The sequence below is a fragment of the Glycine soja genome, chromosome 5 (assembly GCF_004193775.1).
Source record: "Glycine soja cultivar W05 chromosome 5, ASM419377v2, whole genome shotgun sequence".
Taxonomy (NCBI): Eukaryota; Viridiplantae; Streptophyta; class Magnoliopsida; order Fabales; family Fabaceae; genus Glycine; species Glycine soja.
This window is the reverse complement of record NC_041006.1, coordinates 35,943,558-36,086,982: the sequence shown is the minus strand read 5'-3', so window position 1 is coordinate 36,086,982 and position 143,425 is coordinate 35,943,558. Positions and strand designations below refer to the sequence as shown.

The 143,425-nt window shown below is 33.1% G+C and overlaps 12 protein-coding genes and 5 non-coding genes across 21 annotated transcripts; 10 read left to right on the top strand and 7 right to left on the bottom strand.

The window, feature by feature from the left end:
• The first annotated feature begins 5,491 nt into the window (after positions 1–5,491).
• Positions 5,492–7,327, top strand: LOC114412829 (F-box protein At1g67340-like). The gene is made up of 3 exons (XM_028376898.1): positions 5,492–5,937; positions 6,032–6,194; positions 6,312–7,327. Exons 1-3 carry the CDS (start codon positions 5,642–5,644, stop codon positions 7,035–7,037), a joined length of 1,185 nt encoding a protein of 394 aa, XP_028232699.1. The 5' UTR covers positions 5,492–5,641; the 3' UTR covers positions 7,038–7,327.
• A 5,737-nt stretch (positions 7,328–13,064) lies between these two features.
• LOC114411353 lies at positions 13,065–15,315 on the bottom strand. The gene is made up of 3 exons (XM_028375058.1): positions 15,181–15,315; positions 14,097–14,950; positions 13,065–13,983 (listed from the first exon to the last, which is right to left on the bottom strand). Exons 1-3 carry the CDS (start codon positions 15,313–15,315, stop codon positions 13,065–13,067), a joined length of 1,908 nt encoding a protein of 635 aa, XP_028230859.1.
• Positions 15,316–18,603: 3,288 nt separating this feature from the next.
• LOC114412828 lies at positions 18,604–21,573 on the top strand. Its single transcript, XM_028376897.1, has 3 exons — positions 18,604–18,757; positions 18,980–19,276; positions 21,305–21,573. Exon 2 carries the CDS (start codon positions 19,000–19,002, stop codon positions 19,273–19,275), a length of 276 nt encoding a protein of 91 aa, XP_028232698.1. The 5' UTR covers positions 18,604–18,757; positions 18,980–18,999; the 3' UTR covers position 19,276; positions 21,305–21,573.
• A 1,751-nt stretch (positions 21,574–23,324) lies between these two features.
• Positions 23,325–25,375, bottom strand: LOC114412827 (REF/SRPP-like protein At1g67360). Its single transcript, XM_028376896.1, has 3 exons — positions 25,223–25,375; positions 24,895–25,131; positions 23,325–24,298 (listed from the first exon to the last, which is right to left on the bottom strand). The coding sequence occupies exons 1-3, from the start codon at positions 25,238–25,240 to the stop codon at positions 23,861–23,863; spliced, it is 693 nt and encodes a 230-aa protein (XP_028232697.1). The 5' UTR covers positions 25,241–25,375; the 3' UTR covers positions 23,325–23,860.
• Positions 25,376–38,481: 13,106 nt separating this feature from the next.
• On the bottom strand, positions 38,482–41,103 carry LOC114412826 (cytochrome P450 78A5-like). The gene is made up of 2 exons (XM_028376895.1): positions 40,080–41,103; positions 38,482–39,406 (listed from the first exon to the last, which is right to left on the bottom strand). The coding sequence occupies exons 1-2, from the start codon at positions 41,010–41,012 to the stop codon at positions 38,813–38,815; spliced, it is 1,527 nt and encodes a 508-aa protein (XP_028232696.1). The 5' UTR covers positions 41,013–41,103; the 3' UTR covers positions 38,482–38,812.
• Positions 41,104–62,726: 21,623 nt separating this feature from the next.
• LOC114412825 (flavonoid 3',5'-methyltransferase-like) lies at positions 62,727–65,885 on the bottom strand. Of its 3 annotated transcripts, none has more exons than XM_028376892.1 (5): positions 65,750–65,884; positions 64,418–64,506; positions 64,128–64,275; positions 63,716–63,844; positions 62,727–63,229 (listed from the first exon to the last, which is right to left on the bottom strand). In XM_028376892.1, exons 1-5 carry the CDS (start codon positions 65,801–65,803, stop codon positions 62,939–62,941), a joined length of 711 nt encoding a protein of 236 aa, XP_028232693.1. In that variant the 5' UTR covers positions 65,804–65,884; the 3' UTR covers positions 62,727–62,938. The 3 variants fall into 3 exon arrangements, with proteins under 3 accessions (XP_028232693.1, XP_028232695.1, XP_028232694.1); XM_028376894.1 differs by lacking the exon at positions 65,750–65,884 and adding an exon at positions 64,899–65,059; XM_028376893.1 differs by lacking the exon at positions 63,716–63,844 and having other exon boundaries at positions 65,750–65,885.
• An 11,889-nt stretch (positions 65,886–77,774) lies between these two features.
• On the bottom strand, positions 77,775–81,522 carry LOC114412824 (probable arabinosyltransferase ARAD1). 2 transcript variants are annotated; one of them, XM_028376890.1, is made up of 5 exons: positions 80,870–81,522; positions 79,616–79,912; positions 79,284–79,379; positions 79,111–79,165; positions 78,614–78,726 (listed from the first exon to the last, which is right to left on the bottom strand). In XM_028376890.1, exons 1-5 carry the CDS (start codon positions 81,335–81,337, stop codon positions 78,719–78,721), a joined length of 924 nt encoding a protein of 307 aa, XP_028232691.1. In that variant the 5' UTR covers positions 81,338–81,522; the 3' UTR covers positions 78,614–78,718. The 2 variants fall into 2 exon arrangements, with proteins under 2 accessions (XP_028232690.1, XP_028232691.1); XM_028376889.1 differs by lacking the exon at positions 79,111–79,165 and having other exon boundaries at positions 77,775–78,726.
• An 8,209-nt stretch (positions 81,523–89,731) lies between these two features.
• Positions 89,732–92,685, top strand: LOC114412823 (60S ribosomal protein L17-2). The gene is made up of 7 exons (XM_028376888.1): positions 89,732–89,855; positions 89,947–89,983; positions 90,101–90,141; positions 91,782–92,012; positions 92,095–92,197; positions 92,276–92,343; positions 92,433–92,685. Exons 1-7 carry the CDS (start codon positions 89,853–89,855, stop codon positions 92,493–92,495), a joined length of 546 nt encoding a protein of 181 aa, XP_028232689.1. The 5' UTR covers positions 89,732–89,852; the 3' UTR covers positions 92,496–92,685.
• Positions 90,666–90,795, top strand: LOC114413896. Its single transcript, XR_003667038.1, has one exon. It is a non-coding gene; the product is annotated as a small nucleolar RNA snoR74 (small nucleolar RNA).
• On the top strand, positions 90,856–90,985 carry LOC114413892. The gene has a single exon (XR_003667034.1). It is a non-coding gene; the product is annotated as a small nucleolar RNA snoR74 (small nucleolar RNA).
• On the top strand, positions 91,042–91,171 carry LOC114413895. Its single transcript, XR_003667037.1, has one exon. It is a non-coding gene; the product is annotated as a small nucleolar RNA snoR74 (small nucleolar RNA).
• LOC114413894 lies at positions 91,226–91,355 on the top strand. Its single transcript, XR_003667036.1, has one exon. It is a non-coding gene; the product is annotated as a small nucleolar RNA snoR74 (small nucleolar RNA).
• Positions 91,412–91,541, top strand: LOC114413897. Its single transcript, XR_003667039.1, has one exon. It is a non-coding gene; the product is annotated as a small nucleolar RNA snoR74 (small nucleolar RNA).
• Positions 92,686–97,437: 4,752 nt separating the features above from the next.
• LOC114412822 (probable signal peptidase complex subunit 1) lies at positions 97,438–98,528 on the top strand. 2 transcript variants are annotated; one of them, XM_028376886.1, is made up of 2 exons: positions 97,438–97,569; positions 98,062–98,528. In XM_028376886.1, exon 2 carries the CDS (start codon positions 98,068–98,070, stop codon positions 98,347–98,349), a length of 282 nt encoding a protein of 93 aa, XP_028232687.1. In that variant the 5' UTR covers positions 97,438–97,569; positions 98,062–98,067; the 3' UTR covers positions 98,350–98,528. The 2 variants fall into 2 exon arrangements, with proteins under 2 accessions (XP_028232687.1, XP_028232688.1); XM_028376887.1 differs by having other exon boundaries at positions 97,466–97,569; positions 98,067–98,528.
• A 6,645-nt stretch (positions 98,529–105,173) lies between these two features.
• Positions 105,174–115,490, top strand: LOC114412820 (endoplasmic reticulum metallopeptidase 1). Its single transcript, XM_028376884.1, has 21 exons — positions 105,174–105,580; positions 106,082–106,167; positions 106,330–106,431; positions 108,876–108,982; positions 109,104–109,204; positions 109,295–109,382; positions 109,512–109,600; positions 109,717–109,856; positions 109,939–110,104; positions 110,226–110,349; positions 110,548–110,644; positions 110,936–111,065; positions 111,602–111,661; positions 111,795–111,913; positions 112,146–112,270; positions 112,580–112,804; positions 113,009–113,169; positions 113,559–113,722; positions 114,195–114,277; positions 114,698–114,783; positions 114,855–115,490. Exons 1-21 carry the CDS (start codon positions 105,371–105,373, stop codon positions 114,996–114,998), a joined length of 2,607 nt encoding a protein of 868 aa, XP_028232685.1. The 5' UTR covers positions 105,174–105,370; the 3' UTR covers positions 114,999–115,490.
• Positions 115,491–116,446: 956 nt separating this feature from the next.
• LOC114412821 (mannosyl-oligosaccharide glucosidase GCS1-like) lies at positions 116,447–126,181 on the bottom strand. The gene is made up of 22 exons (XM_028376885.1): positions 125,708–126,181; positions 125,524–125,597; positions 124,762–125,013; positions 124,259–124,433; positions 123,792–123,878; positions 123,583–123,651; positions 123,318–123,414; positions 122,813–122,895; positions 122,238–122,345; positions 120,605–120,726; positions 120,336–120,443; positions 120,172–120,245; positions 119,654–119,779; positions 119,488–119,555; positions 118,792–118,941; positions 118,650–118,700; positions 117,888–117,944; positions 117,621–117,770; positions 117,409–117,500; positions 117,192–117,301; positions 117,031–117,094; positions 116,447–116,946 (listed from the first exon to the last, which is right to left on the bottom strand). Exons 1-22 carry the CDS (start codon positions 126,002–126,004, stop codon positions 116,802–116,804), a joined length of 2,559 nt encoding a protein of 852 aa, XP_028232686.1. The 5' UTR covers positions 126,005–126,181; the 3' UTR covers positions 116,447–116,801.
• Positions 126,182–128,508: 2,327 nt separating this feature from the next.
• Positions 128,509–138,618, bottom strand: LOC114412819 (mannosyl-oligosaccharide glucosidase GCS1-like). Its single transcript, XM_028376882.1, has 22 exons — positions 138,203–138,618; positions 138,027–138,100; positions 136,414–136,665; positions 135,838–136,012; positions 135,377–135,463; positions 135,175–135,243; positions 134,636–134,732; positions 133,917–133,999; positions 133,637–133,744; positions 133,349–133,470; positions 133,051–133,158; positions 132,890–132,963; positions 132,134–132,259; positions 131,979–132,046; positions 131,360–131,509; positions 131,176–131,226; positions 130,392–130,448; positions 130,123–130,272; positions 129,812–129,903; positions 129,596–129,705; positions 129,459–129,522; positions 128,509–129,372 (listed from the first exon to the last, which is right to left on the bottom strand). Exons 1-22 carry the CDS (start codon positions 138,446–138,448, stop codon positions 129,228–129,230), a joined length of 2,508 nt encoding a protein of 835 aa, XP_028232683.1. The 5' UTR covers positions 138,449–138,618; the 3' UTR covers positions 128,509–129,227.
• Positions 138,619–143,425: the final 4,807 nt, after the last annotated feature.

The window sequence follows — 143,425 nt, the reverse complement described above, 5'->3', positions numbered from 1 at the left end:
CAGAGATGTTAACAGAAGAAAGCATGTGGACAATTGACATATATGTACACGTCACATAAGAGAAAGAAAAAAATGGGAAAGAGAGGTAACCTTTCTTAGTGGCAGGAAAAAACACAAGAGAATAAGGAGGATGAAAAATAATAAAAAGACAAAATGCGGATAAGATGCATATCTTATTTATCACAAAGAGTAGCAGCCAGCGGGTCACGGCTCTCCTCTCCACCTTTGCTTTCAAATGCATATTTGTTTTTCTAGTACTCTATTATTTTAATGTCAGATTTTTATTTATTTAACGTCAGATATAATATCTACACTGCACTGCATTTTTATTTTCTCCGTTATTAAGCACTAAAATCCTCATGAAACTTTAGAATCCATTTGAACTTAGAATGATAAAAGGTGATCATTTTTTATAATGACTTTAATAAATTGCGTACTTACTTTTAAAACGTGTATAAATATGGATATCACTGGTGCATAAACAAGAGTACCATACTAATTTATGAAATATAATTAGATTTAAGGTTTCAAATATAATATTAGAGACTCAATTATCTTATTATGATCGATACACTATTCTCAATCGTCTTAATTAGTTAGACAGTTTACGATTACTTAAAACTTAACCTCAAAAAGACGTGAGTGAATATATATTTGTTATGCTCAATCTGGCTGCCTACCTTACTAAATCTTCAATTTCTAACTCTAACGTAGGTATTAATATTATCTAATAAAAAATTTAAACAAGTATTATTATAAGTGCTTAAACATGTATGTGTGGATGTGTCGCGTAGTGGAGATGGCTAATCCAAATTGGAAAGATCTCATGTCATGGGAGCAATATTGCAAATAGTAGGGTATGGCGTGGATAGATCGTAGTAGGCTCATAGGCTGTGAGATAAAATATTTATAGATAGAGTAGTAGGACTTGCTATAATCCCATTTGCCCATCTAGCTGATGAGATGTTATGGACTCAAACATTGTCCTCATCTCCCAATACATCATTTCTAACTTTTAAGAAAGCAAAAAAATTATATTATTCATAATTTATTTTATAATGAATATTTTTTACTTAATCAATGTGTTAAAGATATGAGTTTATAAAACCATTCTACCATTATTTCCATACTCGACTACAAGTTACAACTGCTGAGACAACATGACACATTAGCTACTGGCGACAACACTGTTTGTTTACGGTTGTTACGTTAAGGTCCAACGGAGGTTCCCCGTAAGCCACGCTTCCATGCAAGAATCATTAAACATATAAGGTTAAACATCTATTTTTTAGGGGAAATAAATAAACTGGGCAAAAATACGGTATTTAGAAAATATAAATTAAATTCCATCTACATAGAGAATATAACTAAATTACTATCGAGTTGTTTTTTTACTACGTACGCTAAAAAAATCATTATTTAAATAGAAATAAAAATGGTTTTTTTTTTATATCAAACCGTAATTTTTTAGTTTTAACCAAGATTATGGGAATGATACGTTACACTGACATTTGACGACGAAAATTGTTATTAAAATGAATACAATCGTCAACGAAATTATGGTTTGCAAAATTATTTGTTGGAATTTATATGGATTTGTTGCATAGTGTATTTGGATTAAATTTTTTTACATAATCAATTCCAATTTCATGTTAAAAGTCAAAATAATAAATAATTACTTTTACTTCTTCAATTTTCCACTATAATTTTGGATGCCATATAAACAATTTTGATGGTTTCCCAAACACACTAGTAAAGCGATACATAGAAATACTTTATCAAAGAATAATGGGGCAAAAATGTAAACATGTAGAACCCACTATTCGAGATCTGTCAAAATTGAAATCTACAAAATGACCAAGTGTAGGATCGGCTCATAAAAAGGGTAAAAGGAAATCCAAATTGAATTCCTTGCTAGAGTTGAGTTGAGATTGAAATCTGTAAAAATAATAATAATAATAATAATTAGTATGGGATCATGTTTTAGGAGAAACTTGATCGTAAGCAGAATCCAAATATATTAAAGCAAGTTGCTAAAGTACGTTTTAAGTATAAAAATATTTATGAATTTTCTTCATATTAAAAGTTGTTGGTTTCAATCCTAAAGGTCACTACTTTATGGTTTACATTTATATTTTATTTTTGCTTATTGAGAAGAAGCATCTCATTTATTTTGTCTTGATTCCTCTTCTTACACTGACAGGGGATGGAAAGAGGGTTGTCGCCATTTCCATTCTTTGCATGTTAGCACTTTTATTCCACCATTCGTTATTACTTTTTGATTGTGTGGATCTCGCAATTAGAGAGTCCACCAAAAGGAGACCGTGGGGGAGATGAATCCTAGCTACTTCTTTCTTACCAAGAAAAAGAGAAACATGGATGTTTTCTATCATTCCAGTCATAAGAAACTCTATTGAATAATTTTGTTGATGTTATTCTTAACCATCCCTAATCAAGTACTATTGTTAATAAGGACAATGATAATCAATTGACATGCGAGTAGACTTGTGACCATGTATCAAGGGTTATATATATATATATATATGAGATATCAAGTCTTTTATTTGATTGATATGATGTGAAAATTTATTAGAAAATTAAGCGATTCTCAATTTTATTCTGATGTCACTCCTTGAACCTAAAGTCATTAGAATTCCTACGTTAGGAGTTGTGTGTTTTAATGTCATTAAATGTTGTCCATGAAAAGGTGATTATGAAGTTGGTTAATGGATATAAAACAAATAGTGAATTGGGATGTGAGTGGTCTATATGAGATTTGTCCATCCTTCATACACGACTAATATTTGTGCATTCTCTTTATATTGTAAGAGAATTATGCATGACATTCCAAATGAGAATGAGATATTGATCTCGTTTATTTTGATGTTTGCTTAAGAAATAGATAAACTGGATTATACAATATTACATGATCTACGCCTCGTATTGAATTATGATATTTAAAAAAAAGACTAATTTGAGGTGCTTAAATGGGTCTTGTACACATTTTACTTATTTATACTCTTTCCAAATTAAGCACTTCATAAACACCTATTCTCTCCGGTCCAATACCTTTGGTTGGGTTCTTAATTGGATCCTACCAAAAACCTCATATCCTTACATTTTATTAATAATTTATTTGTTTAGTTATAATTATCATATTTATAAAATAATTTTAAAAAAATAATTGGAAATATGAAAAAAAATATCACGGCATAAAATATTTTTATTGATAATACAAAATAGAAACTAAATTTTATAAAAATATTTTTAGATAATACAAAAATCAAATTAAGTTTTATTTAAAATTATGAAAAAATTGCGTCCAAAAAATTGAAACTAAGATAATAATAATAATTAAATTTTTGCATTAAATTTAACCAATAATTGAGTTTGAATTGATTTGGATCTATTAGATGAAAATAAATAAAGGAGGAAGTTGATGATTTGGGATATGTGAGTAAACAAATTGGATGAGATTGAACTTTGAGTAAAAGATATATTAGCGGTAAAAAAACAAGTGAAAAAATAACGTTCAAATTCAAACGGTAGAATACGTGCTCCAATTTGCAAAAAAAATCAAATTTGCCAACGGTTACACAGGCAGACAATTCACTTCTCATTTTTTTAATAAAAAACGTCATACATGCCCCACTATGACACGAGTAGGAACCGATTCTTATTTGAGAAACACATCTAGGATACGATTCTCATGCAATATAAGTACAGATTATTTTCTCTCATATACTGTGTTGGATACTTGCAATGCAGATGGTCTTACAGACTTACACAACAACATATGTCATCAAAATGTTAACGTATCCTTATCTAAGATTAATTTGTATTACCGATTTAGATTTGATATAATTTTTTAAACTTTTATCCAGTGTTAACGTATCCTTATCTAATTTATGTATTATGTTAATAAATCGAGTTAAGATTGACGTATTATGTTTTGAGTTGACTATAGTCTTATTTGAAAGATTATAAAGTTTTAAATCAATTAATTTTTTTTATACAAATATAGACAAATCTATTCCACAAATACATCTACTCTCAATTATCTCAAATTGCACTCTTTTTCTATCAATATATTTAATTTCCTTAATTGAATATTATTTTTAATCTACACTCCTATCTTTTATCTTTTATCTTTATCTTTCAATTAAATCTTACTATTTTTTAAAAATTTACAATAATCAAAAGTAATTTTATACTTACATTTAGAATACTTATTATTTATTATAAATTAAATATACAACCTATGAGAAAAATCAAATTATACCGAATATCATTTAACAATTATTACATCATTTATATAATTTAATATAAAATGTAAATTTTATTTATCAAATCATTCAATTATATCTATATATTATTAAGATTGTTGTGTCAAATTTTGTTAATATTGAACAACAACATAAAAAAAATAATCAAATAATTCATATTTTAATATATTTTAAAATGTTAATATTACATTAATTTTAATTTATATAAAACGAGATAATAAATAATTTTATATTAATATAAGAAAACGTTTAATACATTTGTAAGATTAATATAAGAAGTTTTAATCCAATTATAAGTTTTAAGATAACGATAATTTTATCATAAATTTTAATTGTATAAGATAAGGTTAATTATTTAGATTATACTAACGTAGATATTAGTATAAAAAAATTAAAACATGTCAAAACAAAATTGCTTTTTCTGACAATATTTCGTAAAATAGTAGTTATTGCCATTTACTTTGCTATCACCCATCTCTTACACGCAGGTACAAAATTAGAGCAATAAAGATTTTTAAAAAAAAAGGAAGAAAAATTGGGATGGGAATGTGACCATAAAAACAAAAAATAAAGGGATAAGCTAGTAGAAGAGAGGAATGAGTGTAACTGAACCAGTTGTTGAATCGTAGTTTTGACCTCGAAATGAGTTTTGTCTTAAACGAGTGCCCAGGATTCGGTACCTGAAATTGCCCACTCCAATGCCACTGACTGCTGAAACACGTTCCGAAGGGACACGCACCAAACGACACATGTGTGTCTCACGCGCAAGCGAGAATCGCGTATGCTGTTTCAAACCTGGGGTGAAGTTGAATTTTCAAATAACTCAAGTTAGTCGTTTCACTCCCAACAAATTTAACCGCTTTTAAAACAAACTCGACCATTTTTACTGTCTCTCTCCCGTACTAGTATAAAAAGAGAAAGAGAGACAAAGAAGGAAGAACTGTTCAAAATCAAAATGCAGACAAAGGAGAAGCATTTGGCAGTACAAAATAAGATCCAATTTTCAATTCTAACATTCACAGCATCAATCAACTAAGGCACGACCATGGTGCGGATCTAGATCAACGACGTTTGACCAGCCTAAACGACAACATTAGGGTTTTTTCAGTAATTAACTACTTGTGGGTCCCACCTAAATATTTCTTATGTCCGGTTAATTTTTACACATTCTTAAACAAGTATTTAAAAGCCTTCGGCTGTGTCGTTGATGATGTTGTGGTCCGGGTTTGGAGATTCAATACATTACATTACCCCTCTTATATATAACATATAACTTGTTACCTAGGTTTTCCTACCTTCTTTATCTCTCAAAAGAGAGACACAACAAAAGGAACCAGAGTGGATTAATTAGGGACATGAGAACAAGGAGAGGAGCGTGTTACTCTGGAGTAGTCTCAAGGATGTGTTCCGATGCGAGGGTTTCCAAGAAAAAAAACAAGGATCTGCACATGCACATGCATATGCATATGCATGTCCCCGCCGGAGACTCCATTATTTATAGCCGGAAAAGGCAGAAGAAAACGCCGGAGAAAACCGCCGGCGCTGATTACGAATTTTTCGAGTCTTTGCCGGACGACCTCGTAATCTCCATCTTCTGCAAACTTAGTTCCACCGCCACTAAACCTTCCGATTTCGTCAATATTTTAATCACGTGCGTATTTACTCAACCCTCGTTCCTTCTCCTTCCCACATTTCTTTGAACGGATTTTTTATTCTGTATTTTTTTTTTTTTTGAAAAACAACAGGTGCAAAAGATTAAACAGATTAGCACTTCATTCGCTTGTATTATCCAAAGCCTCGCCGAAAACTTTCACTATTAAAGCAAGAGATTGGTGCGATTCGGCACACAAATTCCTCAAACACTGTGCCGATGCCGGAAACGTTGAAGCTTGCTATACTTTAGGCATGGTTAGTACTAATAATAATACTAATTAATTAAAAAAAAACTGCCAAGTGTGAACAATTTGTTATTGTTATTGATGAATGATGAATCTAAATTTGTTGATTTGGTTTCTGTTTGTGCAGATTCGGTTCTACTGTTTGCAAAACCGAGGGAGCGGCGCGTCGTTTATGGCGAAGGCGGCCATTAACTCTCACGCGCGGGCTCTGTATGCGCTGGCCGTGATTCAGTTCAACGGCAGCGGTGGCACGAAGAGCGACAAGGACCTACGCGCCGGCGTGGCGCTGTGCGCCAGAGCGGCGTTTCTTGGCCACGTCGATGCGATGCGCGAACTCGGCCACTGCCTGCAGGACGGTTACGGCGTGCGGCAGAACATCGCCGAGGGACGGCGGTTCCTCGTGCAGGCAAACGCGCGCGAGCTCGCCGCCGTGCTGTCTACCGGCGCCGCCGCGCGCACCTGGCTGAGTTGGAATCTTCAGCCGCAGCAGCTCCGGCAGGGGTCCGGGTGTCCGCTTCTCAGCGATTTCGGATGCAACGTGCCGGCGCCGGAGGTGCACCCCGCGAGCCTGTTCATGGCGGAGTGGTTCGCCGCGCGGGGCGGTTCGCCGGGACCGGGGCTGAGACTCTGTTCTCACGCGGGGTGCGGGAGGCCCGAGACGAGGAAGCACGAGTTTCGAAGGTGTTCTGTGTGCGGCGTGGTGAATTATTGCTCACGCGCGTGCCAAGCGCTTGATTGGAAGTTCCGGCACAAGGCGGAGTGCTCCCCCGTGCAGCGGTGGCTCGAGGAGGACGGCGAAGATGTCGGTAACGACGACGGTGACGGAGAGGTGGAGGTTATGGTAGATAGTTAGCCAATTTTTACAACAGTAACGGTCACGGAAGTCGCTTTGGACGGAAAAATGAATATTTTTGGCGCAGTGAAAGAAAAAAAGGAATTACTTGTGATGATTTATTCGCCGTCTCAAAAAGGTAGAAAAGAGTATATGGCTTCTTTTCTTTTTTCCTTGTATAGGTCGAAAATTCTCCCGAAAAAAACGAGAGGAGATTATTTTTCTTTTTTATTTTATTTTGCAATTTCGGAGTTTAAAGTTAATTTAGAAATTCAATGCTAAAACTAAGAGGTTACTAGTTACTGCTATAATTTTTGTTATTAATTTAATTGATTTGAATTTAATTAATAGTTTTAAGTTTTAGTGCTATATTAAAACTTGAGATTCACATAAATATAGTTTGCGTTTTTTCTAAAATTTAAATGTAACACTATATATTTTGCACATTTATCTACAATCACGTTATTTTGTTTGGATTTGAGATATTAGTGGAATACGACAAAATTAAATGTGATTTGGTTGAAGATTGGGATTTGGTGAGCTGTGATTTGTCTCTATTGATTTAATGCGGCGCCATCGCGTAAGGTTGAAAAAGGAATAGTGAAAATAAATCTAAGTTCACGGACATCAAATTTGCATTCATACAATTTTACCTCCCCTCACATGCATGAGATGATTACAGGGGGTTGATTCTATGTGAATGTGATCCAACAACTTGTTAGTAGCGTAAAGAAAATTATCAAAAGAAAAATAAAAAGGTGTTAATAGCAAAAGATTCAAACGAACCTATCATTGCTTGATGGCACTAATTATTTGAAAGATACTGTTAAACTTGTTTCTATTTTATTCTGAGCTAGACAAACCAAATTGCTCGGAAAAGATTTAAGTGAAGTTAATAATAATTATTAGTTCTGTGCTCTTTGAGTACAAGACTAATTGTGATCCATTTACAGTATACTTTTAATAAGGTTTTTTTCAAATCCCTTTTACTTCAAAGTTCAAGTGCTTTAGTGGCTAAAATTCAGAAAACTCTCTCGAACTGTATATAGCTCATGTATAACGAATATAGTCCATAGTTTAACTTAGTAGTATAACTGTGGAAACACTTCTAAATTATGTTTAATGAAGTATATTCACGTTTCAATGTGAAAATTCTAAAGCAACTCGGGTGTTGCTTTTAAAACACTCTTAAACTAATTAAACAAGCATACTACAATATAATATATTGTTTGAAGTCTACTGATATTTTGGCATCTTCTAAGTTGTGTTTGATTTAGGGAAAGAGGAGAGAAATAAGAGAAATTTTATATTTTTTTTTAAGTTGGATTCATATCTTATATATTCTTTTTTTATTCTCATTATCTAAACCAAATATACCCTTAACTCGTTTAATTTATGTATAGTCTTACAATAATTTTTAAGATATGTTTTTTGCATTAATTAAAATGATTTATTAGAAATATTATAATTTTCTTTGATGTTTATAAAATTAGTTACTTTTTTACTGAAGTGTAAAATTAGTTAGTTGACTATTATAATTAATCTATTTGTTATTTCATTTTAATTAGTAATAAAAGTTAGTCTATTTAATATTTATTTAGACATTATTGAACTGGACTAGTATTTTAAAGAGAAATGGTAGCAACATTTTTTTACACTCTTTATGTTATTGACTATTTTTTTTTTTTTTTGTAATCACCAATTTTGGTGAGACCCACATTTAAAATAAGAGAAAATTAGTAAATGACAATTGAATCTATCAAAATTAGTGATTTTCAACAAATTTCAATCAATCACGATAAGGATGGGAAAGAATGTGGCTGCTATTTCTCTTTATTAAATAAATTCAGTTTTAAGAAAACATATTAGTGCTAAACTAAACCAATAGGAATTATTGATAATATTTCATAAGTAACTTATGTGTGATAGGTAATTAACATTGATGGCAATTAATGTTTTGGTACTTTTAGTTCTAACGTTTACCATATTAACTAATAGAAGATATGTATTTTAATTGTGATTAATTAAATAATAAAAGTTAACTATTGAAATAAATAAAGTAGTTACTCTTTAAAAAATATATAATAAATATCATAATAAGATATTGGACTTACTTTAGGCGGAATTTTTTTTCTATTAACATTAGTTGTGTTTTTTAGTTTTTCTAAATAAAAAATAGTAGTAATTAATAATAATTTTGGAGAGTTTTTTTCTCCTATAAATTGAATCTCAAGTAAAGGTTTTACTTGCCTTATGTCTAGGCACACCATGGCTCCACATATGTCGAGAAAATCTGTAGAGAATCACTGGTACGATTTGATGAATTTATGAAGTTGTATAAGTAGGTTTATACGCATTAAGTTTTATGTACACAATTGGAAAGGTCCTTTACTTCTATTTCTTTCTATTTGACCCAATTTATTATTTATTACAACTCACAAAGCAGTATATTCAATTTTAAAAGATTCAATACCTAACAAAGTTATTCATTAAAAATATGTAAATGACATATGGTACGAATATCAGCAACTAAATGCTGCTCCATAACCAGCTTTCATCTTTTTTTTTCTTCCTGCAATTATAGATATATTAAATAGCACAAGAAGTGCTTAACAATAATTATATTTCCTAGATTCTCACAACACTGCATAGTTCGATATTGCAAAATCAGTCAAAAACAAAAATTAATACATCAAAGAGGAGTTGAATCTTAATATATACTCACCAAAACTTGCATAAAGAAAGATTCATCACCTCAATTCTAGAATCAAACCAAAATTCGTACTTAATCACCCTACAAACTTAAAATTTGCTAGAGAAGCACTTGGATCAGCTTCCCAAAGTTGATAAGTGATACAAAAATCTCCTTGAAAAGCCTTCAATTATGACCATACAAAAAACATGATTTTTTGTCAAATTCTTTTTCTTCAAACACCATTTCATTTCATTGACTTCATAGAATCGAAAGGATAACACACCACCTCCACCACCCACCAATCATTTGCGTTTCTCCCAATGTTAAGGGAAGGGGAAGACTGTGTGGCGCTAACGCGGTGGTGAGGGGAGGAGGAACTCGAGAAGGAGAGGTTCGAAGGGGATGAACCTGGACGCGGGAGGGGGAAGGGTACACCCATATTCGAGAAAGGGAGAGAACTCCTTAACAAGAACTTTATTATTCACGTGTCCTTATTACAATCGTAATTCCCTTTTTATAACTCGTGATACATGCCCAACTAACTAACTAATTATGTTACTACTAACTAATTGGATCACGTGCATGTCCTTTCCTAATCCACACGTGCACAGCTGCTTACTATCATGTGTGCAGGCTTACGTAGTAATTTTTCAGATGAGTAGGAGCTCCCTTGATGCGCGCTGGTCTCGGGTTGGGTGTGTGACGGTCGTCGGTGCTGCAGTCACCGGAGATGTTGCAGTCGTCATCGGAGATGCTAACACTACCGTCCACCCCAAAAACCACCTTGTCCTCAAGGTGGTAAGTTTGGCACAATTCAGACCATGCTTCCCATGAGGTATCTTCCGGTGGTTCACCCTCCCACTGCGTAAGAACCATACGGGATGGTGGATTAGTGGAATGGTCGAGCCGAGAAGGAAGGAAGCATAGTGACCGTCGAAGGGGCTGGTTATCGTGGACCTGTAAGGACCATTCGCAAGAGGCGGTGGGTGGTGGACCGTGATGGGGGCGGAGGAGAGAGCAATGAAATACTGGGTGTATCTGCGACCTAGGTGGAAGAAGAAGACGATAGGCCACTGCTCCGACGTGTTCGAGAATCTGGAATGGGCCGAAGAACCGTTTAGAGAGCTTTGGGTGGATGGAACCAGTGATCGACGTCTGCCGACCTGGCCGTAACTTGACATACACCCACTGGCCCACGACGAACGTGACGTCGTCTCGCTTGGAGTCAGCATATTTCTTCATCCTTTCCCGGGCTTTCTGCAGCTTGCGCTTAAGCTTTAAGTGCAAGGTGTGACGGGTTTCTAGTAAAGATTGAGCAGCTTCGTTGCTAGTGGCGCCGGGAACATAGTCGGAGACTGTGGGAGGTGGTTTGCCATAAATGATTTCAAACGGCGTGAGGCCGGAGCTGGAATGGAGGGGCGTGTTATAACTCCATTCTGCGAGAGCTAGGTACTGATGCCATGTTGAAGGTTGAACGTGGACGAAGCATCGGAGGTATTGTTCAACGACGCGATTCATCACCTCCGTCTGGCCATCAGACTGGGGATGGTATGCAGTGCTTAACCGGAGTCGCGTGTCGCTCAATCTGAACAACTCCTTCCAAAATCTGCTCACGAAGATCGGATCCCGGTCGGAGACGATGCTTTTCGGAAAACCGTGCAACTTATAAACCATATCCAGGAATAAGTTGGCAACCTTAAAGGCGATGAACCCGGAAGCTAAGGCTCCCAAATGCACACCTTTGGAAAACCTATCGACCACGACTAGGATAACGGTGAAGCCATTTGAGTTTGGCAGGTGGGTGATGAAGTCCATGGAAAGGTCTTCCCACACCCCCTCTGGTGCCGGTAAGGGCTGCAGTAACCCAGCTGGGCGTCGATGGACATTTTTACTTTGTTGGCAGGTGACACATTGTTTGATGAATTGCTTAACATCTTGTTTGAGACCAGACCAGAAGAAGCTTGACTCAAGGCGATGGGTAGTTTTGGTGACACCCAAGTGCCCTCCCAAGGGTGTTGAATGATGTTCAGTGATGAGACTGTGAAGGAATGGGTTATCCTGATTGAGCCAGATTCGACCCTTGAACAGTATCAGCCCGTGACCGAGAGTGTAGTCAGGATGGTCATTAGGGTTATCACGAATGGCTTGAGCAAGGCGTTGGAACTCCGAGTTAGAGTCGAGGGATTGCTTGATGTCGCTAAGGAAGTCAATCTGGGGAACACTAAGGACGAGCAAGGAAGCTTCAGGAGATGGAGCTCGGGAAAGAGCATCAGCGATCACGTTGGTGGCGCCAGTCTTATACGGAATGGAGTATTCGTAACCCAGCAACTTTGATAGATAATAGTGTTGCTCCGGTGTCTGTATGACTTGTGTCATCAGCTCCCGGAGACTCTTGTGGTCCGTGAGAATGGTGAACGGTCGGCTTAAGAGGTATTGCCGCCATTTCCGTACGGCAGCCACGATGGCGTGAAGTTCGCGAATGTAGGTGGATGCATGAAGCATGCGTGGTCCCAGGCATTTGCTAAAGTATGCTAGTGGATGGCCATTCTGCAGAAGCACAACGCCAATGGCAGTTTCAGAAGCATCCGTCTCAATCACGAAGGGCTCGGAGAAGTCAGGAAGGGCCAGTACTGGGGCACTGGTCATGGCGAGCTTGAGTCTATCAAAAGCTTGTTGTGAGTCTTGGGACCAGGTGAAGGCATCCTTGCATAGCAGGGACGTGAGAGGAGTTGCAATGGAGGCGTAGTGTTTGATGAATTTTCGGTAGAACCCTGTAAGCCCCAAGAATGCGCGTAACTCTCGAACGGATGTTGGGGTTGGCCATTGTAACATCACCTGGATTTTTGATGGTTCAGGAGATACGCCCTTGCCGGAAACAATATGGCCCAGATATTCGATGGTATCTTGTGCGAAGAGACACTTGGAGTGTTTCAGGAAAAACTCAGCATGATGAAGGGTTTGGAAGATAATCTCAAGGTGCTGCAGATGTAGGGCCAATGAATTGCTATAAACCAAGATATTGTCAAAAAATACTATGGCAAATTGGCGTAAGAACGGCCGGAGCAGCTGGTTCATGGCTGATTGAAACGTAGAGGGTGTGTTACAAAGCCCGAAGGGCATCACCAGGTATTCAAAGTGGCCGTTGTGGGTTCGAAAGGCTTTCTTCTCGATGTCACCTTCATTCATCAGAATCTGATTGAACCCTTGCCGGAGATCCAACTTGGAGAACCAAGAAGCACGTCCTAATTCGTGTAGCAGCTCATCTATTGTAGGGATAGGGAATCGATCTCAAATTGTAGCTGAGTTGAGAGCTCTATAATCGATACAAAGTCTCCAAGTGTCGTCCTTCTTCTTCACGAGGAGCACTGGGAAGAATAGGGACTGGTGCTTGGTCTGATCAGACCGGCGGCGAGGAGCTCAGAGACCTGGTTTTCGATCTTGTTCTTTTGGAAGTGGGGGTATCGGTAGGGACGAACGGTGATTGGGGGAGTGGCCGGCTTGAGGGTGATGCAGTGGACCACTTGTCGTGGGGGAGGAATAGTGGAAGGTTTCTGGAAAAGATGATTATAGCGGAGAAGAAGGTGTTCCATAGCTGGAATCGGGTGTGGCGGTGCGGGTTGTTCGGGTTCGGTTACGGGTAAAACGTGTAGTTGGTAGAGGGCTGATGTAGAACCCGTCTGGAGGAGGCGTTTAAGTTGGGCCGCAGAGGTGGGTTCGGGTCCAATGGAAACATCTTCTCTCAGAGTGATGTCGTGACCCAAGTGATTGAAACTCATGATGGAATCCGCGTAATTCGTCGTGACTGGCCCTAAACGGCGTAGCCAATCTATTCCGAGCACTGCGTCGGCTCCGCTTATCTGCAGGAGGTGAAATGACACCATGAAAGGATGTCCTTGAATAGTGAGGTTAGTGCTTGGGCAAATTTGATCACATGCTAGCATGGATCCGTTCCCAACCATTACTTGGAGAGGATGAGTGTTCTGGGTTGAGAGCTTGAGAAATTGCGCGATTCGTGGTTGGAGGAAGTTATGAGTGCTTCCGTTGTCAACCAGGACCGTGAGGCGGGCGTTCTTAATCATGCCATAGATTTGGAAAGTTTCTGATGAGGGTACTCCGACGAGCGCATGGAGACTGATGTGTGAGTCTATGTCCGAGGAGGGAGCAGGATCGTTCTCGAAGGCCAAGGTCTGATTCTCAACGAAGTCGTGGTCTGTGGAGTCAGGAGGTGATGGTTGTTCGTCGGCTATGAACAGTAATACCCACCCTTTGCACCTGTGATTGGCACTCCACTTGTTATCACAGTTGTAACACAAACCGTTTTCTCTCCGGAAAGCCATCTCTGCAGGTGTGCGTTGAACGAATGGTGGTTTAGTTTTGGCCGGAACCTGAGGCGTGCTATTGATGGTCGGTTTGGAGGGATAGAGTTTCGAGCTGGTAGGAACGTTCGATCACGCAACTTCTCTTCCTGAAGCTTGGCCAATGCAGAAGCCTGCAAAAACAATATCGGCTGGAGAGCAAGAACCTCCCGTTGTACATCGGGTTTGAGCCTCGAAATGAAACAACTCAAAAGGAATGAGGGTGGAAGTCCCACCACACGGTTAGCAAAACGCTCAAAATCAGTCAAATATTCATTCACCGTACTTGTTTGTGTAAGTTTAAACAATGCCCTTTTTGGATCCTCGTAGAACGTCGGCGCGAATCGCGATTCTAATGCTTGGAGGAACCCATTCCATGTGGTGATAAGCCAATTGATGTACATCCATTGGTACCAGCTTAAGGCTGCACCATCAAGGTATAGGGATGCCACCGTGATTCTTTCGTCCTCCGGTGTGTTCTGGTATTGGAAGAGCTGAGTTATCTTGAAGATCCACCCTAACGGATCGCGTCCATCGAATCGTGGTATGTCGATCTTAACAGCGCTACGTTGATGATTTGGGTAACTCGAAGTAGTGGTGTTGGTATTGTTATCAGAAGCGTGGAGATGGAGATGTTCCAAGATCAAATCAACCTTGCCGGCGAGGTCGTTATAACGATCGTTAATGGAAACTTGGCTGTTGGTGAGACGGGCGATAGCTTCTTCAAGGCGATCTGTCGTAGTCTTCCTGGTTTTGTGGTCAGCCATGGAGATGGTGACGGCGGAGGTCGGACCAGTTGTTAAGGGAAGGGGAAGACTGTGTGGCGCTAACGCGGTGGTGAGGGGATGAGGAACTCGAGAAGGAGAGGTTCGAAGGGGATGAACCTGGACGCGGGAGGGGGAAGGGTACACCCTTATTCGAGAAAGGGAGAGAACTTCTTAACAAGAACTTTATTATTCACGTGTCCTTATTACAAGCGTAATTCCCTTTTTATAACTCGTGATACATGCCCAACTAACTAACTAATTATGTTATTACTAACTAATTGGATCACTGCATGTCCTTTCCTAATCCACACGTGCACAACTGCTTACTATCATGTGTGCAGGCTTACGTAGTAATCTTTCAGATGAGTAAGAGCTCCCTTGATGCGCGCTGGTCTCGGGTTTGGTGTGTGACGGTCGTCGGTGCTGCAGTCATCGGAGATGTTGCAGTCGTCATCGGAGATGCTAACACCCAACCAAACCATGTGCATGTTGCAAGAAAATGATCCAATATTGACTGAGGCCGTACAAAATTTAAACCCATAATGTTGTACTAACATTTTCAAATATTGTGTGAAATAGGACATGGAAAAAACCGATGGAGTAAATCCTTCACCTTAAAGAATGTGCACCATAATTTTTCATCTAACTTTAATTATCGCTGTCTTTTTTTTTTTGTTAGGTCAAGAAGGGATCAGAAAAGATGAAAAAGAAAAGTAGGAGAAACATTTGAGAATTCCAAGTTGGAGTGAATTGGTGTGGGATATGCGCATATATGCATATCATAGAGTAGAATGATTTTGAAATAAGTAAGCTGGCTGGAATTTTAGTCATATATAAGAAGCTCAAAATATATTAAGAAAAGGGAAATAAAAGATTCGATTTTGCACAGATTATTAATTTCAAATAGGGAAACAAATTAATTTAATGGGTTTGGGAAGATGGTGAGGGAACGATGAGAGTGCACTTATTCTTTCTGCAATGTTCGTTATTTATTTATTTTTGGTCCCAGGTTCTTTATTTATTTCAGTTGCACTTAACCCCATACAAGTGAACGGGTGGTCCAGGCCCAATACAGCAACTAGTCCCATTTCCAAACATCTATTCAAATTACAGAGAAGAATATCACAAAAGGGATCATCATAGAGAAGAATAAAAAAAAGGGGTAATAGTTTGACATCTTTTTTAAACAAGAAATCTTGAGTTTTTTCATTAATTTTTTCAGTAAATAATCTATCACTATACTTAGAGAATATGGAAATAAAAGTACAAAGAACTTTGAGAGACATGGTTCTTTTATCTCCAGGAAACATATTTGGCATTTCCTTATGGGGCAACATTAGTACCAAAATGAGAATTAGGGTCACATTCTAAAGAGATGGGAGGCTTGGTAAAACAAACGGAAAAAAATAATAATAGTTAGAATGGATGATCATATATGTTGGGTACAATAGAATTCGTGCATTAGAAAACAAATTTGCTTAATTGGCCAGCTACGGAGACAAGCTTACTTGTTACGTGCTAACTACCACTATTTTGTCGAAAATATTAAGAACCTTCCATGACAGGTGGGATTCTTATGCCTTTGAATTGAGAATGAGTTCCCTGTTTGAGCATCTTTTGTTAAAAAAATTTCCTTTCTTGCTTTAATAATCTCTGTTTGCTTCTTGCTTTGGTATCTTTGCATAGCATATGCAGTTATTGCCATGTCGGTTGTCACCATCTTATGCCTTCTGTCTAGTCATTTTTCATGTCATAATTGGAGGGAGAAATTTTTTAAACATCATAATTAGAGGCAATATTTAACTATATAGCATCGATTTATTTTTTAAACTCCTGAATGAATATTTTAGATTAATGTTTAGTAAGGTATTATTGACTAACTAATGTTTTGTTGATTTAAGTAGTAAGAAATTTATCTATTTATTTATGGTAAGGAGTAGAACCTAGTTTATTTTATCAGGGAAACATTGTAGATTTTTATTTAACACCTAATTAATCTTCCTCTAATCGAGCTAGTTCATTTAAAAAAATTCATACTTTCAATTATGACTTTAGACCAAAGTTAAGGACTAAATCTTAGATCTGGATTAAAAAATTTAAGTGTAGAACTATTTCTATAACTTTTGGTGAAAAAAAATTGTTGAAACTAATACAAATAACTGAATAACTAAAGACTTATAATATTTATCAATAATTTGACAACTCAACTTCCAAGCTTAAGTTATCAAGTGATAAAATTCATTAATTACTTTTAATGAAAAATTACATATGTTAGGACGATTTCTTAAATTTACTTTCATTTTATTGGTAGGGTATATTTTGTGAAATGAGAATAAATGAAAGGAGAAAAAACATAAACTTAAAGGTCTCCTCTTTCTGATTGATTGGAGTCAAATAAAATGAGATAAGAAAGAGGGGAAATGAATGATGGGATCATGCCTCACCAGACACGAAAAAAATGAGAAGACAAAACCACGTAAAGAGTATGTATTATTTATTTTATCCTGAGAAGTAATGAATTATAAATATTTGTATTTCTAATGCATGGATAAAAATGTCTTGGTGATAAAATAGTATTTCTTTTCTTCACACTTTTACCTAATTATATTGAGTTCAACTTTTTCCCTCTTTATTTTCTTTTATATTTCTCTTGATTTAAATAATTTTAAATTTTACTTTTATTTATTTATATTCTCTTTTATTGCATTTCTTTTATGTTTCTTCTCACGTCCAAAATCCAAACAAAGCATTCAAGAAGAAATAGCTGTCCTCTCCACATTACCTTGTGTACTTCTACGTATATTAAAAAAATTGCAATAGCATTATTTATGACTGTATTAACCTTAAGGTAGTAGTATTTTCCCCCCTGTAAAGACCTTATAAAACAAACGCAACTATTTAATAAGTATTTATTACTATTATTAAAGTGAGTTGACCCATCCTAAACTATTCCAATTCCCACCTAGTCTAGCCACTAAACCTAGCAAAAAAGAAGACTTGTTGGTTATTTTAAAAATTAATTAATAAAATAAACTCTTCTAATTTCGTAATGAGTTGGTAGGCCAATCAATTTAATATTAGAAATTAAAAAGGAATTAAATAATTTTTAAAATAAATAAAATAAAATAAAAAATAAAAACATAAATAAATAAGAATTGAGAAATATGATGAATATTGTGGTAGAATATGAGCTTCTAGTTAACGAATGAAAATTAAAGAAACAAAAAAAGTTGACAGGACAACTGTTCCTCCTTTGTTCTCAACTTATCACAACTCATGAGTCTATAAATTAATATGAGGAACCCAACAAATAAATAAAAATGCGTAAATGGGTTAGTATGCCACATCAAACCCACTTTATTAAGATTAGTTTTATTAACATTTTTTTTTTGTAGGAGTGTGATGTAAAAGATAATAAAAAAAATTGTTTACCGTATGTTAAAAAGTTTGTGTTAGAATACTTGCATTCCTCTTCCGCTTGAATTTTACCGATTGTTTACCATTACATGAAATTTGTTGCACTTTTGTATGTGTTACATTTAAATTGCAAAATTATATTGAAAAAATTGTGTTGGAGTGAGTAACATTTATCAGGGGGTGAAAAATTAGGTGAGATTTAACTTTTAAGGATAATAGAGACCGAATCCTATTCACAAAAAAAAAAATAGAGACCGAATCCTATTATTTTGAGTAAATGTCCCTTAACTATAATGGCTTGATTATAAAGTTATGCCCAGCCCAAGATAAGTTTTAAATGGCTGAGCTGCATAGTTGGGAACCAATGGGCTTAGGAAAGTTGAGCCCAGACTCTATTGTAATATTGACAAAAGAAAAAAGAAATAAAAAAACTTGATCCAGAAATGTTGAAAACGCAAGAAGGGAAAGCACAGTTTGTTTTCATTGGGTGCTGATCGGAACAAACAGGTAATGCAGCAAAGCACTTTCTCACACTCAATTTTCGCGTTTCAACAATTTCAATTGCACTTTCTCACATAGGCTTCTTCCTATATTTTTTTCGGAATGTTCCTGATTCGTGGCTTTTACCGTTGTTTTGTTGTCATGATTGTGTTTTTCTTTCACAATTTCGTAGTTTAGGGTTTGGACATGATTAAGTTTTTTTTTTTTTTTTTTTTTTATGATTGGAAGGGAATAGAAGAGAGGAGAAGATGGGTTTCATAATGGAATTTGCGGAGAACTTGGTATTAAAGTTGATGGAAGATCCGAAGGAAAGGGATCGGAGGTTCAGGGAGCACGTTTATAGAGTGAAGGACAGGTGCGAGAAGACGAAGGAGATGTGGAGCTACCCTATGCGACCCTATGGGTTTTGGACATTCGAACGCCACAATTCTCAGCTTGCTTGGGATGCACAGATTAGCCAAGTGGCCGGGAGGAGGGACCCTTATGATGATCTCCTCCAACATTTCTCTACCCCACCTAAGTGAGGTATTGTTGTTGAAAACTATAATTTCCAAGTATGCAGCTCTCAAATGTCAATGCAAAACTGGATTTTTTTGGTTGATTATATTTTGTTTTGTCTATTTGATGAATGACGGTCAATTACTGTTTTAGAGGTTATTTTAGTACTTTGAGGCTGATAATTACTGTGTAGAGGTTATTTTAGTACTTTGAGGCTGATGTTTTAATTTGTCTACGTGCTCTTATGATTGCATTGTGTTTTTGGAGTGCAACCAGAGATACTGTGTTTTTTAAACCCTTTGGGTTGGGATTCTGGAGTTGTTTAGGATGAGAGTTGATGGTGAAACTATGCAGAGTCTGCACCTGTCAGGCTGTCACTGCTATGGTGTAAGCTGTTATTTACTATATGAGAAGCTTGGTTTTTAGTAGCTAAAACCAAATAAGTCTGAACTTTATTGGGGTGTGAGACAGAAAAATGGTGAAAGTTGGGAAGGCAGGGAGTGAAGTGAGAAATAGTGGAGTGGATGGGTTTGACAAATTCTTAGGCTGTGAACATGGAAAAAGAAGTATCTACAGGCTTGCTAAAGTTAGAGAAAAAAAGAGCAAAACACATCAAGAGTTAGAAGGGTAAACTAAAGTCTTGTTAACTAAACAAGTTATCAAGGAAAGATGGAAGAGTCACTTTCGAGTTTCAACAAGATATCTTCAAGTGTTCCTATTACATATGCTTTCTCAGTTACCCTTACAATCACCTCAGTCAAGAATAATTTGGCTTGATCAGCCTTAGTTGAACTCTGGTTTATAGGTCTGGATCTCTTTGACCTCATTTAAAAGTCAGCATCTGTTATTCACTCAAAAAGTCGAAGTCAGTGGGAGATTTTTTATCACCAGGTGTGTGCTCTGTTATGGTAATCTATGGAGCCTACTATTTTGGGCAATTTCAGAATCTTAAACATGTTTTAAACCTTCAGAAACAAATTGAAGAGCTGGTGCCATGATGCATGCTTTTGCTGATGATATAGTACTAGTTAGAGAGTTGAAAGAAGAAACAAACAGGAAAGTTGAGATGTGGAGCATTTTTGAGAACACAGACTTTGTATAAGTAGAAAGTTAAACATAGTATCTGAAATGTATGATTAGCAGAAAGTGCACCAGTTTGAGCTTAGAGCTAAAATGGGAGGCCATACCATACAAGTCACATGATTTTAAGTGTCTAGGATCCATGGTACAACGTGAAGGGAAAATAGAGGGAGATATAAACCATAGAATTCAAACTGTTTGAATTTAAAGGAGTGCTTCAAGCAAAACACAGTAATCCCACCTCTGCTACTCTCTTGCCACATCATCTTTCCTTTTCTCACCTTTGTTTCTCCTAGCATATACCCTCCATATCTTGGGCCTCTCCCTTACTTCTAATCCCACACTCCCATTCCTATCATTATTAGTGATAGAAAAGTACCACTGAAGCTTCAAGGGAAAATTTTACTCCACAACATTAATTATAGTAGTTGTTATGTTGTTTAGGATTGAATGTTGGAGAGTAAAAAGTCAACAAGGAAATAAGCTTGATGTTGCAAATATGAAAATGCTGCAGAGCAGACACGCAAGATAATATATAATTCGGAATGTTTGCATTTGAGAGGGGGTTGAAGTAGCATGAGCATCCATTGTGGAAAAGATGGTAATTCCTGCCTTAGGTAGTTGGGGCATGTGTAGAGAAGACTTGTAAATAGCCAATAAGGAGAGTGGATTAGATGAAGGGTAGTGCAAATGTGCAATAGAGGTAGAGGGAGATAAAAAACCAGAAAATAAATTAGATATAAATGGTTTGTCATTAGGTATGATTTACAATAGGGCATTATGGTACCATTTGATTCATATAGCTGATCTTATCTAGTGGGAATAAAACTTTTGTTGTTCCTTTAATTGCTTTCTTTATATGTATATTTTTCTATTATAGTCTTTTGGAAGTTTGACGAGGTAGGTTTTTAGTTATAATTGCAGTACCTGCCGCTGTCTTCTGTACTCATATTTGGTATTCTCTTTTCTATGCAGTGTTGCTGAACTTGCCACAAGCATTATCGGTGAAAAGGATGAATTTGTCGTAATTTCCCCTTGTAATATCCTGTCTTGTTGCATGTTGCAGAGATTACAACTGGATTGTACTGTTATTTCAAAAATAAAGGTTCCATATAACTATGCTGTTACAGAAGAATTTTTTCCTCTCCAGAATTTACATTCTTGCACAACTGCACTTCCTGGCAATTATTCTGCTTTATCAATGTTTCATGTCATTATTTAGTATTTACATTGTTTGTGGATGATTCATTTCTGTCGTGTTGTATCCTGTAGAATGCCATATTTAGAACCTTTAAATGTGTTGAATAGTTCACTGTTAGTTTTTCATAGAATGCGGATAGGTAGGCAGCCTTAAGGTTTGCTACGGAAGTAGATAGTCTATCATTGTGGTGACAATGTTACACTGTGTTTGTTTAAGGGGAATCCTACTTTCCAAAGCACGTTGAACGGGGAACCTTCTCACTGTCGATTCACGTTCAATGTGAAACAAACACAGCTTTAGTGTTGGATCTTTCCATTAATGTAGGCATTGAATTTTGACACCCATCCTGTAAATTTTTATTTTAACCACAAGTCTATATGTTGAACTTCTATTTCCTCCAACTTCCGAACCTTTCTTTGTTTCACCAAGTTGACCTTGAAAGAGATCCCTGTCCACCAACTTGTGGTATCAACAGTCCGGTTCACAGTGGCAGCACAAGCTAGACGACCAATGTCTGTCCCTTGTATTGTTATACATGCCAACAAGTACGACAAGAGTTATACAAAATAATACGTTCTGCAAAAAAGGAAATCATGCAGGAAAAATTGTATTAATTGAAAAAGAAATCTACCTCAACTATATATCATTCCAATAAAATTAGTGATGCTCAAATCCATAGCATAAAACAATGGTTGTTACCAGGACAAAATCAACATTTAAATTTAGTTTAAGAGTAGGAAATTTCAAAATCAAACCAAAAGCTGGACGATATGAACATGGCAAAAGTCATCATGCAGATTTAGAATGAGCTTTTTAGATAAGTCCTTCTCAATCATTCAAAACTATTCTTTGACCAAAAATCAAATCAATCCTTATTTGTTTCGATGACCTTCCCTCTTACCTTTTTCTTTTCTTTTCCTTTTTTTTTATTGGTAGAAAGACCCAAGTCTAAAGCCAAGGAACTCTTTGGTTTAGCTAGCAGTACTCATTACGTCTTGAAGGGAAATTATCGATTCCAACGAGAGCATAAGATGCTCCTCATGCATTTGTGAATGCAACCCTGTTTCAACTCTTTGAACTTAGTAATCAACATGATAGTACTTTGTTAAGGAGTAATCTACTTGTGATGAGGAATTGGCAGCCTGAGTCAGTTTGAAATTTGCTGGTGCTGCAGCCTGCAGCCCAACCTACCCTTTAGTAGTAAATTAGTTCTTTTGCTTCAATGTTTTATTCCTTACATTAGTTATAATCCCTATATTTATTCTGTTTAAGATTTTATCTCTCCACCGTACCGGACATCAATCCATAACATATAAGAATAACTTTTTTAAAATTTTAAAGATTAGGAACGAATTTTTAATATATAAGAACTACAATCAAAATTAAATTAAACTATAAGAATAAAAGTATATTCTAACCAAATAAAAATAATTCTTTTATGAGCCTAGTATTATTTTTTGAGTAATACCTTCGCATAGCGAAGAGCTTCTGGACAATGGGGTACGAAGTTTTTTACTGTTTTTAGTTATAAAAAAAGTCATTTTAAAAAAAATATATTAAAAATCATAATTCGTTTTTAAAATTACTATTATGCTAGATATAAGTTTTAAAATAATTACAATAAAAATTAATAAATTAATTATACATGAGAGTTCAACAATGATGTAAGAATCTTCTCCACTAACCTGAAAGGATTAGTCAAGTGAAATAATACAAAATCTCGTATTTAACACGTAGGTCCCTGCTTGTGTCCTTAGATTGGAGAGGCATCCCTCCTAAATTTTTCAAGTGCTATAAAAAAAAATCTTTTTTTTTTTGGTAGATGGAGAAAAAACAATCAACAAAAACAAAAGATTACACTGCAGAAACAGGCTGATTCACATAATCAGCTAATAACAGTCCCTGATTCACACACAAAAAGATCTTCTGCTTTATCAGTTAGTATTTAAATCTTATTCTTATTTTCTTAATCTATTATTAAGTGTAAGTGATTGATTGTGGCGTCCAAGGAAGAAATGCTCTTGAAATGTCGTGGAGTGTTAGGTGGGCACTCCAAGTTCCAATAGTGAGTTAGTGACCGCCCTCAATCCGCCCAAGACGACAATAAAGATAATTTTTATGCAAGAAAAGGACGAAACAACTTCAACTTGGTGACACGCAACCATTGACACAATCCCATAATGTTCTACGAACTTGGTTAACTTACACCATCCACACACTCCGAACCCATTTCTTACACTTCCATGAACATCCACATTGCCCTCAAACTGAAACAAATACTAGCCAGAAGCAGATTTTATGAAGAAAATAGCTACCCTATTAGTAGTGCTCTAAGAACTCTCTGCCACGGAACCTGCTTCATCTTCATTCACATTGCCTTCTCCCTGTTTAAACGCTGTTGCTATCTCATCAATTGGAATCAGAGGCAAATAGCCAAACACGGCAAAACCCTTTTCACTCGTTCCCTTTACCACATTGTTGTATTTTTCTGACCAGTGTGCAGCTCGGGGAACTGCCATCTCTGCCACTGAATGGAATGGTGGATATTGGTTGAGACCAGTCCACAATTTCACCGAACCAGAGAGCACAATTTGCTTGGACTCAGTGGCTACATAATTTGCTGCTGCTCGTGCCCCTCCAGATTGAGCCTCGCTCACTACTTTCTCAGCTTTGTGTGTCACTTCCTGAACCAAACAAGTGACTTGGGTTGCAACCTGCTTAACCAAAGAAGGTGCATGCTCATCGAATTTGTGAGCAGCTTCATCGACCTGTCACAATCATATACCCAAAAATTAATTGCTTGGCAAATATTAGCAATTTCCCAATTCATTCAAACATCAACAATGGAATTTCATTTCAGGCATGTCGATGCAATGGCATACAAAATTTACATAAATTCAATTCATGTTACATTCTTTTTTATTTTATTTTATGCTATAAGTACACACGGAAGACGATTGTAATCAAACAAGACAATTTAAGGGTGAGAACTATACATAAAAAAAATCAAACTGTATGATGGTATCAAGTTCTGGGGTAAGAATGAAAAACAAAAAAATTCAACTGTGGATGCATGTACAGATAACAAGTTCCTCAGACGGGTGTTATTGTTATTTGCCACGGTTTTCACCAATATTTCAACTATGTGGGGGAACGAAACAAATAGATCTTGATCTGAATACAAAGACAAATATCGTCAGAAAGAAAATTCATCCTTAATAATTAGAAACAGAGAACAAACAAATTGCAAGCTTTAACTGATTTGGTTGAATGGGTATTACAACAAAAGAAGAAAAAAAACAACAACAAATCACACAAACAAAACAAATAAATATAGATTTTCATGAAAGAAAGAGAGAGAAACCTTGTTGTCGACAAAAAGGAGGAGGTGGTTGGGGACAGCCTTGAATTGGTGGTAGACGGGACCCAGAACGGTGGTTACAGTGTCTTCCACGGTTCCAACAGCAGATCTCAAAGGTCCCGAGTTTTGCTTTGCGAAGTCGTAGAGATTCGACACACACACAAAGGCTTTAATTGCCGCAATCTTCACAAACCCAAGATGCTTCAGTTCTTCTTGATCACTCTTGTTCTCCATATCCCTCTGCACAAACAACATAATTCACAGATTAATTCTATGAGATCTCTGCAAACAAAACATAGAAATCGAGAAAGAAAAAAGAAGAATTGCAAACCTCCGAGGTGGTGGCCATTATTGTTTTCTCTGCCTTGGAACTTGCACGTTAGCTGTTGTTACTGCAAATATAAGCTCAGTCTCTCATTTTGGAGTGTTCATTTATAGATACAAATGGGAATCACATGCAACTATATTAACATAAGTAAATGCTAACGAGTACGGACTCCGTTCTTTTTTAATCCATGTTTAAGGTTGTTTTTTAAAAACCAATAAATATAATAATTTTTTTTATTTTAAGAAAATAGTCCTGGGATTTTTTATTTCATTTCTTTCTTTTTTAACTCTACAATAAATACATGTGTAAATTAGTTAAAGATAAAAAATAAAGATATAATTGATAAAGGAATAATTAATATAATTTTAAACTTTACAAAAGATAAATAGAAACAAATTTCTTTTCAAAAATCCAACAATTAAAAATGAATGGAGGGAATAACTTAAAAACGATATTGATTAAAGAACTTAAAATAGAAATATTTTTATCGAAAGATAGAAAATTACTTTTTTTACGTTATTATATGATTTACACACTAAATATTTTTTCTTTTTTGTTTGTTAATCAACATTTTAAAAGCGCCATTAACCTAATCAAGTTACTTAGTACTATATAGCAATTGTATTGTAGTATTAACCTCGAAATATTAAAAGTGAACATATATTTACTATCATGTCTAAACAATACCAAAAAATATATGATACAATAACCAGGTGGAATCAGGTTTAGTTACTTTTGTTCTTCAAATACAATCACAAAACAATGCCAAAAAAAAATATTTAATTTAAGATTTATTATCTTTTAAAAATACAACACAAAAAAAAATAAAGAATTGTTTTAATTTCCACTTAATTTTGATAGAATAAGTTGAAATAATTTTTTTATCGTCATAATATGAAGTATTACTAATTTTATTAATAATCAATATGTGCTAGAGAATTTAACTGATCCTTGTCAATCATATTCTTTTTATTTATAAAATTTAAATTTAATATCTTAAGTGATTTAAGTCCAGTGTAATTAATACTAACGATATGTTAGTAAATTCAAATTTAATTACTTAAGCATTATTGCATTATTGCGGGGATACAATATCCTTTTTTTTTAAGTAAAAATGTAGGAAGATGCGATTGTGCCTAAAGTCTAAAACAAGAATTAAAAGTTTTCACTCTTTTTTTTTTTTTTGTCTAAGGTTGTATTACTTAACGGATCTCAGTGTTTGCTTTGATATATCCTTAGGGCATTAATACACTTGAGATGTACCGAAAAAAAAAATGAGGTGTGTTAAATAATTAGCCAAGTTAAATATCCCTTCACCGTTGGGGTATGTAGTCTTTAATTCTCTCTCTCTCTCTCTCTTTTTTGTATGTTAGCCCACACCATCGTATTGTGGAATAAGGCCGATCATAAATTGCCATGAAAAAAGTTATTAGCCCATATCTTAACCCAGGCGTGTTATGGTTTTGTGTGATTCTGATTTCTGAATATCGCCATCGTGATTTTGGATAAAATTAAATGCGACACTTTTATTTATTGATGTAGTTTTTAGTTTAATAAAAACTAAAGTTTTAACGTAAATATTATAAATTTATATTAATAATACGAAACATTAATAATATATATTATTATGTTAACCATTAATTGGTGTATGACGTTTTTCTATAGCGATTCCATTCGTTATTTTAGAAATATTCCCTCCTTTCTCTTGTACTGTATTCTATCAACGACGACTTCCAAACTAAAGCTCTACATAATATTTTTTAATTTTATGATTTATTCCCTTCTTTTTTTGTTCTTTTTATTTTTCTTATCCTATGAATGGCCTTATCCTTCCGGTGACGATCATTTTTCTCAGTACCAATATCTTTCCCATATAATGGATGCTACAAATTAATAAAATCTTGATCCTAAATTATCACATGCAAATGCAAATACGTCACTTTAACATGGATCTCATACTGCGTACATTACTGCACGATCAACTTGACATTCATTTACTTGTAATTATCTAGTTCTTGTAACGGTATTATATCATTCTCTTAGCTTCCATGCATATGCTTGTCCTCTCTACTTAGGCCTTTACTTAAATTGAGTTTTTCACTTTAAGCCTGAGTTATAGAGGTAGGGGAGTTATATAATCTTGTTTTTTAATTGAGTCTATTACTTGTTAGTATAGAGCAATAAAAGAAGAGAAAGAAATAAAGGGAAGAAAGAAAAAGACACACAGTTTAACGTGGTTCAGCACACAATGTATGTGTCTACGTCCACGGCTACACTAGGAGAACTTTTTATTACTTGCACATAAAAGCTTACAAGGTGTCTCTATATATAACACTAGTGAGACACAAGTTTTTACAAACCAAGCGATGTGGGACTAAGCCCACACAAGTTTTACAGACCAAGCGATGTGGGACAAAGGAACTAAGACCACAAACTCTAACAATTCTCCCACTTGGGGTCTAAGTTCCAAACTCTAGCAGCTCCTTGTAAGCAACGAGTTCATCGACTCTTTACCTAGTGTAGCGCCTTCATCTTCAATTATCCTTGAAGGCCAACTGAGGCAATGCAAAGCCTCAGTTTGTCAGTTGTAACAGCTTTAGTCAACATATCTGCTGGATTCTCTGATCCTAAGATCTTCAATAAAGATAAGTCTCCATCATTTATCAACTCCCTGATAAAATGGTATCTTAATTGAATATGCTTGCATCTAGAATGGAAGACTGGATTCTTAGCAAGACTTATAGCACTTTGACTGTCACTAAACATTGGAGCATCATCTTGTTCTTTCCCCAATTCATTGAGAAATTTTTTTAGCCAAATCATCTCCTTAGCTGCTTCTGAGATAGCTATGTACTCGGCTTCCGTGGTTGAGAGAGCAACTCTATCTTGAAGTTTAGACTTCCAACTCACAGCAGTACCTCCCAAGGTAAAAATGTAGCCTGTGGTGCTCTTCTTGGTATCAAAATCTCCTCCCAAGTCTGCATCTGAAAATCCCTGTAAAGTGAGATTGCCTTTTCTGAAGCACAAACACATCTCTGAAGTACCCTTCAAATATCTGAGTATCCACTTTACTCCTTCCCAATGCTCCTTTGCTGGATTTGATAGGAACCTACTGACAACTCCCACTGCATGTGCTATGTCAGGTTTGGTACACACCATAGCATACATCAAACTCCCAACTGCTGATGCATATGGTACTCTTGACATGTAACATTTTTCTTCATCTGTCTGCAAAGATTGCTTCTTTGAAAACTTCAAATGAGATCCCAAAGGGGTATTCCTGGTCTTAGAATCTCCAAGGTAAAACCTGTCAAGCAACTTGTGTATATATTTCTCCTGAGACAGCTTCAAAATTCCTTCTGATCTGTTTCTAAGAATTCTCATACCAAGGATTTGTTTAGCTGGACCAAGATCCTTCATTTCAAAGTTTTCTGCCAACTGCTGCTTCAACCTGTTAATTTCTGTCATACTAGATCCTGCAATCAACATGTCATCAACATACACAACAAGGATAACATAACTATTAGTATATTTTTTAACATAGCAGCAATGGTCCATGTCACATCTTTTGAATCCTGAGTTGCTCATAAACTCATTAAACTTCTTGTACCACTGCCTCGGTGCTTGTTTCAAGCCATACAAACTTTTGTGAAGCTTGCATACAAGATTCTCCTTGCCTGGCACTTCAAAACCTTCTGGTTGGGTCATATAGATGTCTTCCTCTAAATCCCCATGCAAGAATGCAGTTTTAACATCTAACTGCTCCAAGTGAAGATTCTCTGCAGCTACTATGCTCAGAATAACTCTGATGGTAGTCATCTTTACAACTGGAGAGAAGATCTCTGTGAAATCAATTCCTTGTTTCTGCTGAAACCCTTTCACCACAAGTCTCGCCTTGTATCTTCTTCTACCGTCAGATTCTTCCTTTAGCCTATAGACCCACCTATTCTGTAATGTCTTCTTTCCTTCTGGCAATTTAGTTAAAGACCACGTCTTATTCTTCTGAAGGGATGTCATCTCATCTTTCATCGCTAGCTCCCACTCAATAGTGTCATTCCCCTGTGTAGCCTCATTGAAACATTCTGGCTCACCAGCATCAGTTAACAACAAATAATGCAATGAAGGGGAATACCTATCTGGTGGTACTGAAATTCTGCTAGATTTTCTTGGAGGAGTTGATGGTTCTGGTTCTGACTCAACCTCTACGCCTGTACTCTGGTTTCTATTGGCTACATCACTTTCTGAGATTTCTTCAAGTGTTGCTTTCTCAGAAATTTCTGACAGTTTACCTGCACATGTAGATTCTGCAGAAAATTTGTCCTTATAAAATAAGTTCTCATTAAAAGTAACATTTCTGCTTCTGATAACTTTCTTGGTTTGGTCATCCCAAAACCTGTAGCCATACATGTCAGATCCATAACCAATAAAATAACACTTCCTTGCCTTCGGATCCAATTTATCTCTACTATTAGAGTCTGTCAGTATATATGAAACACAACCAAAAATTCTCAAATGTGAAAGTTTTACCTCCTTTCCAGACCATACTTCTTCAGGCAACTGATAATTCAAAGGAACTGATGGTCCTCTATTGATGAGATATGCTGCTGTGTTTATTGCTTCTGCCCAGAATGCTTTAGGCAAGCCAGATTGGATCCGCATACACCTTGCTCTCTCATTCAAGGTTCTATTCATCCTTTCTGCAACACCGTTTTGCTCAGGTGTTCCTGGTATTGTCTTGATCATTCTGATCCCATGTTCTGAACAGAAGTCTTTAAACTCCTGACTATCATACTCCCCACCATTGTCAGATTTCAGACTTTTAACCTTTAGACCTGTCTGATTTTCAACTTCTGTTTTCCACCTTTTAAACACAGAAAACACATCAGATTTATTTTTAAGAAAATAAACCCATACCTTTCTGGTAGAGTCGTCGATAAAGGTGACATAATAGCGTGAGTTTCCAACAGATTTCACTGGGGCTGGCCCCCAAACATCTGTGTGCACCAATTCTAGCTTTTCAGCTTTCAGAGTCTTCCCTGCCCTTGAGAAACTGACCTTTTTCTGCTTTCCAAGGATACAATGTTCACAAGCACCAACATCAACATGCTTGAGGCTTGATAGCTTACCCTTTGCCGCCATAAGCTTCATTCCTTTTTCACTCATATGTCCAAGTCTTTGATGCCACATGGTTGAATTATTGACAGCCTCAGTAACTGCTACCATATCCTCATCTGCAATCATGTAAAGAGATCCTCGCTTCTTTCCACGAGCCACAATGAGATTGCCTTTTGTTACCTTCCAAGCTCCATCTCCAAAAGTGGTGTGATGTCCCTCATCATCCAACTGCCCTATAGATATTAAATTTCTCTTTAAGGCAGGAATATGTCTGACATTGTGCAATGTCCATAGGGATCCACTGGAGGTCTTGATGTTGATATCACCTCTTCCGACAATGTCAAGAGATTTTCCATCTGCAAGGTAAACTTTTCCAAATCTTCCAGAAACATAGTTAGACAATAAATCTTTAGAGGGAGTAGTGTGGAACGACGCACCTGAGTCCATGATCCATGAATCAACAGGACTATCCAAACTGCAAATTAATGCATCATCAAGTTCATCAGTTGCTGCATTTGCGGATTCATCATCATCGCGCTTCTTGTTTTTGTGCGACTTGTTCTTCTTTGGTGCCTTGCACTGATTGCTAAAGTGACCTCTCTTGTCACAATTCCAACAAGTAATTTCACTTTGAAATTTTCTCTGACCTTTCCCTCTTGACTTTGATCTGCCTCGACCATTCTGACCCTTCTGGGTAGTCCTTCCCCTGTCTTCAGTATTCAATGCTGAATTGGAAACATGACTGGAAGATTCTCCTGAATCTCTCTTGCGAACATCTTCGCTCAAGATCAAGTCACGGATGTCACTAAGCTTTAATGTGTTCTCCCTTGTAGAACTACTAACTGCAGTAACAGTTGCAGCCCAACTATCCGGTAGTGATGAAAATAGAATCAATGCCTTCACCTCATCCTCAAATTTAATCTGCACAGATTCCAATTGGGCAAGAATAGTATTAAACTCATTAATATGATCAGTTACAGAGATACCTTCTCCCATCTTGAGGTTGAACAACCGGCGCATCAAGTATACTTTGTTGGCTGCTGACGGCTTCTCGTACATATCTGATAATGCCTTCATTAAGCCTACAGTAGTCTTCTCGTTCACGATGTTGAACGCGACGTTCTTGGCTAATGTCAATCTGATCACGCCAAGAGCCTGTCGATCTAGCAAGTTCCATTCTTCTTGCTTCATGTCTTCTGGCTTAACCCCTGATAAGGGCTGATACAGCTTCTTCTGATATAGATAATCCTCTATCTGCATCTTCCAAAAGCTGAAATCTCTGCCATCGAACTTCTCGATCTTCACCTTCCCCCCTTCTAATGCCATTGCTCCCACTGCCTCCTCTAAACTGAGAAGACTCCCACTAATTCCTTTAAACTAAGGAAATCCCGTGGAGTAACCAAAAGCTCTGATACCAGTTGTTAGTATAGAGCAATAAAAGAAGAGAAATAAATAAAGGGAAGAAAGAAAAAGACACACAGTTTAACGTGGTTCAACACACAATGTATGTGCCTACGTCCATGGCTACACTAGGAGAACTTTTTATTACTTGCACATAAAAGCTTACAAGATGTCTCTATATATAACACTAGTGAGACACAAGTTTTTACAAACCAAGCGATGTGGGACTAAGCCCACACAAGTTTTACAGACCAAGCGATGTGGGACAAAGGAACTAAGACCACAAACTCTAACATTACTATGTATACTCTTATGGGAGAGTATGGAGCCAAGGACTCTTCTGGTTTATTCTATAGTAAATCCCTCTTATAGTTTTTCACTCACTCCACTACAAATGGACACTGCTCACACCCTTAACTTTTGTAATAATTAAGCAAGACAAGCTTAGAAATTATTTACAATAATTTCTGTATTGTGAGGCTCTGGTCGTTATTCTATAGAGTAACCTTCTTGGGATATTTTATGAATCGAGAAACATTTTTCTGGTTTGGTATAAAGGTAATTTTGGCAAATACAACAAAATTTGAATGCTAGTTAAAATACATACACTTTTGGTTACTTTGGTTAAACCTTTCTCAATACACATTAGGTATACTAAAAGGTCTCCCACCTAATGGGAAGCAAAGGCTGCTCCAAAACTTGAAATGGCAGAATTAAAACTAATATAATTGGAGAGCATGTTACAATAGAGAACCATATCCAACCACTTAATGCATGAGTTTGTAAAACTTATATCTTCAGAAAAGCAATAGGAAACTGGATTTCATCTTTTCTATCTTTGTCCAGTGTCTTTGCCTAATTCAGAAAGTGTATTTTAGCATTGTCTCCAAATTGTCCATTGGCTGGGGGTTGGAGGGCGAGGAGAGTATGGATTTTGATTTGGAATAGAGTGGTTTAGTCAATTTGGGATTGCAGGAATTTTATTATTTTTTCCAATGGGAGTGATGATCCTTCTCATATTGTGGAATTAAATTTAATTATTGGCATTGGTTTTTGGCTAAATCCAATAATAGGAGCATTTCTCATATTGAGGGTATTTTGAATAGTTTCTGGTTCTACTGGGGTAGTAATGGGGTACTATAGGATCTTTGGTGTTGAGAATTGATTTTCAAACACCCCCTCTTTTTTTATATAATTTGGAATAGCCCTGATACTCCTTTAATAAAGTTACTAGTACTCCTCTGCTAAAAACACCCACTGATGGTTTGTTGAACCAGTAGAATAGACTAATACAATGTTTGAAAAAGAATAATATTTCTAATGGCAGGAAGACTTAGACTACTTTAGTTACCTTGTTAGCTCTAGAACATTAAAGAATGCAATAATAATGCAGACTAATTATTTAAGATAGTAAACGAATTAATGAATTATATAATACTGATAAATAAGCGGTGTACTCCTTGCAAGTAATCAAAATTAAAGAATAAATAAACATCCATTTCACAGTTTCCCTGACAGGTCAAATTAATAGCAAATATGCAATTTCAGGTATAGAAATTCGAAACTACCTTTAAAAGATGAATCCGTCAATCGAGGTAAACAAAAAGTATTGATCAAATTAAAAGTAAATCATAACTAACATCTTATGAAAAAAGAAAGACAGAGTTTAACCTTGATCGGACATACGACATTATGTTCCTTCAAAGTATCATAAACACTTTCCAAGCTCAAATGCTCCATGAAAATGTGTACTTCAAGATTTCCAAGTTGATATAATAATATAGTCAAGCAATTTGATATCTTAAATACCACAAGATATTGAAATTGCACTGACCAATGTCTCAAGACAAATCAGGAAATTGTAGAACAACTCATCCTGAGGAGAATAGAAATGAAACCCCAAACTCTGGAAGTAACTGTGTGATTGGCTCTGCAGCTTCGACCAAACTTGGTTGGTATAATTGAAGGCAAACTGTTGCTAATACCATGTTCATGAAAAACAACTCTTTGGCAAGTTGGAGGCCCCATCTAAACCTCAAAGATTCTACTACCTTTGGATCAAAAACTTTGTTGGTGTGTTGGTATAATTAGCAGTTGTTAAACTAGTAAGTTAGTTGAATTTTGATGTTTGTCTTAATTATTTGACTTCATGACCGTTAGATATTAATAGCATTAATGAGCAAGTAAAGTAATTGACAATTGATAAAGAACAGATGTTATTGAGAAATTAGGTAATATCTTAATAATTGTATAGGTGAAGTCAGACAGCCAAAATTCATTTATCATTGAATTCTTGCTTATTGCAGTATATTGAATATTTTAGCTTTCTAGCTAGTTGCTTTCTTCTTCTTTTTAGATTCTCTTGTTTAAATCACATCCCCTTTTTCATTTATCATCTAAAAACTAAGAATTAGGTTAAACTGGTACTTCAACAATAATCCTTGTAAGATCATATCTTAGAATAACCATCCGTTTGTATAGGAAAAAAGCAAAAAACATAAATTTAAACATAGGTTTAAATGTTGAGTAAAGCTCAACAACAACAATCACTCACAAATCAACTTAATCTTATTTTCAATAAAATATAACATTCAATTTTTAAAATTTTTAACAAATACTAGTATGTGAGAATATATGATGCAGCATGCAATAATCAAACAGGTACTACTTGCACTAGGACTTGAAAATTGAAATCACTGTACGTACGTTGATCGTGGACATTTCAAAGGCAACAAAACAAACTTAATCACAAATTGCATTAATGACTTCCCTTGTGAAAAGATAACGTAGAATCTTTGGCAATTTCGCATATAAAATGATCAATTAATGGTTCATGGGCACGCCGAAGAGAATATGTTAACTTTGGGGTGATGCTACGTGGGGACCCAATTCAATAAGACAACAGATTTGTGGAGCATTAACATGATTATTGGAAGTGTGAGTATGTAATTACTTCAACAGGAATAAAGGGCTTTGCCTTTTATGCAGTTGGAGACTACGCGAAACGAATATTGATTTGGATTAGAAAAGCCTAAAACTTTGGGGACGTGACTTAAATATCTTTAATCACTTTAATAGTTTAGAGAACCTGGCTTTTATCCAAAACATCATATTCTAATAATCATTTTGTCAATCGAAAATGAATTGCACACCACTTAAAGAACCTCAGACTAAGAAAATGCATATCATATGAGATTCCCAATACTCCACTAACTTGATATCGGGGAGACACCGAATAGAGAAGTAGAATAGTACGTACTTCGAAATCTGTTACTGTCCTTTCTTCCTAATTAAGTTAGCTTGGCACGTAAAAATGATCTTATTGGATTTTATCATTTAGAACAGTGTTACAGAAAAATATTTAACATTTTTTTAAAGGAATTTTACTAAAATATTTGAGTCTTTCTTTTATAATGAACTCATATAAAATTCACCTACCCATAAAGAGTATATTAAAATATTATGTAAAATGTATGCTGATACGAAATCAAATAACGCCTCATCTATAAAATTTGAAATATTTTGAATTTTTTTTCAAAATATTTCAAAAGGTACACAAAATAAATAGGACAACTCTAAAGCTTTTTATGCAATTTAATTAGCTTTTTATGCAATTTAATATTTAATTAAGTTCAATTCTCATAAGTAAAAAAGTGATACATCAAAAAAATATATATAATTGGCCAATTTTATGTGCAATTTGTGTCTCATTCAAATTATCTTGGATAGGAGTCAAGGGAATAAATCTCTCTTCTATGGTTTCCAGCTAAACAATATATATATATAGAGGTAAATCTCACTTGAAAAAAATTATTCTGCCACCATAAATGAGACCTAGCTACCAATTTACATAAGTATGTATCAGCAACATGTATTTAACTAAAGTAAATTAATATTCATTCAATTCAATTTATTTTCTAAAATAATTACGGATTAATTTTCAAAATTATAAATATAGCATAATCTCAAAAGATTAAATGATTTGTTTTTTAAAAAAACGAAAGTGTTTTCCATATCTTTAAGGATTAATTTAAGTGTTCATCCTTTTTTATACTTTAAAAAGAAGTGTTATGCTTACTATACAATATGTTTAAGAAGTTCCGCGTGAAAGATAAAATCAAAACTTAAAGAGAATACGGATAGATAGATAGGAGAAGTTAAGAATGAGCATGGGAAAAAAAATAAAACTTTGTTCTTATTGTACATCATTATCAATCCAATTACTAATAAAATTCAACACAAGTTAATAAATAGCTAACTTTATAAATATATTGTCATGGGTTTGATTTTTGAGCATGCGGATAAAAAAAATTGTTGAGAGAAATAAAATCTACTTTAATAATGTCTGACCTTGAAAGAAATTAGTCTTCAATTATCTATTGGGAAATACTTTTAGTGCACACATAACAAATTGACCCAATTTAATTATTGAGAAATACCAGTGAGACTCTTTCTAGTACTCTCTTTTCAATATTGTGTTTGTATTTGACTAAAATTTTGTTAAAAATCATCAATATTGATGGGTCTTATTTATCATTTAATGATTCTCTCTCTTAATTTATTTAGATATGAGATCCACTAAAATTGATATGTTTAAAAAATTTCAGCCAATCACAAAAAAGTGTTAAAAAGAGAATATTAAAAAAAGTGTCTCTATCATTTCTCTTTATTACTTGTATAAAATACTACATTGTATATATATGCTAAGGTCAATTAAATAAAGCAATAAATCTATCAAACAAACCTATCTCTAAATAGGATTATAGTTATAGGTCTAATTTTTTATGTAGATTAAATGTGTCAGGCTTTAGTATTTTATATAAGCTACGATTTTCTTGTTACTTAAGAAATTATTTATTTTAAGATATCATATCTTAGTTTTATTATCATTAGAGGAGATCTACGTATAATGTTATATTACTTAAAATTAAGTTTCGTTGCTTCTACAAGTAATAATTGTTTATGATTATTACAAAAAAATATTTTATAGCCATTTAAGGGTATTATAAGGAAGAATCATTTATTGTAATAAATGTGTATAAGTTATTTGACTGTGATGCGATATTGTGGGATTAATTAATCGGAGATAAGTAATCCAAAATGTTTAAATTGGACTTCTCTTAACCATAGAGAAATGGTAGACAATAAGTCCCCCGAACACAAATGATCACAACCGGAAATGCTCTGATATGTGTATCCTTTCGGATCAGCCTCAATCAATGAGAAAATTAAATGACTTCCTGACTAATTAATCCACAACAGCTCAAAAACAAAATAAGCCAAAGTGGCCAGTGCACACTTGCTCCTGTGACGCACAATAGACAAAACCCCTAAAATACAAGCAACCACCCGTTGGAATTGCACGAACAAAATGACCATTTATCATTCCGTTACCACACAAATATGACACCACGCACCATGCAACGGAGAAATGCAATATGTAAGTAATTAGAAGGTGACGCACCATTGAGGAGCACACTCTTTTCTAGGGTTTTTGTTTTCATTTCTTGATTCTTACCGACTTAGTGTTAGACTCTTTGTGGGTAAGTCATCAATCATCACCGGTATTCGCTAAAAAATGCAGGAAGAACTACATATATAGTAGACTTGCTACAAAGATTTCAACTTGGACAAGGAAGAGCATATAAAATTTTAAAATACAATTAAAAAATTTAATACAATGACAATAAAAATAACATTATTGTTGTCTTTAATTAAATAGAACAACTTTTTTTAACTTAAAGTTATTTCAATTAAATAATCTAAACTCTCACTTTTTTAATTAATTTTTTTAAAAGTGAAATTTAACGTGGGCAAGGAAAAAGAGGACAGTTTTTTTTAATATAATTATATAATATTTATAAAATAAATAAAATATTAAGACATTAAATTTATGTTAAATTTTTTATTTTAAAAACTAGAAAATTAAATAATATATATTAAAAATGATAATTTACCCACCCTTATTCTACAAATTAACCTCAGTTCCCAAACATCTTAACAGACGGTGTGATTTATCCCTTCCCTACATCCAGTTTGGAAGTTACAATCATACAGAATATAAAATAAATAAAAGGAAAGGAAGGGGAGGGTAAAAATTTAAAAGAAAAAAAAATGTAGCAGAAAAAAAGAAAGAAAAGTGCATTATGTTCGTCAAATTTTTTGGTTATTACTATAGGCATCCAAAGTTCAAAAACATATACATACAGGGTTTCAGAAAAATGTATAACATATGGGGTTACTCAAATTCCAAAAAAAAAAGATAAAGAAAACTAAAATATAGGTTGTTGTAACTTATCAGTAGTAGACAGCAAAAAGCAACACTATTTGCATGCTAAAGGTCGAAATAGAAAAAGGTGGATTAATTTTTCTTATTTCTTTCGAAGATACGGGTGGTTTAAAGTATGATGCTTTTAGAAGTTACGTATAAATGTATCATAAAAAAAATAGACAGCTAAAGATAGTGATAACCAGTAGGAGTTGCTTTAATTTGAGAAATGATTATGATAAAGGCTTAAGCTTTGGTTAGTGACTTAGTGGTGGGACATCTCCAGCAAAAACTTGAAACTAGATCTTTACAGTAAAATGATTTCGATGTCATCCCCTATATATGATTTGTTTTATATCAATCCATATCATATAGGTGACAATAACTAGTGAGCCATAATTTTTTAACATATGATTTGAAATTAGATTTGTATTATAAAATTGTGCATGCAGGTGGGTTAACCCATTGGATTTGCGCGAACAAACAAGAAGAAAAATGCATGCATTACATTACAGTAATTTACATTTTACAATTTAAAGATACATAAAGCCTTCTTAAGCCACTCTCTTCTTACACCCACCTCTAGTCAACTGGCACTAGATATTTATTTTAATAATTTGATACCCTTTAAAAATAAAGTGAAATAAAACTTAGAGATAAGCTCCCTAATTATACGATAAACTCATCTCTAAATATTTCACTAGATATTTGAGTACCAAATTTAACATCAAACAACAGATACAAAGCTCGATCATCCTAATTGCACATTAAACATGGTTCGGTTCAAGGGCTTACGATTTTTTATTTATTTATCTACGAACCACTAGGCATCGCAGAGGTGTCTTCATTTCCATGGAAAGCCTAAGGCATTCGGAAAGATCCACGGTCTGTGCGGGAAGCCATATGAAGTGGCGAAGAAGTTGCGCGAGCCAGAGATGGGCCGTGGCCAAGCCCAAGGCCCGGCCCGGACACACCCTACGTCCAGCCCCGAAGGGTGCAAGCCTCAAGTCCGATCCCATGATGGAAACATCTTCTTTGAGGAACCTCTCGGGCTTGAAAGCCCATGGGTCTTCCCAGATGGACGAGTCATGCGAAATGGCCCACATGTTAACCATTGCTGTTGTGCCAGCTGGCACGAGGACTTTGTCCACATGGACATCATGGACCGCAAGGCGAGCCCATGATAGTAGCGGGCCTGGTGGGTGCAGCCGGAGAACTTCTTTCACTATGGCCTGGAGGTAAGGGAGATTCGCAATATCCGAGTCTCGCACGTGACTGTTTTGGCCGACGCACGTGTCGATTTCTTCGCGGGCTTTCTTTTGTAAGTCTTGGTGTAAAACCATCCTTGCCATAACCCATTCAAGGAGTATTGCAACTGTGTCTGTTCCTCGAAATACCATTTCCTGCTCAAAACAACAAGATCATATATAGCCACATATATAAGCACATCCACCCATTAGGCCTACATGAACAATAAGCTAATGAATTTATGTCACTCCCAATCTGAATCTTATAAAGAAAGAATGAGAATATGCAACCACTGGGTTACTTGTTAAAATATGTTGACATCATAACCCTACATCAAAGGTTTTTATTTCTCTAAAATACGTCCAATATTAAAATAAGGGCTTGTAGATGTCGAAACTAATTAAGGTCTCACTGAGAATATATTTATAGTGGCATGGCGCGCACTAGATTATTATTCTTTATCATGATGATTGATGAGGATAATAGAATAATATATATAAGTTAATCTTTCAGAAATTTCTTGAATATATATGATCATTTCATCAACAATTTAACCTAGGAGGCTTTCTCTACTGTGTAGGTATGTGTCGTACAATTAATGAATTTATGCATGTCAATTAACAAGTCTTAAGAGATGATAAGTAAAATAATATACTAATCCTTATGCTGCGTTCTTTGAGGGAAATATAACGTATGGAAAAGGATGCATGGTTTTATTTTATTTATATTATTATTATTATTATTATATATCCATGGGATGAGAGAGAGGTCCACTGAGTGTGGGGTTTTTAGAGAAGAAAAATGATTCTAGGTAGATAGAGTACTTACCCACAGAATAGCCACCAGATCTGAATCAGCCAATCTTTCTTCTTTGGGCAAGGATAGCAAAGTGCTAAGAAAATCATTCTTCCCAACAAAACCACCATCTCTTTTTCGTTCCTCCACAATTTGGCCCACCACACTACCAACCTTAGCCGCCAACTTGTGGCACCTTCTCTTCACCCCATGAAAATCCAAAAACTTGAAGGGAAAATAATCCTCCAAGTTAAACATCGCAATCAACTCGTACCCTTCCCTAACCATATCCCTCAACTCCTCACTCTTATCGTTACTTCCAAAAACACTCTCCAAAATATTACAAAGTGACCCTTCCTGAAATACCCTCCGAACCTCCACCACCCCCTTCTCCCCCATCTCCCTCCACGCGCTCTTCACCATGTCGTCACCCACGCGTTGTCGGAGACCCTCCAAGCCATGAATCCTCCTCGGAGAGAACATATGAAACGCCGCGATCCTACGTAGGTGCCGCCAGTAGGTTCCTGAATGAGCGAAACCAATGGCACGCTCGAACATGAGAGCGCGTGCCGATTCTTTTATCGGACGATCCGAAAACGATGAACCCAACAAGATTTCTCTAGCGGTCTCGGGGTGGCTGCTTATAACAACGGGAGTGGGGCCCAGACTCAGCGCCATTAACCTCTTTGCGTTCAGCGAAGTGGCTAAAGCCGCAAGTTTTTGGTGAGCTAAAGAGCCCATGAGAGGCAGAGTCCCGAGTATGGGCCAGCCCATAGGCCCAGTAAGTTTTTTTTTGGTTTGATAATAGTCATAGTTTCTCCATGCAAAGCCTCCAGGGACAAGCCAGTAGTTAAGGGAAATTGCGAGGAGGGTTATAAAGAGGGTGGTTGTTCCAATTCCAAGGCAAAGACAAACAACGAGTGTTGTTGAAGGAAGGAGAAAGAAGAATGTTGCCGTGGGTTTCATGTTTGGTCAAAAGAGGAGGAAGAAAAAAAATTGGTGTTATTGTTATCCAGAGATGGACGTGTGTCATGGGATATAGAGCATGTGGGGATCAATTGGAATATATAGGGCTGGAAAGTGGATACGTTAAAAGAGCCCATGGTTAAGGTGACCATGGTTAAGACCCCCAGGTGCTATCTGGTTATGACGTGTAAATATTCTCATGAAGTTGCACTGTAACATGTAACTTTATGTCAGAATCACATCTTCCCTTCTTTTTTTCTCTTTTTAAACTTCAACACTGCTTGAATTTACGAAAGAAAAAAAAATTCAACAGGGAAATGTCCACCTTAATTGCTGCAGATTATTTTAAGATAAAGCATTTTTTTATTTACGTAAATATAACTTAGTTTTGTTTTAATTTTTGAAATACATATTTCATTGACTTAAGTAATTTTGTTGTGCAACCGTGGAAAATAAATACGGAGAAGATTTTCACTAATAGATCATAAATAATTATATAAGTGAATTTAACATCAAATTTTAACTTAAAACATTAAAGTTTAGGTTTATGAATCTTTCCTTCACTTATAGTATTCAACCTTCTCATTTCTATATGATGTGAGACTTCACCTTATACTTATACTTCAACAATCTCTATTTTTATGGTGGCCTTTGGAGGTGGCATGCGCAATATACTTGCACTATCACTACACTCACGGGACATGCAGCCTAGACCCACTGCCAAAAAGACTTTCGATGCAAGGAATTCCTAGGCTAAGGATCCAACACCACCACCTTATTCATCCGAATCGGTTACCAAGTCGAACCATCAGCTCTAATACCAGTTGTTAGCAATAACACCTTGAATTCAAAAGGAAATGAGAGAAATCATATGCGCGTGCACACACACACACACAAATACAAACACGAGATTTAATGAGGTTTAGCAAGTGTGCCTAAGCCATGAGAGCAAAGCTATTTCTTTTCTTTTTTTAAACCATTAAATTCATAATATGGTAAAGTAGTTCCGGGGTGAGGGAACTACTCCTTTGATGAGTGTTGCAATCACTCTATTTGTGATATTTCTATTTATTATTTTTGGAGATTTATACTTCATCTATTTCACTCGATGGAATTTCTATGAATTAGATTCACAAGAATCGGATAATTAATTTTTCAATAAAAAGGAAAATTAAGTATTTTGGTTTCTTATTGTTTGTTAGCTTATTCCATTTTGATTTGGTAGTTTAATCATGTAATTTCTTTGTTTTTATATTTTTGGAATATTAGAGTGTGATTTATTTTAATTGATCTTATTAAAAGTAAAAACATAAAATGGATATGTCATCTTAATAGAGATGAATGTCTAAGATAAGATCACACATCGTATAAAAAAAAAAGATTGAACACATTATTATTATTATTATTATTATACACCTAAGTATGTTTTACTTTATATCATTTGATAACATATTATCATGTACATTAAGTCAATTATTTTTTATTAGTTATCATTGTGAAAATTATTATACTGATGATGTACAAAAATCAAAATCTTATTACTATGCGTACAAAGGTCTCAGTACCCTAGTGGTTCTTATTATATGTGTGTGATTTAATAAGTTTGACCAGTAACTTACTATAATTAAATCAACGTCTCAGTAACCTCTAATAATATATTGACACTGAATCAGCAAGTCGAGTTTAATAAAATTAATTTAATAATTTATACCAGTAAAAAAAATTTAATATTAATTTATATTGGATTAATATAACAAAAGGATATTCTTTTGATGAAACGTAAATGCAAAACTTTCCACGAAACTCACGTATTGTTGAATCATTATAATAGTTTAACAATCACACCACTGATAGAATAAAATAAAGAATGAGAATATTCAGATGCATTATCCTTATATATTAGGTACATTGCTTTAATTTACACTTATTTCAAATGCTTTATAGATCATCTTTATATTGAATTTGTGTACTTAATTATTTTATTTTCATGTACGTTAATAAAGCATTGCGGCCTGACTCAAACCAATTCGTGTTTATCCATCTAAGGCCTTTTAATGGCTATAATGTCAAACCCAGCCCCAAAATATTTGGCCAATTTCTTGGAGGCTTTTATGAGTGGAGAAATTATACTTCCTAGTTAAGTAGTGATGACCCATTCTCATGGGATGTACTTGGTAAGCTGTTGTTCGATCAGTTCATCCTTGACTTTTGCCATATTGTCCACTGGCATGTATCTAATTGGCAATTACCTTATTTGAGCGTGATTTTTGTTTATTTTCTATTTTCAAAAACTAATTGTTTTGAAAAAATAAAATTATTTGGTAAGAGTAATTTTCAAAAACTGTTTTTAAATTAATATTTCTGTTTTAATTTTTAAAATAAAGGAAAATAAGATTTGTTTAATAGGACCTCATTTTCTTCTTTTTCTAATCTTTAAAACTAGTTTTGAAAATTATTTATAAATGATTTTTGGAGACAAAAATCAAACACATCTTATATCACTTTGGATTTTTTAACAAATATTTATTGAAGAATTAAAAAAAAACAATTCTTATATGAAAAAACCTTTAAAATTTGAGATGAATAAATTATTAATTTTTTTGGGGGGTCACCTTGATGAAATAAATTAATTTTAACTTTAACAATAAATTTAATTGATTTTTCATTTTTAAAAGCAAATTATTTTCTTTTTATAAATACTTATAGCAAAGTTTATCTAAAGTGGTATTTGATAAAGAGTTTTGAGTTTTTAATATTTTATTTTCTTTTTATAAATACTTATAGCAAAGTTCATTACTTATTTTATTTATTTGTATTTTTTTCTCTAAAAAAAATAGCCTTTGATCCAAAAGTGTTTGAACGAATACGCAAGTGAAGCTCTTTTCCTGGTTGACAAGACAATTTGTTGTCTTTCACCTCCTGTGTCTTTGGTCCCCAATCATCAATCATAAAAAGATAAAATAGTGACAATAAACGTGCATCTTCCATATAAAAATATTTTTTCAACATGTATGAAAACACTCAAGAATGACTCGTGTGAATATACGGATATCTTATTGTAGTAAAAAAAAATGGATATCTTACTAGTTAAAATAAGAAAAGAAATTATACAGAAAAAAAATGCAATAATCAATGTAAATAAAAAGAAAAGTAATAAAAATGAAATAAAAAGAGCATATATTAAATATTTTCTGGGATAATATCAGGCTTCTGTTCAATCCCATTAGTTAAAAGGTAGTAATGGACTGTAGTTTTGGGTTTTAATGCCCTCCCCACTTTAAAAATGTATATTTATTTCCTGTTTAACGAGATTCGCTAAAACACTTTTTTTTTTTTCCTTCTAAAAATACATCTAAGGAGCTAAATATGATATACTTTACTCGCCTGTTCTTGTCAGGAAAACATGGACCCAAGAGAGGGTTTTTTTTTTTTTTTATGACATGTTCGACCCTGACTTTGATTATTTAAGAAGATATCACCGTACAACAAAGCCAGAAGAGGTAATTAGGAGAAAACAGCCCTTTTTTCTTACCATATTTTGATCCATCAAGTTATTCAATTCATTTATTAAACAAGCATGCTTGCTGCTTTCACGAAGATCAGACAGCTCACAGTGGCCATATAAAAATGTCCTGGTATAGCTTAGTACAAAAGAATACAGAGTATCCGTGCATGTTATAAAAAGAATTTCTTATTATAATTAAGATTAAGATGAATTGATCAAGCATGTACATAACCAGATAAGGTCATGATAGTTAATAAAAAATACTGACATTTTTTAACACTTTTTATTATTATTACAGTTATAATAAAAGGATAATTTAACTAGTTCGCTTGGGTGACATGGATACTCAATTCTCTCATGCGCAGACTCTTGTGAGGAGAAAAAGAAATGAAATTCATGATTTATTCTTTGATGATGGGACTTGGCATATTGATCCGAATGATCTTCATCACGAGGCTACCAGGTATTTTCATTCTATTTTCTCGAAAGATAGTTCTCCTTCTCATTCTTCCTTTGAGGTTCAGAATATCCCCCAATTGAATGAGGATGAGAATCTTGCTCTTTCTGCTCATGTTACGATTGATGAAGTCAGAATAGCTGTGATGGGCATAAAATCATTCAAGGCTCCTGGCCTTGATGGTTTTCAACCATTCTTTTACAAGCAATATTGGCCTATCGTAGGCTTGATCTCTGGAAACTTGTTAGAGATGCCTTCCTTTATGGCACTGTTGATCCGGGCCTCCTTGAAACCTTGCCTGTTCTTATTCCTAAAGTGGAAAATCCAAATCATTTGAAAGAATTTCTCTCATTAGCCTTTGTAATGTGGCCTATAAGGTGATTGTAGTTAGACTCCGTCCTTTCTTAACTGAGCTTACTGACCTCTTTCAAGGAAGTTTTTTTTATCCTTGGATGAGGTACCATGTATATCTTATTCTTACCGGGAAATTGAGGGGAGTACATATCTGAGACATTTACATCAATAAATCATGTACAATCAGATAAGAAAATTTGACATTACATTTTAATTCAAAATTTTACGATTTAACTTTTTCATTTCTATTCGATATGAGATTTCATCTCACACTTGTACTTCAACAATCTTTCTATTAGGTGTGAGTCTCTTTCATATCATAGTCTCTTCCTCGAATGAAAGTTATTATATCAATTGTCAGAGAATTTTAGGAAAGTAAATACTAGGGAGATTTATACTAATAAATCATGAGTAATCACATACATAAGGAAACTTGACACCATACTTTAATCCAAAATCTTAAAATTTAAGTTTATGAATCTTTTTTTTAGTGCTCAATTTTTTTACTTCTAGGAAGACTTAACATCATACTTATACTCCAACAATTCTATCTTAAGAAGTGGTCCATCACATTCATCAATGCAACTCTAGTTCTGGAGTGCTTGCTTTGAAAATTGACCTTGAAAAAGCTTATGACCGCTTAAGATGGGATTTCCTTTAGGATACTTTATATGTTTTTTGGCTTTCCTTATCACGTGGGGTGTAAGTGGTTCAAATTTAGCTGTATTGTGGAATGGTTCGAAGCTTGATAACTTTTCCCCAGCTCGAGGTCTCAGACAAGGGGATCATCTTTCCCTTTATTTGTTTGTTCTCTATATGGAGAGGCTAGCATTGAGGATTGATGAGCTTAGGGAGAATAATACTGGCTCCCTATTTCCCTTTCCAGAGGGGGACGGGTCCTCCTTTGACTCACTTGTTCTTTGCAAATGATGTTCTCCTCTTCTGTAAAGCAACGAAAGACCAAGCCAGGGTAGTGGATTCTACCCTTGCTCTCTTTGGTGCTGCGTCTGACCTTAAAGTCAAGCTTCAAAAGTCTAAGATGACATGCTCTAGAGGTGTGAATGTTGATCTTAGAGGGAGAATTGAGAATATTATGGGATATAGTTGTTCAAACTCTTTGGGAAAATATCTTGGTCAACACCTCATTGAAGGTCATGCTATTGATATTATGACTTTAATCACATTGTCCATAAAGTTTAGATGCGTATCTCAGCTTGGAATGGTAAACTTTTAAATCGTGTAGGAAAAATTTGTTTGGCAAAACCTGTTATCTCGTTCATTCCCATTTATTCTATGCAGCCTTATTGGCTTCCCAAGTCTACCTGTGATTTAATTGATCAATTATGTCGTCGGTTCATTTGGGCCAATGATGGAGTTTCTAGGGGGTGGTGTATGGTTTCCTGGAAAGAGCTAATTAAACCCAAAGATCATGAGGGTGTGGGGTTGAGGGATTCTCATTTGGCTAACATATCTCTCCTTGGTAAGATGATTTGGCAGTTGATTCATTTCAAGATAAACCTTGGGTTCCTGTTTTGAGACACAAGTATATTGAGAATATTTGTTTGGTTCGAGCCCTTGAGTACCTTCGGGCAGGGTTCACCGCCAAGATTGGTGAAGGATCTTCTTCCTTCTTTTTTGATGATTGGCTCGTTATGGGCCCAATCTCCAACATGGTGTTGTTTGTCCATATCTCAAATACCTAGCTTCGTTTATGTGAGCTCTGGTCAAATGTTGGATGGAATCTGAATGATGTTTATACAGTACTTCCTGATCAAGTAAGGAATCAAGTTCTAAGAGTGCGTATTCCTTCTATTAGAACTGGTGAGGACTCCTTTAGTTGGATTAGAGACTGTTTCGGGATTCACACAGTGAACTCGACATATAAATGGTTGCTTCAGCGTGATAATCCCCATCCGAATCCAATTTGGAAAAGAGTTTGGCACTCCCCTATATATCCAAGAGAAGCTTAGATTCTTCCTCTGGAAAATTATGCATGAAATGTGAAGCGGCTCCATTGTTATCTCTCAACCTCCGGTGCCTGCTCGAGGTGTTCAGCTCCTGTTGAAGACATCTTTCATGTCCTCATTCGCGTGAATTATGATTCCGAATGGGCATAAATTTTGTGACTATTCTTACGTGTGATAATAGTAGTGTTGTATAGGTTAGGCATATATTGTCTCCTAAGGATGCGTATCTCCTTGTGGCAGTGGCTTAGTGGGCTTGGATGTGGAGAAACAATGTTATATTTTTGAATTAACATTGGTGGGATATTCGTTATGTTTGGCAGTTTGGGTTTTCGGGGACCATGTGCTCGCTAAGTTTCTAGCCATAAAGCATGGCCTTAGGTGTTGTTGTTGTTGTTGGAGTGGAAGGAGGAGGTAGTCTCCCATAGGAACCAGTTAGTGAACTGTTGAGAAGGGGTTGGAATTGCTCTCTTATCTTTGTACCTCGTGATGCAAATGGACTAGTGGATACACTGGCTCGTTGGGGAACTCAAAGTATTGGTTCGAAGCATCCCCCGGATGGAGCCCTTCTTGCACTAGGGAAGGACAATAATTAATTTCTTTTTCCTTGCTTTCTATCTTTTATTCCATTGTACCAAACATAAGTTGAAGTCGGTTACATGAATGAATGACATGATTTTTCTTTAAGAATTTCAATTATTGTCCCTCTTAGTCTCCCTTTTCAAAAGATCAATAATTTATAAGATAAATTGCCTATTTCTTGTTCTAAGGTGTTAGACGATGTCACTTTAATTCTTGAAAATAAAAAAAATCTAAAAATGCAATACATCAACCACATTAGCCCATTTGTTGCATGTAATGTGTTACTTATGTGATAATAATTATGTCTAGAAATTAAAATGATATAAAATAATTAAGTTTACATATTTAGACAAAACATTTAATAATTTGTGGAATATATTTGAATTTTTCTTAATTTCAGAACCATAAAACAAAGCTTAACACTTTCACCACCATGATTTATCACTTATTATATTATAAGTATATTTATAGGCGGATTTATAAAATAAAATGTGTTAATAAGATTTCGTATCAGGTTAGTTACTAATTAGTGTTCATTGTTGTAAAATAGATGTAGTGCATATTTAATTTACAGCTAAAAATGATGTTACAACGTAGTCCCGAGTATTTCTTGACGAGTTTTAATATGAGCAACACCAAATCCTTTCAAGGCCCCAACCTCCATTTGGCCTACTCGTTGGTGCATTCTAATACAAATTCAACATATAAAAACAAAATAAACGTAAAAACAAAAGTTTTGACCACAAAATTATTTTTGCCTCAAATATAATTTTACAACGGATTCTCAATCATGTTCCTGCTCTCCTGCTCTCCATCCTTTACAGCCAAAAAGAAAATCAACCAGAAGCAGCACAAAGTGAATGGAGAGAAAAGGAAAAATGAAGAAAAAATTAGAAAGAGGTAAAGAAGTTGGAAAGAGCTGCAGACAGTCTTTGCTGCACATGAACAAGTCATGTTTCATGAGCATGTTCGTCCGGGAACATGTGAGTGGAAAGTGAAAACAAAGACCTGCCATTTATTATTATTGTTTAAAATTCGAACCCACCAACTCAAAGTCACACTAATCCCTTCAGAAGCAACCAATGTTGATGACATGAATTAATCATTTGATATTTTACAAATTACTATAATGCAAAGTTGTGTAGCATGTACATAGCATAGGTTATAGCCTCTGCTATGCATGTTTGTCGCTTTAGAGGCAGAATGTGCATATACAATCTATTGACTCTGAGACTGAGATTTGCTGACAAGCTTCTATAAAGTTTCCACTTCTCCGTGTTACCGGCAAAGATATTAATTTAGTCAGCGGTCAACCACATTATGCAATTCTAAGTGTATTTTTGGGGAAAAAATGTTTTTTTTTTAAATTTAATATTTTTCCAAAAATAAATTCAATTAAACACAAATTAAATATAAATTCTCATACACGAGTGAGAAATAACATTCATGTTCTTGTTCCCCTTTTTATTTATATTGCGTAACTATGACTTAGCCGCACATGCAACAGATAAGGAAGAGCAACGTCATGCCTTCACTTTTCAATAATGCTTGGATTTAGAAGGAAAAAAAAAAGTGAGAAATATTCCTGTTTTGGAGGGGTGGAGGTTTCACCTGTGAAAGGAAATAGGACACAGAAAAATAAATAAGAAATATAATGAATTTTGTTATTATTTTATTAAAGAGAAATATTAAAAAATAATATTGTAAAATTATTTGGTTTGGATAAAAAGATAAAAGAAATTTTTTTATTTAATATAAAAAAATATTTTACTTTCACGTAATGTGTAACACACAGGTCATTTAGTCCATTATGGTATGCGTATATAATAGATTATACAGCAAACATAATAAATTATCAACGCAAACATAACAATTTTTCATGGCATCGGCTTGATTTGGTTGATTTTAGTGTGCATATATATAATCGATTATATGCACCTACAAGGACGATAGTCAATTAAAATATGCATATAATCGACTTATCAAATCCATCAAGAGCTGCGCAACGGTTTAGCAAGATGAGCAAGTGTGAGAACAAACAAGGATTAGTTTAGGAAAGTAAACACTTTGTGTCCAATTCCAACCTGTTTCTCTTCTCCCAAGCGAGGGAATAAGACATGGTAAAAACCATAACTTTAAACTTATCACCTTTCTAATCCATTTGTATTAAACAACACCATTTTTTTTATCATCATTACGATTTCTACTACCTCCACTCATTTTTTTATGTATTTCTATGCTAATACAGTGTAAATAAAGTTATGTTTGAATATATAATGATGAAGGACAAAAAATAAAATAGAATTAAATGAAAATAAAACAATGCTATTATTTTACTGCCTTAGATGTTTTAATATGAAAAACGATTATATCCCATATTCTAAAATTTACAAATAATGATATTGAAACTTTATCAGTTTCATTTCATTATTTTATCATGTTTTAAGCAATTCAAACAATAAAATTTGAAATCATTATATTTCATTTTTGTTTTTTCAATCCAATATATATAGCCTAATAATTAACTCACTTCTATACTTAGATAACCCGGTGCGGCCCATTGGTCTGATTCAAATTCGGTGACTTGCCTTTTGGGTTAGTTTGGTTAACAATAGAACTGACTGCTTTTTGTGTAATATGGTTGACTTGTTTCTAATTTTAATTTTTGGCCTTTGGTCAAAATAATTTTTTGAAGTTAATTTATTTTGCTTGGGAAAGTTTTGACTCCAATGTTAAATTACATGTTTTAAATATTATAATTAAATTATATTCTATTTAAAATATATAACATTTTAATACTATATTCTGTTTTTTTTTTTACTTTTTTAAGGTTTTTTAAAAATTCCTTAACTTGTTAAATTAATTGATAATCTTATCCTTTTTGTGAATCGACCTCCGATCCGAATCATACACCTATGCTCAACTACGTCCACATATATAATATTCATGAAAATGAATGACAAATTTATCTTTAACAATTATAGATTCTTCTTTTATTGTAAGCTTTATAGATTACTTTGCTTTCACTTTTTTTCTCTTTAGTATGTGAAAGGACAATCCCTTACAATAATATGCCTTAAGCAACATTTCTCATTGCCATGTGTTACTGCAAATCTTACGGAATGATTTTTCCCAGCATCCAATAATGCAATGCAAACACATCCACTCATTTTACAGTTGGAATAAGCAAAAACTGCACGTGTTTCACCGTGGCATGTGCTGTTTACCTCGCAGCTGAACCGGTCACAATCATGTCTGTGGTTTTGGCCATCTATGTTTGTTTCACTTTCTTATAAAGTTAATTTTGTATGTATTAACATAAAAATGAATTATAAAAAATATTTTATATTTAAAATAATATTTTAAAATATATTTGAAGAATTATTTTTACTTAAATATAAATGTTTTTTAAATTATGAATCTTGTATGCATGATTAATTGCACTTTTTTGTCCTCAAGTATTATAAGGTTGTCAATTGAATTTCTAAGTATTGTAATTGTCTAATTGAAATTAATTTTTTGGATAAAAACTGCATAATTCTCACATAATTGTGTTATATACATGGGAATCAATTAATATAATTAAAATTTAAGGGATTATTTACGATATCAAGGAACCTAATTCACATAATTAAAATTTAGGTATTAAAACAAAAATACTTTCATTTATATTACATCAAATTTTTTATTTAAAATATTTATATCATTTTATATACATTTTTTCCTTCATGCTTTTACTTTTTTTCTCCAAACCAATGCTTTTACTTTTTTTTCTCCAAACCAAGCATACTAGTAGTTGGTGTTAATTAATAATGAAAGAATTTTTTTTTGACACATCAAGATTAGTAATTAAAGTATGTTTTATCACATTAAATAAATAATTTTTCATATATAAAAAGATTAAATATGTTTTTGGTATTGAATAATATTTAAATTTTACATTTGATTCCTAATAATTTTTTTCTTTTCCTAAAAAAAATTATATTTTATCTCTATTACTACATTAATTTTGTTAACTTAGTACATCATCATTTCATAAAAAAAACACACACTTTGATCAAGAAAGATCAATACCTGATCAATCACATATAATATCAAAGACATTATTTATACTTATGGGCATAATTGACTCTATGTTTTCTTCTACTACTAAACCATCACAATCATTTTTGATAAGGAAGAACGGTACCTACAGTAGGGATCATGTTATAGGTCTTGTGTTTTTATTTTTTTAGCAATAAATGCTAATTGTTAATTTATTATTGAATCCCTGATTTTTTTTTATCACTCAATCAACCTTAGATCTCCAAATTTGTGTTCTTATATTGATCATTTTCTTAAACCAATAATATTCAACTAATCTCTAATTAGCTGCATGTACACAAAAAAAGCCGTTACTTGTACATTCTCTCTAGTACGAACGAAAACTTTTTAGATGGTTCAAGTATTCTCTTTACCTCGTGTGTCGCTGATATAAAAAAAAAAAAAAAAAAAAACGAGTACTAGTGCAACTCAATGGCACAGCCAATGAATCGCCTTGAATTAGTGATTAAATTAAACCTGAATCCAATTACAGATCATTTAAGCAAACCATTGATATGTACTATAATAAGAAACATGGTTATCCCACAACCCATCAGGAAAAGCTGTTCAATGAATAATTGTACAACCCTTTGAGAATACATCTCAGATGGTGACTAGACTCAAAGAGGGTATGGAGAGCACAAGTTTCTTCTTGATTCCAGAGTAGCATAAGGTTTTGTTGGTATTGTGTGTAACTTGTTTGGGTCTTCTGAGCCAATTTAATGGGTACTCAACACTGGGATTATTTAGTATTTACCATCATATGTATGTGCATATCATTCCCTACATAAGTTTCAATGTCATAGAATAATAAAGCCTCTCTAAGTTAAGTTGTATGGTGTGAAACCAACAAATTTTAATTCTTACTAACATGTCAATAGCATGTTAAATTTTTTAATAAATTCTTTTCAATTAATTTTAGAATTTTGTGATTAGATCGCCAGAGACTAACACCGTAATCTTCTTCCATTAGATAATGTTTACGTGGGAACCTCTATCCATGACCTCTCTTTCACTCCCATGCCACACTCTCTCTTTGAATTTTGTTTTTCCCAAATCATTATCTCTAGATGAAATGAATTAAAATAAGATCATTGGCGATGATGCAAACATTAGTTTATATATATAAATTCTGACCCATTTGCCCGTGTTGCAGTGTCCTTGCTTTGTCCTCAGACAGTGGAAATGAAGCACTTGAATAAATCAAGGAATCGTACGTTTTTATATCAATTCTGACGCATTTCTTTGTTTGATCACTTTTTCACGTGCATCCTTTATTTGTACGTCTACCGCATTGGTGAATTGGGAGTGGGGGTATTACTGCTTAACTATTTATAAGTTATAACTATGGGCATGGCATGGAGTACTTTTGGTCTTTCCTTTTTTTGCTTCTTACCTGTGTTTAGGAGCATGCCATGATTGTCTTTCAATTATTATGTGTCAAATAATATTGCTCTTATCCTTTTTGATCAATTATATTTTTTATGTAACGAGTATTTTAGAAGGAATTTCATCTTCGCTCTTGAAATCATATGTATGTCAGTGGAATACAATTTAAACTCTGCATTGTGCTTCTTCTTTTCTTTTTCTTTTTTTTTCATTTAATAGCGATCTTGTGCGCACGTTTAAAAGACCTTTTCTTTTTGGTAGTTCTAGGCGGAGACCTTTATTTCAGAGTGAATAATCACTTATTTTGAAAAGGTTCTCTCACAAAGTTGAAATAAAATAAGAGATTATTTTTCTCAAAATAAGTTGAACTAAAAGATACATAAGTATTCACCTAATTGAATTATAAATTAATAATTAATGGGATAGAGATATCAAGTTTATGCTTGTCCATGTGATACCACAAATTTGTGACAGATGTTAACGAAGTTAGTTCCACTGCATTAATTAAGATAGATATGCTAATAAAGGTTTTTATAATGCAGACATATATATTAGTGTGTGATGTTGTGAGAGAAAAGAAGAAAACCAGCGCAGTACTGTGTGAATGTGCGACTGTGCGAGATGATGGAATGCAATCTAATAGTTAATTAGAATAAAAAAAGCAATTAAAGAAACAGAAACCAGTTGAAGTGGTTGGGTAGTTTTTTTTTTTTTAAACAAAGATTTAACAGTATTGGTTTTAAGGATTTAATAACAAAATTTTAGAATTATAAGAATATAAAAGTTTTTAAATTATAGAGATTTAAATAAAATTAAAATTTAACCTAAGAAAATTTTCTTAACAATTAAGAAAATAAAAAATACATATAAAGATAACAAAAAAGTGATTTAATTTAAAATAATCAAGAATTTTTTTTTTTTTTTGAGTTATGTCATCTTCATGTTGATTCTTACAAGTGTTGCTTGATTAAGTTAAGCAACGTTACTTGTTTGACAAAATTTATTATTGTAATATTTCTTATATAAGTATTGTTCCTTATATTAGTAAGTTTTTTTTTCTCACCAAAAATATAAGCAAGTTTTTTTTTTCTTTCAAGGAAAGATACATTGCTTAAAAATTGTTAATGTTTTTTTTATGTTTTAAAAGAGAGAAATCAATACATGTTAAGATCAATAAAATTAAGTTAAGTATTTATTTTAACAAATTAGAGTAAATTTTTGTGAAAAGTATTTAAATCTATATATGATGTTATAGGACCCATAAAATATAGATAAGTAAACTTATTTAAGTAATTATGTATCGTGGATGTTCTTAGTAATTAAATTAATTTTAATTTTAAATTAAAATAAAAAAAAATATACGTGAAAGAGATAAAAAAAAATTTAAAAATGTTCAATTTACTCTCTCCAGTTTCAATTATAAACAAAAAAAGAAGACAAATTTTATATTTATTAAGAAAATTAGTTAACTTCATTAAATTTTATTATTTTATTATTGATATTATTAAATGAAGGATATTTTAGAAAAAATCTTATTAAGTAAAACATAAGTAATTATGATTTACTTATATTTAAGATAAAAAATAAAAAAAAAATTATTATGTTTAAGAATCATTCTTAAAAAAAACACTCTTATTCAAAATAAATATTTTTAATTCATAAAGAGAGAAGGAATTAATTTAACCATGAATATTTAATAATCCTTCCTCTATAAACAATCGTGACTTAGAGCTGGACAATAAAGAATCAAAGAGCGCAATCACCAAATACCCATGTGATCATCTTATGAACCCTTCGTCCCTCCAACTTTTAGGTGTTTGTAGTTTCATTTGGTTTATTAAAAAAATATTCAAATTAAATATAAAAATAATATGTAATTTGATTCAATTTAAACACAATATTAAATTTGAACTATACATCAAACTAACTTTTGGGAAATTAGTTTAAATTGGTTTGATAGTTTTTTATTTTTAAAAAAAAGTATATGACTTTTAAAATTATGTTTAATTTAGCAACTAACAAAATAAATTTACCTATCTAACTAATAAAATTATTAGCAATACTTGAGAATAACATTTGCATAACTATAGGCAATAGAGTATAAAAAATAATAGATGACATATTACAAAATTTTATAAAAAAAAAACATTACAAACCATTTATAGTTAATTAATTATTCATCATCAATGTCATAAACTCATAATTTAATTAACTAAAAAATGTTTGATATATATGAAATTGCATATTATCATTATTTAAAAGATTGGATTTCATATAAGGATATAAAACAAAAATAATATAAATACAATATATAATATTTTACTATTCGATTTGATTTAATTTCCACTATAGAAACTGGAAAACAAACTATACCAAGCAAATGTTTTGTCAATTAAAATTTTGACAATAAATTATTAACATCTTTAATAATAATAAGAAAACACATTTTTAATCTCTATGTTGTTAAATTTGGTTTTAGTTTTCCAAAAAAAGTTATTGGTTTTAGTCTATAAATTTAAAATTTTGAAAAATATTCTTTATTGTCATATATTCATAATATAATGCTACCACTATGTCACTTCAAAATTATCACTAATATATGACACATTACCACTGTGAATATGTGATAACAATCACCATTTAAAAAAATATATATATGAAGGCAGAAATAAGGAAAATAGGATTGAGCAAAGGATATGTCTGAAAACTGAAAAGTGGAGAAATAAAAAAGAAAATGAAAGTGATGTTAATTAAAACTGTACACAATATGTCTCATAGTACAAGACTTGGCTCTGCCTTTTTGTGTGTTAGGCCCTCATAAACGTACTTGTAATATGCTTGCTCGCGAGTTGTTTTTTTTTTTTTTCAAGTTCAGTGGCTAACCCAACATGGTTAGCATCAACCCTTCCTTAGGTCATGCATGTTGTTTGAGTCATTTAATTTCTTAATGATTTCTTTTTTTTGCCGACAGATTGAATTTCTTTAGTCATCCTTAACAAAATAATAACATTCTGTTAAGTCTTCAACAAATGAGTAGTGTTACTACTTTATTCTATTCATCTTATCCTTACATATCCATCTTATTTTTAGCTATTCTCTATAACCATTACCTCTCTCTCTCTCTCTCTATATATATATATATATGTACACAGCACTATAGGGGGGGGGGGGGGGGGGGTCCTAGACGGTTTTCTTGGTCATAGCGAGTACGTGGTTACAAATTTGAAGCAACGTTATGCATTATCCATATAATACCAATTTCTATTGTATCACAACAAGTTAATTATTGGGGTTCTATTGTATAGTTTCCAGCAAATCATACAATTTAAAATCATACTAGGACAACTAAGGAATTTTCGTTACATTTAACTAGTCAAAATATTATGGGGATTGCAGATAAATCAAATCTGTAAAGTGTTAAATACTATAAATAGTAAATTATAACCGGGATTCTTCCTAGTTCCAACTTCCAGAATGCAGTGTGATCTTTTGAAAAAGCAAGGAAGATTTTGGCTGACGAAAGCGTCCAAAAAATATTCAGCATCTATCCAATATTTTCTATGCAATTTTTGTAATGTTGTGATTGTTGTCCTTTGTCATAGTAAAAATATCTTCAGCAATGCTTATATCAATTATTTGTATCCTAAAGTTGAAGAAGACGCGTGGCTATCTTCGCACCCATTCAATCTAATTGCTCTTGTCGTTTTAGCATAGGGGAGGGCTCCACTTTTCTGAAAGCATGAAATCCTGGATCTAAAACACTAGAATTATAGTATTTAGAATCCCCGTTAACCAATATGCATATCATTGCGTAGTGAAGTGATGATTGGATGAAATTAAAGCACTAAATGAATGGCCAATTAAGAGTTATAGCAAATTCTCATATTATTAGAATATTTAAATCAGATACTAATGAATTATATTGTTAAAAGAATAATTAATATTTGTTAATTTTATGAAATAATAAATATTTAAAAAAAAACATGTAAAATGAGACCAACCAATGCTATTACACAATGTCTCAAAAGAAAGGTCATCAACACATGCAACACCAAAAGGATTCTACAGAAGACAGTTTATTAAATATAAATATGTAAAGGGTGGGTTGCCTTTGAAGGAGGGAAAATGAGAGCTAAACCCTGTAGCAGATTCTTCCGGAGACCCTTGGAAAAAAACTTTAGATACTTTAACATATATAATCGTAGGTACATATCATAGATTGATTATAGACTCATACCCCATGATCGACCCAACATATATATATATATATATATATATATATATATATGTGTGTGTGTACGTTAATGCGCATTAATAATTAATTAAATTGTATTGTTTGAAATCACCTTCCCCTAAATGGAAAGTGACTCATAGGCCGCCTCAAGCACCTCTTGATCATACCCTTAAAAGAAAGTGGTGGGCCTTGTTGACCATGACCAGAAAGGCAACCCTGAGAATAGTTATTATCATCGTTCAATTTCATATAGATACTTGTATTCTAGTAAATCAAAGATAAATTAAAGGTGCATTCTACTCATGATTACACTTTCCTTGATATTTTTGTGGTGTTTGTTTTCATGTTGTTTGATTGAGAATTATGTCAAGAATGCGTGTAATCAAAATGGCATCTTTAGTAATATTTCAGGAAACACTTGTCCTCTCTACAGATGCAAATTCTATTTTCTTTATGTTCCTAAAATCCTGTTTAGTGAGTTCCTTTTTTAGGGATGTACCATAAGTTTCAAGGATTAGTTGAGGGCTAAGATTGGATAAAATTACTTACCATTTAAGCGAGTACAATAACTTTTCTTTTAAGTAATTCTCTACTGATAGTCCTAATATGTTTATTAACATTTTTTTCGGTAATCTTAGAGGTATCTTCTCATTTCACAATTTTTTAGGCAATAAAAAGAACAATATTTTTAAGTTAACTTTTTTAGGTCGATCCTGAGTCAAATCTAGTTCTAGCTTTTTAAGCGTGTGTGTGTGTGTGTATATATATATATATATATATATAAAGTACAGTGTTATATGATAGAATAAAATTATTAACAAATTTTATGGATGGAATAAAATACATATTTTAGAACTCTTCAATCCATGAAAGATTCGCTTAGAAAATATTCTCTAGAATGTACTTAATAGATTTTGGAAATAAATTTTTGAACCATTTATCCATTTCCATTTTCCAAAATCAATTTGAGAACGTAGTTTTAAAAAATATTACAAAAATTACAAAAAGGAGGTGTCTAAGTAAAAAGATTAAACAAATAGCAATTGCTCTATTTTTTGTGTTTGTTGTTTCTCCTAAATGGTTTGAACTTGATCCATCTCATTCATTTTTTGGTATTGGTATCCTCCTCCTCTCAAAAAGTCTCAATGCAAAAAATACCCTTAACTCTAACATCTCTTCTACCTCTTTCCTATGCCGCCCAAGCATCCTCTTATCTCGAATATGAATGTGACACCACCAAGGTTTAGGTATTCAATTTTTGTGTAATCGTCTTCTTTTACCATCCAATACGAATTGACACCATTATTCTTTTGGCGATGACATTGAGGTTGTTAATGGTTGTGGTTGGACTTGTTAAGAACAGAATTAGAAGAGGGACAATAATAAAGAAAAGGGGGAGTCCTGGAAACTACGTTGGAACGATGATGGTGATGGTTGGGCTTGGTGACACGGAGGTGCAGACATGGCACACATTGACACGACGGCTTGGCAGCATGGATTCTGAGTTTGAAGAAGGGAAGGGAGGTCTTGTTGGCTATTTTGGAATAGGATACGTTTTCAAAATAACTATTTTGAAATACGAAAACTTATGTTCCAAAATAGCTATTCTTGAATATAAAAAATTATATTTCATAATAGTTATTCTGGAAATGTATCCTATTCTGAAATATAATTTTTCTTATTTTGAAATAGAATAAACACTTTGGAAACCTATTCCGAAGTAGATATTTCAAAATAGTTATTCTGGAAGAGTATTTTATTCTGGAATAGTCGTTCCGGAATGAGAGTGCTTGATAAATGGATATTTTTGTTAGCTGAAATCTTTTGGGAGATGCAGAATAAAAACACCTCAATTTTGACATTCTTGATAGATTCATATGTTTTTCTCCAAAAAAAAATGTCACATTATTTGATTTGTTTATAAGGTTGTAGATATTTAACACTTCAAACTATGTAACATTTATGAAAAAGAATAATGTAAATAAAAGATGGGATAGTAAAAAAGAGTCTTAACTATGTACATACTTAATTTATGTTTTTGAAAGCATTTAAGTTATGTTATACTCTTGTAATAAGCCCATAATAATAATAATAATAATAATAATAATAATAATAATAATAATAAGGGTAAATAGTCACTTTTGTTATTGAAATGATTGACAACGTAGATTGTCAGCATAAGAATATATTTGTCATAATATTTTTTCTACTTTTCGTTTTTCCACTTCGTTAACAAATAAATCCTTGAAAGATGAAAATACAAAATTTAGTCCTCGAGAGTATAAAAAATGTGACAAATATATATCAACGTTAATAATGAATTATGTACTTTTTAGTTCTTTTTACTAAAAGATGCGTGAGAGCACAAGCTCATTTTTGTCATTCCCAAAAAAAATTCTTATTTTTTATTTTCTTTCTTGATTACAATTAAACCATTATCAAAATAAATAGTTGAGTAAATGAAAAATTCATGGTATGCATTGTTTGGTAGATGAAGGGGGGTGCTAGGAACTTATGTGTGTCTACATTTGCTTTTGAGAAGTTGTACTATACGAATTGTTTTGTTTTAAGGAAGAGTCTCTTGAAGGTTTCATTCAATTTGAGGGATATAGGTAAAGGGGTCTCGAGGTTGAGTGGTGGAGGGGGGTTGAGAGTAAAAGAAGTATGCTACTGTATTTTCAGATTTACTAAGGTGTATGATCCCTAAGATCTACGTATAGTGATTAGGAAGGGGTGTCCCAAGGTTTAGGTTGTCATGCGTAGTGACATAATCGACTTGCTACTCTATAATTCGTTGACTTAGTGAAAAATTTCAAGTACTGTTTCTGGACTGAACATAAGTAATGTTGACTGAACCAAAATAAAATACTGGAGCACTCTTTCTATCCCTAAACTCTTTAATTACTTGTTTTTATTGTTTGTGCTTAAACTGCGTTGGGGTTTTGAAAATTAAATCAATTCTCTTCACCCCTTTTAGCTTGAATTATTGAGATCACTTGGTTGATGGAATGGATTTTTTATGGTTAGTTATGGTCATTCCAACATCATAAAGTGACTAACCTCGAATCATGACTCAAATTCTGGCTGAAGGTTTGGGCATGTGTTGGATGAGATATGTTGTAAGTGACTCTTTTTTCTTTTAAGAATACTTCAATTGGATGGATATAATGTTTGAGAGTGAAGATTTCCTAAAATGACCAGAGAGACTTACTGACATTCTCCTCTATATTTTCCTTTCTTGGTCGACAAGTGTTTGATATAGGTCGATTTTGGTGTGGAGGAGAGATTATCTTTTCATTCACTAATTCCATGGAATCATGTATGGTTGCAACTTAGTAGGTACGGTACTTAAGGGGTGCAAAATCTGATTTTTTTTTTGGTTATTATTTAATCGCTAATTGCGGGGTAGCAGCTCTGGTACAATCTTTTTGTTTTGTTAAGAACTATGTAGGTCTATGGGGGAATCTATTGAGTGGTTACTTCGTATTTCGATCAATATACAAGTTTATTTGCCGATAAAAAAAAACTATAGGTCGATTTTATCTCTAGAGAAACTTTTGGTCAATCATAGACTTAAGGGAGTTGAAGATAGACTGTCAAATATAAGAGATGCTAATATAGATTGGTTAATGCTCCTAAAAATGGCTACTCTTTACATAGAAGCACCATGGTGACTATCTATCTTCTCGTTGATAAAATGTGTTTCCATTCTACATATTTTCTTGAGTTGGTCAATTTGACTTTGATAAAAACAAATGTATTAGACTTTTTTCATATTCCGTCTATAAAGTAATGTATCAATTTGACTCTATTTAGTCTATTGTCCTGTGTGTTGCATGAGTTAGACTTGAACAACTCTCCTCAATCTCTTGAATTGGATTTTTAGAGTGAATCGGTCCTGGTACAATTTTAGTATGGTAGCAGAGCTGGTTTAGTTTTAATGTTGAACAATTTCTAGATGTCTAATCTTGAAAATTTCATTCTCAAGAGATGTTTAATTTAGGATGTCTCATATTGATTAAGAATCAATATAACTAGAACACTCGTTATACGACTTAAAACAATTTTTCTCTCTCGAGCTAACTTTTAAATACATGTTTGGTTCAAGTTTAGAAATTTATGTACAGTAAAAATCACATAAAAAAAACAATGCAAAAATAACTACAAGTTACTTTCTAAATCCACGTTGAGTGTTATCTAGCCAGATACCAAACACAAGGTAATTAAGACTAATTAATCAGGCTTAATCTATTTTTAATAATATTTTCCGCAAGGTTAATTTTGGTGTGGAAAGCCATATTTTTTGTTGCTTAGTATACATTTGATTTTGGTTAAGTAAGATGAAAATAAAGTAAATTTCATATGTCTAAGAGGTTTAAGGAAATTGTACATATATTTTTTTTTTTATAAAGCTTACACATATCTCCTTTGATGTTTAAGGAAATTATACATGTCTTTCTTGTATTTTTAAAACCTACATAAACTCCCTCAATGTCGTCTCAACATTTGACAGTAACGAGTCATATGCATTAACAATTTTGATTAAAAAATATTAAAATATGTTAAATATGAAAATGTTTGAAATTAATCATTGCAAAATTTTTTGTCTATATTTTGTTCTCGCAAAATTTAAATGTTATTTTTATATTTGAGACTAGGTTCAAGTTACTAAAATTCACGTGTATGTTATTATAGAATGTGTCAATTTTTTTAACTTTTTTGCATCATTTATATGTATAAACCATACAGAAACATTGTTTTGCATTATATAACTGATGTAAAAAAGTAAAAAAAAAAAAAAAAAACATGATACTTTCTACAATATAATATACACTTAGTTTCAAACATTTTCTATATCGGTTATACATATAAATGATGCAAAAAAGTTGAAAAAACTAACTTTCTACGCACCTAGATTCACATGTAGGTTCGCGTAACCCGAGTCCAACTTTAGGCCAAAAAAGACATATTTAAATTTTGTAGGGATGACAAATAAACAATTTTTTACAATGACAAATTTTAAACATTTTCATATTTATGATAATAAAAAATATTTTATTTTTTTTAATAAAAACGTCAACATACATAACTTGTTACTCTTAAATATTTAGACGATATTTAAAAAATTTGTGTAAATTTTAAATACAAAAGAAAGAGATTTGTAATTTACTCATAAAATACAAATATCATCGGTACTAACTTTTATATATATTTCTTCAACGTAATAAGCATTTATTCTGCAACATAATCAGGAGGGATACAAAATTTAAAGTGATGTTTTTATTTGGCAAACTAAATTGTAAGAGTTGTGACCCAACTATTCTTATACTGCTTTTATCTCTCTTCCATTTGAAGGGATCACAGACGTCTACACAGGGTTACGCCATCCCCAATAGAAACAATTGCTGATTCCAAGCGAGAATCGTTTGCTATAAAGTTGTTGAATTCAATCAAAGGCTTTCTATTCTGCCTCAGAATATCCCACTTTACGTCTTCCTCAGGCATAGCAACTGTACCAAAATATAAAGTGTTGTCATATGCAATTATTCCACCCTTTTTCACCAATTTTAACACCAACTCGTGATATTTTATGTATTCTGCTTTATCCGCATCCACAAATACATAGTCAAATGAGTCTTCATGCTTATCCTGCAATTTTTGCCTTGTTATTTTTCTTTTTCACTCTTCAATGATTATTAATTAAAGGCAACAATAAAAATGCAAACAAAAAGTGGAGAAAAATAAAATATAGGATATTAATAATAAGAGAAAAAAAATTATTGACTGCATAAAAATTTTATACCATCATTTAATTATAACTCATCATATATAATAAATTTACTGATTTTTATGATAATTGGTCATAATAATAACAACAAATTATAATTAAACAAGACATAATTATTAAACTCTAATAATAAATTATAACAATGACTTTGTTTGGAAGTACTATCAGGAAAATTCATAATTATAATTAATTAAAATTTTGAATCTCATACCGTAAGTTTTGATTGAGTATTACTAGTTCAAAACTTTGAATACTATAGAAAATCGTATATTATCACATAAAAAACCAGTTTAAACTGTCAAGTAATTACCATAACACAATTTCAATCAAAATATAGAAAAACTTACATTAATAAGATCGTTGAGAACTGATAATGCATCACCAAGGATAAAGTCAATTTTGTGCTCCATTCCTGCCTTTTGAATGAATGGCAATCCAATCTCGTATGTTTTTCTATTTACATCAATTGCTGTTATCTGAAGCACCCAATAAAATCGTTTTTGCTTACTTATTAGAATGTGCATACTTTAATGAAAATGACTTGAGATATTGTTCAGAAATATCTTTCAAAAACTTGTCTTTGTCTAATCCGTGGTCATAACTCTGCTTTCTTCAACATTATCGAGTAACGTGCTTTTATCCTCTAAAATAGTTTAAAAAATATTTTAAAAAATTAAGAAACACAATTTAACTCTCCTTCTTATATATTTTATTTGTCCTTTTGAGTATATACAACACTACAACAATGTGATATCGTACCTTGCCATCATGAGGCAGAGCAAGAGCTGTGGCAAGAAGAGAATAGCCAGTGAATACTCCAATTTCCAGTGTTTTCTTCGCATTCATGATTTTAAGCAGAATAGATACGAACTGCGCTTCATCCACTGGCACATTCATGATATATTCCCTGCCAACATATATTAACCCTTTATAAAAAAGAAAGTATACTTCCGAAAAAATCAATATTTTATTCTACTATAATTACATGTTCAAAACAAAAGAATATTCAAAAAGAAGAAAACAAATACAATTCGATTCAGTTAACTTACGAATTTTCCTGGCACTTCTGTACCGTGGTCTCTCTGAGTAGCTTTAATTGTTCATGCTCTTTTGGATAGGCACTCGTTTCAAAGATGTACTGTACAAAATATATTTTCGAAAAAATTAATATCTTTATTCAATTTGTATAGCCGTAAAATTGATTATTTTTTTCAAAAGCAATAAAAAAATAAATAGTTGAGGGTTACATGTTTTTTTAATCCCAAATTAACTATTTAGTCCTTTATCTTATTTTTTTTATTTATTTTAATCTTTTATCTTTTTAAAAGTTCATTTTAATTTTTTCTTTTTAAAAAAGTTTAAAGTGATCCTTTCTTTAGTTTGAAATTAACATCGTTGACGATAATCAAATACCAGCGGCTAAAAGTCATGAAAAATCCTAATCCACTTTTTCTCAAATTGAAAATCACAAGTCTCACATTCAAATTGAAATCCTTAAAATCGTACAACAAATTCAACTTGAAAAATTACCAGACATTCAAGAATCAAAGTGAAGAGAGGAATAAAGAATTTCTCATTTAGATGGACGTCCAAGTTCTTGTTGAAGGGATGAGGGAGAATTGCATTACAATGTCTTGCAGATGATTTCGTTAGAGAATCAGAGTTCCTGTTGTATCCAACAACCTCCTCGAGTTTGGGTACAAAAATAGTTGTGGATTAATGATTTTGTGAGTTGAGATGAGAAACCAAAGAGGATGTTATGCAAGTGATTTTAAGAAAGGTAGGTTGCGCATCAAATTTATGTGGATGATGTTATACTAAAGCTTAATCATTAATTAAATTGTGTGAGGTTTGTGAATTTTGATATGGAAAAAAGGAAATTATGGCTTGTGAAGGATGAAACTGATATTGATACATTGTTGTTTCTTTCTTATTTTTTGTTTTATGATGACTTTTAGTAGTTGGTATTTGATTATTATTAGCCGTGTTAACTTCAAATTAATGGAAGAATCATTTTGAATATTTAAAAAAAATAAAAGATCAAAATAAACTTTTTAATAGATAAAAAATCAAAATAAATAAATAAAATAATATTAAAAAAATCAAATAGTTCATTTAACTTTTTCTGTTATGTTTTGTGCTCTTAGTTTAAGGATATGAGTAATTGGGGTGTTGCATGCCTAAGGTATATATGAATTTGGTGAGTGTTTATTTCCACTTTTCCTAACTAAAAGTATTTATAAAAAAATAGAAAACAAATTTACTGTATAGTTTGATTAAATTATGATGTAAGAATTGCTGTACTTTTTTTCAAGAAAATAAGTGCTGGACTTTGGAGTATATAAATAAATGAATTAATCAAATGGGTTTAATTTAATTACCTTCATAAGTGCTGAACTCTGGAGAATGCTCTTGTATGCTAAATCACCCGACATGGTTGAAGTAAAATGCAATCAAACTGCAGCGTATACGATATACTGTATATATCTATCTATGAGTAAATAGTTTCTCAGTTTAGTGACTTTATATAGATTATATAGAGGAGCGAGTGTAGAGATTTTGAGCAAAGGAAAAGTAAGCATTCCCCACTTTCCCGCGGTACAAGAAGAAAAGTTTGTTTTTGAGTTTCTATTTTTGCGTCGTTGGGCTGATAAAGACTGTTAAGTTAGCAATTTATTTTTCGATAAATGATTTATTTGGTCTATGAAAACTTAAACTTAGTGTTAATTTAATCTCTCAAAAATGAAATCAATAAGTTATTAGTCTAAATAAGAGCTTTATCTAAGTAAAATTTTGGATTGAATTTTCTTAATAAAAAATGTGATTGGAAATTTCATCAAAGATAGTCCATTACATTTTTTAACATAAATTAATCATTAGTAGATATTTTAAAATAATAACATGATTAAAAAAAAGTTTCTAAAAAATTAAAAACACTAATTCAGTTAATAAATGTGTAAACATTGCAATAATTTAGTCATTTCGTTTGTATCATTGTAAAATTGATAAATTTTTAAAATTATTTCAGAAATAAAAAATGAAATAGTTGAGAGATGTTTCTCTTATGTTTTGTGCTCTTAGTTTAAGAACATGAGTCATTTGGAGTGTTGCATCTGTAAGGTATAAACTTGGTGTGAGCATTTATTTCCTCTTTTCCTAACTAAAAATATTTTTTTATGAAAAGAAATCCAATCAACCATTAATTTTTTCCTTTAAAAATATATTTTTATTAGTTTTAGTTTTAAAACATTTAATTTAAAAGAATGATTCATGTTGTTTTATGGCAATGTGGCATATGCGTCCAATTATATCATATTATATATTGTAAGTTGGAAATTTTTATTTTTGATTATTGTAAGTTTACTTTTTTAATTTTAACTTTTGTAAGTTTGTATTTTTTTAAATTTTGATTTTTGTAAGATATTATTTTTATTTTTAATCCGTATAAATTTATGTTTTTTTTTTTAATTTTAGTTTCGATAAACACAACCTTATGAAAACTATAAATGAAAAAATTATAATCTTAAAAAAATAAAATTAAAAAAAATAATATAAACTTATAAGTAATAAAATTGAATACAAAAATTCCGAAAGACCAAAATTCAAAAAACATCAATAAATTAAAATTTAAAAAAAATGAACATACAGACAAACAAAAATATTAACTTACAGAGAAAAAATATATATTTAACGCTACTTTTTTTTAACATCTTACACACTATATACTTTTGTGTCATTTTACCCATCATTACACGTATTTTGTGTTCGTGTTACCTTATATTGTTTATGAACAATTTTTAATAATCTTAATAATTTTAGCATACAAATAATGCAAAAACATTCATAATATAATTTTTCATAATTTGTGAGAGTATTTTGACTATATTTAAACAAATAACTGAATATTATATATACTGTATATATTAGTATTCACTCCAATTATTCATCTATTTTTTTTAAAGTAATTCATCTGAGGTGACATTGTCAATATTATATTACTTCATAACAATTAATATATATTTCAGAGTTTATTGAATAGGACAAAAAATATAATCAATCATGTCTTAAATCCTTTACAAAATAGACAAAGGAATAAAACATTATGTCTATAATCAGATAAAACATAATCATATTAGATAAAAAAAATCAATTAAAAAATCTACACACTCTGTATATTTCGTGTATTACACGGATTAAAATTTAGTACTTCGATTAAAGTAGGATGATCACTGGAGCTTTATATATAAGAAAAATCAGCTTGCAAGTATTAAGCATCAGTCTCAGAAAGCAAAAGATTTGCAAATAATTTTTCATATCAATTTTGAGAAAATAATTAATCTAGATTTATAATTTAAATATATTTCTCAGCACACAGGCTTTATATAAGGGTTATTATTAACATACATTTTTTCTTTCTTCCACGTTACTTATATTCTATTTTTCCTTTTTATTTTTTATCACATCATTTATAACATTTATTACTCTTTCTCTTTCTTTATTTTCTTTCTTCTAATCTGTTTCTTTTTTCTGCCCTGCACCGCAAAAAAAGATCTACATCGACAATTTTTTATTTAATTACTTATTTATCTCTATAATTATAAAAATATTTTAGTCTTTGTACTTAAAATCTCATTTTAACCGTTACACATTATTTTTAATTCTTTTTAATTCCTACACACATCCTTTTTAATTCTATTAGTTCCTATGATGAAAATTAAAAAAATTAAAAATAGCATATTTATAAAGATTAAAATGGTTTAAATATATATAAGTTTAAAGGTAAAACTTTTGTAATCATAAGAGCCAAACGAAGAATTAAACATTTTTTTTATATGTAAAAGTACCGAATCGTTAGAGCAGCCTACTCTCACTTTCTCGCGGTCACAAGACGAACAAAGTTTATTATTAACAGCAGAAATGTATTTTTTTTTCTAACCCTTCAGTTCATTACTGGAAATGAATCTTAATTAATTTAAAATTCAATCGAAAAATAAATAAAATTTGAAAAAAAAATATTGCTGTGAAAAAAATAAAAAAGTATAAAGCAAACAATTTAGTCCCTTTTCAAATATTCCAGAAGGGAGATAAGTAAAAGTATACTTGTATAAAAACCACACACACAGGTCTACCCATCATTTGCCTTAATTCAAGCACGCGTTTTGTTTTTCAACGATGGAACTATAATTCCTCGTTTCCAGGGCCCCTTGCTGAGTGCTGATTTCACTGCGTGCGTAATAACTTAGACTGTATTTGATTTGTATTTTTATTTTTTGTTTTTATTTTTTAAAATTATTTTCATTTTTAAAATATTAGAATTCTAAAAACATGTTTGATTTGACTTTTTGTTTTTTATTTTTATGAAATAAAAATACTGAAAATTTATGATATATTAACTTCTTATCTTTTTATATTTTTAAATTTACTTAAAATTATATTCATTGTCACCGCAATTTCATTTTACTCGAAATAAGGTTTCTGTTCTTAACTGAAAACGAGAATTTATTATTTTTATTTTCTGATTGTTTCTTGTTTTTATTTTCACTTAAAATGTTTTCAGAAATCCAACCAAACACATTTTTATCATCGTTTTTTGTTTTCATGAAAATGAAAACTCTTAGCAAATATCAAGTGAGTGTGGGTAGCATGAGTTAGTGAGTTAGCGTTTTGAGTTAGTTAGGCTAAGTAGTTACAAACAGTTAACATTTCCTTCAATGTATAAATACTTCACATACACTATAATGAATAGCATGCAGTCATTTGGTTACTTACTTATATGAACAGCGTTATTTCCTCTCTTTTTTTTATGGTCATTTAATGCTTTCAGAAAAACAGAAAACAACCAAACACCCCCTTATGAAATACATGGATTAGTGACTCTCATAGTTGAATTGTATTTGTGTACGTTTGGTTTGACATTGCATGCAACCTCCAAAAGATACTTTAACAAGCATCCTGCAAAAATCAGTCTCTAGGAACAACATCTATGACAAGGTTCACAAGCTGTCATAGGGTGAATCACTAAGCATCAACTATTACAATTCAAATTTGAAAATGTGCTATTTGTATTTGAAAAAGGAAGCAAAAAATATAGCATTAATAAGTTCAAAAGCTGAAAAAAAAAGGAAAAACCAACCAACATGCAACTGCATGAAAGGGATATAACACATACAACATTTGGCTGAATTTGAAATTCCTTCATTAGCTATAAATGGCTAGCTCAAAGGCTTATATGACGAATCTCATTCAAAGGAGTTCACAACTATTAATTATTAAATGAAATTTAAAATCAGAAACTTTAATGATTTTAAAAATTAAAGATGGAATATAAATATTTAAAACAAAAGAGACTAAATAACACACAAGTCAAAATATAAAATCTAAAAATGTTATCAAGCCAAAGGAAAAAACTTACAATACCATCATAGAGGGTAGATAATGTATATGCTTGGATAAGTCAATTTTGCGATCCACTCCCGCCTTCTGAATGAAGAAGGACAATCCAGTTTCACACGCTTCTCTATTGAAATCAATTCCTATTATCGAACATTCAAAAAATCCTTTTGCACTTTTTATTCATTATTTTATTTATTTTTCACATATACATATATATGTGTGTTTTGAAAACATCCATCCAAATAAATGAAAGCAAGATGATAACAACTAAACGACTCGTATAGAGAGTATTATTTGATATCAACTCATATAGAGAGTAGAAAAGTTAAAATATAAATGACTCGTGATTAATGTTATTGCGTTTGTTCGAATTTTCTTTGCTTTGTCATCGTCTAGAAGGGTTGTTTTACAAATGCAAAACGAGAAGCCATGACCGGTTCAAACTTCAAACGTTCGCGTCACGGCCTCTTCTGTATTCTTAACTCACACAGCCAATGATCAATTTCTCTTAAATTAAAAAAAAAATAAAATCAACAAGTGAAGACAACCACTCCAAAAAAATCTTGTTTATTAAAGTTCCAAACAATTGAAAGTCATGTGACTTGTTTCGCTGAAGAACCTCAAGAGCTTTTCTGTGACTTTGAGTTCCCATTATTGGAAAAACTAGTACTGATGGCATGTTATTGGTTTGAGTACACCAATTTTACAAAGCATATAAGTCATATTCCAACATGTTATTAGTTCAAGTAATATAAGATTCGATTCTTAAGTAAAATAATGCTGAGTTTGAGATTTAGAAAAGAAAAAAAGTAATTGAAAAGAAAGATTTTATTATAAGTGATTAATTGAGTTTTTTTAATGAAAATTAATAAATATTTCACACAAATATAATGTAATAAAAAAATATACGTCGTCATACGAGACGAAAAGAGAAGAGAGGATGATGCTGGAAAGGTTATTTCAATGTAAAAGGCTGCAATACAAAAATATTCAAGGGTGAGGTATATAATATATGTATGATTGTTTTGGCTGAATTTTTATTTTCCATTGTCATTTTTCTCCTCTTTTAAAAGTTGATTTAAAATAATTCAATTATTTTTCTTAAATAAAAAATGATTGAAATGTTGATGAATAAAAAAAAGGGCAATAAAATTGAAATAAAATAATAAGGTATGCCATTTTGTTGCCGTAACACAAAGAAACGTGCACTCTGATTTTGCCCTGGTTTAGTCACCAACTTGTAACCTACTACCATTCCCAAGCTAAGCTTGAGAATTTTTTCCACCAAACTTGAGTTTCTCTGAAAGGAAGAGCTGTTGATAAAGAAAAAGAAGAGAAAGAAACTAAAAGGAAAGAGGTGATGTTAGAAACTAATGTAAGAGAAAAGGTATTAAAAAACACACATTGCGGAATAAAAGAATCTATCTTATATTTAAATTATATTATAAACAAGTGACATATTAAAAAATGTACCTTGTTGATGAGCTCTTAAAGCATAAAAATTCGTCAATAGTGTGAAAACTCTAAGTGTATCCACACGAAACTAACCTCTATTCGCCAACAACTTTGACAAGTGAAAAAAATAAGAATAGAAAAATGATATTGGGATTCATTCAACGTGCAGCCCAAGACTCTATTTATAGCACGTTAAGGATATCAAATTTCTGGTCAGATCAAAATCATTATTGATAGTATCCTTTTTTAAGCTATATTATTTCTTGTTACCTTTTATTGCTAACCATTTAACAATTAAAATTGAAATAATAATTGATCAAGTCAAACTTATATCTAGCCTTCTTTTTAACCCAAATCCCAAATACAAAATCATACATGCTTGTCTCTCTTCTTTTACCAAATCTTTCATATTATTTATATTTTTAGTGCTATCAAAAATATAATAATATTCTACCTTTCTGAAATCAATTAATCATTTGATTATATTAAATTCTCTAATTTAATTAATCATCAAATATTAAAATAATTTCTTTAACAGAGATTATAACACTCGTCTGTGTGTGACCTCATAGGTTCAATACTAAGCCGGTAATATATTAATCAAATTAATATACTAATCAAGGTAGGCGTCTAGCAACACTCCTTAACGTCCAAATAACATGAAGTAACATTTTACTTTCAAGAACCATTAAAAGAGTGGTGTAATAATTTATTTCATCTTTACAACTTTGGGTTAACTCTAGAATATGGTATTATTGGCAAACCCTTTTGAGTTAACTCATAATGACTTAAGAAACTTATTTCTTCTTTCATTTAATTTTCCTGACTAGGATATAATTTTATTCATAGAGTTGAAACTCATTACCAAGAGTTGATGAATTCCTTCTTGATTAATCATTAATTCTACAGGTATTTAATCATATCCAATATTCATTCAACAAGCATTGTAAAGCATTAGGTGTCCGGAATCAAAATACAACAAATAACATGTTAATTACTATGACAATCTCAGGTCAAAAAAAACTATTGTACCTCTTCTTTTGAGAATTTTCTATTAACAGTTTATGATAAATTATAATCATTAAAAAATTTTAATTGAGTCAGTTCAATGATCACATCAACATGTGACTCATTTATATATGCAAATTAATAAATGAGATCTATTAATATTTATCCAATAAATACTATTACATATATATTAATCTATCCAAATTATTGATATCCTATCTACAATAATCCCATGATCAAGAACAGTTTAAATTAAAATTAGAACAAACTTATTTTTCATTATCATAATCTCTATTATAATAACAAGTCTTTAATTTTAATCGAGTACATTATCAAATAGATCATTTAATCAAATAGTAAAATATGATAATAAAAATAAAATAATACTTTATTATTAAAATTAGAATTGATTACATAATAACTTGGATCGTGGGCATATAAATTTATTCCCAACAACTAAAATATAAAAAGTTTGCTCATATTACTTTTAGGGATCAAAAAGTTAAAATGGTGTAATTATAAGAACTAAAACATCGAGCTTAGATATGTTATTGCCACATCACCGCTACATCAATGTCATACTACCACAATGTTAAAAGCTTGAGAGATTTGACGACAAAAATTAAAATGTAATTAAAAAATGTATATGCAAAGACTTAAACGTGTACTTTCTAAATATATAAATCAAAACTTAAAAATAATACAAATGCAGGAATCAAATGAATAGTTAAACGTTCATGATATACATGTTCCATTGGACATCAAAAAATAAATTTTCGAAATTCAGTCCATTTCTCCTTGTAAAATTTACCAAGGTGAGACCTTAGATTTGAAACCGATGACATCTTGTGTCTGGATGGAAAAAAAAAATGCATGGTTGCTGCATTATCTTCTTTAATGCCTTGATTCATTTCCTGCATAAGGTTGGTCCTTTGAACATTGCTCTCATTATTGTTTTTTGGGTTCTATTCCAGCAATTGCTACTTACTGGTTCAATTTTTGGCCTTGCTACCTTCTCCTACTTGACTGTTGAAGCTCTTGGAGACACAGCAGTGGTAACAAAATAACATAAAAAAAAGGTGGATAATTTGGAGATTTTCAAAATTATAAGTTTAAATATTTTTTTAGTCCTTGTAATTTAGTGATTTTTTGCTTTTAGTCCTTGTAAATTTTTTTTTTGTTTTTAGTCCTTATAAATTATGTTTGTTTTATTTTTCATCGTTACGACGTTTTAGATAATATTTTTTTATTTTTCAAAGTGCTATCTAAATTATTTTAAGGACTAAAAACAAAAAAAAAACATAATTTTCAAGGACTAAAAGAAAAAAAAACCAGGAAGAAAAATAAAATAAAAAAACTAAATTACAAGGAACAAAAATGTATTTAAACCAAAATTTTAAAATTAAAAGGAGGTACAAGGAGAAATATGTGGGGTGCAAGAAGTAATGGCCTGGCAAAGTTTATCATAATGATTGTGGTTAGACTTCGACTTATTGGACCTCCCACGGGTGATAAGTAGAGGGCAATTGCACCCGGTAGGTGATAAGTAGAGGGCAATTGCACCTTCTTGTGCACCCAGTAAATTTTTGTAAATTTTAAAAGTATCCCTGCTAAACATACGATTCAAAATCCGTATGAATGATATAAATTGTAAATCTATATTTCCAATTTTTTATTAAAAAAAACATTTTTAATGTTTTTTAATAAATTTAATTATAGTTTTTTATAATTATGATTTTTGATTTTGTCCTTATTATAATTAATTTTGACATTATAATTTATTTTTTTACATATATTAATTTTAAATAAAAATCATAGATTTAATAAAAATTTATATATGTCAATAAATTAATTATTAGATCAAAATTAAATGTCATAAAATTTATTATATAAACATAATTGACATTAATTATATGTGTATTAAATATACCTTAAAAATTTTAGTGTTATATATAGTGATATTAATTATTTTATAACATAATTGACTAGCTCTAAGTGATTAGAGAATCATACTAATAACGCAAAAGTCAAAAGTTCAATCCTTTATGAATCATTAATTTTAAATTAATTCATAAAACGCATTTAAAAAAATTAAAAAAATTTGTAATCCATATATGAATTACAAATCTATATGTTTATTAGTAGGGGTACTTTCAGAATTTACAAAAATTTACTAGGTGCATAAGAAAAATACTAGGTGCAGTGCAAGAAGCAATTGCCTAAGTAGAGGGATAGCTAATTTATAAGTAATTTTGGGGTTAAGTCCAATTCTAAGAGAAGCGAACAAGCCGATAACAAAGCTATTATCGAAATCTCTTTTAAGTAGAGGTATAAAACCTGCAAAGCATTACAAACTAATTTATTTGCCTTTGTTCTCCACAATAAATACATACATATATATATATATATATATTATATATATATATTGGCAACGAAAAATGTATGAAATATTGAAATAAAAATATATTAAATGTATCATAAGTTATTTTTAATTTTTATTTAAATATTTTATACAAATTTTCCTATTAATTACTAGTTTACAACTAATATCATATCAAACTTTCATTATCTTTCTATTAATCATTAAATGAAATTTAAAATGAGATACTTAATTTTAACAATTAAACAAATTTAAAGATTGACTACAATTTTTTAAAATAAAAGAGACTAAATTACAAATAAGTCAAAATATGAAATCTAAAAATGTTATCAAGCCAAAAAAAAAAAAAACACTTACATTTATAAGATCATGGAGGGCAGATAGTGCATCCACTTGGATAAAGTCAATTTTGTGCTCCACTCCTGCCTTCTGAATGAAGGGCAATCCAATCCCGTACGCTTCTCTATCGACATCAATTGCTATTATCTGCAACATTCGCAAAATCCTTTTCACACTTTATTCATTATTTTATATTTCATATATACATATTTGTGTGAGTTTAGAAAACATCCATAAAAATAAATGAAAGCATGATAACAAACTTGTTGATTCGTGATGCTAGCCGTGGCTGAGATTACATAGGGGGAAAAAAGATTAGGTTCCAGATGAACTTGTCATCCCCAAGATTAGGTCTTGGAGGCACAGAAGCTATAATATCCAAACAATCTAAAATGGGAAGCAGGTGAGAAAATTTAGATAAATTCCATAGGCCACTCTCATCAACATACTATTCAATAATCTTGGATGGCACCTATCCACCTAAATTGACACTCATTTAATTTGCAATTGCCCATCTACCACCTTTCATAATCCACTCCCAAGTACTTTGAATCGCCCTCCAAACCTTTGAGCAATTTTGTTTCTTTTTCATTAGTGGGCCTTAGCATGACTGACATTCTTAGAAACAAATATTCTGGTTTTTGTTTTAGAGGCCTTCTGGGCAGAGGCAAAGACATCAAGGCACTTCATGATAATATCCATATGATGTGATTAATAGAGGCTTCCCCCAAAGGAGGCCATCCGCAAAGCTAAATCACTATGTATGATGTACCGTTCCTTGACCAAATGTGTTACTTACATGCTTAATTAAAAAAAAAATCAAAAAGAAGAAAAGGAAAAAACTGTGAGATCGATCCAGTTAACTAATTAGTAATTATAAGTTCATAACAGCCTTGAATTAATTTTACACGTGCAAATAGATAAATTGTGCGTAGCTGTAACTTACTTAACCCCGTATTTCTGCAGTGTTGTCTCTCGGAGTTGCTTCAATTGCTCGTGCTCTTTGGGATAGCCTCTCGTTTCAAAGATGTACTAGTTAAAAAACATGCAGAAAATAAAGTTAATGTGTATTTTGTATGTTGTAGGGAAGCACAAAGTATCTTGATTGAATTAGGAAGATCACACGAGCCGTATACATCAGAATAAATGGTTTGCCAGAAGTTAGATTTTCTAAACGGAGATGAAGATATGCAAATTCTTTTCATTCTGGGCAAACGATGAAGCTAGACTGATAATTGATTAATAAAAAAATATTTTACACAAAATTGATAAATGGGGCTTGATGGGGTTGCTGATAGTGCCGATCGCAGAACAAACATGATGATGATCGAGGTGTTTCATTTTGCTTGCAGAGAAAGAATTGATGATTATAGCAAATATTATATTACATGTATGAGATTGATTTTAAGTGTATATGCATACATGAAGCAATAGGCTTAATTTAATTACCTTAAGAGTGATGGACTTTTGAGGATGCCCTTCTTTTCTGATGAGCCCTTCATGGTTGGCATTAAGGTTATCAGACTCGAGAGTTTACACAGGCTCGTGAGAGTTCCATGAACTCGACTCGTAGACTTAACTCGCAGATTTGTAAGAGTTTATTTTATATAAAAATAATATCAAAATATCTATAAATAACATACTAATTAAACATTTCAACAATATAATAAAGCAAAGTAGTATCACAAAATTAAGAATATTTAAATAACCAAGTCTAGTAATAATACATCACTAGTAGACAATAATTTGTAGAAGTTATAGTAGTGGTAGATCATTTTCATCGAGGGTTGGATGTTATTAAGTTTGGTATTATTAAAGTTAAGAATTTTTTATTTGAGAATAACACGCTAAATGAATATATGTTGAATGTTAAACACATAGAAAACAATAAAAAATGACTTATATTTTGGTCTAATTTTTTTAACTCGTTGACTCGGTGGTAAACTCGAGAGTCTACAGAGTTTACTGAGAGTTTATAGAGTTTAATCAGAATCTACTAAAAAAAAGTTTACTCAAGAGTCAACCCGCAGAGTACAAGTGAACTCGTAAACTCGTAAGAGTTAGCAAGTTAATTCGAGAGTTTGATAACTCTGGGATACAGAGTAAATTGCAGGGTGTCTTTAGATGAATAATGAACTTCTCAATTTAGTGGCTGGAGAGTGTAGAGTGTAAAGAAGAATATAAGGAAACTTTTTTTTTTTATAAATAAGAATATAAGGAACTTGAGCGTTGACGTTTGAGATCAGAAGCATCATTCCCTACGTGGCAGTCGGCCACACTTCCCGTCATTCTAAAATGAAAACAATTACTTGACACACTTCTAAAGAGGGGGAAAAAAGCAGAAATATGACAGATAATTTGATAATTTTTTTTAAGAAAAAGATATCAAACAAGTATTTGTATTTGTAATATAGAAATGTCCGTATACCGTATACCATTGTTTTTCTAACATTAGTGGTATGAAATATAGGCACCAGATATACCGCTGAAACTACTTTACTTTGTAATGGCTGATGTTTATAATATTAAATAGAAAATTGCTAAGTGAAGACACTTGAGACGGAATACACTAATGTAATTTGGAGCTAAATTTGCTAGAGCCCCATCTATTTTATTCTCGTTAAAGATGTGATTGTTTGTGAGGGAAATAAACTAAATATACTATTTACAAATATATATATATATATATATGACCATCTCATAAATTCTCTGATAAAGTCAATGGATTACCACAAACATTTGTTACTTGATTGAAGAAACTAAAATAAAAAAATTTAAAATTTTACAGGACTAAAAAAAATCTTTAAACGACTAAAACAAAAAATAAGATATTTTATAAGGACTAAATTGTTATTTAACTCAAAATCAACTTACAAACAACCAGCATCACATGGAAAATGGACAGAAAAATGTAACCAAATCATGAAAGTAAATGAATTCTAGGATTAAAGTTAGTTCTTTAGCATGAATGGAGATGTACAAATTATAAAGTGAGTGAACTGTAGAATGACAAAGTGGAAATTGAAATCCCTTTCTCACGTATCTCCCCCCCTCCTCCTGAGAGCATATCTTCGATTGCACAACTAGAAAGTCCATATTCAATCGAAATGACCCAGAAGAGGAGATACAACAATTGTCTAGGAAGTGGCAATGTTCATGAACATCAAGCCCCCAAGTGAGATGTCACTAAATGCCCACCAAATTAGAAGCCAATGCCAAAACAAATCACAGATTAAAACTTATACAAAAATCTCAATTTCAAAATGTTGAGATAAGAAGACGTATTAATGATATTCCTCCCTTTCAGGGATTGTCCCTGTAACTGAAGAATGTACAAGATCAACACGAAAGCCCCAAAAATCATCTCCCCTGCCACCAATCTGGGATTTTTAACCTCCGGTTTCTATGAACAGAAAGTTTCACCCCTGGAAGTTTGTGCTTGACCTGTCTCCACAGCATATCAACAGCATCTTCTCTTTTTGGAGGATATCGGAATTCATAATGATGGGAGATGCTTTTTAGTTGCCTCCACATTTCAGTCCATTTCTCCTTTGGAAATTTACGAAGTTGATCGATCATGTAGCCAGGCTGTAATGCCTCTTTGAAAGAGAAGAAAACCGAGAACTGGGAGTAGTCAATCTCATCCTCAAATGGGAGTTCAATTTGATCACTCACAATGACAGGAATGCAATGACTCACAATGGCATCAAAAAGCCGACAAGATGATGGTGTGTCTCCTGCTGGATGCAAACAGAACTTTGAAGAACGCATCCCTTTAGATGACTGTTGTATCAAGAGCAGTGGATAAAGGAACACTGTAGTTAATGATTTTAGCATGATACGAAAAGATTAAAAAAAATTGACTATAATTCCTCTCCCCTAGCAGATAGTAACTCATCTTGGTTATATTGCAAAAAAAGTTTCAAAGTCTTTGCACCCTCAAAATGAAGCATGTTTTTTATTCAGGATATCATATGATTGTTTTTGAGAGAGAAAGTGAGAAATCTAAAACTAGTACTAGATTCATCAGGTTTGGTGGGGGGGAGCTCACAAACAATTCATTTTGTCCACAAAAAGCAAATTGTATCTCAACATTCAAATTCTCAAGAGTCAGAATGCATGGGGAATACAATATGTAGAGAAGTGCAGCACATGGGTAGTTCTTACTGTGTAAGTTATCTGAAATATCTTTCGCTTTTTTAAAGGAATCCTGAGTCATGACCTTTGATTTACAATGAAGAAGAAAATAGTTGTAAAATCAATCTTTTAAATGGTTAACCACAAATATTCCAACTACAGGTAAGGTAAGCAAAGATCAATTACGTAACTATACTGCATACCGCTTTTATGTTCTCTTCTGTAGCAACACTTCGCTCATAGTGAACATCATCATAACCAGCCAATATCTTTGCTAGTTTAACACGGACAATCCCTTCCTGCAAACATCACAGACACCACAAAATCAATTATCATGGAATTTAAAGAAGGAAAAAGCTCATGTAAACTTAGATTGGCTTTAAAGTGAGCAAGAATGGGTATATCCACCTTTGGATTACTGAGTTAAGATCACAATGCACTTTACTTGCTCACTTTAAAGACAAAATTACTTTAGAAGAACCTTGTCCTATTAAGAAACACATTATTCGTACAGCTAACTCTCAGTTAGACATACATCTTTCCTGTAAGTCCTCCCTCGGAAGAAAAGCAATGTGGAGCGAGACTCGTACGGATCTTGAGGCTCATCATCTGTAAAAGAGTCCACAACATGCACATACGGGGACACCACATCTTTGTTCAAATTAGACATGCCCCTAGGATAGCGACCGAAATCCACAACAACCTGAATCGATTCATTCAACTGATCTCGTAGGAACCTGAAGGCATTGGGGTGCGTCATGGGAAATACATGGTCTCTACCTCCAGACCTCTGCCAGTAATTGGATTTCTTTAATAATTCCATTAAATCAACCTGACACCAGAAACAAGCCCTGTTTAACATTGACAACAGAGATTTGTAAAACAATAGCTATGATGCACAGATACAGGTACAACCACACACTGTACAACACCCTGCATTTCTCAAAAAAAAAAAAAATACAATGTAAGCATGGCAAGAAACTGTATAACATACATAAAATCCATTACATATCAACTCAAGAAACAATTCAAAACAAAAAAAGCAAACAATTGTCATAACACATCATAAATAAGTGGAGAAAACAGCTTTTATGTTCCTCAGCACAAATTCCAAACACGACGGAACACTAGCTGTTCCAGATCCCTCTGGGAAGGATTCAGACCTACAATTAAGAATAAAGCCAATGTGCTAGCCCAACATAATCAAGCACAATAGCTGACACATAAGGCCTAACATCAAGAATCTTCTGGCACTACACCAATCCCAGTATAGTCGTAATGTACCAGATCTGATGCCAAAGTTCGTTAAGCAGACTCAACGGATTTCACAGGGTTGACCCTTGGAGGTATTTCTCACGCCTCATCAAGTAAGAAGCACCACCATAGCCTATAGGAGAATAATATAAATAAATCATATAAATAGGCCCATTTTCCAACTTTACAGTCTCTCATTCTCCTCCTGCAGCTACAATTCTCAAGCACTGACTTAGCGATGGAATCCATGCAGGTACATGAGCAGAGTTCAACTCGTGCGATCCTGAGAAGACTTCATTATGATATTCCAACCTTCTAGACTGGTGTGAAGTGAACTCATTCATTAAATTCTTATGATTTTTCAGCATCTAATGCCGTTTAACAAACATCCTGTATCATAAATCTTCACGTGATCTTACTAATCGCAATCTAAGGCTAAACATGCAAAGCCTAGCTGTGAAAAATAACTCTCACAGCATAGCATCTGAATGATTCACAAATCAATTCGGAACAATTGAGAAACGTAGCGACGCACCTGCAATTGGCGATCAATCTGCGTGGCGGGATCCTTCATGGTGTGACCATGCGTGTTGAAGCTGAGCGACGAGAAGAACGGCACGAAGAACGCTTGGGCGAGTTCCGGATCCGAAACCCTAACCACTTCTCTGCCCCCGCCGACGTTGAGGAGCGACCCCATCATCCAGTACTCCACGCTGTGCTGCTTCTTCAGCCCCCAGTTCACCGGCCACGCCGGCCATTCCTCGACGGTGACGGGCATCTCCGCCGCGCTCCGGCGGTCAATCATGCCGACGTTGAATCGGCGAGGGAGATCGTACATGAAAACCCGAAGAGGCGGGTCGGGTGCACAGGGAGCAGGTGCACCAGAGGGTAACTTTAGGCGAGGGAAGAAATAAGGTCGAATGTCGAGGGTGCCTATGAAAATTGAGTAAGAAAGGACGAGCAAGAGCACGAAAATGAACGAGAGAACCACTTTTCCATACATTGCAGTTTCTTTTTCTTCTTATTGTTTTTTGAAATATTCCGGGGAATAATAGTGAGCCTGATTGATGCTTGTAAGTTATCTTCTTCTTCTGCAGCTTCTGATACGACTTGCTTTCTTAGCTCTGCGATCAGTTGCGATGTCAGCCAAATGTGAAGGCCAAGAAGATGCATTTCTTCCAGAGTGAGCTTATGTCGTTTTCTTTTCTAATTTCTAATTTTAATCATCTAATGGGATGGGAAAAAAATACTATTAATTTTTTATAAAAATAAATATTTTGTATATTAATGCTGATAATAGTTTTCATACTATTATATAATCACAAATTTTATAATTATAAATATAATAATATTGAAAGTAGAAAATATTTTATGCTAGCAACACAATTCTTTTTTTAACTCGTCAAAAAAAACAATTTTTTATATAATCACTAATTAATAAATAAATATAAGTATTTTTTATTCATTAAAATATAACCTCTTTATTTTGGAGGTAATAAATCTGCAAACATTGACAAAAATTTACGATTGAATAAAGAACTTTGATTTTCTTCTCATTCACTTGTAGTTGAGTTTTGTCCGCGTCCCTTATAACAATTTCAAAAAAATTGCATGTGCACTTTGGTAGTTTTTATTTTTGCATGTGCACTTTGAATGTAGTATTCACGGATCAGGAGGATCCGGCAGATTTGACCTTTTAAAATAAATTTTCATGTGCACTTTCGTGTTTTTGAATGCAGTGTTGAGGATTATCATATCTTAATTTTGTTCGGGGATTATTATTTGTTGGCATGCGACCTTCGTTTGATTACGTAAAAATGTTTAACACCCATCGTTGTAGAATCCGTAAAGTTTCGAGATGTTTCGGGAAAAAACCGGTTAAAAACACAAAAACAGAAGTGTATTTAGAAAGGTCGAGTGTGTGTAAATAAACTGTTACACTCTAATTTCATCCGAGGACCATTGATAATCGCTTTGGAAGGCTTAACACTCATCGCGGTGGAATCCGTAAAGTTTTGTGACATTTCAGAAAGAAAACAACCAAAAACACAAAAACGGGGGGTGAACTTATCAAGATAGGGGTGTAAATAGCAATTAGAATCAAGGCCCTTCCGGATCATTTTGGAAGTTGGGTTGCCTAAGGATGAAGCAACTAGGCGGCAAGATCTTCCACATTTTGTTGAAAAATGGTTTTTGGGGCTTCCATGACTTCCGTAAAATTTCCAAAAACCTTGGGTAACCATATTTCACTTAATATTGGTGAAAAGGAAGATAAAAAAAGATGAAAATCAAATCCAAAATACTTCCGTAAGGTACGAAAAGGGGGGTGAATTTAGTATTTTTGGTGTGCTTAGAAATCTTCCTCAAGAAGCCTCTGGGCGGCAACGTTGGCAAGCACCTCCCTTTTTTTCGATAAATAGGGGATAGGGACTGTTTCAAAACTGTTCATGACCCCTAGGATATGCATTTCAACTATTTTAGGTATAAAAAAAAACACGTTTCCGTGAAGAAAAATCAAGTTGAAGTGCTTCCGTAACGCTTCCGAGACGTTTGCATGAGCAAATCTGTGATGATTTTCCTCCGTTCTTCACCTTTCTTCGTCCGTTCTTCGTTCTTCAACCGGTAAGTGTTCGAATCCGAGACTTTCAATTCATTTCTCGTTTTGTTTGCTTTCATCTTCATCTCGTTCACTTTCGATTTTCTTTTCTTCTATTTTTAACGTGTTTTAACCTTTTATTTAAGTCGTTATCTCGCCTAATAAATGATAAAATGAATTTCAACTGATCATTTGTGTTGTAATGTCGTTTAATCACTATTAAAGCAAAATTTAACCGATCGTTCACGTTGTAACCTCGGTTAAATAAAAAAATAATAAGAAAATAATCAAAATATCTTGAAAAAAAATAATAGAATAATCAAAATATCTTTGAATAAAATAATCAAAAAAATCAATCGGACATTTTTCTTTCAAAGTTTCCTTGAATTAATTGACTAATAATCAAAGTGAAACTAAGGCTAAAATCAACTCACAAATCAAGCTTTGTCCGTAAAAGTCAGTTAAAATTGTTTTAAGGTCCAACGCCTTAAACAGACCTCTTTGCTTTTATTAGTTGACATGGACCGTTCAAAAGCATAAAATCAACACATCACTTTTGCAAGAACTACGTAGGTCTGATTTCCTCATCACAAACGTAGGAATAATAGTCTCGCTTTTGTCGACCACCCCAAGAGATCGTTAATGATCCAACGCCTTAACGTTTTCTCTCCTTTCAAAACCAAGAGATCGTTAATGGTCCAACGCCTTAACGTTTCTCTCTTTTCAAAATCAAAAGATCATTTAATGGTCCAACGCCTTAAATGACCTTTGTTCAATTAAAATCTATCTTGCGAAAAAAAATAAAAACAACTTAACCAACGTTTAGTTCTAAAAGAACTACGTAGGTCTGATTTCCTCATCGCAATTGAGGATACGTAGGAGCGAAGGAAACACCCTTGTCGACCAAAAAGAGATAAAAAATACAGAAGGCATAAAAAGACAAAAACATAAAAAAGGGAAAATAAAACAAATTGAAGACATGATATTGCACATTTGATTAAAGGTTGTCGTCCTTTGTGAGAGACGCGTGGGGTGCTAATACCTTCCCCGTGCGTAAATACAACTCCCAAATCTTTCACACTCAAAGTTCGTAGACCACACACGCTTTTCAATTTTTCTGACATTTTTCCCCAATAAACGTTGGTGGCGACTCCACGCACCTTCCTCCCTTGGAAGACGCACCCGTGAGCCCTGTGTCACCCTCCCGCCGAAGGGTAGGTTGCGAGAAGGATATGATAGACTTGACCTTTAAAAATTAGACTCAGTATGTTTTGATATACTAACATTTTGAGTTAATGCTGTAAAAAAAATCATCTTAATTTGAATAGGTGTTCTATATGGGGTATTCGGTCATCCGAATAACCAGATACACCCCCTCAATTACCTGAAAAAGACATACTTAAGTAAGTCGTATATCCCTACACAAACAAGGAATTCGATTATTCAGAAACTTGTATATCTGCAACACACAACTGATGAGAAAACAAGCTCGTATGATACTCGGATGCTTGTAAGCAAGTGGCGATGGTTGGAAGAACATACGAGTTGAAGGGAGCATATTGTCCCAACTCCCAACCCTTTGGTCTTAAACACATAATCGAACACCCTATTCGACCCATCCAATAACCAACATCCCGCACAAAGATAACTAATAGTAATTGATTATGATCTAAACCCTAATTAAGGTCATAATAACCATTAACACTGTTAGGAAGTGATAAGGAACCAAAGGCAGCAGCAGAGAACATATTCACGAAGCCAGAAGCAAGGGTGCAAACAGAGGTGCAAGAAGTAAACAAGCCCAAAAGAAGAATTACGAAACCTTCGTACCTTAAGGATTTCGTATGAGCAGTGTGATCATGCGGGTAGTATAATCTTACTATAATCAGCTTTGTCTGCCAATAGGGGACAAAGATAAAAAAACTCTGTTATTTGTAATATTCTTGCAAGCTAAAGGACAAATTCAGTTATTAGGAAGCGTTATAAATAACCTTATAAATAAAGCAAGAGCAATGAGAAATATAGAAACACTTCCTTTACTCTTCTTCTTCTTCTTCCTCACGGAGGCCCTAGTCCTCAAAACCAGTTCTTGAGTTGCAGACTTGTAACATTTGGTGCTTTCATTGAGCTTCCATGGCTACCATACCAGCTTCAACCACGGCAACCCACACCACCCGCCAAACCACCTCTCCTCATTGCTTCCTCTCCACACTACCCTCCATCAGCAACCACCTTCCCTTCCATTTCAGCACACACCTCGAATGGCGGACGCCAAACTTTCTCCCGCTGGCGTGGACTGCCTCGAAGTCGCCTTGGCCAAACTTACCCTCAGTCAACTCAACCTCGCCACTGCTGTCGACACCTTAGCCACCACCATCGACGACCTTCTTCAGCGACTGAGCCTTCGCAATCCCACTCCACATTTTTCATCTTCCGTCCCTGCACAGGAATCGATACCAGTCACCATCATATCGACTCCGTTCATGTCGACTCTGCGGCTCATGCCATCTCTGCCACCCATGCCAACTCCACTGCCCATGTCGCCTCCGCCGCCCATGCCGACTCCGTCACCCATGCCGACTCTGCCGTCCATGCCACCTTTGCCGTCCATGCCGCCTCCGATTCCCAGGCCGACTACGCCTCCATGTCCTGCACCCGTGCAACCATTCCTTCCACCATTGTCGGGTCCGCTTCCTATGCCTGTTCTTCATCTGCCCAATCTCGATCTCATTCGTACCGCCATTTCCTTCAACAAGCTCATCGGCATTGTTCCGCTTTATGACCATGTAGTTGTTCCGAATGACAAGCCTTGGAAAAATAAAGACATGGCGTTGTTTGAGATGGGACATGTGTCCTATGGGACTGCCATGGCTGCACAACCATTTGCCTTTGCACTATGCACAACTGCTAAATGAGATGCAATTCGTCGGAATAGACCTTGGGATCCCGATATTGTTTTTGGAAGCCATAGTTTGAAGCCCCAACACCTTGAGGATAAGGTGTTTTTGATGGGGCAGGGAATGTTAGGAAGTGATAAGGAACCAAAGGCAACAACAAAGAACATATTCACGAAGCCAGAAGCAAGGGTGCAATCAGAGGTGCAAGAAGTAAACAAGCCCAAAAAAAGAATTACGAAACCTCCGTACCTTAAGGATTTCATATGAGCAGCATGGCCATGGGGTAGTATAATCTTGCTAGAATAAGCTTTGTCTGCCAATAGGGGACAAAGATAACAAACTTTGTTATTTGTAATATTCTTACAAGCTAAAGGACAAATTCAGTTATTAGGAAGCATTATAAATAACCTTGTAAATAAAATAAGAGCAATGAGAAATATAGAAGCACTTCCTTTACTCTTCTTCCTCATGGAGGCCCTGGTCCTCGAAACCAGTTCTTGAGTTGCAGACCCATAACAAACACTATAAGAAGTAATCAACAAAGGATTACCAAAATGGTAATCGTGCGTAAAAGTTCACATGTCCAATATCCATTAAGATAGATATATATAAATAAGGATGAGATTTTTTAAATACAACACTTGATTTTTATTTATTATATCTATTTATTATTGTACGTTGTGTCCTAATTTAAGTGTCTGATTTCCTTTTACAAGTATCACAATCCTCCAAAGAATTTGACAACCAAATACTAAGGAAGAACTGTTGAATAAAGAGAACCATTATGGAGTACAATTATTTAGTCATCTCTTGACAAAAACATGTCCTGTATTTATTTAGAAATACTTGCTAATTCCTTCTATAAAATTAAGTCAATGTACATTAATAAATGTTTATGAAATTTATTAATATACACTCACTCTTTAGAAGGAGTATGTTAATGTAATTATGATTGATATGGCTAACATATTTTTTTCTAAAAAAACCAAATAGGTGTGTGTTAACAAATTTTTAATTAAAAATATATATTTATCTTATAATAATATATCAATAATAAAAAGTATATTAATGTGAACTTGACCTATGTATAATTAGATCTTATCATGTGTAATTGGATCTTATCAACATGTCTTAAACTTTCTCATGAACACCTTAATGTGAACATATCAATAATAAAAAGACATATTTGAACTAATCAAATTCGAATTCAAATAAATAAATCAAGATAGTAGTAAGAATTAAAATAAACATGTCTCAAACTTTCTCATGAACACCTTAATATCAAATAAGGGAGATTTTATCTACAAAAGTAATTAAAACACCCTTAAACTTTAATTGTTGAATAGTTGCACTTAAGAGTGATAGTTTCTCTCTATTCTTTCAAGAATTATCTTGTTCAAAACCTTGAGATTTGTCATATTTTCTCCATAGTTTGGGAGTTACAAAAAAAAACCTCTCCAATTCTTACCAACATCAATGTATCAAGGATTGAATGAAGTTTGAGGATCATTAGATCCAAAACTAATAAAAAATAATTAGCTTAAGTTAGTTTAAAAGTAAGAAATTACAATGGACAACATAAAGTTAAGTAAGCGAAATCAAATATAAGTTAGTTTGGATGGATGTATATATAACTATAGTTTTCTATTTCTTACAAGTATTATTTTTTGGAGATAATGGAACATTGAATATATGCACATATTTTATTGTATATGTATTCTAAAAATGACACATGGTTTTGGAAATACATTTCTAAAATATGAATACTTTATTTCAAAAAGTCATTTTTGATAAAAAAATTTTCATCTCATCACAACTTTATTTATTTTCTAATTTTGTTTTCCACATTGAACATGAAATATGACAACTTTATTTATTTTCTAATTTTATTTTTTTTATATGTGAACATGAAATATCCTCTCAGTAAAATGTCTAAAAAGATGAACGTACCAATTGATGGGAAGGAAGGGGTAGCGAAAGAGAAGGAGGGACCAGAATACAATTCGGGCCTCATCGGCCCACCTTATATTATATGGCTGAATGTTACAAGACTAGTTTTTAAACCTATTATATAACCACTGTGATGCCAACTCTATTGTTGTCGAGAGCCAATTTCTTGTATGTACGCTTGTATTTTGCCTGTAATCTCTTCACTTGCTTATTTGAATTCAATTGGCATTAGATATCCGATTTATTTTCATAACATTATCAAATTGAAAAATGAATTTTTGACAAATAAAAACAGTTAGCTGCACATCATTATCAAAAATATTATATTGACACAATCATTTGATTTAACTGAAAAAATTAATAATAAGACTAATTTATTACTTTTTTAGTAAATTCAAGAATAAAAAATTATTTTTTCATCTTTCAAATATCTAATTATCAGTACTTAATAAATTAAAGAATGAATATGAATATTTATCTTTAGATAATGAAATTATTGAATGTCGAAAGAAGACCTATGGCATGGAATTGGATCTGACCGTGGTTAAGATAACAGAATTGTGAGACGTGGTTGGAATTGGAATAATGATGGTGAATTAGGGATTTTTAGAAAGAGGAGAAAGGATGTTTCAATTTCAATATTTAAATGGTGATGGGAAAAAAGAGTCTAATATAACTTGGAAATCTACACAGGATAAGAAGGGAGAAAGAGATGTGATCATGGGAAAAAAGAGAAGAGGAGATTTTGATTATCTATAGTTTTTTTTTTAAAAAAAAATTACATAGTTATCCTTTACTCTGCATGAAGTTTAAATAAAAAAATTGGTTATTTTGTCAAACATAAAAAGTGCAGTGTTAACATACATTTTATAATTTTTAAGTGGGTCTATGTTGTTTTGTTTTTTTTTTTTTGGATGAGAGGGGCAAAATGCCCTCCAATGCATCAATTAAAACCCATGCGGGAAAACAATCGACATTACATCGGTCAAAACATCTATAGACATAAAGGGTAAAACAAAATCATAAAACTCTCATATGAGCGAGTCTATGTTAGCAAATTATATATATATATATATATATATATTTGATTTGGTCTTTGTTTGAGCCCAAAATGATATGGAAGCAACTATTAACACTACCATATCTTCTATTGATAGTTTGACACTACCAACTTTTGTAAAATCTCTTTTTTACCCACTCATCAAATTCCTACACCCTCCTCTTCCCCTCAAAATTTTCATCAAGCCACCCCACCCCTATTTTCTAGCACTCCTGCACACCTCCATCTCCATCCAGATCTAGCATTGTTGCACGCCCCTACCTTGCCCAAATCTGCGCTCATCTCCATCACCATGCCACCACCAAACCCATAGCTAATACACCATCTCTGTCCCAGATTTGAACCTAGTGACCACAACACTAGATGCGCACAGCACCACCACGGTCCAACAATGTCACACCACCGCCTTACCTAGAACCCATGACCCTTGCACACACAACCTCAGCATCTGAGGCTTCATGCGTGTGACTCCCTTGCACCACTATTGTGCCACCGCGCACATCCATCATTGCCATTGATAGCCTTATTGTTCTTGTCTGAGAGGTAGTAATATTTTGCCGCACAAAATTGTTTTCATTGGTGGAGAAAAAAATACAATGAAAATATGATTTTGTTATACACTATACAACGAAAACATGATTGTATTGTATATATATTTTTCCACCACCACTTAATTCAATAGAAACAAGATTCTGCTGTTCAAGTATACAAAGAAATCATGTTCCCATGAAAATGACAATTTTTCAAGATTTTTTTTAATGCACACCTGGGTAGTGCCAATAGCAAATCCAGTAGTGTTAACAGTTGCTCTCAAATGATATTTTAAAGGGGTATTTTCAGGTTTGAATGAAACTGACCGTGGGCTGGAATAGATGTTGGGCCTCATTGCTCCACCATAGTTCCATATAGCTGAATGATGAGACTAGGGTTTTAAACTCATTATATTATATAAACTCCGTCAATCTTTGTGACAAGCCAATTCTTTGTGTAGGTGCTAAATCCCTAGTAAGCCGCCATGGTATGCATATCACCTCTAGTCCCTTGAGTTGCTTAATCCGATCCTTTTCATATCATGCTTAATATTATTGTTTGAACATCTGTTTCTGCAGGTGAAGTACTCAAGGGAGCCTGACAATCCAACCAAGTGTAGGTTTCATTAGTAATCACTTTTTTGTGTTTGTAGAATCGACACTTATTCTCTATACGACGACGTTTATAGTCTCTCTCAATCTGAGCATTTTTTTAATCGTCTTTCAAATGCAGCTTGCAAGGCTAGAGGCGCCGACCTTAGGGTTCATTTTAAGGTACTGAGTCCCGTTACTTTGGTTTTCTGTTTAATTGTTTTTTGTAAGTCGAAAAGTAAATTTCAATTGAACAGCAATACCATCAATGTATAACCAATTGTGGACAACTCACATCAATGTTATAGTTTTTTTTTTTTTTTTTTTTTTTTGCATATGCTTTGTTTCTTGATCGAGTATGGTTTGATTGATCAATGGTTACATGGATTTATACTTAGCAGATCCTGATGAAAAAAGCAGGGGCCTTTTTATCCTGTTTGACCTTGGCCCTAGATAACTTGTTTTGATAAATCACAAAATCTGGTTTATAGAGCTTTTCAAATAATCTAACCAGAGTGGTGGCTTGTGAAAAAAGATCTAGAAACTGAATGGTTTTTTTGAAGCTAATCCAAATGAACCTTGTCATCCCCTTCCCCGTAACTGCATTAATTTTACTTGAGGTTGTCCCTTTTGCTCTAGTTTAACTTAATTTGGATTGAGTGGGAAAACTTTTTCTAAGTAAAAAATGAAGTGGAATAAACCTGATGAAAAAAGCAGGGGCATGTTGCCTGTGTGAGCAGGCCTCTCGTAACCTTCAGGGACATGATAACCATTGTTATTGGGTGAACCTCTGATCTCTGTTTGTGACTGAAAGGTTCAGTAAATGATGGAACACATGGTTTAAAAAACTGATGAAAACTTATCTTAACAAAAGAATGAAGTTGAATAAACCTGATGAAAAAAGCAGGGGCGTGTTGCCTGTGTAAGCATGCCTCTCGTAACCTTCAGGGATATAATAACCATTGTTATTGGGTGAACCTCTGTTCACTATTTATGACTGAAAGGTTCAGTAAATGATGGAACACATAGTGAAATCTGATGAAAACTTTTTTAATAAAAGAACGAAGTTGAATAATCCTGATGAAAAAAGCAGGGGTGTGTTGCCTGTGTGAGCATGCCTCTCGTAACCTTCAGGGATATAATAACCATTGTTATTGGGTGAACCTCTGTTCCCTATTTGTGACTGAAAGGTTCAGTAAATGATGGAACACAGTGAAATCTGATGAAAACTTTTTTAGTAAAAGAATGAAGTTGAATAATCCTCATGAAAAAAGCAGGGGCATGTTGCCTGTGTGAGCATGCCTCTTGTAACCTTCAGGGATATAATAACCATTGTTATTGGGTGAACCTCTGTTCCCTATTTATGACTGAAAGGTTCAGTAAATGATGAAACACATAGTGAGATCCGATGAAAACTTTTTTAGTAAAAGAATAAAGTTGAATAATCCTGATGAAATAAGCAGGGGCAAGTTGCCTGTGTGAGGATGCCTCTCGTAACCTTCAGGGATATAATAATAATTGTTATTGGGTGAACCTCTGTTATCTGTTTGTGACAGAAAGGTTCAGTAAATGACGGAACACAATGCTTTTGTTGCATCATGAATTTGATTCATTCTGAGCTTGATTTTTGATGCCTTCTTTTTGTGTTTTGTTTTTAAAAACAGCAGAAAATTGATGTTTTACCGAATGGAGGCAGTAGTTAATATATATTTCTTCTTTGTGGATGTTTCATTGATGCTAGAACAATGCTATTGAGTTTATTTTATTCTGAGTTATATCATTTTCCTAGACTTGAGACATTACCTTTTAAATTGTACTTACAGAACACTAGGGAAACTGCCTTTGCAATCAGGAAGTTGCCCTTGGTTAAAGCTAAAAGGTACTTGGAAGATGTTCTTGCGCACAAGCAGGCCATTCCATTCAGACGTTTCTGTCGTGGTGTTGGAAGGACAGCTCAAGCAAAGAATAGACACTCTAATGGCCAAGGAAGGTGGCCTGTCAAGTCAGCAAAATTCATCCTTGATTTGCTCAAAAATGCTGAGAGCAATGCTGAAGTATTATATACTCTTTTTTTCCTTTTCCATATGGCTATTTTATGATTTCCAAACTAATTAACTGAAAATTGTTTCTTTTCAGGTGAAAGGTTTGGATGTTGATGCGCTTTACATTTCTCATATCCAAGTCAATCAAGCACAGAAGCAAAGACGCCGAACATACCGAGCCCATGGAAGAATCAATCGTATGTCAAATGTTGAGTTTTTTGTTTTAAGGCTTTTTATCATTTACACGGTTTTATTTATGGAGACTGTTTTTGCAGCTTATATGTCATCTCCGTGCCACATAGAGTTGATATTATCTGAAAAAGAAGAACCTGTGAAGAAGGAGGTATTTGATTCATCTAGTTTTGTTGATCCTCCCCCCCCTTTTTTTTTAATGATTCATTATCTAATTCCTATTCTTTTTTTGGTTTGTAGCCCGAGACTAAGTTAGCAACAAGCAAGAAATCCCAAGCTCTTCGAAGTGGCACTTCATCTTAGTTTTGTTTGTTTGTTTTATTTTTGTTATGGTTTGGTATGAGTTTCATACTATGCTTCAAATTAATGAGTTAATTGAAAACTTAGTATATTTTGATTTCCTTGTTATCCTTCGGATGGATTACTTAACATTAGTTTCAAAAGAAATACTAAATGTTAGAACATAAATCGATGGTTAAGTCGTACTGAATTATTTTTTTGTTTTCTTTCCATAATTCTTTCGAATACCTTTTATTCAAAGTTAATATATTCATAATGAAACTAAATTATTACGTTGAAACTAGCTTATATTTGTTTTTATAGAAACATTCGTTCCTAAATTATTACGTTGAAAATGTTTTTGAATTACAAAATAAAATTATGTTGAAAATGTTTGAATTACAAAAATAGAAACCGAGTCATTTTTTTTCTTGCTTTAAGGATTTCTTGGTATCGGCAGGGTTGATTCATAACGATTTTTTTTATTATCATAATGCATAACGATTTGATTGCCACTTTAGGAGCTCACTCGTGAAGGAAGCTGTCGACTCGTTTTCTTTGAAACTGTTGGCTATTATCCTAATGGTTCATGATGAAAGCTAGCTTATGGTGGAAATTCTAAAATGAATGAATGTTTGATTATTTTTGTTGATTTTTTTTCTCTTGAAAAGAAGTGTGTCTATCTAAAAGCTCTTTTTAACTTTAATAAGAGAAGTGTTCTTTAAAACTGCCCCCCTTTTTTTTTTCATGTAATCCTAAATTGCAGCTTCCTCCCATTCTTTTGTAAAAAGAACCAGTCTTCATGCCCTACTCGTGCCAATATAATTTTTGACATTTTTTTATTTAATTTTGTACTTGTTTATGTTTCATCTCCTGTGTGTATGATAGAATAAAATTCCATAAAATCTAAAGATTTAATAAATTATAAATTATAAATATACAGAATAAAATATAAATTATATCAATTAAAACAACACCAAGGCTAAGGATTTCATATAGAATTTGCATTAGTTTTTATCAAGTACCCCCTTTAAGTTTCTGATTGCAAAAAATTTCCAACTTGGAAGAAGCAATTTCTGCCGTTTTAGAATGAGAACCAAGTGGATATGAACAAGTTCAAGTTTTTTGAATCTGATCCATTTTTAAAATGGATCAACGACACATTGAAATGGAAGCTTCTAACTCTTTATGCTCCTTAGCACACATATTGAAACGGAGAAGTACCGACAAGAGCATGGAAACCACATAAACTATGTTATCCCTGACAAAAAAAAAGCACAAATTCATTAGTACCAGTTTTAGAGACATGAGTATATCTATGACATAGGCAAAGACTCACCATAGTATCAGAACAAAGAGAACATTTTGTTCTCCTTGACTTTGGTCTTCATCTAAATAGAATGAAACCATAGTGTAAAAAATTAACACCAACAATCACACCTATCCTTGTAGCTCTCTTTATAACAATATCCTCTCTTAGCCATCTCGTCTTCACCACAATTGATGGATCTGTCAACTAAACTGCTCTTACTTTTTTTTTCGTGCTTTGAGTGGTGTTGTCAGTACCTTCATCTCGTCTTCTTCATGATTTTTATGGTTTTAGCTTAATCGTTTTTCTCCGGTCAAAATATTTGCAAGTTGCAACATCTCATCCTTTTTCAAGTCCATGCAAAAAACCACAAAACTTTCCATTACTGCCTTTGTTGGTTACTGTTAAGCCTTTCAGAGTAGCAAGAGATATGCTATGTGAGTGTTTGGTTTGTCTCTTCTGCAACTCTTTGATGCTCATGTTGTTAGTGGACACTGAGACTTTGGATTCAGACGTACATTACGGGAGATATGTAAGGAATAGTCTTTTGCTGGCTACAAAGAATCAGTCAAAGGCTTGATAAATTGTATTCCGGTTAACATCGGAAGGTTAAATTTTGATCTTAAAATTTGAGTTTGACATAGAGGAGTGGTAGGAATCTGGCATTACTGATTCTTGTGGATTTCAACGAAACTAATAAAAAAGGTTGAAATGTTAAATCGGAATTTTTTTTATTTGGATGAGATATTAAAAAATGTTGATAAACACCAAGGCTTGATCCTTTCACCCCCTAACCTGTGTGGGCATATCAAGCTCCAATTAGTTGCACCACTGAAGCTGAAAGAATGTTAGAATGTTCTTTGTTTCTTGTGTTTTTTTGTGCGGATAGAAGCATGAAGAAAGGTATGAGTGTTCTTTGTTGTGTTTTGTGTGTGGTGGAGCAACAAATCCATGTTGCTTGTGTTTTCTAATAAATGCGTGGACTGAAAAAAACGTTGTATTATCATGTAAACCTAGTGCTATAGTACAAGACTAAAGAAAATTAAATGAAGTTTCACGCTCAAACAGCGTTACAAATATTTATACAGTTTCTTTTTGCTAGAGAGCAATTTATTTTGACATAGCTGCAAAGTTCGACAGATTGTATATCCCTATCAATCAATCATTGACTCAATATCAGATCAACAGTGAGTTTCGTGATTATACAGTTCCAACAGTTATTGTACTCCTGCAGTTTTGGACGAGGAATCATACTGTGTTTGAAGCAGCCAATCAGAAAGTGTAAAGCTAATAAATGGAATAATGTTTTTGTAAACGTGATAATGTTTAGCGTTTTTGGCGGGTGCTGAGGAGGTGGCATCATAGAGAGCCAGCACTTATTAGTTGGTTATCATGTTTGGCGTTTTTGGTCAGTTGTAATGTTTTTCTTTGGTTGATGAACAAGTGCAGTTTTTGAAAATAAAGATTTTTCTTTGGAGTAATTATTAAATTTTAGTTGTTATTTACATAAAAGAGGCAAGTATAAGAAGTATAAAATGAAATAAATAATAGAGATAGTATTATTCAATTGTAATTGATTTTAATTGAAATGAATTATGTGTAAGTTTTATTCGAAAACAAGAAATTATAAAAATGTAATATAACATTAGAAGGATTTATTCATCGTAATTAATTTTTGGATGATGCATGAAAATATACTATGCCATAAATTTGTTAATATGAATTTTTTTAAAGTCGGCGTTAATATAAAATCACCCACATTGGGATTCCTTCATCTGATCATTGTGGCTTGTGGATTAAGGTGAATGATGGGACTTTTAGACAAACTCCTTCCTATTTTAAGTTCCTTGATCATCCAGAGTTCCAACCAGTCGTTCGTAATGCGTGACATATTGGAGACACTTGGAATGAAAATATTGAAAGACTTATATACTAGGTCCCTTAGGACTTGGTACCGTGACTGTTTTGGAAACATTTTCAAGAAAATGTTGTTGGCCAGACTTCAGGGTATTCAGAAAAACTTATTCTCTAATAATAGTACAGGTTTGATTGCTTTGAGACAAAAACTCTGGAATGATTATATCCAAATCTCTAACCAGGAGGAACTGTATTGGTACCAACTGTCTTGTTCGAATTGGCTGAAGTTGGGGGATAGAAATACCCGGTTTTTTCACCAATCTTTCTTTAACATGAGGAGGAAAAACTAGCATTGGTGCCCTTAAAAATGACGATGATGTTTGGGTCTATGATGAGGACGATATCCCGAATATGGTTATTAACCATTACATCAACCTTTTTGCCTCTGAAAGCCATGATGTTATGATGCTGCAATCATTCCATTCCTTCCCTCCGATTAGGGAAGAAGATCTTTTATTGATAAACAGTGACTTCTTTGTTTAAGAAACTAATCATGCATGCTTTATTTTCTATGGGCAACCTTAAGTCTCCTGGCCCGGATAGATATCATCCTCTATTTTTTAAGTCTCAATGGGAGTATATTGGGGAATCTATTTTTGAGTTAATTTATTCTGAAAGTCAAAGAAGACCCTAAACTTATAGCTTTAGTCAACAAAACCCTCCCCACCTTGGTCCCTAAAGGAGCTGACCCTTAATATATGTAATTTAGACCCATTGCTCTTTGCAATGTGATCTATAAAATTGCCAACCGTGTTAACATTATTCTCCCATACGTGGTAGGGCCCCTTCAAACCAGCTTCATTAAGGGTAGAAATTCGGTTGATAACTTCATTATTCTCCAAGAGCTTGTTCATTCTTCTGAGCATAGAGTTGCCAATTCGGGCTTCATGATTCTCAAGCTTGATTTGCAAAAAGGCTTTCGATAGAATTGAATATTTCCATGTTAATCTGGGAACCTATAATGGGCTTGTGGCTTTAAGATGGCTAGAGAGCTGAATTTGCAGAATGTTCACTTCGAAATGGAGAGCTTCTCCTAACCATTTAGGAAATTTCATGTAGGATATCAAGCAATCCCTCCATTAGGACTCTTGGACCACTCTTCTTACCCATGTCTACCGTGAAGCAAATACAAGTGCTGACTTCTTGGCTGGTTTGGGCCATCAAGGGAACTACTATCCTACAGTTCTGGATTCCATTCCTATTATGTTGAGGATTATCATCGAATGGTTGTGGTGTAATCTTTCGTTTTCTTTCCCCTTTATCCAAAAAATAAAAAAAAACAAATTCATATTATGATAATTTCATTGTTTTTCATCCATAGAGTACAACTATTTTCTAATTACATTTGAAGTTATTTGTGCTGCGAACTTTAATCTAGATTATTGGGTTTGATGGTGGAGTAGTAAGTGGAAAGAATAATTTAATATTTTAGTTAAAAAAAACTGAATTATAGTTAATAAATATTTATAATTTTTTTAAAATTTTTTTATAATAAATTGTTTACAGTTTTGTTGCTTTTCATGTTATCATTAAGGTTTTTAAGTATTGATAAGAAAGATATCAAGACTTAAGTATCTTATTTAACTAGTTGAATTAGGAATTAACAACACTTAGCTATCTTATTTATTTAAGTAACTGAAGTAAACCTTTCTTTGGTAAGACTTAAAATCTAAACCTTTAGTCAAAATAAAGAAAAAGTAAAAGAATACTGAAGTGTTTTTTAACCTTAAATTTATTATTTAAAAAACAAAATAAAAGGGTTGAAATTGTTTTGTGGTATAAAGTCGAGGAGGTTGAATTGAGTACCTCACTTTGCTACACTCTCCGGCGTTCAATCGATTTCACCATCTTCCTCTTCTGTCTCCCCCAAAGGTATCGTCTCATCTCACTTACTTTCTCTTTTGATTTTCCTCCCTTAGCATTCACATCACACACACACACGTGCCAAACCCCATTCACCCGACGACACTTTCTGGGGGTTTTATTTCACTGAACATCCCGATGCTTATACGACTCGTCGTGTTTCTGCAATTGAACTTTATATTCACTTTTTTGTCGCAATTTTCCCTTTTCCCCAAATTTTAAAGCATAACCTAGACCGGGGCTTTCACACAACCCAGGTTACGGCTGTCCCAGATCTGATCTTGAAATTTGTGTTATTACAGAGATAATTTCTTAAATTCTTGATGTTGTGGGAAATTGTAGACAAATGCGGCTAATGTGGCCGAAATTGTGGTCATGCCGATTCCAAAAACCTTGATGTCGCGGTTCTTGATTTTGATTTTTGGCATTGCATTATATGATCTCAATTAACATGTAGGGTTGCTGATGCTGTGTATTTTCCCCTTAATTGTTGTTGATTAGATTAGGATGGATTGGCAAGGGCAAAAGCTGGCGGAGCAACTGATGCAGATAATGCTGCTTGCATTTGCTGTGATTGCATTTGTAGGTGGATATGTCATGGCTTCTTTCCAAATGATGATTCTCATATATGCTGGGGGTGTGGTTTTCACCACCTTGCTCACTGTCCCCAATTGGCCCCTTTTCAATCGCCACCCTCTTACGTGGTTGGATCCAAGTGAGGTGGAAAAGCATCCCAAGCCACTACCATCTGCCAATGTAACTCAAAAGAAGAAACCTGTTAAGAAGTAGGTTTTTTTATTTTTATTTTTTTTTTACATTTTTGGGGACAATATATCTTTGAATTACATGATGCTTTGACAGTAATTTGCTGTTCTTAACCTCTTTCCCCTTCAGTTGATATTACAGTGTACAACCATATTTTTACTCTCTTTTAGATATTGCTTATAGCTGTGTTGTTGTGTTGGTTAGCCATTTTCCTTTTTTCTACCTGATTTCTTGATTTATGATAGGGGAAGAGGAACATTTGGCTGAGTTCTGACCCTTGATGGTTTGTGGTTTTAGTTTTAGTGTACAATTTTGATCATTCTCACAAGGTGATTACCCAAAGGACAAAACTTAAATGCAGTTCTGTAGTGTTTTTGGTGTTGTTTTCTAATCAGAATCAGAGTTTTACCTCAATAATCTGTTTAATGAAGGTTTCCATCAAAGGTCAACATAGTGGTCAAACTCCAATTATGATTGGAAAACAACACCAAAAGCACTTATGAAATTGCATTTAAGTTTTGTCCTAAGCCAAACCAAATGATATCATAAGCCATTCAAGATATAACCTATCTAGATTCATGAATCGATTTTTTGCTTGTTAGGCTTTTGATAGTTGATAGACCTTGTTGATTTGTGGATTCAGCTGGCTCTTCAATTTTAAAGGAATTTACACATTTTGTTTTATGCTAACTTGCACTTTTGGTCTTCGTGTACTTTCTCAATTTCATGAATTTCAATCTTCATTTTTTTTTCTTCACGAATTTGTTCCCTAGCTATTGTGCAATTTTGATCCTTATGTAAACTTAACATCCAATATTTAAAGGAAAGAAATTGTTGAAATTGAGAAAATTGGTGCCCAAAATGCAATTAAGTCTGTTTTAAGATCGGAGGGTGTTCCTGATTGCGATCTTTCGCGTGAAAAAACACCCATTTTGATCTGTCTCGATCCTTAGGGGTTGGCTTGTGGGCCGTATTTATTATGTGTTGGGTTTCAGTTCGAAACCCATATTTTCTGACTCGGCCCAGTTCACAAAGCAGAGAAAAAGAAACACCTTCTGATTTCAGTCATTCTTTGCAACTCTCTTCATCCCCTAGGGTTCACCTTTCAAGCTTTTGGTCCTCTGTTCTTCGTTCGTTGTTTTTGCCCAGGATCTTCCCTTGTTCTTCATCTGAAACTGATACCTCAAGCGCCCTATTCTTCATCTCAAACTTGACGTTTTTCATTTTTTCCTCTAATCTTCATCTGAAACTGAGAGCTTGCTGGGTTCTTCATCTCACTCGTTTCTGCCTTTTGTTCCCCTATTCTTGCATATCGTTTTTCATTCTCCATAAATTATAATTTTAATAATGTGTGCTCGTTTGTCATGTTTTACGGTTTGTGTTTCGCTTCCACAGTGCACATGTTAATATTTTTATGTCTACCTAAAATGACAAAATATCTTTTATCAATTGTGTTCTGGTTCTGACTTCGTGGTTTTGTCTATCATTTTAATGTGGTATTGAAAAGTTTAAATGTAAAAATGTTTTTATCAAGTGCTCATTTTAGTGAGAAAAATAAATATGCCTCTTGAACATTTTGGGCCTTTGGCTGAATAATTAAAATTTTAGCTTGATGCTAATAGAGCTTTCTCTTTGGTTCTTTCTTGGAACCTTGATTTTCATCAAAGAATTTCATTCCCTGTGGTGGATCTACCTTAACGGCTTAACTCGTCATTTCATTTGAATTGTGGTATTATTCTTCCACCTCTAGTCTTGATCTATCTTTTTCTTTTTCCTTTTTATTTTAATGAAGATTTAAGTCATGGTGGTTCTCTTAAATATTATCACGGTGGGTTTGCATCCATCATGCACTCACGCAATTGACACCGTTCTAAGAACAAACATAAGGGAAAATTAGGATGATATAAAGGCACACACGTTAATTTTCCTCTCAATATATTTCGTTCATTCATTAGAATGTCAAGAGTCCTTGAAAGTGACCACATCAAACCTTAATTCAAAGGATTTGGCTGAAGATTAGCTACTCCGGTATATATATATATATATATATATATCCCTTCAACAGATGGAGAACATGTACTATTTTAGTGTGAAGCAACATTTGATTGAAAGTAGTCGTTTTCATTGTAAGGATTTCTTTACATAAAAAAATATTTTATTTTTTCTTACATCTTTTTTAATTAACTAATAAAGAATTTTTTTTAAGTCAAAACAACTGAAAAGTATTTTTTTTCTCTTTCCTTCAACTTTTTCCCATACTATTCCTTTCCTCATTTTTTTAGTTATATCTAGATTGATGAAAGAAAATTAAATAAAGAGAATAATATTATGTTCTATTATTTAAATTATAAAACGAGGATGAAATATAATATATAGAATGAGAACTTTATCACCTTGGAATATTACGATGTGGTTGGAGTCCCTTCAGTCCAATTGGAGGTTGACATCCTCCTTAATCGTTGTGAGGATGAGTTATTTTGTATTGAAAATTGTGTGATCAGTTTTATTAGGAGACAAACCAATTGGGCGACTCATCACCTTGCTAGAACAACTCAATTCCATGTTAGTCACCAAGTTTATGATTAGATTTTCACTTATATTGCAACATACATGATCAATGAAATGACTTTTACTTGAAAAAAAAAATGAGAACTTTAAGAGAAGAATTGGTGCATGGAGGTGCTGGCATTGCAACCCATCTTGGTGGCTCAGGCCATCTTGTTGGCCAAACTACAGGAAGATAAGCTCGACGGCAGTTGTCAGAACTTCCATGCTAGAGTAAACCCACCACCACCGACACCCACCCCACCTCCATTATTATCCCCTCCCCTTCCTTCCTCTTCCATTTCACCTACATGGCTACACCCCCCAAAACCCAGTCTAAGCAAGTGAGCCTTGAAGACATTGCCCTGAAACGCGAAAAAAGGCCTCTGCTATAATTGCAAGGACAAATGAGGTTCTAACCACCGTTGTAAGGCACGGTTCTTTTTGTTGGTAGCGGAAGACAACGACATTCCTCTTGAACCTACCCCTCAGTCCCTCATACTCGACCTTGAACCACCTCCATTACCTAACTCCTCTAACACCGATCATGCTCAGATTAGCTTCAACGCACTCTCCAGCACTTCGGCATCGGAATCCCTCCGCATATATGGTGACGTCAATTAGTCTCGCGTCACAGTATTGATCGACGGAGGCAGTACCAATAACTTCATTCAAACCCGCGTGGCTAAATTCCTGGCCCTTTTGACAACGTTGATGTTGACGTTGGCATTACAAGTCACTGTGTGCAATGGCATAGTCCTCCCCTGTACTCTATTATGCCCCGATACTGTTTTAACCATTCAGGGATACCCGTTCACTTTCGACTAACATGTTCTTCCCATCAGTGGTGTGGATATTTTCCTCGGCTTTCAATGGCTCAAGCAACTGGGTCCCATTGTTACAAACTATGGAGCTTTAACAATGAAATTCATCCATGATGGTGCCTCGATTATGTTACGTGCAGGTGTTCCTTCCCTTCCTGAGGAAGTCTCACCCAACAGGTTAAACGTTTCATTCAAACTCAGTCCGCTTCTGCTTTCTATCATAGAGCCATTACAACCCCACAACCTCCTTCTACACCACCTCCCCTCACCCACCAAATACCGGTCGTTGCTTCCTTGCTTCAGAAATACACGTTCATTTTTCAACCCCCCACTCTCCTCCCACCACCCAGACAAATCACCCACCAAATCCATCTTTTACCAAACACCAATCTCGTGAGCATTCGTCCGTATTGGTACCCTCACTTTCAGAAAGCTGAGATCGAGAAATAGATTGTGGAAATGTTAAACACTTGATTTAATAGATGAAAGTTGCTTGCTTGATATACCTTGGTAAGAATTGCACATGATTTATATTACACCGATATTTAATATTGTGTTCATCTGCTGTATCTAGTAGTAAAAAATATTTGATTAGAAGAAAAGAAAATGATATAGAAAATCCTTGAAATAATATGCGATGAACAATGAAATCGTTGAGGAGGTGCAAATTTTGAATTCAGCAACTCTTAATACTTGACATAATGTAATCCATGAGGAGGTGAAAATGATGATTGCAGAACAGTTACTCCCAGTACTACCGGTACCAGAAATACGTACAAGAACATTGTCTTTCACTCTTACTTACAATGAGGTCTTTTAGTGAACAACAAGAAATAGCTTAGCAGCCCGAGAAGTATTGAAGTGTTACACTAACTTGATTCTTGCTGCTCTCTTGAGCATGCATTAGGATTTATTGCTCAAAGAGTAGAAGACTCTTGGGATGTATTAAAAAAAATGGACGTAATGAATATGAATATATTTTATTTATATTCTCTTTCAACGATGTAGTATTATTTAAGCGTTTCAAACTCTCCTTTTAGCCTATAGTTAATTCATACATGCCTGATTCACATTGGCTTAAAGATCCAAGATGAAGCCATTGTTTCAGATGCAGAGAGATTATGCATAATCCAAAGCAATGTCAAACAAGTGTAGCTCTTCCCCTGCTTTGCCAAAGTGCTACTGATTTTAATTTTCATCATGCATTGCCACATAAATACAAGATTGTCTCTTGCAGTGGTGGAGCTTGACCATAATTTTTGAGGGGGCCAAAATAGTAAAAAATATTCATTTACTAAAATTCAAAATAATATAATTATATAACTTTTTTGTTAAAACATAATTATATAACTCAAAACACAAAAAAGAAGAAGAAAGTAATAAAAATATCAACACATGTTAAACTAATCTAAGAAATAAAAGGTATTTAAATTTAACATAAGAGACAATAAAAAATATACATTATTAACCAAGGATTATGTCTTAAGTTGTGAATCCATTTGCCGATCAAAATACATAATTAAAATTCTAACAAAAATAATAATTAATATTTGTCAATAAAAAATTGACAATACGCATTTTATAGAATAATATCTTAAAACAAGCATTAACATAAATTCATAGAACTTAACAAAATACAATTATTATTATTATTATATTTAAATATATATTATTTAAAGTTTGATTACTTATTTGATTCTTATAATTATATAAATTTTATCTTTTAATTTTTATACTTAAAAATCATCTCTTTTTAATCTTTATGCATAATATTTTTAATCTCTTTTAATTCTCATTATGAGTTTAGACGGAAGGGATTAAAAGGAATAAAAATGATACAAACTAAAAAAGATTAAAAATAACGGGTAAAGATTAAAATACATGATTTTAAGTGTAAGAAATAAGGTAAAATTCTGTATAATTATAAAAATTAAATTTTAATATAATACTATTATATGAAAATTTTTGTTTTTAAGAAAAGTTCTGAGGGCCAATTATCTATGCCTATATAATGTGAATATATGTTCTGAAAAAAAAAATAGGGGACTCTCTTCGTTTGTCAAATAGTTCCAGTGAAAATTATGTGTTATTTGTATATACATAATCAATTATCATGTAAGTATGAGATATAGGTCTTAGAATGTATAATGTGAGAGATCTAACTCAATCCCAAAAACTAGTTCAAGGAGTGAGGGTTGCCCCTCACTTATAAAGTCTAATATGACTTTATTGTTAGCCGATGTAGGATTTGGATTATTTCCAACAATGAGATTGATTTGGAAAGAAACAGGTTGTAGGTTTAAACTAATAAATTACTGACTAATATTTGTTGATACATAAAAAAAACTGTTAGTAAGCAGGCAACATGTCATGTAGATATAGTTCTTGTTTGGACATCTTGTTCAAGCTAGGACTACTGGATTTAAGTTCTTAATTTTCTGGCACAATATTAGCAGGAATTGATTGAAACTTTAGCATGGGCTCATGAAGGCACACCTTTGGCTAATTTGATTCACCGGAGAGATAAATTCCATTGTGCGGGTGAGGTTGATTGGACCAGTCCACTCTTTTGTAAGTTATATATTTACTTATGGAGTCTTCTTAATTGTCTCTACTTCGAGCAAATTTAGTTAGATAAATTTAACGAAATTCTTTTAATTTAATACTTTTTTGGAAATTTAATAGTTTCAAATACATCTAGTAATCGCGAATTAAGCTTTCAAGTGACAAAATAGTTAGACAAAATTGCAAATTTGGTCCTCCAATTTATCTCCAGTTTTGAATTTACTCTCTCACTAATTTAATTCACGAATTGAGTCCTCCTATTTTGTAAAATCGTGTAATGTTGGTTGCTCAGGCCACAATTGAAGTTGACCGTTACAAAAGAATGTTGACGACCACGTGTCACATTCTTATCGGATGATGATTGTCACGTGTCATGTTCTGATTGGTCAATGAAAACAACAATGCATTTCATTTTTCATGGAGTTGACATCCAATCAGAACATGTCACGTGATAGTTATCATCCAATAAGAACTTGATACGTGACAGTCAACGTCACTTGCTAACGGTCAACATCCAATTGTGACGGAAGATCAATATTGCACGATTTTACAAAATAGGAAGACTCAATTCGTGAATTATATTACTGAGGGGATCAAATCTGAAACTGAAGATAAATTAGGGGACTAAAAATACAATTTTGCCAAATAATTATTTACCCTTTACCTCCAACAGCCCATATCTTTTTGGAGTGAACGAGTAACTAAAACAAAAAAAGAAAATACTATTTAAGATTTGAGGTTACGTGAACGTGACCTCCTCCCCAAAGGTGACTAAACATGGCAATAGCTACCCAGTAGGCCCATAACCCATAAATGCAATCATTTTCAGGCCCAAATAAAACCAACAATCCAAATCAAATTTGTCAAAATGCTTGCACGCCAACATCAGGAAATTTCAGTGCGTCAATTCACTTACCAAAAACAAAATAACATTTGTTCGTTCCTCTTGCCGCTATTGCCTTCAATTCAACCATTTGCGTCACAGGCACACATTGGACCGAACAAAAACCATTTGAGCAATTTATATAAATTATAAGTTAAACTAAACTTAACACTTACGAACAGAAACAACAAACACAATTCAGCTTCTCCTCCGAGGAAACGCTGCTGACATGGCGTTCGGGTCTTCCGAGGATGTCTCAGGTGTCAAATTGCTTGTCCTTCTGGCGGTTATGTACGGACTCTTCTCGGCGCTGACATACTCCGTCATCCACATGAAGTTCGTGAAGCCTCTCGGGAATGACGCGCCGCTCGATCGATTCTCTGAAGCCAGAACCGTACAACACGTTCGAATGTTGTCGCAAGAGATCGACGGTCGTCAAGTAAGCCGATTTTTTTTGTTTTTTAATTTGGAAATGTGAAACTTGATCATGGTATTTGCTTTTTTAATTGTATATTGTTTACAATTAGGGATCTTAATTGTGTGACATGATGATGTCAATCGCTTTCGAACAGGTGGAATCTGATAGCTCTTTTTTCATCGCCATCGGTGTTATGAACTGAGAAGTGTTATTCGTACAATAACTTTTAAATATTTTATATAACAATTTTAAGAAGAAAAAAAATAGAACATACACTGACACTTGTCACTGTAAATCCAATTACAAACTAGTATCAAATATGGTAAGTTTACTGATAACTACTTTAAAATAGTTGTCATTGTAAAACCTTAGTCTAACAGTATATACTCGTTAAACTCTTATTTTTATCTCTTTTGTCACATTATTTGTTACATCTCATATTTCTCTCTTAATCACAGATAACATTTCTCTGATGAATCTGACATGATTTTGTGAATTGACTTTTGGTGCATTTATTATTAGGAAGGGCGTCCTGGATTGAAAAAGGCAGCACAATATATTAAGGGTCAGTTGGAAGTAATAAAGGAGCGAGCTAGCTCCAATGTCAGGTTGCAATACTTTATTTTTATTATTATTTGTCACATACTTCTTTTTCTCATTTGCCTTTTTGCCCAATTATTTATTTAACACACACTTTTTAGTGTATGTTTATTTATTTTTTTTCTTTCTCAGAGTCTGATTTTATTTTATTTCCAATATTTTACTGGCAGAATTGAGATTGAGGAGACAACTGTGAGTGGCTCCTTCAATATGTTGTTTTTGGGCCATAACATAGCTTTGGGATACAGAAATCACACTAATATTCTTATGAGGTACCTTGGCAGTTCTATATAATCATTTGTATTGGATTCAGTTATGTTATTGGGATTTATAAATAATATTCTTCAGCAATAGATTACACCCTATACTTCAAGCAATTTTCACATTTCATACACGAACTTCATGTTTTAAGCCTGTAGTTTGTCCATTGCTTACTTTCTAAGGAAAATATCACCACTAAAGATGCAAACTTAATATATGTTAGGGCAATGTATTCCATAATTCAAGTATTATCTAAATTCAACCCATAGTTGATAGGTCACCAGTCACCACTTTGTTATCCAAACTGACCAACAAAGTGATACATTTACTAGGATTCAACTACTGAATTGAGTATAAACCAGACATAAAATAAAGGTATCGATGCCTTGTCAAAGACCAATGCATGCAACTAAATGTCCACAATATAGGAGGGCATTCTGGAGTGGCCAGAACTCATGCTAGAATTGCAGCATAATTTCATTGGAAAGGGATAAGGAAAGATGTTCTGCAATTTGTAAGCAAATGTTTCACATACCAGCAAGCTAAATTTAGTAACATGAAAGCGATAATGTAATTTCAATCTTTTCCAATATCCAATTACATGTAGGAGGACATAGAGGCATGGATTTTTAACTGGCTTACAACTATCAGTCTATCACTACACTAGGATGCACTGTCCTATTAATATTTATCGATCATTTGTCTAAGTAAGGCCACTTTGCAGTCATAATAACTAACTATTCAAGTTTGCTAATTGCAGAACAGTTCATTCACAATGGGCAGTTTATTGAATCATTTTGTTTCTGGTTGTGGCTTATTGAACATTAAAGATATTGTTGTGTTTTTTAGTTGTACCACACTGAGTGCTATCTTACTCTGTTTTTTCTCACACCAGTTTAAATTTTTCTAAGGAATTTATGCATATTCCTCCAGCAAATTCAAAGTTGTATTAGTGTCATTCTGTTTCCCTTCTTACATTTGGTCCACCCTTCCTCCTATTTTCAGTTCCCTGCTGTGATGTTAATTTCTAGCAAAGAAAGACATAATTATGAACACCATACTTGAAGTAAGTTTAGCTCACATGCACTACATGTGTTATAACCTATAACTGGCATTAATCATGAACCAATGTAAAAGTGACACAGAGAATTGAAAGGGCTATTTGAGAAGGGTGAAACTACATGGGAGATAAAGTGTAATTATCCCTTTGTTTGAATTACATCCCTGAAAGTTGGTTAACATTGAAACTGTTAACAAGTGTTTGGTTTTTTAGGTGGGATTTCATGTGACCCTTTTTTAACTGTTTTGTCATAATGTTGAAAAAAATACCTTATAATTATAAATTAGAAGTGTTAAGATGTCTCACACTGACTAGGAATAAGGCTAGAATACTTCTTATAAGGCTTGGGCAATCCTCACCCTTGAGTTGGTTTTTGGTGTGAGCGGAGTTGTCAATAGCAGCATAGCGGCCAAGGGCTGCTATAAGCACTGCCAAAGCATCACACTTCAAAATTTTAAAATAGCAGTCATCCCACTATGTGCTATACTGCTATTGTGTTTTAAGGTCTGCCGCTGCATGCTGCTATCTTTGACTATGGATTTGAGTTAACATGTCCTGCTACATTAGCTAGTAATATGGGCAGAATACTCCTTATAAGGCATAAGCAATCTTCTCCCCTTGACTTAGCTTTTGGGGTTGAGTTAGGCCTAGTTCATTTCTAATAAGAAGTAATAGGATCCAATAAGGTAAATGAGGGTGAGAAGAAAAGGTATTAGATAAGCTTGCTTCTATAATCTGAGATAATCCTATCAATGGGGTCACTTGCTAGTAACTTACAACAACACTGTAAGAATCATACAGTTATCTAATAGTTTTAAAGATAAACAATGCTCAGAGGGTTAATTGAAAAGCAAACAGAGCTTTATATATGTAATGCGAAATTTGAATGAGGTAAATGGGGTGGTGGTAATCTGGATTTAACCTTTTTGCAATAAACAATGTTGTTTTGATGCAATCTGTCTGTCTGTTTACTTTTTAAATTTTTTTTTTTTATTGCAAATGATATTTGTCCTGACACGCACACACGTCGCCCAGAAAAGTGATATATATCTTTTCTTAAATTTAGAGTGGGAGTGAACATAAGGTGGGAACTAACATGACACTCTTAATATAAATTAAGAAGGTTCATTGAAGAAGGGGTTTGCAAAGACTGATAAAAAATTATGTTCTCGTTAGTAGATAATGATATGCAATCTAAAGGTCTTTGAAATATGGACATTTGGATATAATGATTTGTTATTGAACATATTATCCCAAAAGTCAAGACTATAGTGAATCATTATTGTACCTTAAGTGGCTACACATATTTTCAGTACATCATTTAAACAACAAAGTTTGACATATCTGTCTTAGTTTAAGGAATGTTGACTGCATTTCATTTTTATTTTACTATAGGATATCATCTGTGGATTCCAAAGAGACTGATCCATCCGTTTTAGTGAATGGGCATTTTGATAGTCCCCTTGGTTCCCCTGGTGCTGGTGACTGTGGTTCATGTGTTGGTGAGTAGTGGCTACATTTGATGTCGTCTTTGAATTTAAGAGATTATTATATTTGGGAAATCTACCTTGTCACCTTGAGCATTCTAAATCTTATTGTTCATCTGATTTCCCCACTTTTCAGCATCCATGCTGGAAATTGCAAGACTAATTGTCGACTCTGGTTGGGCTCCCTACCGCCCAGTTATTTTCCTTTTTAATGGTGCTGAGGAACTTTTTATGTTGGTAGGATGTTGTCTATGGAAGATGAATGCTTATTCATGAATGGATTTTACCATGATGAAACTAATGAGGTGTTTACTTTTGATGCTTAAGGGTTCACATGGATTCATGAAGATGCACAAATGGCATGACACTATAGGAGCTTTTATAAATGTGGAGGCATCTGGGACTGGAGGGCCTGGTAAATGTGAAGCAAAATTTCTATTATTAGTAGTAGGATAATAAGCTACTCTTCAATATCTCAGCCCATCAACTTATGATGTGTGCTATACAGGACATTTTCACTGAATAATGTTGCTAAAATTAACAGATTTAGTTTGCCAATCTGGACCCAGTTCTTGGCCTTCTAATGTCTATGCAGAAGCAGCAATATACCCTATGGCTAATAGTGCAGCCCAGGTTTTGTTTCTCTTTTAACCTCCCTATATCTATAATACTCTACTGTGTTGCTTAGACATTGTTTTCCCCTTTTGTATTTACTAATTCAAACATGAATTTTCTAATTTAACATGCAGGATGTTTTTCCTGTTATTCCTGGAGATACAGATTACCGAATATTTTCCCAAGACTATGGGAATATTCCTGGGCTTGACATTATCTTTCTACTTGGTGGTTATTTTTACCATACCTCATCTGATACAGTAGAGAGACTATTGTATGTATCCTATGTGCTTGGTTTGGTACAAGATATTTGATTGAAATCGCAAATGTGTTTGATGTATATTACTCTGTCTCAGACCTGGAAGCATTCAAGCACGTGGAGAGAATTTGTTCAGCATAATCAAGACTTTTACTAATTCTGCTAAGCTACAAAACACCTATAAAACAAATTCCAGTGAAATTACAGCTAGCACATTCAACGATGAGCGGGCTGTATTTTTTGATTATTTCTCATGGTTTATGGTATGCACTGAAGTTGGTAGATTCCTGCTTTTGCTAATGATCTGATACTCCTAGCAATATGATCTTCATAATTGGGCCATCTTTCTCTTTGTTGTCTTATATATAAATTATGGATTTTCAGATATTTTATCCTAGATGGGTAGCTAAAATTCTTCACAGTATTCCTGTCTTCTTCTTTCTTGTTATGCCCTTCACGCATGGTAGGACACATTCTTGGTCAGCAGCATTGTGTGATTTTATAAAAGGTAAATTAGTACATGCTTACTTTCATTTACTTCTTTGTAAGATGTTTCTAATTGATCTCCTTGTTAATCACCTTAAATTTTTGCCATAATCTCCATAATCTATATTCTAGGAGATTTTTTTGGCAAGTTATCCTAGAATAATTTAAATATTATTTGTAGACACTTCGAATAATATTTTGTAATTTGTTGGACTTGCAGGATTTTTGTTCCATGCTGTTGGGATTATATTTGCAGTTGTTGTTCCTGTTGCATTTTCTATGCTGAGATTACTGTTCTCTTCTCAGACAATGAATTGGTATGTTCATTTAACGTTAACTTTAGGTTTCTTGTAGTTAGTGACAATTTTTTTTTTGTTTAGCTTTGGTTTCTTGTAGTTAGTGCCAGAATTTTTCTTTCTTAATCAAATTATACAGTGGGAGAACAAAGTATGATTGAGTTGCTCCAAGCATTTGAAAATCTCTTAGTAAAATCTGAAGATTTAGAAATGCCTTTTGTTTTGTGGACATTAAAGTATCTGAGATGTAATAATTTAAAAATTTTAATGCATTTTCTGCAATCATATGTTAACATAATTGATGAAACCCAGGTTTGCTCATCCATACTTGGCTTTCGCGATGTTTATACCTTGTGCACTTGTTGGACTTTTAATTCCAAGAATTATCTGGAGACACTTTCCTCTTTCTCAAGATATTTCCATTGTCAAGATATCAAAAGAGGTATTGCAGCACATATTGAAATGGGTTTAACAAGGCTATTGTGATCCATGTTTCATGGTTTATTTTTTTTTATGAAATGATTCATTAATAAATTTTTACATTATGTAATAGACTTTTTCATAATCAAGATAGAAGACTTTGTTTTGTCAAACTTCTTACCTTAACAACCACTGTTGTGTTTAAATTTGGTTTTTTCCTTTCATTATAAAAAATATTGGCCAAACATTTACTTTACTGTTTGGATCTCAAGCTTTACTTAGCAAATCTTAAGTTGCTTTTGAATAGTACGAGTTTTATATCTTGGTTCTTCTAGTTATCAAATGAAATATATTGTCCGATAGAAAGGCTTAAAACTTTCAACAAACACTGTCTACAAAATTAGCATACCTACGTTGGCTTGTGCTGCCTTCATGCGTGATCTTTATAAATATGATTTTGTGTGGTCTTGTGAATTCGGACATATTCTTCATGAGTGATTCCAATTTGTCTTGTTGCGAGTCTGAACTTACTTTTTGATTTGACACATAAATTGCCAGGCACTATCTGATGAAGCAAGGTTCTGGGGAGCATTTGGGTTCTATGCCGTATTAACTTTGGTGTGCAGATTTAATAAATAGTCATGCACTCACACATGCAAATATATATATATATATATATACACACACACAGCATGATTTAATGTATTCTCTTTAATACTTTTGTGTGGCTAAACAATTTTAGTAAAAGCAGGCTTATCTTGTAGCTGGGTTGAGTGGAGGCTTTGTGACTTTTTTTGTGTGTGCTTCCCTGCTTCCTGCATGGATATCTTTCTGCTTGTCAGTCAAATACTTTGGACAACGGTCACTCAGGTTGGTTGTGAATTCTTATGTAATTGTAATCATTGTATGTACTATTTTGGTACAAATAATTTTGTGTGTCTTGCTTCATATTCGGCCTTACTGCCACTAATGCCATTTGACTCACTTCACATTACAATAGATTTGTCTTGCGTCTTTGCTGTTTTTATATGCACGCTATTATTTAATCTATTTTCTTTTTGCATCTGTTATTCACCTCCATAATTTTTTTTTTACTCTCCAGGTCAACAATGTTTTACATACTACCTCTAGTTCCATGCCTTGCCTATTCTGTTTATTTTGGTGGCATTCTTGCCCAGTTTCTGATAGAGAAGATGGGAATGATGGGTTCTCTTCCACTACCATATGGTTAGTTTATATATACACACTCCAGTAATTAAATATATGCATAGTAGACTGGCCCAGTAATTAAATTAATTTAAACTAGAGTGGTTTTTAAGGCCTGGAATGATAACTGGACCATTGTGACGGAATCACTAAGCTTTATGCTACTGCATTTGAATAAGTACATTTATAAGTTTATTTGCTTAAAATCAAATGAAATGTATGGGATTATCTCGCTTGAGGTTTCCTTTATTGTAACTCATCACTTTGTATAATGCTAGCAATTTCATAAAGGTCAAAATGCTTGTGGTTGACCATAACTTCTTATTGCAGGGCACTATGTTCCCGATGTTATTGTGGCTGCATTAATTGGAATTGTAACTGGTTGGTGCACAGGCCCTCTAATGCCCATATGTGGGCATTGGTTAGCCAGGTCATCCATCTTGCAATTTCTGCTACATCTTAGTGTGTTTGCTTTGGCATTATCATCTCAGTTCTTTCCTTACACTATGTCTGCGCCTAAGAGGATTGTTTTTCAGCATACTTTCCATACTGCAGGTATTGATTATCAGAAATGGCAGTACGGTGGGCAATTATAATTTTCTTGATACTCTCTGAAGTAATGAATTAATCCAGTGTCTATAATTGCTTATATAAGCTCCTCTTATTTGTTTTCTTTTCCATTATCATTGTAGTACCCCAAATATCCCCTTTTTCCCCCTCTTTGATCTAATTTCTAACATTTTTCCTATGGTTTGGCAGGCTCAAGTCAGATTATAGAATCCACCTATGATTTTTCTGTAACTGACTCCAATTCTTTACTATTCCTTTTCAAACATTCACCTAGTGTGGCAAAGGAATTGAATATTACTTCAGAGTTTTCATTTGAATCCACATCATTGTCTAAACGCAATGATTGGATGGTAAGTTGCATGCTGATATAATTATGTGAATCTTTTTCTCACAGGCAGTTTTTCATCTCACTCAAATAAAATGGGAAAGAGTGAAATAATATTTTTGTCCACGTTTGTTTTTATGATTAATTTGGTTGTTCTTTAATTAATGAAGTTCAAGGTTGAGTCAGACTCTTCAGTAGTTGCAAAATTTTAAGTTGGTGATCTACTGTTTATTTGTTCAGTAGTTGCCATATTTGCTTATATTGCATGTATTAACCACTTTTAGATATACTGTTGTTATCATATATATTCATTAGTACAAAAAAAACTGTTTTTTTTATATATATTTATAAGTGTTTATATTCCTAGGACTTGTGAGTTCATGAAATTAACGTGAAGGCATTTTCTCTTTGCAGGCAATTTTTCCAGTTTCTTTTCTCTTCTCAAATAGTCTCAAGTTCCCTGCAAAAAGGGATGATATTTTGAAACAGTATGAATTCTTTCCCAAATTGTCTGTTCAAAATCCATCTTTAAATCCCGAAAAGGGACCCAGAAGAGTTCACTTGGAGCTTTATTTAGGGTGAGTGGATCATGGTACCGGCATAGTTAATCTACAGAGTTAAAAATACAAGTTATGTTGTGATTTCTTGTTTTTCATTCCTTGGCCTAGTGAGGAAATCTTGATTATACTAATTGTTTAGTTGCACAAAACCTTTTTCCATGTTGGTATCATACTATAACAGTCAATGCGTGAGAACTAGTGCAGGGGTAAAAATTGTGATGTTAGTTGGATTCTAGTCTAATTTTTTTCAACTTGGTTGATTCTTAGACAGGTGCTTGTCTCCATAAAGTATTTTATTATTTCAATCATTGTAAATTTTTGTCTATAAAAAAATAACTTTCATCCGACAGTTTTTAGCTGCAATTTGTTTTCAATGGTTTGAAATCTGTTTGACACCACCTTGTGTGATCTGAAAAAAGTTGAAGTAAAATGAAATCTTAAAATACCTAACTTTTTACTTTGTTTTCATGTATAATTATTTTCATTTCAGTTCCTTGGAAGAGGTTTGGGTTGCGGTTCTCAACATCACTGGTCCTTTATCAAGTTGGTCATTTGCAGATAATTTGCTTCCAGGTATGAAAATTGTTTCCTCCACTTAGTTAGGCCCAAACTCAATTCTAAGATAGTATTAAAGTCTATCCCAGTGGTTATTGGTGGTCTTATGAGACCCCCTGTTATTGGGTCATTATTAGATCACCTACAAATGTTCAATCTTATAAATTTCACGCTTCTAATGTCTAATCCTTGGCATGAGGAGGGTATGTTGGAAATTCCATATTGACTAGTATGTGGTCAAAAATAGTGTATATAACTTACCTTATGAGTTAGTTTTTGGGATTCTGTTAAGCTAACTTAGATGCCTAATCCTCAGCATGAGGAGGGTATATTGAAAATCTCATGCGTTAACTTTTAGGGTTGAGTTAAGCTAAACTCAAAATTCTAAGAGGGGTGATTAAATGTTTTCATTGCCTAATGTAGCCTGCATTTGCACAGGAACCGAAACCTATGGTGGTGGTCCACAATCATATATATGCCGTCTCAGTGGACCTAGCGATGGAAATTGGACCTTCTGGTTAGAGGTAAAATTTGATGCTGTATTAAACTTCTCTTTACTATTACAGCGTAATTTTATTTTGTTTGATAATGTCAGGCTAACAGCTCTGAAGCATTAAGAGTGGACCTAGCGGTTTTAGACCAAAAGTTGGTTGATCCAGTAAAGAGATTGAAGAATCTTTTTCCAGACTGGGTTGATGTTGTTGCATATTCTAGTTTTATGTCTAGCTATATCTTCTAATTCTTTATGTAAACGTTCTTAGAAGAAAGAGCAAACATGGTATTTATAGATGCAAAACCAAAACCAAAATTTGATACTAGATCTGGACTGTCACAAATACGTCTTTCCTGAATTTGATTTTTTTTGGGGGAAATTTTTTTAGGAGAAGCTATCCCTATTACAAGGCTGCAGAATGCCAAAGTCATAGGGAATGCTTATAGTTTATCAAAAATAATTAAAAAAAAAATTATTGCTGCCGCTGAAGAGTTAAACCAATGGGTTGCAACAGAAATGCTCTTTTGGTGCTGAACAATAATTGAAAATCAATGTTTCGAAATTCATCCATTCCAATTAACGACAGTTAAGCTTCCTGGTATCTAAGAAGGGTTAACTTCTCAATTAATCTCTTTTGTCTGCGTTTGTTCATCTTAAGTTTGATCCGTTGTGAGTTCAGCAGCATTTGTTGTTCAGTGTAACAGAACCTCTTTATTAGTTATAAACTTCATCGTTGAAGATTGGTGGTTTGGCCTCATTCAAAACTTCTAAGTAGCCGAAAACACTTGTATTAATAGATATTTTGCAGAAAATGGATGTTCATTAGGCCTTTATCTTTTTTCATTTTAATTTACTTTTAAATAATATTGAAATCTCATGCAAATCATGAGCATTTATAGTAAGGCAAATGACTCAGTTTTTAAACAAATAAATGGGAAGTATTGATCTTGGACAAAAGAAAATGATCATGGGAAGTTACAATTAAGTATTGAGCAGATATGTTGATATTTTTGTTATATTTAGGATAAGTTAAGGTGGGCTAGGTGCAATTACGAAAATTAAATTTCAGATGAAGTTTAATTTGGGTGATACTCTGGCTTTTACACTGATTTAATATTTTGTTGATCTGTATCTACTAGTCAATATTTGATTAAAAGAATGGTGATACCAGCTTTTGATGATATAGAAAATTCATGAAATAATATGCAATAAACAATGCAAGCCAGCCTTGGAGGAGGTGCAAATTTTGTACACAGTTAACTGAATTCTTGACATAATGTAAGCCTTCATGTGGAAATCATGAGTGCAGAACAGTTACCCCTATTACCAGAGATTAGCCACAATTTTACTCTATCGGTAGCACTTTTGTCCTATACCTTCTTCTGCCTTTGTTATTGAATGGAACTAATTGGCCAATGTTTCGAAGCGAGATATACAGTATGTGGAGATTAAGATGGCACAGGACACACCACTGAAGATGGAATTCAATCTAAACTTGTTCAATAAACTTTTAGCTTTTGTCTAATTTTTAATGATAGTTTGGCCCTCTGTCTCGTTTCTTTTTTCCTTCTACTTTTTTGAAAAAACTAACATGATTTGGCAGCAACTAGTTAGTATCAGCTGATACAGATAGCTCAGCCTCAAGCACAGTTGGTAAAATCAAAATGGGGGAGTAACTTGGAGTGACATCCAACTGAAAACCAAACACCTGCTTTGACTGTGATTTATTTTAGGATATAGATATAGAAGATTACTCTAGAGTTAGTACAGGTTACAACCGCTGAAGTAACTCTGAACGTTTACGGCGATGCGATGGCGTTCCACTTTTCAACGTTTCCCCTGTTTTAGCTTGGACGGAATCTGATATGAATATTTTTTTACCAAGCATATTGGCATTTGGGAGGCTTCAAAAATAGATATTTTATAAAATCTATGCATATTTAAACAACAACGTTACATGCACACTTACTGCCTTGGTATTCATGGACGGAAAATGAGAAGGAAGCAAGGAATGTTTGTTACAATAGCCTCCACCAAGCTGTGTTTATCCTAAATATTTCCATATGCTTCTGCCATGATTAATACTACAAGCGATGTCCAACCAGTAAATGGATGTGCCCCTTTTCCCTTACCCTTCGTCTGTTCGTACTGTTCCCACAAAAATCCCGTCTGTTGATAATTGCGCACTATATTTCTGCAGTAAAGAGAAAATATATTATCTAAAAAAACAACCAATAACTTTAAACAGGATTTCAATCGTACTGAATAAAGTGAATACCTAATTAAATTGCTTCTCAATTCTTCGTAGATGGCTTTAGCTTTCTCCTGATATGGCCCATTCTCTACAAGACTCAACCCAAAGATTAGTTTCAGAAAGAGGAAGGTACAAAATATAGTGGGAATATTTGCAGATATTTTGCCTTGGCCAGTCCATATTACCTTTGGAGTAATGGTGGAGTGCTGAAAGAATTCTGTAATTCATGTTTATCCAAACTGGGCCTCTCCAGTATGGAGGGTCATGCTCTGTGTTGTGTTTCATGTACAAGGAACTGTGTAATAAGAAAAATTATTTTTGGTTCACTATAATCTGACATATGCTGAATAATGTCACTCAATTAAATCCATTAAAAAATGCATTAGAGCATAGGCTGCAGACCTTGTTTTGGCAAGAGAACGTAATCCATAGTTGGTCCATAAGAGGCTGCGATTTGAAATGAGTTCAAGCTGCTTTTCCAGAATCCGTGATCCCTGAATGAAACAGTAATATTAAAATAAACATCTGTGAACTGAAATCATTCAAGCAACGAATAAATTCTCAATTCCTTGCACAAAAAAACATGTTAATGAGAATTAATGCACATCACTTACAGATGGAATGATCCTTCCCATGAACGGGAATAAACTAACATAACCAATGTGAGGAACCAATCTCAATACAGGCATATCCATAACATCCCGGAGAAGTTGGCGAGTAGCATAATTTTGTCCATCCTCCAGTTCTTTCCATTTAAGTTGAACCTATCATGGTTATGTAAAGAAAATCTCATTCTCAGTCATGAATAGGGAACCCATGTATTGGTAATCTTGCAACAGTATGCATAAATAATACTAAACACAAATAACTATACACTCTACCTTCTCTGTATGATTTCCAAAATCAAAGTAAGCACCATATGCATCATCAAAATGCATCTGTATAGACATCAAGAACAAATTAGGCATACACACAATTATTGTAGCAAATAACTATTAAAAGTCAACTGCATAGTTTGCTTTCAATTTTTTATTTATTAAAAATCATTTAAAAACAAAAGGAAACTTAGATTATCATTATTTTCTCCATGTCAAACACCATATGTTATCCATGATAAACACACAGAATCTTCCCTGGAACAATTGCCGCCAATAGATAGGAAACATAGTTGGAAATTTCAATTGTCAAGAGAAAACTTGAAAAAAAGATTCCATGTTAATGCAGTGTGTTCATAATCAAAGGTTTTTATACATAAAAGAAATTCACATTCCTCAATAATTCCATAATAATGAACTAGGAGAAGGCCTAGATGAGAATCCCCCACAAGGATGAGCCTCATTTTCTAAGAAAAGTCAAGCAAAAAGAAAAACCCAGGAATGTGAGTTTTCTAAATAAAAAAAGTTTTCTTTCCCATAAAACAGTAATTTGCTTTCCATGTTTAAAATTCAACTTATTCTATAACTGTATGTGCTAAGAAAGTTTTCTTTTCTCTTAGTTCCCCCTTTTTATTTCTCTCCTCATTATCTTTGCTATTTTGCTCCTGTTCCAGTGCTGCATCACCAAGCAGGGATGCACCACCACCACAAATTACAAGGTGTGGAACAGCTCTAAATAAAGGGAGATGAGGAGCATAGGTGCAATACCTGGTTCAGTAACTCAAAATCCAATAGCAATTTCACAGTAGAACCATAATCCTGCATTGTTTCATTCAATATGTCAATTAAATTAGGGGATTAATCTGCTGCCAACAATTACCCTACCAGTAATTTATTTTTCAAATTATACCATTCCAGGTTTGCTTTCCATATCCAACAACTCTTGAATGGAATGCATACAGTCTGCTGCAAGTAACATCCAACATCTAAGATCCAAGTGGCGTTCATCTTCACTTGGGTGTGAAGCTCGTGGATAATCATCCAAACCAGAGGACAGTGTCTGAAAATGCCAGAGATAATGTCTGTTAGGAGCAAGGGTCATCATTAGGGGTAAGGAAAGCTTTGTCAAAATTGACCAACATAAACACCGCAACTGTGTTATGTGATCCTAGGATGTAATAGATCAAAGAACAACTAACAACAAGTGAGAATTCAGGATTCAAACTCATTCAGTGCCCATGTTTATGGCTTTCTAGTTTCTAGTAGCAACAGAGAAAGCCATCCAAGAGACTCATTTTATTTTCAGGAAAAAAAATGTGTCCTATTGTATTCTTGGAGTACCATCAAAGAAATGGAACACCAACAGCCTAAAATGGCAAGAAATCTAGAGCAACTGTGTTTGCATCTCTATGCTTAATTAGGTTTTTGGCCTCTGTTGTAGTAGCTATTTATCAATGAATGTGGTTGCCTTAACATTAACTCCTTATAAAGCCATGACAATAATGGTAAAGTCAATCTACTGAAATACCTATATAGTATATAGTTCGGATTAAAATTGTAGACAAGTGCTGAAGTTAAAAAGTATACTGAGGATGCATATTAGAACCTTAGGATTTACTTCACGCATTGTCCTATCGTCCCGTCCGTGCCAATAGTAGCTGCCCATCTGTTTCCCTTTATTAAAAAGTGATGATAACAATGATAATAAAAGGGTCAAAAAGAAGCAACCTATTTCTAGTGCTCAAGCAGACAGCACATGCAATAGTATATACCTGACTGAGTTGTATTGAACCAATGGAACCATGCTTCCAATCGAACAAACGCACGTTCCAGGAATAGAGAGATCTCACTTCTATCCATTGCAGTAAATTCATTATTCTTCACGCCATTAATTATATCTACAGAAACAGATTTTTAACCTAATTCAAAATCACCAAATTAACGTTTAAGTGATATTTATAGATATAATAATGTACTTCATATAAATTGTCACTGTTTCCATAAATTTATTACTCAGAATCATCTAATGTATCATCAAATCCAGATCAGTTATGCATAATTCCTAATTTAAATCAAGAATGTGCAAAAGGAGTTACATGGATATGTTACCACAGAAGAGGCAAAAAATAACCAAGCAGGAAGTTATTAATTATCATCCCTCAATAAAATGGAAAAACTGCCACATGCAGCCTGGAGTCCTGGACTCAAGGGTCAAGCTATGACTTGCTTGAACTAAATTATTGTAACCTATTTATAACAAGGAGAAAAGAAAAGGAACATTAGCATATACCATTCAATGCTAAAAACAGAGTTGGAGGATTTCCATTAGTTGGATGCTGAGGCACAAATTCCTCTGGGACCCGACTGCAAGTACAGAAGAACCTATATGTCAATAGGAAAGCTAAAAACTTTAAATTTACTGCAATTATTTGAACAAAATGTTTAGTAATACACCTCAGTGCTTCAGCCCCCAAAATTTGTTCACGCGGTATCCATCCATCAACATTCATCAAATCCAACCAATGCCCAATGATATCCAACGAAATATGAATATCCCAACGCCTGGTTAATGTGCACAAGTGCAAATAAAGAATATGTATACATCACGAGTAATTTATTTGTTAATTAATCCAGGTAAGTCTTGTGCAGTCAACAACAACAACAACAATAATAATACTAGAGGTGGTGGTAATGAAGGATATTATTAGAACAAAAAAACTAACCAGATTATAAGTTGATGAAAACCTTCATCCCATAAAAATCCTCTTGGAAAGAAAGATCGACTTGGTACAGCTGTGTAAAGCTCAGCAGACCAATACGACATATAACTGACATGTTCTCTAAGCTGCAAAGGAAACCAACCCACTGCATATCTATCCAAGTTCTAAATTGCTGACAGCTAATTAAAAGAACAAAAGTTGGCAATATCAAGATGTAAAAAGGAAAACTTAAGTCACTGACAGCAATTAATTGAAGAGTACCAAATTACACTGTTAGGGAGAGAAATATATGAGGAAATGAGACAAACAGAAAATTAATACAAACCTAGCTACTGACACAGGATTTCTTTTCCAGCCTAAAAAGATAGACAAATGCTTCACAACATCTAATCTAACTAAACTTCTACGATGAACCAGAGAATGACCACCTATCAAGAAGAAATTTTACAAAACGGTGGTTCTACACAAGGCAATGATTGTGCTTAAGAATACTGCCTTCGCTAGCAAAATGATTGTAATGGTTTCATTTAGAGTCAGATTCTCAATTCCCTAGCAAAGGGTAGGATTCAAAGGAATGGGGAATGAGAAGCATACAGTCAATGCAACTCAGAAATCCTTGAATACTTATGTTACGAAGTTACGCTTCTTTCATTTCTTTGTTTTTCTTCCGATGTGGAGATCATTCTTGCTACAGAATTTCTGAGGATTCCAGCTGGGGATCACCCATTTCCTATTTCTTTGCTTTCTACTTTTTTTTATAAAGCAAACCATTTTCCTATTTCTTATCCCAGTCAACTACTGATGCAGGAGCTTTTTCAGATTCAAATTTCTTATTGGTTTAAGTCTTCTAATTCTAAATCCATTGATAGTTACAATGATTTAGACTTCAGACTAAATATTTCCACTTCACTCAATCTCTGGTTGTTCAAAAATTATTATTTTATTCCATTTTGAAGTCTAAGATCTACTCTAAGGATTGATATGGTGATAGTGATACCATAAGTTGCAGGTAACACATGATCAAAATCTCTACTATTGAGTCACATGTCCGGCAGTTAGATATTTGTGGTGTAAGCTTTGATAATATTGGCGAATTGTGAATTTGTACAAAGAGCTTAGAACATTTTCTCCAATTAGAGGGTTCTAGGAGAAGGGATAGGAAGGGAAAGGCAACTTGGCAGTGTACAATGTATGCTGTTAATAGGTGATTATGGTTAGTGAGAGATGCGAGAAATGCAAGGATACATTTTTTTATGTTGGTTTTATGATAAAATAGTTTTACTCTTTTTAGCAACTTAACGGTGTTCAGATAATATTAATTTCAAAGTCAAATCTTTATTGATCTGCAGCATGGTTTGCTAGTTAATTAGCTTGTCTAGGTTTTCAGTAAGCATTAATTCATTTATGGATGCAACTGAAGAAATTTTTAATTTGGCTAGAATCCTCTTTGTTGGTTAGCAATCCTCTGTTCTCGTATTTCTTTTTCTCGTCTCTAAAATCTCCTCTTTATCAACAGAAAATCAAACACAAGAAACAAAGTTTTCACATTTATGATAATCACATGTCAAGTTATGCACTATTAAGGGGTGGCATACACTTCAATAAGGACTATAAAAAACAAAATAAAGTAACTTACATTAAGGATTCTTGAAAGAGCAATCTTTGACTGGCCATAGAAGTAGCCGATTCCACCTAATAAGTTTCCAACAGCAGCCTTACCAACAGATAAGGCTTCGGAATCCACCTGGAAATCCACTACTATGATAAATAATTTATTTCCATCAAGGATAAGCTTCTAAACAAATTTACTCAAGCAAATGAAATTTGAGAGATCCAGAACACATCAAAAGACAAAACAAGAAGAATAAGGGTTGTTTTGGTAAACAACTTAATATAAGGGCTTCTTGAATAAGTATTTATCATGTAAGCACTTGTATAGTTTTTACAATCAAAGAGGAAATGGGTTTAAACTATTTTCATATAAGTTGTAAGGATGTTTTCATAATATTTTGGAGAAGTTACTAAAATAAGCTAAAAATAACTTATGAAGATAACACAAGTTGTTTTCATATGCTTTCCAAAACACTTACACAAGTGCTATATCATAAGATAAATCCAAATAAGTAGTAAGTTCTTCCAAACATACCCTAAGTAATTGAATTTGAGAGAATAAAAAAAAAAAAAGAAGACAAAGGACAATAAAATTAGTACCTTCTCGGCCAAATTGAAAATCTTCTCAAACTTCTCATCAAATTCTTGTTCTTTATATTTCAGTTTATTGGACAGTGAGGTACCTAACAATGAGCAAAATAACAAATAAACAATTACACAATAGCATGTAGCATCCTAATGCCAATTAGATTAAAATAGTCTCTACAAATTCGGTAAAGAGTAGCCTAGTTCTCTTTAAAATATATAATATTTAATATTTAAACAAGAAAACATCCTAAGAGAAAGAGACAAACCGAAAGCCTTTGAAAGCAAAGTAAAACATATCTTCCAAATTTCAGCCATTAGATTAATTAATACAATTAGCCACACAATTTATAAAGCCCAACAATGTACATCAATATGAGAAGCAAGTTTCCAAATCAATGAGCAAGTCGACAACTCCTACAACAATGTAAAGGACTAGATTTTTTCCTCCTTTTTGATGAAAGCACGCAAACATACATGCCAGATTTTGTACAAACATTATAAAGAAGCCGATGAAAACCTGTAAGCATACTGACACGCTCTTCTTCTCTAGAAGTTTCCAAATCAGTTCCAGAGATTAGTACAATATCTGTTGTGAAAGGAAATCCACCAATAATCTGCAGCACAAATAAAAAATTGAGAAGCACATATGAAGTGAAACCGTAAGGAAAGATGTTTTCAAGAGTAGTTGGAGAGTGGTTGTGTGTGTGAGTGAGCAAGAGAATGAGACTCGTAAAGATTAAAAAAGTTAAATGGGTATTACAAAGTGTACATGGTCTATTTACCTGAAAAACTAATACATTTGGAGAATCATCTAATGAGTCAGATAGCTGCAGTCGAGCATGCTTTTGTATCTACTAAAACATGTACATAAAGCAAATATATCAAGGGAAAACCCAAAAAAAACAAAAATCCATAACCACATATTCTTGCATTTACATGAAAATTATATATCATCAGATAAATTGAATTGAACTGAAATACCCTAACCTACTTGTGATGCAAGATTTTCCTCTACGAGATCAGACAAATTGTGAAAGTGAGGTGTGCGAAATCCAGCATAATGCAGCTGCAAATCATCCTGAAAAATATTAAGCATAAGAAAATGAATAGCAGGTTACTACCAGGCATAATATAACAGATAATCAAGAGATAACAATTTCTACATTAGGGCAAGAGAGGAATGATTTAAATGGGTTATTTATCGATCAAAGGAAAAAGGAGGACTGGGAATTTTATCTAGGTAGTTAAAATATTAAATAATGGCAATACATGTTTGCTACAAAATGGGGACACTCATTGGTTTATCATATTCTTAAACTATTTCAAAGACTGAAACAGGAATTGTGGGTGCTTCTTTAAGGAAGTGTAAGTCAATCACAAGCAGTAAACCATAAAATCTATACAAAAAAATGTCCAATGGTAGTACAAGTAACAGAATCTTGAATGTTCAATCATTACCTTTGATTTCAAATGTAGTTGCCAATCTCCAATATCTGCTCCAGAGCCAGATGCAAGCAAAGAATCCTCATGAATGTTCAAGTTTTCTCTACTTACATCTAGGGCATTACCAGCTTCATCAGCCAAATAGAAAAAGAGCTGGGCACCACTCCCAAATTCCTCATTCCACTTGGACCTGAGGTTCAACCACAAGAATAAAGGCAATCAATAGATGAAAGTCACTGAATAGAGCAATTCTAAGAAATGTAGACTCATAAAGGGAAACAATAAGAAAGATCTGCAGGAAAATTAAGATCAAAGTTATTACTTATTAGGTTATGTTATAATTAATTCAGGAAATAAGTCAATCCAAAAGCTAACTTAAAATTAACAAGGATGCCATGAGTATCTCTAACTTCAACAAACTGGCTAGCATCTACTTAGCAATAAAGAAAAACTACAAACAAAATTATTCTGTCGCAGTACATATATGAAAGTGATTTGAAGTTGATAACATCACTCACTTATCAATTTGCACATTAATTCGAACTGCCCAATCTCCACCATAACCACTGCCTTCCTCTTTTGATTTTAAAAACCCAGTAGTCAAGGTCATGCCATGGTCAACCAGCACTTGATGTCCAAAATCACGTCCATTGTGCCTTGTCCAACCATAAGTACTTAGGTCATCCTCATGTCGGCAAAAATGCCGCAAGTGGTATTTGCCATCCTTCACACCAATCCACATTAATCCAGCCATCAAAGATTTTGGAGTCCTGAAATAGAAACACCACCAACACCACCCAAAAAAAAAGCAAGTGAGAATGCTTGCATGCTGAGTCAAATATCGTCGACATCGGTATCCTAAACACAATCTAAGCCAAAATTTGGGCACACCACTTTCTGTGTGATGCACAATTTGCAGGCATAAATCATTCAAATTACACACAACTCGAAATATATACAGACCCTGCACCATCAACAACAGTATAAGGCTATAAGCCTTAACCACCAAAATAGTCTCTTACTTTGATAATTCCATTTCAGCGCAAACAAAACAAAGCTGAGTCTGCTTATACCTTGTGGTTTCATCGATCAATAAACAAAAAAAAAACACACCTCAAGCACACACACATATATATATATATATAGGGGGCATATCAGCCGAGTCTGCTGTTTAATCCTCTCACCTCTCATAATAAAACACTCCTCTCACCTGATATGCTCCCTATATATATATTCCAAAATAAATACACATGAATTGTGCTTCAGAAACGGTAACATACCTGGCGCGAATTCCGAGATACACGTGAGGACGATAAGTTCCCCAATACAAACTCTCCTTGTGCTCACCTTCAAACTGCAACAGCACCAACCAAGTCATTCTTCTTTCTTTCTTCTTCCTTCACGCACGCTAATATGGTCGAATTCTCAAAACTGAAAAAAAAATGGAGAAAGTTGAAAGTTGACCTGAGGAAGGTCCATTATCTTTGGCGCGGGAAATGGCGTGACGGCGCGAGGAAGCTTCGGTTCCGTTACGGAATTGGAGAGGTGGTGGATCATAAACCAGATGATGAAGAATGCGACGAAGCAGATACCGAGCAGCACTTTGAGATTGGCATTGTTGTATATCGGAATGGAGCTTCCGTATCTGCTTCTCTCTCTTTGTCGATTGAACGGAGGCCTCTTTTGTCGTCGAGAATCGGCGTCGGCGTCGGCATCGGATCTCGCTCTGCTCCGAACGGTACTTCTTCCACTTCCAGTCATTTTTGGCGGATCAGAGATTCACGCCACCGCATGCATAGGGATTTGGAGTTCGATTGGAGGGAGTGTTTGCGTAGCAGAGGTTTCGGTGTTAATTGGGGATTTCGCAGTGTAACGTAGCAGTGGAGTATCAGAAGGAAGGAGACGAGTGACTTGACCGATTATCGAGGGTCTGAATTTTGGACTAACCTGGCCCAAATTCAACCTTATTTGGGAACTGCTTTGGGCACCCAAGTTATTGCTGGTACACCAGCAGTTTCCCAAATTGCCAAAACTGTCATTATAATCATTTTGAGTTATAAATAGCATATTCTTTTTTTCATTTCTGCAGTGCTTTTTTGTTTTCGGAAAACCTCACTCCGTAACTGAAATTTGCTTTCGTTACTTTTCGTTGGTACGCGTTTGTTATCGTCGGTGGTGCACATGCTTTGTTAAGGATATACGGTGAAGTTTGGTAGTTGTTTAGTATGTTTTAAATAATATTGCCAAATCAATATTTATAAAATTGTTAAAACTATTGCCAATATATGAAAAAAATAATTTCTATAACATGTTAAAAAATAAATAAATAAATAAAATTATTTTTAAAAGAATACATATGACAAACACAAATCATCAATCCATATAAGTTTGTTTTTTTTTAATTAATTTTTAATTTTTTAATTACTTTTAAAAAAATAATTAAAAAATTAAAAAAAACTCATACGGATCATCAATCCGTATGAGTCATATGGATTACGAATCCATATAACTCATATTGATAAACAATCCGTATGATTTTTTATAAAAAATAATTTTTAGTTTTTAAAATATTTTTAAAAAAAATAATTACAAATTTTAAAATTAATTTTTTTAAAAAAAAAACTTATACGGCCGTATGAGTCATATCACTCATAAGAATCATCAATCCGTATGAGTTTTTTTGTAAAACTAATTTTAAATTTTTTAATTTTTGAAAATAATTATAAATTAAAAAAATCATACGGATTGATGATCTGTATGAGTTATTTTTAAAAAAAATTAATTTTTATTTTTTTTATTTTTAAAAATAATTAAAAATTAAAAAAGAACTCATACGAAAAATAATTAAAAATTTAGAGAAAAAAAGAACTCATACGGATTGATGATCTGTATAATTTATACGAATTTTCAATCCATATGACTCATATGAATCATCAATTCATATGAGTTTTTTTTTAAATTAATTTTTAATTTTTTTAAAAAAAATAATTAAAAATTATAAAAAAATTCATGCGAATTCATGATCCATATGAGACATACAGATTTTCGATCTATATGATTCATACTGATTGTTGATCCGTATTTAAAGAAAAGGTGAAGGGCATTTTAGCCCTTTCACCTATGTTGCTGGTGTCCCAGCAAAAATATGGGTGCCCAAAGTAACTCCCATCTTATTTTAGTAAAGGCCCAAATGTGGCGGGTTCTAAATTCAAACTTTTGAACCCAAATGGGTGGGAACCTTGTTACATTTATTAGCCATTGAATATGTGAAAGAAATCTTTCAACTTGAGTAAAAGAAGTCATGTGCCTTCTATACACAGACATCAGTCCTACAGTATAAGAGACGAAGAGTGGGATGAAACAACGGAGAACCCTACGTTTAAATGGCCAAAGCTTATGGAATTGTAGTTCTAGCAGTCGTTCACAAGTGGCCAAACCAAACAATGAATGAATAAGATAATATAAGTGGGTACGTATACAACAAAAACAGTAAAAATAATATATTATCGTTATAAAAAAATATAATGTATTATTCCTTCCCTCATTCCTTTGTTATAATGTACGTATTAAATTTATCAATTATTTATACTATTATTTTAAAATTATTTTTTTATCTCTATCCACTTAACTTAATTGTTTCTTATACATATTTAAAGAAAAAAAATAATTAAATAAAAATATAGAAGAAAAAAATAATTAATATATCTAAAAATTTTAAAAAAAATCTTATAAAAATGAAACAAATAAATTTCTTATAAAAGATATTATAATTAAAGACGCGAAGTATAAGTCAATAAAGTCAAACATAAAAAATTGTAAAATAGATGATGAACATTTCCTAAATATAAACTTTCTTGTGGGCACACCAAAATAAAAAAATTATTTCTCTCTTATCAAATTTAAATTATATTATTTATCATACCTTTATTTCTCTCTTCTCTTTTTTTCTCTCTCAAGGTATTAAATAGCATCTAAATGTTCATCAATTTGTATCCATTAACAAAATTGTCTTGTCGTTACACCAAAACAATATATAATTACGCATAAGATGTCGTAGGCCATACACACATGCGCATTCAATGTAAATACCTTCATTTTCCAGTGTCTTAGTTGCGATAGAGTCCCGAGTCTTGACCAACTTAAGCAATTTGGATCTTGACTCTCTACATTCTATGATCATGGTGAGTTAGCAATCCACTTCGGACAAGTCAGCTATCCACTTTAGACAAGTCAACAATTCACTTTAAATAAGTCAATAGTCTAACTTGGACACAACATCAATCCACATTAATCTTGGATAGTGATCAATTAGCCATTTTCTTTGTAAAATCCATGGCCAACACTTTTTACGAGTCCATACTTTATAAAATCCATGGTATTGTAATGGCCCTTGACCAGAAATCTCTAAACATTATGTTACCTTTGTTTTACATGAAATAATCTTTTTATGTTTTGAACTCTTTGAGCTTCCATCATAAGATATGCTCCCTCACTAATTGCAAAGAAATTACTTGTTTATAATGAAGAACTTCATGCCTCGTATTACTAATTTACTATCATAATCGAGTCGAAAGAATTTTAGAATCCTGCCTTCTGATTACCGATGTAGTACAATTGGAACTTTCCTGGAATGTTGCGGTAGCTTCTGAAAAGTATGAAGGTGGAGGAATGTTTTAACCCCGAAAATGTGTAAGAGGATCATTGATAGTGACGCCTAAACACACAGAGGAACTTTTGGAATGATAACTTTTTGCCTCCACTTATTTTTGTTGACAGAACTTTTAATTTGAAATGACCCATACATTATACATTATCATTGACAATTTGACACCCACCAAGGGAGTTGGAGGGTTATTATACATTGTTGCAGTATGATAGCCTTATGAGAAATTAGATGGCCATCTTGTAATATGCTATGAAGCTCTTGCTGGTTTGCTTACTCCACAGTGAATAAAAGGTCCAATGCTTGGGTAACGTAGTTATTCTAAATTATGTCATATTCTTCCCCCATGATTAATACTACAAGTGATGTCCAGCCGGTAAATGGATGTGACCCTTTTCCCTTACCGTTATTCTGATCGTACTGTTCCCACAAAAATCCAGTTTGTTGATAATTGCGTACTATATTTCTGCAGTAAGATGGAAATTATTATTTAAAAACCAACCAATATCTTAAAACAAGATCACAAAGGTACCAAACAAAATTAAACAATACCTAATTAAATTGCTTCTCAGTTCTTTGTAGATAGCTTTAGCTCTGTCCTGATATGGTCCATTCTCTACAACATTCACCACAAGGTATGAATGAAGTGAAATATTTGCAGATATTTTGCCTAGGCCAGTTCATATTACCTTTGGAGTAATGGTGGAGCGCTGAAAGAATTCTGTAATTCATGTTTATCCAAATTTGACCTCTCCAATATGGACCCTCAAGCTCAGAGTTGAATTTCATGTACAAGGAACTGTGAAAAATAATTATTTTTTGGTTCACCATAAGCAACATATGCTGAATAAGACCACACAAATTCAAACCATTAAAAATGCATTTAAGCATAGGTTGTAATATACCTTGTCGTGGCAAGCGATCGCAGTCCATAGCCAGTCCAAAAGAGACTGTGATTTGAAATGAGTTCAAGCTGCTTTTCCAGAATCCATGATCCCTGAATGAGACAGTCATAATAAAATTATGCATATGGAGTTATAAGGTTGACTTAATATTTGAAGGAAAAAGGGAAAAACTAATTAACAACTAACATTTGTTCGTCGATGAAATAAAATAAAATATGCATCTAATTGTGAAGTCAGTTAAGCAAGGAAAAATTTCTCAGTTCTTCTTAGCATAAAAGTTTCAAGATATTGAGAATACATGCATTACTTACAGATGGAATGATCTTCCCCATGAATGGGAATAGACTAACATAACCAATGTGAGGAACCAATCTCAATACGGGCTTCTCTAAAACAACCCTGACAAGTTGGCGAGCAGTATGATTGTGTCCTATCTCCACTTCTTTCCATTTAAGTTGAATCTAGCATGGTTAAGCACGTGAAGAATATCTCATATTTTCAGACATGAATAAGAAACCCATGCCTTGTCATTCTTGCAACAGTAAGCATACTACTGAACCTAAATAACTAGACATTATACCTTTTCTGTATGATTTCCAAAATCAAAGTAAGCACCATGTGCATCATCAAAATGCATCTGCATGGTCATCAATCACAAATTAGGCATGGACACAGTTATGGTAGTAGCAAATTGACTCTGGGTCACCATGCAGACATTAGTTCGCTTTCAATTTTCTTTTCTTAAAAACCATTTAAAATAGAAAGAAAAATCAGATTATTTTCTTTATGTTAAACTACATCAATTATCCGGACTAAATTCAGGAATCACGGTGGGAAACTTCAATTGCTAAAAGAGAACATGTGAAAAGATTCCATGTACATGTAGTGTGTTTATACTTGAAGGTTTCATGCATGTAAATGCAGCAGGGGTCCTTAAGAAGTTCACGTTCCTCAATATTTTAATTAATAATAATGAGCTTGAAGAAGGCCCAAATGAAGATTACACTCAGATGAGACTCATTTTCATTATTTATATTTAAGGAAAAAGTCAGGCAAAACCTTGTTTTTCAAATTGGAACACTTGATCTTCCATTTTGCAGAAAAACTCAACAAATAAATAAATAGTCTTCTAAATAAAGAAATAAAAAAGTTTTCTTTTCCAGAAGAGTAATTTGTTTTCCAGGTTATTTCTAATTCTAGTTATTCTATAGATGCATACACTGTTCTATTTCCTCTTTTTTCGTCCCTTTTATTTCTCTCTCCTCTTTATCTTCACTTTTTTTGTTCATATTCCAGTACTGTATCACCAACAGCAAAGTGCAACAACCCTGAAGAAAGGGAGAGAGGGAGCAAAGGTAAAATACCTGGTTCAGTAACTCGACATCTGATAGTAATTTAGCAGTAGAACCATAATTCTGCATCATTTCATACAATATGTCAATTATTTTAGGTTACTTAACATTCTGCTGCCTATATTTACCATACTTGATATCTAAAATTTACAATGCATAATTATAATACTGTTGAATTTACTTTTCAAATTTATACTTTGCCAGGTTTAGTTTCCTTATCCAACAACTCTTCAATGTATTGCAGACAATCGGTTGCAAGTAACATCCAACATCTAAGATCCACGTGGCGCTCATCTGCACTTGGGTGTGAAGCACGTGGATAATCATCAAATCCAGATGACAGTGTCTGAAAATGCCAGAAATAATGTTTGTTAGGAGCAAGTGTCTTCATCAAGGACAAGGAACACCTTGTCATAATCAACCAGCAAAACACCGATGGCTGTAATAAGTGGTGCTTGAATGTAACAAGTGAGAATTCAGGTTTCATGCTCATTTTTTTGGAATAAAAAATAAGTCCTATTATTGTATCCTATACCAAATAAATTGACCACCAATGCCAAAAAGCAAAAAAGTGACAAGAAATCTACAACAACCGTGTTTGCAGCTTTATGCTTATGTAGGTTTTGGCCTTCTGTAATAGCAATCTTTCAATAAATCTCATTTGTGGTTGCCTTACCATTAGCTTCTTTTTGAAGCATGCCAATGGTTGTTTTGGTCAAGTTAATCTGCTGCCCTATCTATATAGTTCAGATTGAAATTGAAGACAAGCACAGAGAGAAATTAAAAATAAATATACTAAGAATGCATATTAGAACCTTGGGACTTAATTCATATATAGTTCTATTGTTTCGTCCATGCCAATAGTAGCTGCTCATCTGTTTCCCTGATAATAATAAAAGGGAGGCGGGGTCAGAAAGAAGCAATCTATTTCCAGTGCTCAATCAGACTACACGTGCATTATAGAGCATACCTGACTGAGTTGTATTGAACCATTGGAACCATGCTTCTAATCGAACAAAGGCACGCTCCAGGAACAGAGAGATCTCAGTTTTATCCGTTGCAGTAAACTCATTATTCTTCAATCCATTAATTATACCTACAAAAATAGAATTTTAACCACTTTGGTAAGAATTTTTTTTGGTGGTGTGGGAGGGAATGGGGGGTGGTGAGCAGAGAGATCAAGAAATATACAGAAAAAAAGTTCTGTACTGCTACATAGCTAAGTAAAAGAGGGGGCAATAACTTTCATATACTTGCATTGGATCTATGTCCCATATAAAGCATAAAAGTTTCCACTTTTCAGCAGCACCAAAGTAATACATCTCCAAACTAATTTTAACCATATTTTTTTACCTAAAGTGAAAGTTACCGATATAATTACTTCATACAAATTGTCAAACTGTCTCCATAAATTTATTACTCAGAAATATCGAAGTATCATCAAATCCAGATCAATTATGCGTGATGCCAAAGATCTAGAACAAGCGAAGTTACAAGGGTATGTTATCACAGTCACAGAAGAGACAAAAATAACCAGGCAGGAAGCTAGTTGCTATAAGTATCGTCCCTCAAGCTCGAGGAAACAGAAAAATTAAAATACACAACCAAGCCTAAGTCATGCTAGCTCGAACTCATTAATGGCATATATGTAGCCTTCTTTTTAAAATAAAAATTCTCATAACTAGAAAAAAAAAAAGGATAATAGAAAAGGAAAATTAATATATACCATTTAATGCTAAAAACAGAGTCGGAGGATTTCCATTTGTTGGATGCTGAGGAACATATTCCTCTGGAACCCGACTGCAAGTGCAGAAGAATCTAAGTCAGTAGGACAGCTAAAAACTTTACATTTACTGCAATTATTTGAACTAAATGTTTTTACTACACCTGAGTGCTTCAGCCCCGAGAATTTGTTCACGTGGTATCCATCCATCAGCATTCATCAAATCTAACCAGTGTCCAATGATATCCAATGAAATATGGATATCCCAACGCCTGGTTAATGTGAACAAGATCAAAAAAACATATTTACAGATCATAGATTATTTGTTTGCTAAATAATACCAGTAAGTCTTGTGCAGTCAAGAAAACTGCACTTAAACTGAATTTCAAACAAGACAAATGATAATGATGATAGTAGTAGTGGTTGAGGTCATGAAGGATATTATTAGCACAAGAAACTAACCAGATTATTAGTTGATGAAAACCTTCATCCCATAAAAATCCTCTTGGAAAGGAAGGTCGACATGGTACAGCTGTGTAAAGCTCAGCAGGCCAATATGATATATAATCAACATGCTCACTAAGCTGAAAAGGGAAACAATCCACTGCATATCTGCCCGAGCTCTAAATTGATGACAGCTAATTGAAAGGTACAAAGGAGATAAATAGCTATACACAGCTATGCCTATGCCTATGACATACTGTTCAATAAGAACTATAAATAACAAACTACATTACCAAAGTAACTTACATTAGAGATTCTTGAAACAGCAATCTTTGACTGACCATAGAAGTAGCCAATGCCACCTAACAAGTTTCCAACAGCTGCCTTACCAACAGATATGGATTCTGAATCCACCTGGAAATCCACTACTATGATAAATAATTTGTTAACTTCTAAATCAATTTACTCAATTAAATGAATTATGAAAGATTCATAACACATCAAAAGACGAAAAAAGAACTATAAATCATTCAATATGAGATAGTTAAAAAAAAAAAAACAAGTCAAAGGACAATAAAGTTGGTACCTTCTCAGCTAAATTGAAAATTTTCTCAAACTTTTCATCAAATGCTTGTTCTTTGTATTTCAGCTGATTGGACAGTGAGGTTCCTAACATCGAGCAGAAGAACAAACAAACAGTTACACAAGGACTTAGCATTTAGCAAGCTAATGTCAATCTGAAAAAAATATTCTACAAATTCAATAAAAAGTGGTCTCATTCTCCTTAGAACATATAATTTTTAATGCAAAAGAATCCTGAGATAAACCAAAAGTTGTTAAACTATAGAAATAAACACATTGAATTCAGAATAAATTATAGAAATAATTTGGTTTTTAAGCTAGATTTGAATACAAACTCAGGGTTTTCCCATAACACAGAGTTTCCTCCTTCAAAACACCAGAAAAAGCAATCCGACATCTTAATTGCCTTCTACAAGTCTGTCACACAACCTATATATCACTATAACTGTCATTAATCCGAAATTAATATAAAAATAAATGCTTAACAACTTCCTAATACAAAATTATAGTTGCCTAATTCAAAACTTGGCCTATCAAAAGCCAAAAGGAATAAAACTAAACACATAAGCCCCTATATCGTCCTTCAACATGAGAAGTTGGTTTTCAGAGCAATGACCAACTCCTACGACAGAGTAAAAAACTAAAATTTTCTCTGCTTTTACGTGAAAGCACATAAATATAAAGCATAGTTTGGACAAACACTATAAAGAAGTAGAAGAAAACCTGTAAGACTGCTGGCACGCTTTTCCACTATTGAACTTTCTGAATCAGTTCCAGAGATAAATATAACATCTGTTGTGAAAGAAAATCCACCAATAATCTGTAGCATGAATAAAAGAATGAGAAATGCATATGAATATGATAGGAAAACCATAAGGAAAGATGCTTCCAATAATAGTTGAAGAGATGAAATGGAATGGGATATACTATTCAATTAAGCTATATTCCATAGGAGAAATAGAGTTAGGTCCAATTCCTGTGGGCTTGCCTCAACTAATAAGACTTTGTAACAAGGAAAATTAGTGACAAATTAGTTAGTAAATTATACTGATATAAATAGAATGTAGAAAGAAAAAGGAATCCCTTTTAGAGAAAGTTGCAAGAGAGTTGAGGAGAGACTAGACTCTCGAGTCTTGGATATCTGAAATCATTATTCCATGAAAGAATTCACCAATAAAGATAGTTCCATTCTTTCTCTATATACTTTTATTGCCTGATACAGTTCCTTAGAGAATCTTAGAAAAGTGTATATGCTGTATTACCTGAAAAACTAATACATTTGGAGAATCATCTGATGAGTCAGATAGCAGCAATCGAGCATGCTTCCTTATCTACAAAGACATGCACAAAAGCAGAGACATCAAAGCAACACCCAAATTAATAAATAACTTCCATAACCACATGCTCTTGAATTCCATGAAAATTATATCATCAGATAAATTGAATTGAAATACCCTAACATACTTGTGATGCAAGATTTTCCTCAACAAGATTGGACAAATTGTGAAAGTGAGGAGTGTGAAATCCAGAATAATGCAGCTCCAAATCATCCTAAAAGAGAAAAAGCATAGGAAAGTGAATAACCGGTTACTACCAGGCATAAATTACAGATAATCAACAGAGGGCAAGAGTGGAAATGGTTTGCATGGGATAATTAAAGGTCAAAGGAAATAGGAGGTATGAAAAGTTTGATCTAGGTAGTTAAAATACTAAATAAGGGTGTGTTACATGTTTGCTTTAAAATGCGGAGATTCATAAGTTTATCATATTCTTGGACTGTTTCAAAGAAGGAAACATGAATCGTGGACTCCTCTTTAAGGAATTGTAGTATGACTGTATGATTAATTAACCATGAACTCAAAAAAAATGTAGCACAAGTGACAGAATATTTAATATTCAACCATAACATCACTTCCTAGCATTACCATTGATTTTAAATGTAGCTGCCAATCTCCAATGTCTTCTCGAGAGCCAGATGCCACCAAAGAATCCGTATGAACGTTCAAGTTTTTTCTACTTAAGTTTAGAGCATTACCAGCTTCATCAGCCAAATAGAAAAAGAGCTGGGCACCTCTCCCAAATTCCACATTCCACTTGGACCTGAGGTTGGACCACGAGAACAAAGTCACTCAATAAATAAAGTCACCAAATAAAGCAATACTAAGAGATGCAGAGGACTCATTAATTCAATCAAATTTCTTTATCCTAAGACCCCGTAGGAGGTTTTTTATTTTATAATTTTTCTCTCTATTTTGATAGTTTGAATAGGTTTTATGCATATATCAAAAATATGAATGGTTCACTCGTACAGGTAAAAAATAAGAAACTTAAGCCGGAAAATTAAGATCAGTGTTTTTATTTTATGTTATGTGTTATCATTCGTCTTCCCTTACTTCAACAGACCTGCCAGTATCTACTTTGCTATAAGGAAAAGCTACAAACAAAATTGTTTTGCCTCAATACATATATGAAAATAATTTGAAGTTGATAACATCACTCACTTATCAATTTGCACATTAATTCGAACTGCCCAATCCCCTCCATAGCCACTGCCTTCCACTTTTGATTTTAAAAACCCAGTGGTGATGGCCATGCCATGGTCAACCAGCACTTGATGTCCAAAATCTCGTCCATTGTGCTTAGTCCAACCATAAGTACTGAGGTTATCCTCATGTTTGCAAACATGCCGCAAGTGATATCTGCCGTCCTTCACAACAATCCACATTAATCCAGCTATCAAAGATTTTGGAGTCCTGAAATACAAAGACCACCACCACCACCCAACCAAAAATGAAAGTGAGAATGCTTGCTTGATGAGTCAAATGTTGTTGACCACTTTCTCTATGATGCACAGTTTGTTGATATAAATCAGTTAGATTTCATACTTCACAACACATACATTATAATTAGTTATTGCATAAGGAGAAACGTTACAACATAGTCTTAGAGTGTATGTCACAAAGTGTTGCTAGCACTCCTCTTGGATTAAGTGTGAAAAATACTTCTAACAATGGATTATAATTATGAAAATAAGTTTTAAAATTAGATATATTAGATGAAAGTAATTTGAAAATGTTTTTTTAAATTTGAATTGTTTAAAAACTATTTTTTATGGTAAAATTAGAAAAATAATATAAAATTATTTCAACTAATTAGTTTTATATTTAAAATGATTAATTCTTGACAATAAAATAGAAAAACAAATGCCTGTTTGGTATAAGCAAATGATTTTTATTTTGATTTCTATTCTATTTAACTTTTTATTTGCATTTTATTTCTTTTTTATATGATTTGTAAAAAAATGTAAAATAATTAAAAGTGAATAAGAAATGAAAACAAAAAAATTCAAAATACCCGGCCAAAGTAATTAACTTATAATCATAAGTTCTAAAATTCTGTACCTGATAATGGGAAAAACATCATTTTTATAATTTTTCCAAAAAAATTAGATTTTCTTAAACAAAACGTTTTAAACCTTAAAAAAGTTTCTCCAAAAATTAATCATATACAAATATGCACTTTGAGTGGGAAAAAATAAGCCTAAAACTTTTTTAAAACAAAATTATGTGTTTGACAAAATTATCAAAATAAAGAAAAAGTTGTTTTTAATAGAAAATATTTACTATAAATAAAATTTTAAAGTTTATAACTAAAACATATCAATTATTTATTATTAAATTTTTATTTTTCTATTTTATCTCAAGCAATTAATTAACTAAAATGTAAAATTAATTATTACAAAATATTTCAATTTATTTTCTAATTTCATTGTTAAAAAATTAATTTATTAAAAAATTCAAAGTAATAAATTGTTTTAAATTTTTTTCCTTTTTAATAATTTATAAATATAATTCAAATAATTTTTTTAGCTAATAAAAAAAATAGGTCTGTTTCACTACAGTAATACTATGTAAAGAAAGAAAAATATTTCATGATACTCATTATGCTATAATTCATCTAAATCTAGAGAGAGTAAAAGAAAAATATAAGTATTATAAGATTTATGAATAATAAGAAAATATAAATAAAAAAATGAAAAATGTCAAAGAAATGTTTAAAATAAGAAAGTGTTTTCATATTATTATTGGTAAAGAAAATACTCAAAGTAGAATACCTGGCACGAATTCCAAGATAGACCTGAGGACGATAAGTTCCCCAATACAAACTCTCTTTGTGCTCACCTTCAAACTGCAACAACGCCAACCAAGTCATTCTTCTTTCTTCACGTACGCCAAAATCATTAAATTATCGAAAATGGACAGAAAAAAAAAAATAACAGCAATGGAATACCTGAGGAAGGTCCGTTATCTTTGGCGCGGGAAACGGCGTCACAACGCGAGGAATACGATCTTCTGCAGCTGAATTGGCGAGGTAATAATGGCTCAAAAACAAGACGATACCGAACCCAACTTTGAAATTGCCATTGTTGAACATCGGAATGAAGCTTCCGTATTTGCTTCTTTCTCTGTGACGATTCAACCTTTCGGAAGACGATCTCTCTCCGCTGCGAGTGGTTCTTCTTCCATTTCCTGTCATTTTAAGTGCAGACAGTGTTTGTGTTTACTGCTTAGCAGTGTAACGTAGCGGAAGTTCGGGGACGGAGGAAGAAAACGAGGGAGTGAAGCAACTTTTTTTGGTACTTCAAATTAAATTCTCATTTCAATAAATAGAAATATCTTCTCCTTGGAGTTTGATTCATACGTAAGAAATGCAATTGCTCTAAATAAATTAAGCTTTTTTCTTAAGAGTTTAATTCGTAAGTGTACAACCTATTAAAAATAATTGTTTGTAAAACTTTATGATAATTATTATAAAAAATGATAACTATTTTTTTCTTGCATAATTATTACATAAATTATGAGTTTTTTTTTAACTTGGATAAATTAGAAAACTATATACTGTAAAAGACAAATTTTCCATTATTAATTAATAGTGAAAATCATCAGGTAGTTAATTCAAGTCATAACATATTCAATTTCTCTGAGGTAATGTCTTTGGTTTAAATTTGTAGAAAATTGAGATAAAATCGATCCGTTTCATTTTATATGATTCTTAAAATTTTGGCATAAATATTAAAAAATGTATTTAATATTTTAAATTTCATAAATTATATTATGTCATTTTCTAATTAATTATATTGTTCTCATTTGTTACACAATAATAACTTTTTTTATGTTCAATAATAACTATTCTTGCTAAGGGTATTCCATAAAAAATATTTAATGTTTCATTGATTTTCTAAACCAACAATTAGTTTGAAATTTTTTAATTAAAACGTCATATGAAATGAAACCGAAGAAGTATATTATAGATGTTTCTAACTCAAATAAAAATCTATGGGTGATTTAGACAAACAAACTCTACTGATTACCTATAAAAATATTTGGGATAACAATAACAAAGAAATATTACGTAAAGAATAAACCAAAGTTAATGACAAAAAAAATAGGGTGGAATCTTCCTTTTAATTTTTTTTTTTTTTTTGCGAAATCCTTTTTTATCTATAAAAACTATATCATTAGCTTAGAAATAGTCATATTTTGACATTTGCCTTTGCTGAAAGGTTAGAAAAATAAAACATACAAACATTTTGGCATTTACAATTAAAAAGGTTCACAAATTCAAAACGAGTTGGCCTTCGGTGTGGTCAAAGAGATGCAGGCAATTGCAATTTACACTTCATGTTACTTTTTTTACTTGTTAAATTTGTTTATCCACTCTTACAGAATAAAATAGAGCCACCATTTTAAGATGAAATAATTTTTAATTATAATCTTGCTTTTAAGACATGTAATTAATTTTATGTTTTTTCAGAAATTATATATTCTTCAATAGAGAGTTAGAGATCATAATTCTCCTTAAAATGGGAATGATTACTATATAAGATTGTTCTCTATGTATATAAAAAATTAATTGTTTTTAAATTTGAATATGATTAAACCAAAATAATACCGTGTCAATTTATTTATTTATTTGTGTGCTCGATAAAAAAAATTACTATTTACTATTTTTACCTTTTATATTCATTTAAAAACTTTAAACTATCAAGTATTGATAACTGCTAAATAATTGTATTTTGATAGTATAAAATCAAGCAAAATTATCTTTAAAAATAATTATTTAGCAATTATTTGCGCTTAAATATTAAAGAATTGATGTTTTGTTGAATTTTAGCTGCAGATATAAAAACTAGAGGTGTAACAAGCAAAAAAGCCAAAAAATTGAAGAAAAGAAGAAAATCTGGAGTAGGCCCAGCCCAACACGCATGCTAAGCCCGCGATCCAACAGAAGCACGCGCTAACCCTGCAACACGCGCGCTAAGCGCGATCTACACGCGCTGAGAGCGAGGGGGTGTTATGCTGAGCGAGGGGGTGTTGTGCTGAGCGCGGCTACGAACACACCACGACAGAGCTCCTCAATGGTCATGAGTGGCTAAACACTTAGTTAGGGTCTGACAGGCCTAAAAACCAATGTGATGTATGATGATCAATGTGATGTATGATGTACTCTTCACTATTTATCAATGCAATATCAGGTTTTTCTTTCCTATTTTCTTTTCTATTTTTATCTTGCATACTCATCTTTATATTCTGTTAGGGGTTAGATGCTTGGGAGAGGATAACTTCTAATAGAACAAGAAAAAAAGATATCATAATAAAATCTGCTAGGCAGAGCGATTGCATTATGCCCATGCATCAAAGCAAACATCTAGAATTATAACTTCATGCATTTTATCTATTGAGTATTTGCAAAGACATTTGGAAGATAGATAGGTAAAATAGGCTTGTCATCATGAGACATCAAGGGCAAGTAAATGAATAATGTGGGTATGATAGAATCACTTGAATTGGTAAAGAAAAAATCATAAACTCATATGTCCTAGGTAGACTAGGCAAGTCAATTTCCAACATTATCTTATATTGAATTTATCTTTCTTTTATCTTTCACCTTTCTAATCTTTTATCTTTTAATTTTATCTTTAATTCTAGTATCTTCTAATTTTATCTTTACATCTTTTATCTTTTCTTTACCTTATCATCTATCTTTCTTTATTTGTTATTTTAAATTTCTTATCTCTTGCTTGAAAAAATTGGATTTGCATTAGTCTAAGTATAAATAAGGTCCCTATGAATTCGACACTCAGACTTCCGAATACACTTTACTACTTGTGACAATTTGATACACTTGTCAATGAGTCAACAAGTATACAAAACTAACATTATACGTTAAAAAACAAGTTGACTTTTATATATATATATATATATATATATATATATATATATATATATATATTAAAGACAATAAAATTAAGTGATTCAATAAATAGAATGAGATCCACAAAAAAATTGTCAATAAGTTTTAGTTAATTAGTTTGAATCCTAGTTTACAAAATATTTTAAGTCTTAATGACTCTCTCGTTAGGTTAAGCCTTGATACCCAACTTTTTTTGCACTTGCCACTAAATGTTGTTGTTGTGATATTGAGGCCTTGTTGTCTCCTGATTGGGTTGATAATTTGAGTCGCACTTCAAAAGAAACAAATGATTGTGTGGATTGATTGGCTAAATTTGGAACAAAAGAGATGGTTCATTTTAAACTCTTCGAAAGTTAATCCTCCTAAATTATGTCTATCATTGAACTTGCCTTCTGATATATTGAGTGAAACTTATATTAGAGAGTAGCCTTTTGTTTGTTTTTCTTGCTTTCTAATTCATATAAACAAACTTATAGATTACCATTAGAATCTATACTATCTTGTCTTTCTTCTATCAATCTAGTTTTTAATTGTACTTTCGTTAAAAACGAGATCTTCAAAAGAAGAAGTTGGTAGTGCCAAAACTCTTGAAAGGAATGTAAGGTAAGGTGACAAATATAAGAATATCATATACCCATCTCAACATTCTTGAAAATAAAATTTTAAACAAGGAAACAAATCCAACCTTCATATAGAAAATAAAGAAAACCACCAACAAGAAACAATAAATGCCAGACCCGAAAGAAGAAGAGAAAATTGAGGTAATCATATTAACCGTAGTAGTTCAATGGTTCTAAATAAAAACAAAAAAAAATAAATTTCCTTGAGGCATTCTATCAAGCATATGTTAGAGTAGAAGAGTCTACCCATCATTAACGATAAGAAAAATGTTGTCATAATTATAATTTCCCAAATGAACATTATTTCACTTTACATGCATGAATTCAAAGATCCAAATCCAAACATAATCCAATTAAGCAAATTACCTTGGATTTCAAGTACGTCTAAAACCAGTAGGGAATTAAAGATTGGATCAATTAAATACATAAAGTCAAGAAAGAGTGACTTCAATGCACAAGGTAAAGAGTGGGGCTTAACCTGATGGTACGAAGACCCAAAGAGTGGGGCCCTCATAGTACGAAGACCCAAAGGCCCAGATCTCTGATTGTGTGTTTTCTTGTAAGTACACCACAAAACCCACCAAAACAAATTAATTATGGCTCCACACGAGAGATTTTACTTGTGTTTAAAACCATAAAGATATTTGTTTTTGCTTGAAAAAATCTAGATACAAAACCTAACAGAGTAACTAAGATATCAATGTTAGTTAATGGAATTGATGGTGAGATGGAGTGCATTTTTGAATGTGTTTGTAAAATTAATTTTAAATTAATGTGATTTTATAAAATTGATTTTAAGTTAAGGTAAGTTGTAAACGTAATTTTTGTTTGATAAAAAATTTTTAAAACGTGATTTTTGTTTGAATAAAACAATTTAAAAACTTGATTTTATCACACAAAGTTGTTTAAAAAATTGCAATCTAAATTTATTTTGGGTGTAAAATTATCAAATATGCATGCACGAGGGTTTTTATCTTTATTATTCATCAAGACAGTGGGGGTATACTTGGAACATTTATTGTAACTCAAGTTTGGGGTAATGGATAAGCTATTCTTAATTGCTTCAGTGAAACTTGAGTCCTAAATTCAAAATCATATTTCCGACACAAATTCAAACATTTTGGTCAATGAATAATCATGTTTAACTCATCTCAAACTCAAGTTTGAACCTCCAAACACATATCTAAACAATCTCTGAAGTCAACAATAATTGTTGGAATAAAATAACATTCGACTAGTTTGGATTAAAAAAGGATATAAAAAATATTTATGATATAATGTAAGTTTTGTTATTTTATTTTATTCTTAGCATTCTATTTATGCTGACACCTTTTAAGTAAAGATAAATAGAATTTTTCCTACTCCTTATTACTAATGTATAATTTGAATTTGAAAATATCTATAAAAAAATTAAAAAAAAAAACAAAAAAGTGAAGGGAAGAGAAAATGAATGACCAAAGTATGTATTGTATAGTATTATATGATTTGAAAGAAAAACAAATATTTTTTTTTCTTAAAGAAAAAAATATAGATTTATAAATTATATATATTTTAACTTATTGATAAGTGCACCAATTCGTTCAAATAGTAAATTAAAACGAAAATCTAAGTGTCAAGTTTACAAAAACTTTGACTATAC

What these genes read in the sequence shown, in the direction of transcription:
- LOC114412820 (XM_028376884.1), top strand. Translation starts at nt 105,371, where the DNA reads ATGGCGTTCGGGTCTTCCGAGGATGTCTCAGGTGTCAAATTGCTTGTC. An exon ending in CTGAGGAACTTTTTATGTTG is followed by an intron (nt 109,205 to 109,294) that starts GTAGGATGTTGT and finishes TTGATGCTTAAG; the next exon opens with GGTTCACATGGATTCATGAA. An exon ending in GCATACTTTCCATACTGCAG is followed by an intron (nt 112,805 to 113,008) that starts GTATTGATTATC and finishes ATGGTTTGGCAG; the next exon opens with GCTCAAGTCAGATTATAGAA.
- LOC114412824 (XM_028376889.1), bottom strand. Translation starts at nt 81,337, where the DNA reads ATGTATGGAAAAGTGGTTCTCTCGTTCATTTTCGTGCTCTTGCTCGTC. An exon ending in AGATTGATCGCCAATTGCAG is followed by an intron (nt 79,913 to 80,869) that starts GTGCGTCGCTAC and finishes TTCTGGTGTCAG; the next exon opens with GTTGATTTAATGGAATTATT. An exon ending in CAGAAGAGAACATAAAAGCG is followed by an intron (nt 78,727 to 79,283) that starts GTATGCAGTATA and finishes TTGATACAACAG; the next exon opens with TCATCTAAAGGGATGCGTTC.
- LOC114412827 (XM_028376896.1), bottom strand. An exon ending in TCCTTTTTGTCGACAACAAG is followed by an intron (nt 24,299 to 24,894) that starts GTTTCTCTCTCT and finishes TGATTGTGACAG; the next exon opens with GTCGATGAAGCTGCTCACAA.
- LOC114412826 (XM_028376895.1), bottom strand. Translation starts at nt 41,012, where the DNA reads ATGAAACCCACGGCAACATTCTTCTTTCTCCTTCCTTCAACAACACTC. An exon ending in ATCTGGTGGCTATTCTGTGG is followed by an intron (nt 39,407 to 40,079) that starts GTAAGTACTCTA and finishes TGTTTTGAGCAG; the next exon opens with GAAATGGTATTTCGAGGAAC.
- LOC114412822 (XM_028376886.1), top strand. Translation starts at nt 98,068, where the DNA reads ATGGATTGGCAAGGGCAAAAGCTGGCGGAGCAACTGATGCAGATAATG.
- LOC114412823 (XM_028376888.1), top strand. An exon ending in GCCTGACAATCCAACCAAGT is followed by an intron (nt 89,984 to 90,100) that starts GTAGGTTTCATT and finishes TTTCAAATGCAG; the next exon opens with CTTGCAAGGCTAGAGGCGCC. An exon ending in ATGCTGAGAGCAATGCTGAA is followed by an intron (nt 92,013 to 92,094) that starts GTATTATATACT and finishes GTTTCTTTTCAG; the next exon opens with GTGAAAGGTTTGGATGTTGA.
- LOC114412819 (XM_028376882.1), bottom strand. Translation starts at nt 138,448, where the DNA reads ATGACAGGAAATGGAAGAAGAACCACTCGCAGCGGAGAGAGATCGTCT. An exon ending in GCGTGCCAGCAGTCTTACAG is followed by an intron (nt 134,000 to 134,635) that starts GTTTTCTTCTAC and finishes GCTCGATGTTAG; the next exon opens with GAACCTCACTGTCCAATCAG. An exon ending in TGGGGAAGATCATTCCATCT is followed by an intron (nt 129,904 to 130,122) that starts GTAAGTAATGCA and finishes TGTCTCATTCAG; the next exon opens with GGATCATGGATTCTGGAAAA.
- LOC114412828 (XM_028376897.1), top strand. Translation starts at nt 19,000, where the DNA reads ATGGGTTTCATAATGGAATTTGCGGAGAACTTGGTATTAAAGTTGATG.
- LOC114412825 (XM_028376892.1), bottom strand. Translation starts at nt 65,803, where the DNA reads ATGTCGGGTGATTTAGCATACAAGAGCATTCTCCAGAGTTCAGCACTT. An exon ending in AGAGTTCAGCACTTATGAAG is followed by an intron (nt 64,507 to 65,749) that starts GTAATTAAATTA and finishes TATTTTGTACAG; the next exon opens with TACATCTTTGAAACGAGTGC. An exon ending in TTCTCAACGATCTTATTAAT is followed by an intron (nt 63,230 to 63,715) that starts GTAAGTTTTTCT and finishes CAAAAATTGCAG; the next exon opens with GATAAGCATGAAGACTCATT.
- LOC114412829 (XM_028376898.1), top strand. Translation starts at nt 5,642, where the DNA reads ATGAGAACAAGGAGAGGAGCGTGTTACTCTGGAGTAGTCTCAAGGATG. An exon ending in TTCGTCAATATTTTAATCAC is followed by an intron (nt 5,938 to 6,031) that starts GTGCGTATTTAC and finishes GAAAAACAACAG; the next exon opens with GTGCAAAAGATTAAACAGAT. An exon ending in CTTGCTATACTTTAGGCATG is followed by an intron (nt 6,195 to 6,311) that starts GTTAGTACTAAT and finishes CTGTTTGTGCAG; the next exon opens with ATTCGGTTCTACTGTTTGCA.
- LOC114412821 (XM_028376885.1), bottom strand. Translation starts at nt 126,004, where the DNA reads ATGACTGGAAGTGGAAGAAGTACCGTTCGGAGCAGAGCGAGATCCGAT. An exon ending in ATTAATGTGCAAATTGATAA is followed by an intron (nt 124,434 to 124,761) that starts GTGAGTGATGTT and finishes GTTGAACCTCAG; the next exon opens with GTCCAAGTGGAATGAGGAAT. An exon ending in CGTTCTCTTGCCAAAACAAG is followed by an intron (nt 117,302 to 117,408) that starts GTCTGCAGCCTA and finishes CTTATTACACAG; the next exon opens with TTCCTTGTACATGAAACACA.
- LOC114411353 (XM_028375058.1), bottom strand. Translation starts at nt 15,315, where the DNA reads ATGGTTTGGTTGGGTGTTAGCATCTCCGATGACGACTGCAACATCTCC. An exon ending in CTCATCTGAAAGATTACTAC is followed by an intron (nt 14,951 to 15,180) that starts GTAAGCCTGCAC and finishes TCCCGCGTCCAG; the next exon opens with GTTCATCCCCTTCGAACCTC. An exon ending in CCATCAATAGCACGCCTCAG is followed by an intron (nt 13,984 to 14,096) that starts GTTCCGGCCAAA and finishes TGCCAATCACAG; the next exon opens with GTGCAAAGGGTGGGTATTAC.